This window comes from Cinclus cinclus, chromosome 18 (genome assembly GCF_963662255.1).
Source record: "Cinclus cinclus chromosome 18, bCinCin1.1, whole genome shotgun sequence".
Classification (NCBI taxonomy): Eukaryota; Metazoa; Chordata; class Aves; order Passeriformes; family Cinclidae; genus Cinclus; species Cinclus cinclus.
In genome coordinates this window covers 8,799,376-8,938,398 of record NC_085063.1, presented here as the reverse complement: position 1 = coordinate 8,938,398, position 139,023 = coordinate 8,799,376, and the positions used below count along the sequence as shown (strand labels likewise).

Genomic DNA, 139,023 nt, shown 5'->3' with positions numbered 1-139,023 from the left:
AGCTAAGGTGCCCATGCACTTGGCTTCTCCAGTTACTGCCTTCTTCATGCTGCTCAGGGCCATGTAGCTGCTCCAAGCTATGTCAGACAAGGGAAAAGTCTTTTCATCCACAGCAGTGGCATTTCTGAGCTACTTTAAGGAAACTCCAGCTTACATGCTCTCCCAAAAGGACAGCAGTGATACATTTAATCTACAAACTTTAGTGTAAAATATTATTTGTGTACAAAACTTTGCATTCTCTTTATTTGACTTGGCTCCAGCAGCAGTGTCTATGAATGAAGGATGGATGTCTCCAGACTGGCTCTCAGCCCCTTCTTGGATTTGCATGTTGTTGCTGTGGTGAAGGTTTGGGAGGGAGGGGGTTCTTCCAGTTGTGCACAGCTGTGCAAAGCCACATCCAGGTCTAGAAGGGAGCGTTGTCTTGTGGAGGCTTGTCCCCAGCTCCAGAGGGGGAGTGGAGGCCATCAGTGCTGTTTTCCCTGCTGCCCACCACTCGGGACTGGAAGGAGAGAAGAGAGTGAGGACAACAAGAAAGCAGCACTGGGAATACCAAGTCAATTCCCCCTTGTCGAGGTCACCTACTGTAGCCAAGACTTCACATATCTGAGAGGCCATTTGCCCGAATACTAGTCTACAAGAAAAACATTGCAGAAATTAAAGTTTCTGCACAAGGTTTCACACTGTGTTTACAAGACAAAGCAGAGTGTTACCTTTATGGTCCCAACTCTATCTTCAAAGGACTTGAAGGTTGCAGAATTCCTTGAAGAAAGAAGAGGGGAGAAAAAAAACAATATGTCAAGACAAGTTAGTTCTTAACCATATCAAATGGCACAGTGTGACTGGGGTCTGTGGCCATTCCCTGCAATGACACTATCACCAGCTCCTCACAGCCTTTAACACAAATCTCTCAAGCACACCAGGCAAGGACACCACATCAAAACTCTAAAGGAAAACATTTATACCATGCACAGTCCACTGAGTTGCTCAAGCTAATTTGTTGAGGAAAACAAGTCCTAGTCCACAGGGAATCAAGGCATGGTAAGTAGAGAAGAAACCAGCTCTTTAAAAAACTTCCAACTAAAAACATTTTATTTTAAATAGTGGAAAGGGAAAGCTGAGAAAGGTTTAAAACAAAGGCTTCAGTTTCCTGTATCACATCCCATCACATCACATGGGGAGGAAGGGGAAGGGCCATGTACCTGCACCTATTAGGGGTTTCATTTCTACAGGGGTGATCATTTACATCAGGAAATGCTCACGAAAACCACTGTGTAATAAATTAACCAGAGCATTTCATATTTCTAGCAAAGAAAACCAGGTCAGTTGCTTGACAACCCAACAAGCTGCTTCACTGGCAAAGGATTTCAGAGAGTGCTCTGTACTGAGCTCCCAGACCAGGCAATTACTCATAGAACTGCTCCCCCGGGCCAGGCTGCGGGAGCGCTGTGAGATGACTTGCCTCATCTCAGTTATTTTTGTTCCAAGGAATTGCTTTATATTTGCAACCATAAAACCACCTCAGTTGATCTGGAAAGAGGATGAACACAGAGAGTTCTGTGGGCTTTGTCCAGCCCTGGCAGTCATTTCTCCTGCAAGGAGATCACAACCTAAGGCACTCTGAGGGAAGGCTGAGGAGAGGGCTCCCGTTAGGATTCACCTCGGTGTCAGCAATGGCTGTGCCATACATCGTGACACAACTGTAATCCTGCCCTTCAGGGACCTCTGAAAGCTGCAAGCTTCAACCAGACTTTGGTACAGGTGCAACACTGCACTTAGTCCAAGACAAGACAAGTTCTAATAACCTTAAGAGATATTTAAAAGCCCTTTAAATAGTCAATCGGCAGGCTGTGGTTAATCCATGCTTGCAGAGGGAACATCTTGAGAAAGGAGCCAGTTGTCCAAGTCAGAACAAACCCCCCAGCAGTGATGGAGGCAGCTGTTCTCCCCCCAGCCCCACTCAGGAGACACAGGCATGGGCTACATTACCTCATGGCTGGCATACTTATCGAGTGGCGGATGGAGTAGCCGCTGCTCGGAAGCGTTTGGGACAAGGAGGAAAAAGTTAATGACAATCTGACACCGTGCAAAAGCAGCCTAACCCCGGGTCTGAAGCACTCACTGTCCACACACAGGCTGCTGTGGACAACCCAAGTGGTAGGGGCCAGCCATCTCTCCCCTTGTTTAACAGCTGCAGCCCCAAATTTAGTTTTCCAGACACAGGATAGCCAGTATTTAACTGCAACTGTGATACGAAAGTCAATCCCAGGGCACTGGCTTGTGGTAGATTTCTCAATCTGTGTCAAAAGTTTAGGGATGGCTTAAATAACCAGCTTCCCCTTTAAGGTCGGCAAGGGTCTGGCACAGAAATAAATGCTTTTAGAGCCTTGAAGAGTATCTTACCTAAGGGAATGTGAGATGGAGTGAGCCCTGGGAGAGGCCACAGGCAGCAGAAAGAAAAAGGAAGGAATGGTCAGAAACTTGTGCAGAGCTAAACACCAAACGCAGGGACACGGTTACAGAATCATGGGACAGTAAAGTCAACTACCCAGGAGGAAGCCTCTCAAAATAAATCACAGGAGAAAGCAAAAAAAAAAAAATGCTTTTCATTTACTCCAGACAAACTAAGATGTTTCTCAAATAGCAATAACAACACCTACATCAACTTTGAAGCCAGCTGGGGAGGGAAAGGAGTAGATGTGCACAGCAAACCAAAACATTTTAACCACCCCTACCCATTGCTTTCACATATTTTTTTAAAGCACTTTTTCTAAACTGAAGGTTCCACCAAGCACCAGCTATATTGGTAGAGATACCTCCACTCCCCATTTCCCCCTGTGATGTCTCATACAAAGGCAGCATTGCTCAGACTTTTGGTGAGGACTTGAGTAAGGGCAAACTGCAATGGATACCTACACGTTATCTTGCCAAACCTGCAAATCTCAAAGTTACAGTTCAGAGAACAAATGCACTGCAGGTTAAAAAATACAAGATTAAAGGTATCATGTTTACCCTGTCACTTGGTTGCCCATTTTTAGGATGGGATTTTGCAATGCAATAGTATCTCAGCAGTCTGAAACAAGAGACTGAGTTTTCCTACTTCTATTAGGAAGATTACCAGAATGCTCTAAAGGAGCTTCTCCTGCCAGAGCAGTGTTTTATTCCACTTAAATATAATTTTTGTCTCTGCAGTAGGAAGCAGTCATGGCAAGCTGGACGTGAAGTACTTGGCAACGAGTACAAGGGTTTTTCCTGACAGCCAGAGCAAAGATGTTGGGCTCTGTGGTTTCATTTCCCCATATATCCAAATCAGCTCTTTGGCAAGGCAGATGCCTTGAAATGTTGCCTTTGCATGTGAAATAAATTAACTTTCTACTTACTCTTGCTTAAAGGAGAACAACACAGATAACACATCCATGCACCATGCTGCTCCATACAGAATACCACAAGCACTGGTTCCTTGTTCAGTATCTTGGCCTGGACCTAGCAGTAACTCTTTTCCTCCTTCCATAAGGATTGAAAGTTTCCATAAATTCCAGAATCTGCAGGCCCTTTGGGTTAAGGCTAACCTTTCATAATGAATTTGCTCGTAGCATTATGTACAGCAGCAAACTTCATCAGATACCATGAAGTGCACAGGTGGACACAAACCCACAAACCAACAAAAAGAAAACACTTCCAATTTTGCAGTTTACCAGAACTGGTAAAATGCAGGAACAGAATGTCTAAAATCTAAAAGCCAATTTACTTTTTAACTGTAGGTGGAGATAACAGAGACATCTGAACAGGGCAAGATTTGAAAAAATCCCACCCACTAAGGAACACTTCCTCCTCTTAGAGCAATCCAGTAGAACATTAATGCAGAGAGCACAGGGTTAACAGCATTAACTTCCCAAGGTTAAAATCCACACAGCAAAATTATTTTGATCAGAACACAGCAAGTCAAAAGATTTAGCATGTTACTTGTATTTAAAAAAAATTTGATCCAAGCATTTTTAATGGAATTAGGTCTACACCCTTGGTGTATTGGAGGCTCTGTCCCATTCATCAGGTCTTCCTTGCATTTATCAACCGGTGAAGGCTGACTAAACAAGGAAATCCCCTCTGTTATCTCAACACTTCCAGTGCTGGAAAATAAACTCGCTTTACAAGTGAATTTATAGTGTAAGAAGGAAAAAACTAGAGTACAATAATGGAGGTCAGTGTAGGCTACAATGCCTGTAAGAGAGATTCTCTGGGAACAGAGATCATCCCACTCGTTCAGAGCAGTGATCACAGCAATACAACAGACTTCACTCCTCATCAGCTCTGACCACATATCAGAACATCAGAGTTCATCTGGCAAGGGTGAAAAGTGGGACAGTTCCTGCAAAACCTTATGCTCAGAGTTAAGCCTTCTTCAGTATCAGAAATAGGAAGACTTGGATGCAGCACAGGAGATAGAAGTCTGTTTATATATGCAGAGAAAAACTGAAAGTCGTAAAAAAAAAATCATTACTGTGTTCCCCCACAGGGCCACATATACAAATCCTGCTGAAATAACTTTGGCAGGGACTCCCAAATGATAAGGCAGAAGCTGCCTCTATTTCATAACACCTCACCCAAGGTATTAGTTATAAAAAGGAATGCAGATGTTGAAGCTGGGAAAAACCATTGCTGCAAAGGCCTGGCTCATGCCTGGGCCAGTTGATTACATGGCCAGTTTTTCACATCCAGCTCTGCCACCAGGAAAGCACCCCAGTATACCCTCCCTCCATCACCTGCTACTGGGATGGCACAAACATTTCAGCAGCTGCATGACCTGCATTCTCCCAGCTCAAAAACAGGCAGGACCAAGCCTGTCAAAACAGCTTCTGCCTGTGGCAACCCTGGTTCAGGAGTTCCCCATCCCAAAAAAAGCACAGTTCCCATTCCTCTGCTGCAATAGTCTGGCCATACTGCAGAAACCAGGCCCCAAATTCACTTATCAGTTTGGCAAAATGTGCTCCCACCATATCTTGTGACAGTATCTGTGATTACATGAAAGTCTCTTTTTCCAGCAGACTAGGGAGTTTCCAGGGAAGAAAAGTTACAACTTGAATGCTGGAAAGGGTAGGAAGCCAGCTAGTCCTCTGCCAAATTCAGAGGTGTGAGCTACTTAAAACACCAGAAAATACCCTCCAGGAACACAGTAACTAACTCACTGAGGACAGAACCAGAATAAATCAGTACTATGTGATCAGAGGCCAACAAGTTCTTACCACTCGGATACTCCCAGCCACAGTGGAATAGGAAATTCCCTACAAAGAATGACAGCTACCCATTTAATCCAAGGTTTGAGACAGCATGTTAAATACAAGTTCTAAATACCCTTCCATAGTAACCTAGACGGGCTGTACATCCAGAATTAGCTCTCAAATCCAAGAAAAACATGGTCAAGTGATTGTGCATGAAGAATGTGGATGTTACCATTAAGTGGGGAAGAAATCTTTAGCTTAAAGTTCTGAGGAGCAGGTAAATCACCAATTCTAACCTTGGATTTTGTACAACTGAGAAACTCACAGAGCAAGAACCTCAGCCCAGAGAACCTGTCCCTCTTGCCAGTCTGGAGAGGTTCAAATTTGCAATTATTTCAGCAGTCATCTACTTAAGAAATGGGGATAACCCCAACCACAGAATAAGTTTTTTACGTTGTCATAATCTTCTGAATCAAATGATATTTTCCAACCAACATGATATAACTGTGCCTGGAAGACATGCTGCCCTTCTCCACGGAATGTCAACACCCGGGGCTTGAAACCACATGGAATGCAGCAAACAGACTTTTCCCTTTATGCTTTTAATCATAACAGAGCACAGGAGGGATGACCCCTCTCTTATCTAAAGCAGTTACACTGAGAAAACATGCCTCCATAATCCAGAAAGGAATGGAAAAGGGAAATTTTAATTCTAATTTCTTACATATGATATAAAAGCTGCAGTGAATCCACATGATGGTAAAAGGAGGAAGGCTGCTAAAAATATTTGTTCAGCTCTCCTAAACCAAACGTAAATGTCTTAGAACATGCTTATTTCCTCAGTAAGTCTTCAATAAGTGTTCAATCTGTCCTAGACTACAATGCACAGGGCCACACAGAAGGTGGCAGTCCATCAACAGCAACATGCTGCCAACTAAGCAGAAAAATAGAAAAAAGTCTAGTTATTGTCTAAAGTCCAATTCCTGTTTGAAACCAAGATCAAAGCACCGGAGTGCAAAGCAGAAATCTTACCTCATGTCACCAAGCTTCCTGCTGATAACAGAACCTACATTGGAAAGGGCTGCTGAAGTCTTCTGTCCTGCCTGGGAAAGGGTTTCCTGGGTCTTCTTGTAACTACATGGAAAAAAAAAATCATAAATTGAACTAACAGGTTGGATCCAAAAGTGTCCCCCCAATTTCAAAAAAGGACCCCAGATTAAAGGAAAGAAGCTGGGTTAGTGAGCTGCACTGACTTCACTGAAAGACCCACTTCCAGATTTGGATATATCCAAATACTTCAAGTCTTACAAAAGCAGCAAGTGTAGGATTAACCTTTCCATATGCTTACCTTATACTTCAGACCATATGTTCTTAAATCTAACAAACAACTGCTAAAAACCAAAGCAGAACCAATTTTACACATGGAAGCTCTAATGCCACAGCACTGTAGTCTAATTGCTCTGCAACCATCTTTTTGTGTCCTGGAGAAAATAAATCTAGGAACCTATTCCATACTAACCTTTCAGCCTTGAGGAAGCCATAGCATTTGTTGTGGGGTTATGTTTTAGAGGAAAGAGGCAAGAAGCAAGACCATCATCACCATACAGAAAAGAAATGCAGGAATCAGCATTAGCTCTACAGCAGCAATTTAGAAATAAATTGGTAGAGAAGTTTCCTATCAGTTACCATTAACCACAATAGGTAAGAAGTCTGACAGCTTTTATTTGTCAGCTGATTATTTGAGTTTATACCTGAGCTGGAGACATTTGAGAATCTTTGTTTCCTTCAGATGAGACTAATCTCAGGAACAAAGATTCTTTGTGTCACTTTCATTAATTCATTCTCTCTAAACTATTCTACAGTTGATGATTAACATCTAGATTTATGTCATTCTTCAGACTACAAAGAAAAGACTCAGGCTGGAAAACAAGTTCAACATTTTAAACTTTTCTTATTCCAAATATTTCAGCTTGAGATTATTTTTTTGCCTGGTGAGGACAATTAGGAGAATGACATTATAAACACCTTAATGTTCTCTCATGCCTGAGCTCCCTGACTACAAACATCACAGTGACAGATGACTTACTCACATCTCCTTCTCTCTAGGCAGAAGCACATGGACAGCACCACAGCACCAGAACTGGATTTGAGCAACTCCAATTACAACATGTTGGTTTGCTGGGTTTTTGTTTTGTTTTTTTCAATACCACAGCCAAGTATTTCTGAATCACAAATATACACAACAATTAGGCAGAACAGGGCAAAACTGTATCAGCTTTTCCTTCCTTCTTCCTTCTTCTCAGAGAGAATTCCTATAACCTATACATTTTTCAGATCAATTCTTCTTGAAGTCAACAGCTCCAGAAGAACCTGAGTGAACCCCAACAGCAAAGCCTCAACATTTCCTCTGCACAGCACAATTTTCTGCACCTTAGCACAATTTAGGAGTGAACTGATCAGCTTGAAGGTTGCTTGACCTCATACAGGGATTGCCTTCCTATTGCAACCAGTGTGTGTGAGGAGGATCTCAAACCCTGCCTTCAGCAGCCAGGCTCCTCCCTGGCTGAGCCCTGTCATGGGATTTGATTTACAGCTGCCTAACAAATATCCCTCATGCTCACCAAAGTATGCAGTGCTGACTCTATGTCTGCTTGGCACTCAGAGCTCAGCACTGAGGAATGGTTTACAGCCTCAAAGGACACCATCATGCCATTCACACTGCAAAATCCCAGGTATTATGCCCAGCTTCAGCAGATGAAGGCCAGAGGTTTTCCAGTCGTGTTTTCCACACCTGACTGCAGAATTTTTAATATAACCAAGGAACAAGCACTTGGGTGCTGTTCCTCCTGCCTAAATGTCTTCCTTCCACCAGCACAACAATTGCTGTGCTGGCACAGCAATCTAGATCAAGGCAAAGATCTGGATTAAATATAAACTTGGAAGCACAAAAAAGCAGCAACTGGATCAGATGGCCAGCCTAGTCCTGCATCCACAGCTCCCACACACACGTACACACCTCACTGCTGCCAGGCAGGAGATAGAGCAAGAAGCACAGGGAGATGAGCAGCTCTGTAACCCAGAACTGCCACCACGTACACATGTGCAGCTGCAGCTGTGACAGCCAGGGATCAGCTTATACAAGGCTTTAATGCAACTTAACTACACCCAGCCCTGACCTAGATGTTGCAACTCTTCTCCTGCAAGTGCCACAGCCTGGTTTTCCACGGGTGTAAATTCACAAACACTCACTTTCTTCCCTTAGCCCCAGCACAAAGCACAATGGAACAATCCAAATCTGGGAGTAATAAATATAAGCTCTGGCTAATACCCTGCTTTACTCATAGGCAATTGGCTGCAGCAGAAGCCACAGAGATGATCTCTGCCCTGTGCTGTTCATCCTGTGGTATTCCAACATTTCACTGCACCCCTCTCCTATAAACCCTGCCAGGAAGGAGTGAAATCTGTACCCTCAAATCCTCCTTTATCCATTAACACCAGCTTCCTCTCCCTTGCTTTTTTCCAGCAATCACCATGTGAGCTGTCTGGCTAAAGACACAAACCATGTAAGTCACCTCACATTCTGGATCTAGGAACAGACTGGAGTGGGTTTTGCCTGTTTATGTACTGCTTGCAGAGGGAATGGCAAACACCAGGAAATTCCATAGCACAGAAAAGCACCATAAGGTCAGGAGTCAGGTCCATTCCTAGTTTCCTAAAGAGCCTTGTTAGTTACAGAGCAGAGCAGCACTGAAACAGGAAACACGATCCATTTGCATAAAAAACCCCAAGACATATTAATAAAACCTCACCCTTGGACTTCTTGAACTTGCCTTTCTGCACTCACTGAACTTTAGAGAAGTAGAAATTCTGATTGATTTCTGAAATGTTGCTGGAATCTTTCAACCCCCTCACATCTCTGTTTCTTGCCAGCGCCAACTGTCACTCTGTCCACCGCCAGTGCAAGCAGGAAAGCTAAGGTGCCACAGCTCTTCAGGCCCCAAGTGCTCCACAGAAGCACATTTCCGTCACATTTCTGGTGCTTATGAAGTACAAAGAAACAGATACAACCAGAAGTTTTCTACTCTAGCAGGCACACCCAGGGAGGGACTCTCAACACCGCTGGAGTCAGCCACTGTCAGCAAGCACAAAAACCAAGGTCATTCTACTTGGCAAGTGAAATGGTGACAGTTTACAGCTTCTTAATCTTTAAAACACAGTTGAAAGTAGACCTACATACTTTGAAGTTTTTTCTGCTACTCCTGCATTTTATCTCTGCTCCTCTTTCACCCGTGTTAAGAAGAAAACCATGCATTCACACATGCTGCTGATAACCAGCCAGCTGCAAGGACTGCATTTTATACCCACTCTAGAGAACAGGAAAAGCTGGCTCACATCTAAGACCTACCTCCCCAGTTTAAATCAGCTCAGAAAATAAAGACAAAACCTACCTGCACCTACTGCAGCACTATAAGGGAGTGCCCTACATACTGTGGGAAAGGCACAGTGAAAAGGACAAAGGCCAACTTCCATAATATCCTTCCATAATTTAGTCCAGATGAGAATTTAATTTCAGGCATTTAATAAAAGCACATCTTAAGAGAAATTTGCATTCAACAACTGGAGTAAAATAGCTGTGAGGTTTAACCTGTGTGAGTCCATTTGTAGCCCCAACATGACAGGAAGCTGCCCTGGCCACTACAGTTTTATTCTCATCAGGTACCACAGCAGAAAAGCAAAGCTCCTGCTCCCTGCAGAGCAGGGAGTTTCAGCCAGGGTAGCTGAGACGAGACAGGCATTCATAGAGTATCACTTGGATACTGACCTGAGGAAAAGCTCTCTCTCCCAGAAGAGGCATTTATTGGGTTAAAAAAAGTAAAAGCTAGGAAAGATAAATGTCCAGGTAGATCTAGTGAAAGCAGAGCAGGGGCACAGCAGTTAGTGGCAGCAGACTGGCAGAGGAAAGCATTTGTTAAGGCTGAAGGTTAAGACACTCACGCTTCTGATTGAGTTAATTTTTCATTCCAGTCCTCCAGTGTGCTGCTGGCTGAAAGATATCTACAAACATAACTGAGGTTAGAGACAGCTCCAAGATTCACTGCAGATGCTTCTTCTGACATTTTCCACATTATTAGTGACTCTTTACACTTACAGTATCAGAGGCTTTATTTCTCTGACAACAGCTTCAGCCTCTCTGGTAAAGCCAGAAGGAAAAGAATTGTTTGAGAGGCAGGGAGACACCTAACCCCAGTTTCTTTTGTTTAAGCATGTTCAAACTGAGCACAAAGAAGCAAAGCCTGCAATTTAAAAGGTGTCAGGAAATGAAATACTTTGCATCTTCTGCTCCCTTCCCACATGTTCTGTTGCTGGTCTGTATTAAAAGCACAGAGCAGTGGACTGATCTTAAAGCCAAAAAAATCAAACTGCCACACCCAAAGGTGTATTTTACCAATACAGCAGGAACCAGACAAACAATTAAACTTCCATTTTTCTGATCTTTAGAAATCATGTTTCTCTATACAAAAACAATACCTTAAGAGTTGCAACAACTAACACTGGAGATACAGAACACACATACACTACATAAGGTGGCTGCTCCCACCTCAGACAGAACACAGAGGTGCCCAGAGGAGGGGACTTAGCACCCAGAATTCACTTGCCCCAATTAGATCAGTGCCACCTAATGATGTGATGCTTCAAATCATGTTTTCCTCTTAGCTAAATTATTTCCTTCAACACAAGACAAAGAGAGAGAAACTTCAGCACAGAAACACTCAAGGGCTCCTTGGGTTCAGCTGTGCAGTAGGAATCAATGATTTGTGTCTAATATCAATAGAGTTATCATATAATTAAAGAATATATTCCAGAAGCAAAAGACACATGCTCTTTGTCTGCATCTGTCACCTGCTTGGATACACAGCAAAGATTAAAATTCATGGACTTCTAGTGCTGACACTGGGAAAAGGGTTACACAGCAATGCAGCAGATTCAAAAGCTCATGAACACACTGGCAGTTGCACAGCCCCTAGTTCTAGCTATGGGGAAGCACCTCCAGTCACTTCTCTCCCACGTGGCCATACAGAAAGGCAGCAGTCAAAACTGATTCCTACCACTTTCACGATGAGAAGAGAAATAGTTTCACAGTAAAGACAGAGGTTCACTAGTAAGACACCTGAAACAACAGACTAATCTACCAATTACCAGCTGAAGGGAAATTGTGGTTAAATTTTTGTCCCCTCCTTTTTTTTTTTTCTTTCTTTTCCCATACAAAATGTGGTCTGGTAACTGATTGGAATTTTTCTTCTGCAATAGCAAGACCATGACAGAGATGATGGCAGTAACATTTACTCATCTCCTCTGCAACTGAGGGATGTTTCTATCTGGAAGCCAGGCATGCTGGAAGTAACAATCCTGCTTCACCCTGCCTCCAGCTCCCAAGCAAGCCCTGATGCCTGGGAGAACAAGGAGCGGCACACATCAGGGAAGGCAGCAAGGAACAAGGAGGTGATGCTGAGGAGCCCGAGGCACTCACAAGTCAGACTGTGTCACTTTGTCATTCCACTCTCCAAGTTTCTCAGATGTTTTCACATAACTAGAAACAGAAAGTGTTAATGAATATAACTTTAATATTCATTTTTTAGAAGACAATGACACAGATTCCAGTGACAAAGGAATAACAGAAATGGGGCAGGGATAGAGGAGCGGAGATGAGGAAAGGAATAAACAGCAAGATGAACGGCTTAACAATCTGCTCTGCAGTATCACTGTCAGTAACTCCAAACCCCAGCGAAGTTACAGGAGACTTTTTAGCCTGAATGATGCCTCCATGGGTACCCAGAGTCCCTGACACCCAGTGCAGGGACAAACATTATGAATCATCCTTTGGACACTGTCAAATACAGCAGTGACCATACCCTTAATGCCTGTTCAGGAACAGTCTCACTTCACGTATTTAGGACAAGATGACTCTGGTAAAGCACACTAGTATCACAGATTTTTTTTCCTAGGAACTGCAGGCTTTTAATTCAGGCTCTACAACCCAGGGAATGCTTCTGAACTGGCACAAGCTGCAAAACTGCTCGCACTTCTCTTTGAGCCTGAGTTCAGAACAAGGTAGCAGCTGCCTGTGCCTCAAAGAACGGGCAGAAATAGGCAAACTGAACCAGTAAGTGTGATCCAGATCTCTAACACCATGGGCAAAAGCAGCCAGCAACAATTTATCCTGATCACAGATATGAAAGTCCAGCTTATGCAGACGCAAAAAGAATTTTTTTTAGGTGACTTTTACTCCAAAAACCCATCAGAAGAGGAACCTCCAGCCACTCAAAAGAGTTCTGGAATACCCTGCTGGAAAGTGTCACACAGAGTTCTAGTTAAACACAGGAGTGTCACAAGCAACACTTACGCGTTGGAGACTTGGACATCATGCCAGCTTTTGGACAGGTTTTGCTTTAGCCCATCCAAGGGTGTCAGACCCAGCTTCCTCTTCAGCTCTCCACAGTGCCTCTCTTTGGCAGCCAGAACTTGTCTGAGAGTACCAATTTCTTCTTCAACCTTAGAGAAAGGCAGATGTTTGTCTCAAATCACACTTTAGTTAGAAACTGTAAATTAAAACAAATTTTTACCTCCCCCGAAACTAGCAACATTTCATTAATTTTAAAAATTGGGAAGAACATCAGAACACAGATTAATTATTCAACTCAACATGAACTGTGTTGGAATGGGATTCCTCTCAGACTTTACCTCCATACAAGTCATTGGACTGGTGATTTAGTGACACTGAGATTAACAGAACCCATTCCTTGTATTGTAATTTCAACAGTAGACACAATTCAGTCGCCAGACCTTATTAACTAAGATTTTATCTTGTGTTTCTTTTCCTCTGATGACTTAAAGCAAAGAGTTTTTCCTCAGAGCTCTTTCTTACAACACTTTCAGAGTACTCTGGAGCTGTTTCCAGAGGCAGAGTGGGTTCATTTCTACCTTAGCTGCAGCTCAGCAAGCCCTGCATGACCACCCAGAGCAGAAAAGTCCTCCCCTGCTACAACCCACAAGTCAAAGAAACACCACAAGGTCCTCACGTGAAGGAAAGGACAACAGAGAAACAGCTGCAATCATCTTCAGCCACGTTTCAGACAGAAATGATAACTTGACCTTCAAACCCCAAAAGGTGTTCAAACTTTAGGACATTACATTACAAACCATCAGCTCTTTGAAAGCATACAGGCACCAAAAATAGCTGCCTGTAAAATCTCATAAATATTTAAGAGAAAAAGATAGGAAGAAAAGCTCATTAAATGCTCCAGTGGTTCAGTTTTCTAAGGAAAAATGGCTTTCTTCTGCTTAGTATTTGCCTGAAGTGTTTTCTCTCCACACATGGAACTAAAATCCTACACTGAGCTCATGGCATCAAAAGCCACTTGTTTCCTTAGAGCCCTAAATTAGGCTGTTCTGGGAAAGAGCAAACAACACACCACAGCGTTTGAAGTACCTGCCAGCTTTGTGCATTTTAACAATTAGCTGAGAGACCCAAAGGTAACACTGCAAAATTAAAAACCAGAAAAACAAACCCACCAACAACAAAGCACCCACAAAAAACCAGGAGCTCCTGTGGCTCGTGTTTGTTCCTTCCCAGCAGAACACAACGGGGCACAAAACAGAGCCCCCCTCACCTTGGCGAGCTCGGCTCTCAGCTCCTCCTCCTCGGCCAGAGTCAATCCCTCGGGGGCAGCGCCCCGGGCCGCGTTATCCACGGGAACATCTGTCATGGCATCCGCCAGCAGACCTTTGTTGGGAGAGTTAAGGTTGATATCTGTCGCAGACAAGGAGCAGAGGGCACTGAATAAGCGAGGCGCGTTATGCAAAGCAGTGCGGGGGATGGCAGAGCTGCGGGAAGGGGCTGCGCCGGGCAGGGGAACAGAAACCTCGGCTGGAGTTCCCTCCGCGAGCATCGATCGGAGCCGGCAGCAGCTCCGGGCATTCCGTGGCCTTACAGCTCCTGTGGCCGGAACCGCGGGTGGGGACGGGGCCCGGCGAGGGAAACGGCGTCAAGGAGTGACCCCCATCCCCGGGGCCGCGTCCCCCATCACGGCAGCGATATCTCCCGTACCGCCGTGCCCGGGCTCCCCCCCCGTGCCCGGCACCCCCCGCCGCCGGGCAGCCCATGCCCCGGCCCGTACCCTGGTTCGCGCTCTCCATGGCGCTGCCCCGGGCCCGTTCTGCCGCCGCCGCCCCCGGTGACGCGCTCAGGGCGCGCCGCCCGCCCGTTCCGGGGAGGGTCGCGGGCACAGCTCGTCACGGCCGCGTCGCCGCGGTGACGGTGACACGTGTGTCACTCCCCCTGCACCGGACACGGGGGTGACGTCATGGAGCGGTCAGCGCGGCCGGGCGGGGCCGGGATGTGCCGTGAGCGCGGCCGGAGGGCAGGGGGCAGCACCGGCACGGGGCACCGGGACAGCGGGCACGGCCCGGCACACCGGGCAGCGCCGGGACAGGGCACTGGGGACATCCCTTCCTGCCACGGCCCGACCGCTCCGTACGGCCCCAGAGCTCCGTTCTCCGCCCCAGCCTCCCCCCGGTCTCGTTAATTAGCGCTGATCATTCAGCACGGTAACGAGCCGCGCTGCCTTTCCCCTCATCCCTCCTTCGGGGTTCGGGGCTCCCGTTAGGTCCGGAGCCTTCCCGGCACCCCCAGCCCGGTCCCGATGTGCAGCTGCAGGGATCAGGTCACTGCCCGCTCCAAATGTGTATCGAAACCCGGATTCTCTCGCGGTGCCACCTGCAGTGACATCAGAGGGGGAAGCAGTGGCCGGAGAGGGAGGTCTGGCCCATGTCTGCTGCCGGCAGAGCTCGGCTCTGGTGACAGTCTGCTGTTCCCTTCGGAGGGAGTGGAGTGGGAGCCCAGACCCGCCGGCAGAACAGCCTGCAATTCCCCCTGGCTTTGACACCTGCGTCAGGGCACGGGGAAGCCCTGCACTGCTCTGCTTCCAGCTATTTTGCAATCACTTCCCTGAAAATCTCTCTGGGTTGGGGCCTCGTTTCATTTTCAGAGCCTTTTCCCCTATCTCCTTGGGCTCCCCAGTATGAGGCATAAAAAGGGAAGTGAATATAGATGGGGAAATGGAATTTGTCAGAGCCCTTTCCATCAGCACCTTGGCCACCCGAGCAGAGGGTTCACACCCACGAGAGCTCCTGGAAATGCCCTTCCTGGAGCACAGCACATGACCTTCATCTGCCTGCTTGGCCTTGGGAGGACAGGAAGCACTTTAATAGCTTAACTTTTTATGGGGGGATTTTTGAGGGGTTACTGTGAAGTTTGGAGCCTTGGTGAACACCTAATTTGAAAGCTGAGCTCAGTGGAAACCCAGGGAGTGGCCAAATGCTGAGCCCATGAGAAAAATCTGGATTTTTCCAAACTCACCAGAGCCTGAGTTCCTGAAAATCTGGCCCCGAGGGGTGGCTGCAGCAGGAGGGCTGCGGCTCACAGGGACTGCCGTGGCCTCTGCCAGCTCTGCCAGGCTCTCTGCCCACTGCCAAGTCCAGCCTCTCTGAACAGCCAGGGATCAGGCTGTGCCTCACAGGATTGCCCTCCAAAAGTCCCCTGCTCTAGCAGCTGATTTCCCTCTACCTTCAGGCACTGGCTTTTAATTAAATGCATCATGGTGCCAACTTAATCATTCAAGACCTTGAAGGGGTTGGGATGTGCAGAGTAATCCTAAATTTGGGGAGAGGGGGGAAATAAAATCCCCTTACTGTTTTTGGATCTGCTGGGGCTCTGCTGGGGCTGGGCAGGTATTTGGGGGGCAAAATATCTCTGGAAGCATTTGTTCACCCTGGCAGCCACAGCTCTGCACCTTCCACATCTCCCTAGTTCCCTTTTTGCTGCCACCGGGATTTTTGCTCGGTTGGGACTTTTTTTTGGCCGTTTGCTGGCGAAGGCAGAAATGTCAGACCTGGGGCGAGTTCCCTTCGCTGACGCCCTTCCAGCCGTGTGGAGGCGGAGGGAAGGAGGGGGCTATTTGATGGTCTCATCTGGGGGGTGATACCATCTCCCTGTGCCCAAACACCCGTGTCTCTGGAAAGCACATATCCCTGGACACCACGCTGTTTTCCTGCCCTAAACTACAAACCATTTTTTTCCCCAGCAAAACAAGGTATTGCGTGAATGGCCACGCACACGAGAAGCAGCGCCCGTGGGCATCCACAGCCGCTGCAGCTCCTGGGATGGGATGGGATGGGATGGGATGGGATGGGATGGGATGGGATGGGATGGGATGGGATGGGATGGGATGGGATGGGATGGGATGGGATGGGATGGGATGGGATGGGGATGCTCCGGGTGAGCACCGACATTCCTCAGCTGCCAGTCCCCGGTGTCTGCGCCGGGCTCGGGCAGGCGCCGCTGCTCCGTGGCTTCCCTGGAAGCCGCCGCGTTCTGGGCTCCGTGCCCCCTTTTAAAGCAAGCCCTGACCTAGATTCCCTCCCTGCCCGTGCACAGCCGCCGGGCTCTCCTCTCCTCCGCTCCTCCCGCGGCTGGAAGGGGCCCAGCGGAGCGGGCCGGGCTCTTGTTCCTTGTGCCAGTGGCATCCGCCCCGGCGGAGCGGGGAGCGAGCCGGCGCTGGCTGATACAGCTCCTATCGCCCTTTCCCGGCCCGGCGCGGTTCCCAGGCGCGAGGTGTTAATGGAGCATCCCCCGAGCAGGAGAGGCGGCCGGTGGGACTATCTCTGCTCGGCAGAGATATCACTGCCCAGAGGCATTCGTGATGGCCCACGGCCAACCTTTGGCTCTGCTTGTCCTGCCTTCATGGCAGTGTCCCCGTTCCCACTGGGCCCCAGGCATGCCCCACCTCTCAGGCTGACATTGGGGACAGCATCAGCTGAAGGGTGCACCTGGGGAGGGGAGCACACCTGGATGGCCTCCTGCAGAGTGTGGGTGCAACAAGACCCTGTTTGTCCATGCCTGTGTCCGTCCATCCATCTGTCCATCCATCCATCCGTCCATCCATCTATCCATCCATCACTTTATCCTTCCTTCCTTCCTTCCTTCCTTCCTTCCTCCCTCCCTCCCTCCCTCCCTCCCTTCCTTCCTTCCTTCCTTCCTTCCTTCCTTCCTTCCTTCCTTCCTTCCTTCCTTCCTCCCTTCCTCCCTTCCTCCCTTCCTCCCATCCATATCTCCCCATCAGTCAGCCCCACTCATGGTTATACCCCTGACCTTTCCTTGGGTCACCCACACATGCAGCCACACATGCTAACATTTACCTGGGCACTGGTGGCAAAACACACATTTAAGAGCAAAATCCAGCATTTAAAAACAGCGTGTGCACCAGCACCATGCCCCTGGGTCACAAAGGCAGGTATTGAGAGCTGGATGCATTGGAGTATCCCCTGTAATCACCCTGGGAACTGCCCAAGCCCTCCTTGCATGCCCTGAAAAAAAAAACTTTTATGCTTCAGGTGAGAAAGATCCTCTTTCCTCATCCCACAGGTGGGAATGGAGGTGCAGAGGGATGTTGGGGTTCCTCTTTCCCCATTCACCACTGGCCCCTGAGTGCTGCAGGGCATTGCCTGCTCAGTGCTGCCTTCCGCTTTTCTCCAGACCCAAAATAGCCCCGGACAGTGGGGGGATGCTGGGGGTGACACTTCCTCTTTCTGAGATGCCACTGTGGCTGCTGGGGAAGGTACAGGGACTCTCAGGTGGGGATGAGCCATGGGGATGTGGGCACAGCTGCTGGTGCTGACATCAGGCATGGATCCAGAGCATCCTCTGGATTCCCAGCTCCTTGCCTGGACTACCCCAACATCCCCCACCTTGACACCTCCCTGCCAGTGTGGGGAGTTGGTGTGAACATGCAGACCATGTGGCTGCATCCCATGGAACAGTCTGGGCTGGTTTGGGGTGCCAGCATCCCCAGGGGTTCCCCATGCCCACCTCTCCACCCCAAGCAGAAATCTGCACCCACGGGTTGCCCGAGGGGTTCCTGTTGATGTCCTGCTCTTTCCCAGAAAATGATAGTGACTCCCTGAATGGTGGCTGGGCTTTCCCACTGTCAGCTGGAGTACCCCTGTTCCCACCACAAATGCCCTCAGGAGCCGTGGGAGCAATCTCAGCTGGAGCAATTCAGACTCTTCTCCTCTGAGGCCACTTTTGAAGATCATACCCCTCTGCCTGGAAACGGGTCCCTTAATTTCTGCTGTGTTATCCCATCGCGTTTGGCTGTTCTCAGCTCCAAAACATCTCCTGAAGACACTCGGGTACTCTGTCGACCAGCAGTGCTGCCCCGACTGTGGGGTTTCTCTAGGGGCCCCATCTCATCATCTCTTGTTTCAACCCTCATCATCGGGGATTCCCCCAGCAGCATTAGGGGTGAAGTTGCTCATCTCTGCAGTTGCAGCAACGCCCAGGGAGCCACCAGCACCACGGGGCAGGTGGGGCTGTCCCATTCCAGCCCCATGGCAGCACCCTGCTCCCCACAAACCCATCCCCGTGCCCAAGAACACCTCAGAGGCACACAGGGAACAAGGAGGGATGTGGGGTGAAGCCTCTGGCTTCCTCATGGAAGCCTCTGGGGGCTTTCCATGCATCCCCAGAATGATGTGCACACCTGGGAGCATGCACTCCTGTTGATGCCTTAGGATTTTAGCTTTTATATTTTTCGTATATTTGTAATCCTTCAATCCTTCAGCGTATAACTCTAAACTTCATATAGAGTTTTAACTACTGTTTTCACGTTTTAGTCAGACAAAACAATTCCTCTCCAGGCCTGGGAATCAAGGACACTTCGCTGTCCCAGGCCCCAAGAAATGTAAACAGAAGTCAGTTGTGGGGAGCAAACTTGAGGTAAATTACTTGATTACCTGTAGCTGTAATTGGAAGATTAGCCCCCAGTATGCAAAAGGACCAATCTTATAAAAGTATGAAAACCCATGACCCATCATCTATTTTGGATGCAGCCCCTGGTGGGGGCTTTGTCAGCCTGAAATGCCCCTGAAGGCTCTTGAATAAATATAGCCACATTTTATTCCCTTAATTCTGTCTGGCCTCTGTTTTTAGGTAGCCCAAAAAGGCATCCCCGTGGCCAAGAGCACCTCAGGGGGATGCAGGGGTCCTGGAGGGACGTAGTATGAAGCATCTGGTCTTGGGGCTTCCCAAGTACCCCCAGAGTGATGAGCACAGACAGGACACGTGCACTCATAGGGACAAGGGACATGTGCAGCTGAGGGACCCGGTGGGTGATGGAGCCACGTCCTGTAACCACGGCCTTGAACCCCGCAGCCTGGCTGAGCTACACGGGAAACTTCCCGGGGACATGGCGTGCAAAAGCCACGCTGCTGTCACGGCAGCTGTGACCGGCTCTGGGCGTCAGCTGCCATTCCTGGGAGCCGGGGCAAGCATCCGTCCCTCCAGCCCTTCCTCGAGCTCCGGAAACGGGCTGGGCAAAAACCCTCCTCCCCCTCCTCCTCCTCTCCGCTTCTGCCTGATTTCCCCTGCCCTGCCCAGGGCTGCTCTGGGACCTGCTTCCCACCCCGCTAACCCTGCTCTGGGATCCATCCAGCACCATCTGCCGCTTGGAAGGGCCCTGTTCCCTAAGCTGTTCTAATCCCTGAATCCTATCTGCGCCCCGCAGTCGGTGTGAGCTGCCGGCAACGAGCCTCTCCCCGGTTTCCGCAGCCCACGCTCCCGCAGCCCACGGCCACGCTCCCTGCGGCTCTCCCGGCTCTTCCCTGCCCATGATGCTGGGGCTGGTCGGGCTCTGAGCTGTCCCTGCGCTGCGGGAAAATAGAAAAATGCTGGGAGAGGCAAGAGAAGAAAAGCAATAAGTGATGCTCGACGCTGCTGCCTCCTGGCCTTCCTTTGCCCTCGGAGAGAGGCGAGCTCTGAGCCAGGAGCTCAGCCCCGGCATCGGGAGGCGAGAGAAGGGAGAGACCTCCCGGGATCGGGAGCTGTGGGGCAGCTGGCAGGAGAAGAAAAGGAGCGAGGGGCCGCGGAGAGCTGGGAGGAGGGTGGGGGGCGGTGACCCCGAGGGTGAAAGAGCCGAACGCTGGAGCGGACAGACCCGGCAGATCAGGAAACCGGGGCCGGAGGAGCGGGGGGCTGGAGACATCTCCCCCGCTCTCCACGCCGAGGAAGCGCAGGGAAGAGCTTCCCTGAGGATACGGGGCATGGAGGGAGAGGAAGCGCTGGAGACAGCTGCGCAACATCTGGCAGCGGCGCAGCCCCCCGGGACCTCGAGGCAGCCGAGCGGGGGGGGTCGGGCCAGCGCGACGCTTCCTGCCACCCCTCCGCTGCCAGATGTGCACCCCGCTCCTCCCGGCCCTGCACCCCCACCCTTCCTCCCAACACCTGCTTCCAGTTCAGCCCCAGCTCGCCGGCGCTCCCAGGACCCCGCGGTCCCCGCAACGCCCAGGGGACTCGCGGCCCCGTCACCTTTGGCAGCCCCATCCTCTGATGGCCTTCCTGGCTCCCGCGAGCAGGCCTGGGGGGAACGATCACTGCGTGTCCGCAAATGGGGCGCGTTCCCCTCCGTGCCACTGTGGTGCCCTTGCCCAGATCAAGCCCGGGTGTTTCCAGCAGCCCCGGCCCCAGCAGAGCAGGGCAGGGAGTGCAGGACCACCCCACCCCGGCCGGCATTTCCCACCCGATCCCTCCTGCCCCGAATCCCTCTGGATGCAGACTGTCCGGGGCAGGGAGCTGCCCACTGCGCGGCCCCGGCAAATAGCTGGGTAAAGTTGAACTGGAAGACAGGATTAGGCGCGGGCAGGGAAAATAGCCTCTCTCTTCAAAAATAGCTTCCTGGGCTTAAAAATAGCCAGAGGTCCCAGAGCGGTGGCTGCGGGGGGACACAGGCACCAGCTGGGTCGGGCCACCAGCTCCCCTGCCGGGGAACAATTAGGGGCATTATGAAGAGCTTAGGGCTGCTCGGAGCCATCTGGTCACAGGCAGAACCCCTCAGCACCATCCCTGCAGCCAGGTCAGGCCCCTCCAGGTGATCCTGTGAGCCCCATGGTGGGGATGCTTCCCAGATCCTGGTTATTCCCCTTTCCAGTCAAGCCATGTGGTGAAGCCAACATGCTGGAGGGAAGGGATGGTATCCAGAGGAACCTGGACAGCGTAGAGAAGTGAGCTTGTGCTGTCCAGAGGAGTCTATAGAGATGCTCCAAAAGCTGGAGCACCTCTTCTCTGGAGACAGCTTGAGAGGGCTGTGAGCATTAAGCCTGAAAAGAGAAGGCTCTGGGGAGATCTTAGAGCCCCTTTCCTATACCTAAAGGGGTTCCAAGAGAGTTGGGAACTTTGGACAAGTGCCTGGAGTGACAGGACAAGGGACAGTGGCTTCAACCTGACAGAGGGCAGGGATAGATGGGATATTGGGAAGAAATTTTTCGCTGTGAGGGTGATGAAGCACTGGCCTTGGTTGCCCAGAGAAGCTGTGGCTGCCCCTGGATCCCTGGAAGTGCCCAAGGCCAGGCTGGATGGGGCTTGGAGAAACCTGGGATAGTGGAAGGTGGCCCTGCCTGTGGCAGGGTTTGAAACAAGATGAGCTTTAATGTCCCTTCCAATCCAGCCTATTTTGTGAAATCCCCAGGGAGGTTTTAGGTTGTCCCAGGGCACACAGCAGGGATTTCCCTGTTGGCAGGGGCAGGTAAAGTCCAGTTTAGAGTTTTGTGGGTGTCCCACAATATGGGGACTGCCCCACATCCCTGGCACTGGAAAACCCCAGCCTGGGGTGATGCTGGGACATGGCCAGGCACCCCAAATCCCTTCCAGCCCCGGGGGTTTTTTCCCCTGTGTCAAGAAAGTGTCATCAAAGGTGGCCAGCAGTTCCTAGGCTGGGAATGTACAGCTCAGGTTTTCCCTGAAAACTCCAGCACAGGCTGAGCCCTGGGTGCCAAAGCACTATCAGGGAGGTGGCTGCAGTATCGCCACCCCGATGGGGGCTAGAGGCAAAGGTGGTCTCAGTGATCAAAAGGCCACCAAAGACCACCAGTGAGTACTCTGTCCTCGCACAGCCAGTCCTGGGAGGTTTGACATTTTCACCTCCGCCTCCTGTTTTCTGCTCTCCTCCTACCCTCCTACTTAGAAACAGCTCCTCTTTCTCTCCCTGCTTTTCTTCCTGCATTTCCGCTGGCTATGGGCTTTACTCAACGTCTCCTGGTAGGGAAGGAAAGCAGAGACCTCCTCCCACTCCGATGGAAGCGCTGGGTGTACTGGGGCTGGTGGGAGTCTCTCAGGTGGAGAGATTTTAGCAGGAGCCTTGTAAGGAATAAATCCGCTGTCCCTGGAGTCCCAGGAAAGGGCGAGTCCTTGGATGGTGTCGCTGCAGCCAGAAAGATGCGTGCGGAGTGACAGTGGGGACAGCTGTCAGGGAATGGCAGTGTCCCAGTCTGGAGCGGGGACAGCCACCCTCGGGGAGCAGCGGGGTGGGGTGGCCTGCCCGTGCCCCCCCCCCGCCATTACCATCAGCTCCATCCGTTCCGCAGCCCCCCTCTGCCCCCGCCAGCATTATCCAGCTGATCCCGCTCGCAGCCTCCCTAAGGCACTTACAGGGGTTAAAAACAGCAACTGGCCCAGCCCTGACCCCAGGGGACCCTCCGAGTCCCCAGCTCCCTTGGGGTGCTGGCGCTGACCCGAAGCAGGGTGGGCACTATGTGTGTGTGTGTCCCCATTCCAGGACACCTCCTGGTCACCCCATCCCAGCTGGGGGGGTGGGAGCACACGTGGGGTGACCCCCCCCCATCACTCTGTCCCTGCCTGCACAGGCAGAGATACGATGGATGGCACTAATGGGTGCTGGGGGAGCTGTAGCGGGGGCTTTTTGCTGCAAGAGGGGGCAAGGGGGTGCCACAGCACCCTGCTGGTGCCCCCTTCCTGGCGCCCTTCTCCCTGCCTTCCCCAAAATCCCGCCCGAAGGCAGGAAGATGAAAGCGGGGTCACGCTGCCCTGCCTACCCACATCCTTCCCGCACATTCCTCTCCCTCCTTCATCTCTCCGGGGGTGCCCGTCCGTGCTCGGCTCCGCAGAGCCCAGGCTGGAGGAGACCTTGGCGTTTTCCCCTCTGTTAAAAATAGCCTGAGATTTATTTTCTGGCAGCATGGAAAGCCCCCGGGGCGGCCGAGAGGAAGCAGCCGGGCTGGGGCAGGCAGGGGCGGAGGGGGGAGAGTGGGGAGGGCAGGAAATAACCCCCGGCAGCGGCTGCCCTGGACGGGGAGAAGGCTCAGATGCGAACAGTGTGTGGTTCATGTGGAAACTCCCAGGACAGCGGCCACAGCTCCGGCCCTGAGCATCCTGAGCTCCGGCCAAATGCCTCCGCCTGCTCCCCACGGCCAAGGTCGGGCAGGGCTGGGAACAGCCCGGCCTGGTGAAGGTGTCCCTGCCCGTGGCAGGGGGTTGGAACGAGATGAGCCTCATGGTCCCTTCCAACCCAAACCATTCCATGATTATACAGCAGGGTACAGCCCCTCTGGACTGTCCCAAGTATCCCAGTCCAGCTGCCCAAATCTCTGGGTTTGTCCTAACCCCAGCCCCATGTCACCGCACCTTTCCTGACACCATCCTTCCCACCTGTGACATACAGAGGGGAGTTGGAATGCTGTGGAAGTCGCCAGGGCACTGCAGAAGCCCTGGGATGCTGGCAGCAGGGAAGTACCATGCTGAGGGACCACTTTGCTTGCCACCACTCCCTGTCCCGTTCCTCTTGGGTCCATCCCAAACCACTCTTAGAGTGCTGGGCACTTGGTTTGTTCTCTGTCCCCCTCCTTGACCCTGCATGGTCATGCCTGGAATGAAGGTGGCAGCTGTCTGCACACAAACCACACAGTGCTCTGTCCTGCTCTCCTCGTCCCGGCATTTCACTCCAGGGGTTCCCACCCACCCTCCGAGGATGCTCAGAGTGCCTCTGCCTGTGTCTGCCTCCTGCTGTCCCCCTGCCTAAAGCAGGATGGGGGACGGGGCTGCCCCCACTCCTGGCTGGCATTTCCCATGTTGCTGAAGCATTCTGTCCATCCTTTGCCTGCACACCCACTCTTTGGGAGCGCAGGACCCCCTCCTGTGCCGTGACCTCTCTCTGCTTCCCAAAGGGACCAGTTCCCGTTTCCTGGGGACCTTTTGGTTCTTGTCCCCCTTCCCCAGCCCGTTCGTTATCAGCCTCACTATCATTTCCTCCCTGTCCACCCACCCGCTTATTTTAGCTGCTTCTTCCTTCCTCTCAGCTGCTTTTGGAGCAGAGTCCGTCCCCGCTGCCCTCTGGCAGCCCCCAGCCCGGCCACACCACCCCCTGCACCCCCAGTGTCCCCTCCAGAGCCCGAGCGGGGCCGGGCGGGCGATGCCAGGTGCGGGCAGCGCTGGGTGCCAGGACGTGCTGCCCATGGGCACAGTTCCCTGCCCGCCGGCCGGGGATGGAGGCTCTAATTGAGGCAGGATCCTGCCGTCGCCCCTCGGCTAATTGCAGCCTGCGCTGCCCTGCCAGGCTCCCTGGCTCGCCGGCCGGTCCCTCCCCGCGCTGCCTGGCCTCTGCCTGAACCCTGCCTGCGGGCTCTGCCCGCGCCCGGCCTGCCTCCCCCGGCCGGCAGTGCCTTCTAGAACTCTCCACCCAGCAAATCGGTTTGCAAGGAAGCATCTTCCATCAGGGAAAAACTGATGGGTCATATCCCCGCTGCCCCGCCTGCGCCCTGCCCGCATTCCCGCATCCCTCCCTCTTCCCCACACCCTGTTCGCATTCCTGCATCGCCACATCCCCGCATCCGTCACGGCGACCCGGGAAGCACCAAGCGCTTCTCTCCCAGCCGACCCTCAGTGATTAAACCCCATTCCCAATGCAAGGCTGTGATGCTCCATCACAGGAAGCTTTAAGGAGAGGGTTGGCAGAGCCATCAGACAGTGCTGACCCCGCCAGGGACATCCCAGGGTCCCGCCAGCCCTTTTCCCTCGATCATTGCCACCCCCCGGGCCGAGCTCCCAGCAGCACTGTCCCCATTCCCGCCGTGTTCCGGAGTGCGGGGGCTGCCAGCGAGGGCTCCCAGCGTGGCGCTGCCAGCGGAGCAGGGAGATGTCGGCAGCTCGTTATTTATTTAAAGCTCCATCTTTGCGGGGAGTGCCTGTCCTGCAGGAGGGATCCGGATGCCAGGGACGGATTCGGCTGCCAGGCAGGGATCCGGCTGCCGGGGAGGGATCCAGCTGCCAGGAGGAACTCTGGCCAACAGCCACCCTTGCAGGGGCTTTTCTCCCTGCTCAGGGCTGGGCGATGCCCCCCTGCCCCGGGGGAGGACACAGCCCCCTTTGCGGCCACCTCTCCCCCTGCCTGGCACCAGCCATCGAGCGGGATTGGGGAATACGCTTCCCAACACCCCTGCTGTCACCCTGAGCCGGCGAGTGGGGCTTGGCCTCGCCACCGCAGTGGCTCAGTCCCTCAGTGGTGACAGGGATGTGTGGCTCGGGCGCCGTTTCCAAGGTAACCCTGGATGAGCTCGGCCTCCGCATCCCTCCATGTCCCCCGCATCCCTCTGTGCCCCTGCATCCCGCAATCCCCTGCACTGAGGAGCTCCCAGTCAGTGTGATAGGGGCTTGGTCCCTCCAGGGATGGGGATGGGGAGGGTACCGAACACAGGGAGGAGGGATAGGGAAGTGGAGAGGTCCAGGACATCCCTCCCTTCCCCGTTCCCAGCACAGCCATCCCCTGGGCATGGGTGTGTATGACCTATTCCAAATACAGGACCTCAAGGACCTCGGGGACCAGGTCAGGGTGTTCCCGTCCTCCCTCCTGGAGCACCTCCCAGGGAGAAAACCAGAAATAGAATCTGTGGTTCCCCACCCTGGCCTGGGCAAGAGGCCACGGCCGCGGGTGGGAGCGCGCCCCGAGTCCCGCGGGATGCCCTGGATGAAGTCTCTCCCCATTTCCTGTCTGGCTGGGATGGGCTGAGGGGACAGTGCAGTGGGTGCAGCAGTCCCTGGGGGTCCCAAGCCAGGGAGTGGGGGATGGGGTGAGAGACATGTGGTGCTGTCCCAGTTGGGACGTGCTGGGAGGAGGCCTGGCCAGGCTGGAAGCCTGCCTGGGCTGCCCAGTGCCTCAAAAAAACCGGTTTGGATGTATTCCAGGGGGTACCCTGTCCCTCCAACCCCCACTGTGCCCCAGGCCAGTACGGCAACACTGAGCCATTCACCACAGATGGGCACTGCCCCACCCACCTCCCCACATTCCCCCTGCCCACCCCATCCCTGCAGTCCAACCAGCATGAGCATCTCCAATTTTCCATTAATCCTGGCTTGTGTTAAACATGTCTTTCAGGGTAGGCAGCCAGGGCTGGAGAAGACTGGGATGCTCCACTGGGAATGGCACAAAGGGGCTCAGCAGGGGTGGGATGCTCCTGAAGGGAAGCAGAGCTGCAGAGATGATGCTGGACTCATTTCCCCTTGCATCGGGAGGCACATGGGGGCTGTGGGGAGCACAGGAGCCCAGCTCCCTGACCCCGGCTACCATGAGGAGGGGAAGCAGCTCCTCTGCCAGGATGCTGCCAGCCTGCCCTGGGCACTGTTTCCATTGCAGCCCTCCCTTCTCCATCTGCTCCTGTCGGCTCCTCAGGGCCCTCGTGCACAGGGCCACCGACAGCAGCGATTTCTTATTACAAATATGTTCCGGTCCATCGCCCCCCAGATCTGCATCCCTGGGACCTGTGTGATGAGGAATTCGATTCCTTGCCATTAATGAGTTTATGCCAGCAAAGGGCTTTGAAGACGTAATGCTCTGTACAGGAGCTGAGCATCACTTTTATTATTGATTTCACTGCCAGCCCCTGAAATGCTGCTGGAGGACATGGACCTCTGGGTAAAGCCTCTTGAATCCTTGGGGAGGTAGTAGGGAAGATTATGCAGAGAAGGAGAAATCCCTCCCCTGTGGACAGACATCTCTGCAATGCTTCCAGGCTTGTGCCCTTCCAAGAGACAACCCCCACACACAGCAGGACAGCAACCTCTCCTTGGGATGGAGAAGGGGTTGTATGGAAAACCCCCACATCAGGGCTGGGACAAGTAATCTGAGTCAGCCGCTAACAAAATATCATCCTGACACTGAGCCCCAGGGTCCTGGCACCACAAGGGACCCTGAGCTGTGAAGGACCTGGAGCACCAGAGGTCAGGGTCAGGATGGAGCCGTGGGTTTGGAAGCAGCAGGAAGAGTGTCCCGAGCCTTTTATCAGCCTTGGATAGTGGCAGTCACACAAAGGTCCTTGATGGGCTCTACACGGCCCTGTCCCCACACGTCCTCCCCAGGGACTGGCTGCACTGGCAGCTGACCTTCTTTCAGAGCAAACGTGGGGTGGGTGTGCAGCCTCCCCTGACTGCTGATCCCACTGGAGCAGGATGTGGTATAGGATTCCCTGCCTGCACCCACCATTGCTGCCCTGGGCCGAGCCTGGAGCTGCTGAGATGTTCCAAGGACCCCTTGGGCTTTAAACACTGGGGAGGATTTCCTGCTGGCAAAGGGCACCTCTGTCCCTTGGCCTGGACTGTTCCTGGCCATGGGATTTTTGGTAAACACCTCCCTGGTTCCCCACTCCTGGGACCACCCATGGTCATTTCCCGTGGTGGGAACTGGCGTGGGTGTGGGGCTCACGTCTCCCTCCCAGCACCCAAATGGGGAAATGCCACGCTGGGAGAAATCACCGGGAACCGCAAAGCTGAGGGCTAATTATCGGCAAGGGAAGGAAGTGGGGAGGGAGATGCTGTGCTGGGGCCGAGGGTGGGGAGAGGAACCGGGCTGCTCCCAGCTCCGCCACTGACTCACCGGCAGCCCTGGGAAAGCCACCTCGCTCCATGGTTACCAAACACGGACACTGATAACGCCCCTCGGCAATCACACTCGAGCAATCTGATCCCGGGATCAGCATCCCTCTCTCCTGGGTACCATTTCAGGGATGCTCTGGTGGCCTCAGGGCTGCCAAATGGGTCTGGCAGAGATGTTTTCATGGTGGTGAGGGCACAACTGTGATCTGGCATCAGGAAACAGCTAAAAACTCAGTTTAAGAAAAAATACAGAAACCAAGCAGAGCCCCACTTTTGCTTCCTGTTTTGGGGTCTCCATCTCTGCCACCAGGCACTGTCCCGGGGCTCCAGTTTGGTGAAAGAAGCTGATGTCACCTCGGTGCTGGGGACACGGCTCTGGGCAGGCACTGTTCTCGGAAGGGGGGTGCCCAGAGCTCACTTGGTGTTTGGGGGATTTTCGGTGGAGTTCCCGTGGGTCTTTTCCCACGGGTTGCTCCTGCTGTGGGCAGAGCCAGCACTGCAGGGAGCACAGGCAGCACAGGCACCTTGCCCATGGTAGGAGCACCCTTGGACACAACAAGGCTGAGTTTTGGGGTCTGAGGAGGGAGCTCAACCACCCCCCATGCAGCAAACACCCCCCTGGGCATGCAGGGGGGGCCGGGCAGTGACCCATTTATCAAGGTCACGGCTGTGGGCAGCGCAAAGCAGAGGCGATGTGACTATTTCGGTGAGCTGAGGGAACTTCACTGGCCTGATTCCCATAAATAAAACATGCAGGGAACAGCCCCTGCTCTGTCCTATTAATTCTGGACCCCAGGGGCCTGGCTCTGTGTGCATTCAGCAGCTCAGCATCGCCTGCTCTGCTCCCCTCTCTGGAGCTTGGCTGTGCTTAGGAAGGCTTGAAACCCCGGTTTCCACAAAATACCAAGTGTGAGTGCTCTGAGGGCACTTTATGGAAAATCCATTTGTTTTCTCAGGCATAGAGGCAGCTGGGAAGGATGTTGGTGTGTGGGTGGGTCGGGGAGCAGAGGACAGCTCCAGCTTGCTGCAGCCTCCAGCCCAGCTCCCCAGTTTTAAGGAGCTGGAGCTGTTTTCACCCACTCTGCTTCCCCATCTCCCAGCACTCCCTCAGCACACCTTTACCTCCCAGCTCTCCAGCAGCAGCCATGGCTCTCCCATGGCTGGTTCCTCCAGCCTCTCACAGAAAGCATTAACAGAACAAGGGAGTTTAATTATCTGGGTTTTCTTCCAGGAGGGCATGAACCTGTCTCTCCCTTGAATTTATCAATTGCTGCCAGATTTTATCTCTTGCTTTCAATTTGCTTGTGATGGTGTTTTCTGCACCGGGGGCACCATTTCAGTTGCTCCCTCCTGTCTCACCACTGACACAGTAAATGAGCTCAGTCTTCCCTCTGTGGCATCGAGTCCTGGGTGCTTTCTCTGACACCCATGGGTGCTCAAACTGGATTTTCATCCATTACTGACCATGGCATTGCCCACCCAGCAGAGCCACAGAGCAAACCTGGAGCGATGCCAGCACTGGAAGCACATCTTGCCCTGGGGCTCTTCTGAGATCCACGGCCCCACCAGTCATACCCAGAGATGAAGGGCCCCCATTTTCAAGTGACTCAGACTCACCCTTCCTTCCTCAGGAAAACCTGTGATCAGATAAAGCCATCAAACTATCTGGTGAGAATAAACATGCTGCATCTGCACGGATGCAGGCTGTACCCCCGCTAACCCCGCAGAGCCCAGGCAGCCTCTGCTGCCATAACCCCATCCTTTGGAGGGACACATCAGCCTCAGGCAGCACAGCAGGGACTGCACACGTGTTTGCAAGGCTGGGACCTGCTCTTGCTGTGACCTGCACTCACTGAAGGCTGGGAGAGTCAATTCCCAACTGGCACCGGGCACAGCATCTCCCCATCCTCCCTCATCCCACTGAGCTGTATCCATGCAGCACCAGCAAGAAATGCATGGAGAAAGCAAAGGGTGAGGAGAGGAGGAGCAGAGGGCGGAGGAGGGAGAGGAAGGGAGGGAAAACATTTTTAAAACACCCGCAATTGCCAGCAGATGGGCACTGCCCCCGCCAAGGTGCTGCACTGGCAGGCAGAGGGGCTGGCAAGGAAAAGAGCAAAGGAAGGTGTGAAGATCTTTCTGCAGATTAAACCAAACCCACACTGTTCTGATGCTCACTGAGGCAAGGCTGGGCTAGGAAAAGAGTGGAGTTGGGTTTTGGGGTTCCAGTCTGACACAGATAGGACCCCTCCAGGTCCCCCAACTCTCCACAGCCCTCAGCCCTGTCTTTGAGATGTCAGGAGTTTTCAGGATCACACTATTCCCACAGTACCTGCGGGTTTGTGTAACACTAATGGGGCCAAGAAACCATCTCTGGGGTCAGCTCTGCTCTCCTCAACCCAAAATACCCCTGGAGGTTGGAAATGAAGGAGCATGGTGCTAGGACATGTCTACAGGTGCTAGGGGAGCTCACACCAGCAGCTCCAGAACTGCCTTCTCTGGGAAAAGCAAGGAGGGAGTGGGATGTGAGCAAGGCAGAGGGGAAGCACAAGGAGGCTGCTCAAACCGATGCTGGGTCCAGCAGGATGTGGAACTCAGGGCTGGTGTGACAATGAGGGAGCAGATAATGTATTTCAGGGAACAAACTCCTGGAGGGATAATAAAAATGAGTGGGTTGGGTTTAGAAAAGAGCTGAGAAGAGAGCACAGACATTTTTGGAGGGGGTTGGAACTACTAAATCCAGCGGGAAAGAAAACGAAGAAAGCAACTGTCTGTCTTCTTTGCCCACATCCCTGTGCTACTTCCCAGAGATCAGGGGCTCTCCCAGGCTTTGGGGCCAGCGGTGGTTCTGCCTCTGCTTGGCAGCACCCCAGAACCTGGGCGTGGGTGCTGGCCCCACCGGCACAGCCCCAGCTGGGACAGGCTCCAGGGCTCACCAGAGTGTGGATGACACGGGGCCCTGCCTGCCCTGGACCCCCAGACCCCCGGGCCGATTCCCGGCCATGGCCCCGGACGATGCTGAGCTCTGCCCTGCCTGACCGGAGAAGAGGAAACATCTTCCCGACGGCGGCTGGCTCCAGGAGGGATTTTCCGCTGCCTGTTGGCCACGTGCTGCTGGAGCCAGCTCAGGTGCTGGATCTCCCTGGCTGTAATTCCATCCCTGGGCTCCTGTAACAGCTCTGGCTGGGCGGCACGAGGGAAGTGACCGGGGCGCAGGTCCGAGCCCCGGCCCGGAGCTGCATCCGCCCAGCGTTTCCAGCCCAGCCTTATCTGGCGGCTCCCCCTGTGACTCCCCATTTTCCTCCTCTCCCCTCCTTTCCCCCTCTCCACCCCGTGCTCCCGGCAGAGCTTCCTGCAGCAGGGCGAGGGCTGGGGGCTGCGGGGTGCTTGGCCAGACCCCTCCCTGCTGACCCCGGCTCTGCCCAGATAGGAAATCCTGCGGGAACTGAAGCCTGGGAACCGCGGCTGAGTTCTCCCCAGGGCTTGGCAGCACTGGGATTTCGTCTACGGGTCACATCAGCCAGCCAAGCTTCTCTGGGAAAAGCTGGGATGAACCAGGAGAAAGGCATGGAGAAAATCACGAAGTGCCCGTGGTGTACACCCATGACCTAAATGTGCCATTTACAATAAGAGGGTTTCGGCACTTACATGAGCCACTTTTCCATTGGGAGTGGTGGGACGAGAGGTCATCACAGCAGAAGATGCTGACCAGTGTGATGCAAGGCCACTGGCATGACCCAGGTGTGCAGGAATGAGGTGGGTGTTCACAGAAGGATGCAAATTGCCATTAACACCCTTTGAACAGCTCCAAATATAAACTAATTATTGAGAGCCTCATCACTCCTCCTGACAAGCAATTTAATATAAATTCAAATACCTTGCAAAATGTTTCTTATTTACTTAAGAGCACTTTGTGAATGTTTTGCCAGAGTCCTCCCGATTTTTCTTGTTATTATTTGAGAATGCGAAACAACCAGAGATGTGCTGCTCCCCACACCCTGCAACTCAGCTCCAGCACAGCCCTGCGGGGAGCCCTGAAATTGGAGCTGTCTGAGTAAATTCAGGACACTGGAGGTGAAACCAAAAGGAAGCACCAGGGCAGGAGCAAAAGGAAAACAAGCTCTCCACACCCTCCGAGCTGAGGAGGTTGGGAATGAAGGTGGGATAATGCTCCCAGAGTGGAGTGTCATCCCAAGCTCCACATCAACCAGAGCAAAACTTGACTCAGTGTTTAACCCAGCTAAACCCTGGCTGTGGCCTGAGTCGTTAGGAGAACTAGCAATTGCCTGCTGAAACCCCAAACCACACTTCCCAAACTCCAGGAGTTATATATATTTATATATATATATTTATTTTTTTAACTGTTGCCTCTGCCTGTTGCCAGCACAGTTCCATGACACGCACGGCGTCCATGGATCACACTGAGCCAAGGACTCACACGCAGCCCTGCAATTTCCTTGGGTTCTGAAAAAAACCAAATCTTTGCAAACAGAGGGATCTATTTCAGCAAAATCTCTCTTAAACCCTGGGTTTGTAGGTGTTGTAGTAAAGAGGGTTGGGCTTGGCTAAGAGACAAATCAGACTTGGAATGATGTAGGACCATGGGGATGTCCCTGCTTCTGTCTCCTGAAAAAGGGTTTATCTGTTCCTAAAGGAATGCTGTGAGCCCCTGAAAATGACCAGGAAAGGTTGCAGCAGTAAGGGAGGGTGATAGTGGAGGAGGGAGAATCAAAATTTATTCTGAATGTGCTGAAATTTTGCTGTTGATCTCAGGACAAAGCCTGGCCCAAGCACTGACGTTTCCCAGATGTACAGAGGGGACAGTCAGCAATAAGCTGCAAAAGGAGAAGATCTGGTTAAAGAGCACAGTGCAAAGTGCACAGCAGTGAGCTGCTCCTGATCCATACCTGGGATAGGAGGAAACCTGGGAAGGGATGAAGTACCAGAGCACTGTGATGCAAAATACAGTAGGAAACAACTTTGGGAAGAACCCAAGCTGAGGGAAAGCGGAGATCCTTTATTGCAGGGGGAGGGTGGTGTCAGCAGGGCACAGGGGTCGCTTGAGCTCCAACCAACACACAAATGGCCTGTGGCTTCTGGGTGGGACTTTGAGGGGCCCAGGCTGGCTCCAGGCTTCCAGTGAGGTCCACAGGAATCAGTGTTTTTCTGCTGCTGGGCCACTCCAGGGAGGGGAATAGCATAGGATGAGACAGAGCCAGAGCAGCAAGTCAAGGACAGTGGAGATGGAGCAGGCAGGAGAAGGTGGGGACAGAGCTTGTTGCACCCTCCTGCACCCCCCGTGCCACAACCCCAGCATCCTTTTTCCTTTATAGTCACCTACAGCCTTGGGGGAACCTAAATGGACACCCCAGAGCTGAGCTCGCCAAGACCGCAAGAAGTTGGGAGTGGGGGACTGAATTTGACAGCCTGGATGCTTCTCCACTTGAGAAGCTTTGAAAGGGAATGTATTTTTGGAGCATTAAAGATCAACTGTTTGACTCTGGCCAATCCTTTTCAAGAGCAGCACCAAAGGAGGTCAGTGGGATGTGTCTGGTCAAATATTTTGTACATGAACATCATCTCTCACCCCCTCAAGTATTTACAGACCTGAGAGCATTTCCTGCTGTTCCCCCCTGTTGAGTATCTGGTGTCTCTGCTCCAGCAGGATGGTCCTGTGTGTCTCAGTGCATGGTGGAGCCATGAAGGACCACCCCAGGGCTGCCCTTGGGTACAGAAAACAAAACTAAATCAGCACAATGTGTTTAGTCCCACAAATGGCAGCAGGTTTACCCAGCCAGCAGTGAGACACAGCACACGATAATGAGAACAAATCTGCGGGGGTGGCGGTGGTGGGGAGATGGGGTGGAAAGAGGGAGGTTTATTCTCCAGGGTTTTTTTGTAATCTTCACTCACCATATTTAGTAGGCTTGTGACTTGCCCTTGCTAGCTCATGGAGAATTCCCCCAAGTGTTTACTCCCACAACCTAGCAAATGCCTCAATACACATCATGGAAAAAATACAATCGACATCTTCACTCCCACTAGAGAAGGAATTCCAACTTGCCCAGCACAGACCGGGAGTATGAGCCTGTGAGAGAGACAAATGCAGCTTCATTAGCTCCCCTCAGATGTGGTTTACTCCTCAAATGACCTGGTCAGGGCCGCACCACCTCCCTCCTTTCCTTCACCTAAGGAACCCCTGACCTTTGGTCAGGGCAGTGGGGACAGGAATGTGGGTCCTTTAACCCTTTCCTCTGACATCTGCCAGCTGCTCTCCACGCAGAGCACAAAGCTCATGGTCACAGGATTTGCAGGGACTCAGAGATGCTGTGAAGGGCAGAAGCAGAGCTCTGCAAAATGGCTTTCTTCTTGCTGTACCTAGGGAAGAGCAGGGTTTGGTGATAGAGAGCCCAGTCTACCTTGTACAGAACATGGAAACAAAATGGGGATCACTGAGAACAGAGATCACAGATCACAGATTGCCTAGGATTGCTTTGGAACCTCTATTTCTACAGTGCTTTAGTAGAGAAAAAATAAACAGTAGTTAGGCCATTTAGATTTTGTCAATGTGTTCCCAAACTGCCCACATGACAAGGACATACAGGAAATCATTTAAGTTTATCAAACATAGAATCTTCTACAACTGCAGTGAACACGAAGTAGAAGAGATCTGGAAAGAGGAGCTGAAATGAGAATGATCAGCGTTTCTGACGATTTGGCATTTCTGGCCAGGAATTTCTTTGCCCATATTGGCAAATTTTGGGAATTTCTGCCAAGGGAAGTGGTGGAATCACCATCCCTGAAAGTGATAAAAAATGTGCAGATGTGGCACTTGGGGACATAGTTTAGCAGTGGGTTTGGTAGTACGGGGTTAACGCTTGGACCTGATGATCTTGGAGATCTTTTCCAATGTCACCAATCCCATGTTTTTGCAAATGGGACATGGTATGAATGCAACACCCAGCCAGCTCTCCTCTGCTCCCCTGGTCTGGTCCCACCATACCCCAGCACAGGAGGCAATGGGAGGATGGTGCTGACTTACTTGCACTGGAGAGGTCTTGAAGATTGTGCAGGGACCAATCACAGAGGCTCAGGGACACCGAAAAGGCAATGGAATCAACAGCCCATGGTGCTTAATTTGCCCACTCAGTGAGGATGGAGCACTGGCACGTGGTGTCAGCATGGCTGTGCTGGGGGTCCAAGTGCTCACATGCTCTTGGTAGAGCAAAACGAACATATCAGGGCAACTCCAAGCACTCTTGTGCTACAGGAATGTCATCTTTACTTGTTGCCCCAGTGGCTAAAACCCATCCATAGTGTGATACCACCAGTCTCTGCCAGGGTAGAACCTGTGGTATGGTGGGTAGCAAGGGATGTGGACTCAGGCTAGAAACACATGGCCCGTAATCCCTGCCATGATATTACGCTCCTAATCTCTCTTTTGCATGCCAAAAAATCACAGTAACTACCCCAATTACCCCAATTTTCCCTCCAAGTTCTTATTTTTCCATGCACAACCTTTCCTTCTTCACAAGGAGAAAACACCTCTCAGGGCATGCTGAGCTATTGCAGTATTTACCTAAAATACAACGCAAACTTCTAATTAAAGGAGAGGGGGCTCGGCAAAAGAACATTAAAGCTTTTCAAGTCTCCTAAAATCCTTTGTGTGGAACAGCTTTGGGAAATGGGGCCTGCTGCCACCCTCCCCCTCTTGGGAGCATTCCCCAGGGCAGTGCCCGGGCAGCAGCTGCTGCTGCTCCGGGGGAGTCAGCCCAGCCTGACACACAAACAAATACCACAGGAAGAAATGATTTTTTCCAACAAAGACCTGGGGAAGAAACCCTGGGCAGGAGGAAAAGAGGGGAGGGTACATCCTGCACCTGAGGAGCTTTGGGGTAACAGGGGAAGCTTGGCTTCAAACAGAGGAGTGAGGAAAGGCAGGAATGGTTACAGCTGCAACCAGGTATGATGCAGATGTCGTGCACAACAAAACATAATGGCATAAAGATCAAGCTCCACTTTCAACAGCCCCTTTAACCTTTGTATTTCAGCCTAAAAAAAAGGATGGACTCAAAGCACAGAAGGATTTGATACCTGGAGGTGTGAGTGGGACAGATTCATGGGAAAACCAGCACGAGCATTTAGGGTGGAAAAGGGATTTTGTTTGTTCAGCTCTGGTGCTCCTCACCCACAGGTGAGAGAGGCTGGAAAACGTGTTTTACACAGGAATGTGTGTGCAGAAAGAGCAGGTGGCAGCAGGAACCTCCGCCCAGCACCAACTCTGTGTTACTCGAGTCTAAGAAATTGTGTCCTTGGTTGCATTAACAACTTCTGCAAAGTCTTCATTTGCATTTTAATGGAACTCTTTCTAGGAAGGTGGTACTTGGACTCTGTTGCAATATAAAATGAAGAGGTAATTAAAAACATGCTGGAGTGAAAAGGCATTTTGTTTTCATTAATCAGGTTTATTCAGAGTCTTTTCAAAATTAAAGATATTTAGGGTATATGGGAGGAAACGGGGGGAGGAAAACACATGATGGAACATCCGTTTATTTAAATTACAGATTAAAAACTGGAAAATACACTTTTTGTGAGGGGACGTCCTAGGGATTAAAAGCACCTTATAGAAATGGATTTGAATGAAGAGTAGGCATAAAAGTCAAGTCTTAGACTTCGACAGCAGGTCTGCCTACTTGAAAGCCAGAGATGAAGGAGACATATAGAATGAGGGAAAGGAAACCACGGAGGAAATTTTTAAACCTTCGGCACGCAATTACCCAGGCAATCACTGTGATTACACACCTAAGTCAGTTAACTATGCAAACGGCCAGCCCCGATGGTCAGACACGTATTTCCCCAATTTCGGGCGCAATCACAGCACGCAGATGTTGATAAAACAGTTTGCAAACGTTTTATCTGCCGGACCAGCTCCTGCTTTCACAGCCCGGCGACCGCACGGCATCGAGAGCGATTTCCCCGCTCACCGCAGCCATCGTGCGATCGCGCCAACTTCCCCCACGCTCCAGACCTATCTTGCCCTGTTAAGCTCCGTCCTTTGAAATATAGGGCAGTTTCTGTCAGATCCTTCAGCGCGACAGTCGAGAGGGCAAAGCCCTGCCCTTTGTTACAGCGGGAGGTTTTCCATTGCGGAGCTGGCTGTGATCTCCATCCGCTGTGATCTCCATCCTTCCCCGACCACCGGCCTCACTCTCTGGCCATTACGGCTCAGGGGGCTCCGAACTGCGCTTATTTTACATTATTGCATTTCAGGGAATTGTGTGAAATACATCTCAGTGCGTACAAGAAGGGGAGAGTGATTTTTGCTTCTCCCTGCAAGGTCCGGAGGAGGCTGCGGCACTGCCCCGCTCCAACACCCGCCGTCCTCCATCCCGCGGTGGGGCTTAGGGGACGCGCCCCGCTGAGGGCGCACAGCCGCCCCTGCCGGGGTCAGGCGCACCTGCCGTGGGCAGGAGACACCCGAGGAGGCTCAGAGAGCTCCGGACAGGAGCGGGGTTAGGACCGGAATCAGGACCGGGACCACGACCGGGAGCGCACCCGGGCTCCCGCAGCCGCCCCCGCCTCAGCGCAGCCCCCGCGCTGTCCCGGCGTGCCCCGCGCGCCGCGCGCCCCCGCCCTCCCTCACTTCCGGTGTCCGGCAGTGGCAGCGCCGCCGGCGGCGCCCCCGCTCCCCCGGCGCAAGGGGAGGGGGGCGTGGCAAAGAGGCGTGGCCGACGGGGGGGCCGCTAACCAATCACCGCCCCCCGCTGGGGGAGAGTGGGCGGGGACAGCACCGGCACGCGCCGCGCGGCCCCGCCCCCTCGCGCCCCCCCGCCCACCGCGGGCTCGCGCCCCGCGCGCCCGAGGGAGCGTCGGGAGCGCGCCCGGGCGCCCCCCCCTTCCCCCCCTTCGCCGGGTTCTCCCCCCCCCCCCTCCTCCGCCCTCCGCCCCCCCTTCCCCTTCCCCTCCCCACCCGGGAGGAGAGGCACGGAGTGACCGACGGAGCCACCGCTCCGGCCGCTCCGACACCCCGCTCTCCTCCATGGGGCACAGGTAAGCGCGCCGCCCCCCGCCCCCCGGGGCGAGCGGGGGTCGCCATGGCCGCCCCCCATCCCTTGAGGGGCGGCGTGGAGCTCCCCCCCGCACTGCTCCCGCACCGCCGCGCCGGTGTTCTCTCCGTTACTATCCCCCTTATTATCTCCGTTTTTATCCTTATCCCCGATTTTATCCCCGTTATTCCCCCCTTGCCCGCCCGCCGCGGGGGCAGCGCGGCCGGTCGCGCCCTGCCCGCCGAGGGGGGCACGGAGCCTTCTTTGGGACGCGATGTCCTATTTGGTGTGGGTGGATGGCTTAACTTGGTAAGTGCCGGGTTTAACCCCCCTCCCCCGGCCCTCCCCTCCCCTCGCTCCTCCGCCCGCCCCCCCCCCTCCTCCCCGTAACCTCCAAAAGGGGAATTTTCCAGCTGGTAATTTCTGCTGCGTCAACACCCAGCTCAAGGGAGAGGAGAAGAGACAAGGGGGCATTTTAACAGCAGCTCCACTTGCGGATAGCCAGCCTCAATCCCGGCTCCAGCATTAAAACCCTTTCCGCCCCCTAAAAACCAGCATCCGTGCAAGTTGGACCAAGAGTTTGTCAGGAGTGTGGTTCAAAACTGCTTGGAAAAAGGGATGAGGTAATAATACTGGTGAAGCATGTTGTATTTCTCTCTTTCTGCCTGTCTCTCTTTTTCTTTCTCTCTCTCCTCTCCTCTTTTTTTTTTTTTTTTTTTTTTTTTTTTTTTTTTTTTTTAAAGCCAGGCCTGTTTTGGGTTATTGTCTCCCCCTAAAGCCAGACATAGATCGCCTGGCCTTGCCTCCATTTTAATTGCAGGCTGAAATGGGGGAAGTGACCCTCTTTAAAAAAAAGAAATACAAAAAACCCCAACAAGCAAACAAACAAAAAACCCCTTGAAATAATAATGCTGTTCCTTTGGGGGGATGTAGGTCTTTTTTTTATAAGGCTGTAACAAGTGCAAAAGTGGCTGGAAATGTTCTCTGCCATGCTGGGAAACTAGTGAGGTGTCCTCCCCCCTCCCCAGAAAAAAGTGCTGGTAGAATTTGACGGAGGGGAGAAGGAGAGGTGCTGGGAAAAGCAGGGGTTGTGCTGCTGGATTGCCTTTGTGTCTCTGTAAATAGACATGTCAGTTCCCAAAGTAATACAAGTAGTGTCTGATAACTCAATCCCAGATGACAAATAGAGAATGGAGCAGATTTTCAGGACTGTAATAGTGGGAGGATTTTTCTTTTGAAACGGAGACGAAAAAAAAAAATGCTGGTACCTCCTGAGGAGGTTCTTCCCCAGCGCGTTATTGTGGAGCGGAGCATTCGGATGGAATCCGAAGACACAAATCCATATTTATTTATTTTTACACCTGACCGGGGAAAGATAAACAAAGGAGAGTTTAACAGCTCTTTAATGAATTCCTCATGCTTTTTATTTTGCAACCCCAATGATTCATTTGGCAAGCCTTACAGAGCGGGATTATTATCAGCATTGTTTAAAGCCATGCTAATTAGGAGATGTGTTTAGCAAACAGTGGCATTGTAGACACCTGTACCAAAGTTCTTGCGTGTATTTTAATTGCATCACCGGTATCATTTTTAGCATTTAGTCGCTGTCATTGAGATGTAGGTCTCAGTCTGTGGACTCAGTCAAGAATTTATTGAGTGTGGGTTCTCTGTATGCACAGATCAGACCTGCTACTAATGCATTAAATGTGTTTTCTCTAAAAAGACAGGGAGCATTTTTTCCTCTTTTTATTTTCCTGTGGGAATTATAAGAAAAGGCAGTGATACCCAACAAGAGTGAGAAAAATGTAATTTTTGAAGAAGAAGCTTTCTGTGGCTGGATAGCTGTTTCAATTTAATCAATACCTGACTTTTATGCTTTTATAGTCTCTTTTAATTGGAAATAAAATTTGACTTTCCCCTTCTACATTCTCTTACTGTTTGTCAAGTTTTATATTTTGAAATCCTTAGTGATGGAAAAAATGGGTGGAGTGTATTATTAGTCACAATATTTTCATCATGCGGTGAGGAATTAGAGCTTTGAGGTGTTTTTTGGGCACTGACAGGGAACGGGCGGAGGAGCTGCCCCATGGACTGGAGGGAGAGCTACAGCACAGGATTCAGGGGGCTCCCAAGTTGCTGAAAAATATTCTGTATTTTGGTGCATTCATGGGATAACTGTAACTGAAATAGAAAACGAATCTTTTGGTTTTGATGCAGCGTGTCCAGGAGGGGGAAACTCACTCACAGTGAAACTTCTCTCGCGGTTGTTTTCAAAGACTGTGTGTTCGCCTGGGTGGAATTGAGTCGATTTCTGTCTGGTACCAAAAACTGGGCATTCTAGTAACTCTCACCTTAGGTGTTTATTCCTGTGCTTTAAATGCTGCTCCATTCTGGAGTGTGTAGGACTGAGCCTTTGAAAACATGACCTGTACTTTAGGTTCTTGGAGACTGGAGAAAATGGGCCACTTTCTCCCCGTGGTCTTTGTTTTCTGGGACAGTTGTACAACAGTGGATATGTTCTTCGCAAGAGGAATTTTTTATTTCTTTTTTTTTTTTTTTTTTTTAATATCTGGAAGTGCTTAGAGGAAAACCAGTTTAGCAGCTCCCCCCTCCCCAGCAGCCCTCTGTCAAAAGGAAAAATGCCTCATGTTTGGAAGATCTGTTAATTGCCTGCTTTTCCTCTGCTGATGTGTTGTGTTGCTGTGAGGTTCAGCATATTCTTTTTGTCTTTGCTATCCACTTGGGTGGATTTTTTTTTTTTTTTTTTTAGATCCATGTTTTTGAAGTTTCTAAGCAAAGTTTCCTCTCCTCCCAGCAGCAGCAGCGCAGAGCAGGCTGACACCCAATCCAAACTGCCACTGCCTGCTTTCAGGACAGAATTATTTCATAAACAGCTCAATCTTTTCCCAGGACATTTTTCCCTTCACGTTGCCGGTTTTACTGGCTGCTCCAAAGCATTCTGTAACGCTTTCCAGACTCCCCCTAAATTGGTAAAGAGCTTTCACAAGGGTTTTCCATGCTCCTGTGTGCGTAGTTTAATGGGCAAACAGAAGGGCAGGGAGAGGGCTTAGTTTAAGTCTTTGAAGAGCTACCTGGAGTTGTAATGGTTATCCCACATGTCCATTTTAATTCCCAGGAGGCAGCAATGTGTCCATTCCTGGCTGTGAGCACTACCCTACAAAATTCTGACACTTTACACAGAGAGATTAATTCTGTTTTTATATTTCGCTCCTGGCTTGCATTTGGCTCAAATATTTGGCAGTGTGGAGCTCACCTGTGTTTTCTGCATGTGGTATTTGAAACTGGGAGCTTGTTAGTAGTGAAAGTGGGCGTGCTGCAGAGAGCAAGGGGTCACGTTAGGAGAGAGCATGAGGAGTGACCGTGGCTGCGAGGCAGAGGCAGGAATTTGGTCTGCGGGAAGTCCTGCGATCCTAGTCCATCCCTAAAGCATCTCCGTGGGAGTTTTTATGATGTTTGGGCAAGCACAATAACTGTCAGGGCTCCAGTGTTGAAATTTGTTGCTTCAAAACTTCACTTTATTCACTTCCTGAGGACTTTCTGTATGTTTGTGTTTGCAGCCCCCTTAAATGCATCTTTCAGTAGCTGGGTTTCTCAGTTCCCTCTGGATCTTCAGTCCTTTAGGCAGGATGAGAAAGAAGAGCCTGTATCACTTCATGTGGGGCTTCTTTTCTTGAGGTGCAAGAGGGAAGGATCTCAACTTCTCTAAAGAGATCAATTGTTTCCTGGTTTGTGCTGCTTTGGTGTGTTTGGATGCACAAGGATATCCAATTTAGAGGGAAAGCTGCTCTTAGGGACTCAGTTCTCATCCTCCAGCTGTTGATTGAACGTGCTGGTGTGTAACTTCTTGTTACCCATCTCCCCTTCTGTGAAACAGAGGTTTACTCAGCTCTCCCAAACATTTTCAATTATACTGATGAAAAATTGTACTAGAAGTGTTTATTCTTCATAGAGGCAAACCAGTGTGAAGTCCTGGATGAATTCCCTCTGGGATGTGGTGGAGTCCAGAGGCTCATGGGTGGGGTTTGCTGTCCCTTACCAAGTCATCTGTGGTGCAGTTATTTTCTAAACAGTCACTTTAACTTTCTTTCATACCCATTTATTTAAGAAACATCAGACTGCTGCTGAGATGTTGGTTTGGAATAGCTTCTGAGCAATCCAGAGGCAGGGTGAGATCCTTGACAGCCATTCTAATGAGATGGAAATGTGTCCCACTTGGCACTGTTCAGTTGTGCATAGGTAAGGATGTCCCTAGCACAGGAGGGGAGAGGTAGCTTTGCTGAAATGTGACAGGTAGATGCTGAATTAAAGCTTTTTGCCTTGATTTTTGGGGATGTGGCTGGCTTTTATTCCAGCCCAGACAGTGGTGATCTTGTCATGATGCTCACTTGACTCATGTGTGCCCTTGGGAAGAAAAACACCCTGCAAATGTTGGAAGTTGCCCTGTGTTTGCTTTATAGTGACTCTGAGTTGGCATCTCCTGTGCTGGAAAGAAGCACCAAGGTGTCAAAAAAAAATTCTGCAAACATATCTGTGAGCCTGTGTGTAGACTAAAATATATTAGCTAACAAAAATGTCAGTGTGTACCAGGACCTTATCTGCCCAAGATCCCTACTTACAAAAGTGAGCAGGGTTTCATATATTAAGGAATGTGTTTGTACCTCTGTATATTGAAATACCTAGTTATCTTTCTAATTATGTCCTTGTCATATGTTGAACAAACAGCTTATTCCATCCAAGTGAATTTGCTTTCTGGTATTTCTGACTCCATGGGGAAGAACTCTGCAGAAAGCTGATATTTCAGGGCTTTGGCTCGCGCTCTTAGAGGAAAGGGTTAAACAAAATTTGCACCTTTTGCACTGATACAACATCAGAGGAAATACCTTCCTGACTAGTGCTCAGATCATGCCCTGAAACAGAAGAATCAATGGTCTGTATTGGACATTAGGTGCTTAAAATACCCAAACCCAACTAATGTAGGTGCTAATAAATGAAGTAGTCAGGACCCAGTTGCTCCTAACAGTCCTGCTACTATAAGGTTGGAGAATGAGGTGGTGGCTAAATATAAAATGAGCTTTTTGACTTCCTTCTTGTTAGCAATGTGTCCTTCTTGGCTTCGCTCCACTTTTTTATTTTTTTTTTAATAGTAGTTGATCAAATCTGGATTATGAGATTTGTGCTAAAATGTAAACCAGGATCCTTACCCAAGGCACAGAGAGTTTGTACCATGATTACACAAACAGAATTAGGTTGTTCTCAGAGCCCTTCATATGTTATCTTTAGTTTTGCACTGGTTGATTCTTTTACTCTTAGATTATTAATGACTTCTTGTGTGTCTTTTCTGTCTTTTAGGTGATCTTTCTCTTGGTTTTTACCCCTGCTTTACTTCTTTCTAAATATTACCTCATGATTCTTCCTCCTTTGGCTCCCTCCCTTTTTGCGTATAGAGTTTGGGAACTTTGGCAAAGATCCCCTAATGAAAAAGCCAAAAACCAGTGAGAAAGTCTGGGGGAAACCATTCTTAAGGGCAATTCCCAGTTTGATAAGTTTACAGTTCTCTGATCCTCTTTTTTTTTTTTAAAGGTACTTTTTATGTTGTTTTTTTTACTAATAGATACACAAGGGCAGAGGGTTTTTTTTGCTTAGATTTCTTTTGTGACTTTTCAAAGTAAAAGCTTAAGATCTTATAGGGGATCTTAAAGAGATCTAATGGCACTTGGACAGGTAAGTGTCATATGAGCCACAGGCATTTGAATTTTTCAGGTTGTTTTTTTAATCTTCACTGCTAGAGTAGCAGATATATCTGTACCTATATATTTTTTTTTTTAAGTGTCACCAGACTTCTCAAGCCTGGTACCCTGTACCAGCTCTGCCAAGTTCTTGCTGTGTTCCACAGGGTCCATGACATGAGTAGTGTTGGATCTGCTCTTCTCCAGGTGCAACAGATGAGAGAGAGAACAGAGATCAAAAACAGGGGAATGACTCGAGCAACTGTTACTGTACCAGGATGGAGACAGGGTGGGGAGATAGGCAGATGGACAGAGTTGGAAGTTATGGGGAAATGAATAAGGGAAATGCAGAGGAAATCCAAGTGCAGTGGAAATATTGCTGCAAGCAAGCAGCTGGAACTGGGTGCCCACACCTGTGACCTGTTGCAAAGGTGCATCCTGTCATTAGCAACTTGTTACCTTCTGGAATATATTGTATTTCAGACTGCATAGCTCTTACAGGCACAGAAAATAAAGCTTCTGTTAGTTATTTGCGTCTTCATTTTTGTGTTTGGAGCTTTTTTCAAAGTTTTTTTTAATGTTTGTAAGAGAAGCAAAGTGTTTTCCTCAGTACCTTTGTGGATGCTGCTTGGTAGTTAAAATCTGAGGGTCATGCTGGCTGTGATTCAGTCAAGCTGGATGGGAATAAAACTCAAATCTCTTCCTTTCACACGACTTGGACACATGATTTTTCTGTAACCTTAGGCAAATATTTTGGTTTGGAGGGGAATCACTGTTACCATGAGGTGAGATTAATTCCAACCCCATTTAAAGCCTGAGGGTGGCAGAGGTCACAGAAACATTAACTGAAACTTACATGTCAACTGAAACTATGTTGTTAATTTTTTTAAAAAATCCTGTTATAAAGTGCTTTTTTTTCAGTTGTATTTGCAAAGCACTTCTGGAAGCATAGTCAGAACTTGTTAACAGTCTTAATACTGGTATGTTAAACTGTCTTTACATTAACACAAGGGCTAAATAACTTTTCCTGCATTATCAATTATAGGAATATATCTGAATGTTTCTTGTTAAAATGGTGAAGAGTGTTGTAAATGTGCAGTTATTTTAAACATTCCTTGTAATTATGTGACACTGATGGGCTTTGTATTGAGTTAAAGTTTGGATTTTAATTTTTTGCTTCCTATTCTTTCCATTTCCAAACACAGGACATCTGATGAATCTTCTGGAGCTTCTTACCAGAGACCATTCTCCTCTCTTCATTGAAACATGCACTGTCCAGCTGTGAAACATTGCAAGGTTTATTTTTGCTAACAGGAAACACTTTCAAGTATTGGTAAGTTCCCAGCATTTAAAGATATTTTTGTCTTGTGGTATGGTAAAGAGAAAGGGAACCTGGGGCAAACATCATTATGAGGGCTGACAGTTCTTCATAAAACTTGAGTTGACATTTGTAACAAGGGCTCATTTCAAAATGTTGGTTATCTGAAAAAGTTGGAGAAATACCTCTGGCTGTTCTGCTCCTTCCAAGTTGTGGCAGAGGTGCCTCCATCCATCCATCCTGGTCACTCGGTTCTCATCTGTTTGATCACAAGAGGGAAACGGGTGCAGAGTTCCAAGCAAAAAAGAAAAGGTTCAGAGCTCAGCTTTGCCATTTTTACCAGTCTGTTCTGGCTCTTTTTGTGCTCTAGGACAGGTGTAAGTGAAAGTTTTAACATTAACTGCCCCAAGTCTAAGTAGAAATACATAAACCTTGTTACACTTTACTAACAAAGTAATTTCCCATGTGTCTGGGTTGGTCTGGCTCCCTCACTTCACCACTTCATTTTTTCTTAACTGTCCAAATAACAAGACTAAAAAGAGCTCGCCAAAACAATTGCTATGGAGAAGCAATCAGAAATCAAGAAAGGCAAGACTTGGCAGTCCAGGATAGAAACTGAGAACAAAGTCACTGGTGTTTGCTTCAATTGGGTCATATTTGTTTTCAAGATTTTCAGTTCTGCTGTTTGCCATAAGGATGCTTGGATTTTCCTTATTACTTCATTTGTTTGTTAGATATTTTATTTCACCTTCTGTGGCATTAATTTGTGTTGGAAAAGCTTTCTTAACTTTTATCTTCTGATGTTTCCTTTCACAATCTGTTACTACAGAAGGTCAGTCTTGAAATCACCACTACTGATTTATAGCTTATTTTCATTAAGAAGGCTAACGTGTGTACTGAAGATGTTTGAAATGCAGAGATCAAAAAGGACTTTGTTATGGCTAACAATATAAAATTTTGAATAAAGAAGACTCAGAACTGTAAGATTGTAAGTTAAATGTTACCAGTGTAGTGTATATGCTAATCTGAAGAAAGTAAAGTCTGTTTTATACAAGAAAAATGAGTGTGTAAGATGATAGTTTTAGCGGATGTGTCCTCACAGACAAAAACCTTGGAGTAGTTGAACTATTCCTACTCCTTGTACCTTGTGACCATAAACACTCAGGTTTTCTCTGAGAAGCCTGTCTGTAAATGTGTCTTACTAGACCTAAATATCTGTATTTTACACAAAACTTTACAAGTCTTGGGATTGTTTGGTCTCTTAACCCAGAATGGTGTCAGCCACTAGAAACTGGCAACTGAATGTTTCAAGAGCAAATTCTCCTGAGTGTTCCACTGCAACTTTCTTTCAGGAGCTGTACTGGTAGCTTTTAAACCTCAGTATTTTATAGGTCAGATAAGGTGAGTCTCTTTAAAGAGTCATTAAAGTGAGAATGTTTTGAAAAGCTCCCAAACAGGAAACCCTGTTGTTCAAGGGTCTGATTGAAGTTTTAGTAGCTAAAATTAGACCTTTTTGTTCCCATACCTTTAAGAACTAACTCTTGCTTACTTTATTACAAAGTGGTGGCCAGGCTTTAATTACTTTCAGTGTATTGATATGCTTGGAGTTGACTTTTTTTTAATTCATTAAGTCATGAGTAAGGGTGTCATAGCTGAGTTTGGAGGGAAAGGACTTTGAAACATTTTACTGTTAGCTTATTGCTAATAATTTGTTCTGGTTTTGTTTTTTGTCATAGTTCTGTCTTTCTCCTACAAGAGTTCACACCAGTGCTGTCAGAAGGTCACATACAGGGCACTACCTGTGCTGCCCTGGGGCTGTTGATGTCCTCAGCTGTTGTAGGAGAAACACTAGACCTGGAACCCAGTTTGTTACTGGTAAGAAGTAATTGTCTTGGATTTTATTTGTTTATTTATTCAGTAATGCAGTTTACATGTTTTTTTAAACAAAAGCAACTTGTTACTTTTAGAAAAAAAATGTAGCAAAATATGCATATCTTGTCTTTTTTTTCCCTTAAAATATTTAACTTTACATTTTCTAAACTTTGAATTCCATTTATCCTCCTCCCAAAATGTGGAGGACAGCAGTTTTCACTTACCTTTCATTTTTAGTCCTGGAGACTAGAATTTCTCTTGAAATTCTTCATGTGCCATCAGAACTAATGAAGGTTAATAAATGGATTTTTCTATGCAATCCTGTGTTTTGATTGCATTTTTATGCTGTCCAGCTCCTGCACATTGGGTGACCCAAAACTTCAGGTGGATGGTTTGACAAGTCAAAGGCCACAGCCAAGTCACTGATTTAAAGTTTTGGAGTAGAGTGAAATTTCATGATGACTCCCTGCTATTTTAAGTTGTGCTGTTGGTGTTAGATTTTGCTGGTGGTTCTTGTTTGGACTGTGGAAACAAAGCTTTAATGGTATGGTGAAATGCTGGGAGAGTGTAGTGTTCTACTGTGCTGTTTGAACTTTACTCTGGCCTTTCTGGATTGTGTCTGCTACAGATTCTGAACAGAGATATTGTTTTAATGCTCTCTGTGATGGGGCAATGTTGACTTGAAGTTGGAGAAATTTTAGTGAATCCTGATTAGAACAATTTTAATAAATCTGTGTAGGGACTTGGGGCTCTTTTTGCACTGCAATCTGCCCTGCCCACTGACAATTCAGTGAGCCTGTCAAATTTGGTAGTGAAAATGGAATTAGTGTTTTTCTTTAAGTTTACTGAAAATCATGTGCCTCCCAAATCCCTGCCCCTTCTGTACTTCTATATTTCTTCTCAAAGTGAATGGTGAAACTTACTTTCTTCCTGTGAGTCCCAGCCCATGAGGCTGAACGTGCCCATCCCTGGACAGGCAGAAGTGGTTTGCATGAAACCCTGAGCTCTGAGTTACCCCTCTGGCTCAAGGGTCTGGTTTGGTCTGTTTACAAACATCTGCCTCTTTCTCCTTGAATTCAGAGTTGTGGTTGGAATGGCCAGTTTGAAACAACAAATGATTGGTTTGGGGAATCAGAATAGGGTAAAGGAGTTACTTTTTTTGGCAACTGTTCATTTTTGTAAGTCGTTACTTATATCTGTTTTGGACATATTAAGATAATTTGGTGTTACATGGTGTCAAGAAATCAAAGCTCTTTCAGAATTATGAGCTGCTGTTTCTCACACACACCTGTGAGAAAACACTGCACTCGTGGGGATTTGTGCTTGTAAAGCTCCTGAGCAGTGTCTTTGCAGAGTTACCATCCATGAATATCTGAAGTCTTCTTTTTCTCTCCTTTACTGTCCTTTTCAGTTCCTAAGGGGTTTTGTTCTTCATTCTTTTCAGCACAGGGCAGATGGAGAGTAGGAATCCTGGGCATTTCTGTTGTCTTTAATTGGATAAAAGTGAAACTTGCATGCACACTGTGTCTTGTTGTGCAAGGAAGCATTTCAAACCCAGTCTCACCTTACAGAGCTCCTTTGCAGAGAAATTTAAAAAATGTTGGAATGTCTTGGGAGTGGAAACATGGACAGCACACAGGGGAAGCAGAGAAGTGGGGTGTGTTTGTTGGGTTTTTGTGTAATAAAACATTGGAGTGAGTTGGAGTTCTTCTTAAATCTGTTTTTACTTTTCTCTGAAGGGAGAAGGGGGGAGGAAACAACACATTTTTGGTTAAATTCCAGTTGGCATGTTTTCTCTAGGGAGCAGAATGGTGGAGGACTGCACTAGTGAGCATTTTGGGACTCTTTACCTTTGCTCCTTGGTATTAGGTGTAGAAACACGCTGAGAAAATTGATGCGGATGAAGTGCCATGTAGTTTAAATCTTCAGTTCACTTACATTCTCAGAAAACAAAAAGTAAACAACCTAACAAAAAAATCCTAACGACAGCAAACTTCACCCCCCCCCCCCCAAAAAAAAAAAAAAAAAAAAAACAAAGACCCAAAACAACCCTGCAGGCCATTTTTTTTTCCCACTGTTTTCTTTCTGAGGGAAGGAAGTTTATTTTTGTCCCCACTACTTCCCATGGGACTGCTCTGTAGTGGATTTGTGTGCAATTCATTTCTCATCTGTGACTTTTTGTAAAAAATTGAGTAATGCACTGAGATTTAGATGCAACAAATTTGTGCCCCCTAATTTTAGTGACGTTAAGATCTTGGTTAGGAGCCTCATTCCTAGGGTGTACGCTGAGAAATTTGCCAATAAATAAATATTTGCTGCTCTTAAAACCTTTCCAATGGGAAGTGAGGTGTGATTTAGACTCTTACTGTGCCATCAGGTGCTATTTTCATGTTTAAATAACTGTACTTACAGTGCAAAATAAAACACTTTCATAGGTTCACTCTAGCTAGGGTTAAAGATTGTATAAATTATTAATGCTTACTTCAATACCAGGGTTTTTCTGATATGAGAAATAAAAGCAGGCCTGTATCTTGTCAGAAGTTTGCATGAAAGTGGCTTTTGAATCTGCTCACTTAGTGTTCTTTTTGCTGTTACATGCTATGGTTTGGTTTGGGACTTTTTTTTTTTTTTAAGTTCTTTTTGGAGAAGTAATAGACTTGAGTTACTGTACTGCCTGTGAACTGGCTTATGGAGAAAGCCTGATCTGCTACAAATTTATTTTGTGGAAAGTCTTCAGATGAGCTTTCCTGGTTCATTGGGTTCCTGGAAAGCTGTGTTGTGGCCTAAAGAATTCTGGTAGATGCTCAACTTTTAAAGCCTTCATGCACTAAAAAGACCTGAGATAAACTAAAAATACATCATTAAACTTAAAGGTCTGTTTCTAAGAAGTCTCCATAGTTCATTCCACCTTCACTGTGTTTCTAGAGAAGTTTGAAGGGTACAGTTTTTCCAAAGAAATCTTTCCACAACATTTCTTAAGTGGAAATAAATATCCTTACCAGGGAAAGGAAAAAAAAAAAAAGAAAAACACACCATCAACAAGCCACAAAACAGCATGTGAAATTAGAACACAAGAGCACAGGGTTTTAAAGCTTCCTGAATTTTTAACTACTAGCAAATTGCCTTAAATTTAACTTGGATTAATTCCCTAGTGATCCTTGACATTAAACGGATGTTCTGGTTTGACATGGGTAGACAGAAAACTAATTAATTCCTCTGAATTTAAGGCATATTTAATTTTCTCCCCTAAAGACCTCTTGCTTAAAAGGTACAATGCTGTGACAGATGTTGGATGTGGAGCAACATGTGTGAGGGAGCAGACCTTGTGACAGAGGAAGATCAAGACATCTACAGTAATAATTCCTGATTTGGAAACTGTTCCATTTTATTGATTACACTGAACACAGGAGTATCCACCTCACTGCTTGCCTGAAAGTGCTGTAATGTGCCCGCCTCAGTGGCCAGTAAGGAGTCTTGCATAGATTTTTGTGTCTTTGTGTTTAGTAAAAATTCCCTGATGTCTTTTCTCTGACCTTATCTTCTATTTCCTAAAGAGATGAGCAAGAGCTCCATCCATCCATCCATCCATCCATCCATCCATCCATCCATCCATCCATCCATCCATGTCAATGCCTGAACCTCACTCAGACTGCTCCAGTCTAAACCAAAAGTAGCAAGAGATATATTTTGAATTTTGCATTTCTGCCACAGGCAGCTTAAAAAGGGACAAGGTTTATCTGAAGTGGAATGTTATCAGTGGAGGGGGACCCTGACCCACTAAACTAAACTGAATAAATGTATGAGATAGCAAAGAAGTAAAATCTCAATGAATTGATACGGTTTCCAGTTGAAGGAGGAAAGATGCTGTTTCATAAATTCACAAGAGCAAGTGGAGACATTGACAAATACAGTGCTGTTAATCTGTATGAAATTGAGACAGAAAATTGTCCTTGCAGCAGATTTCCTGCCCCTTCTCCCCATGGTTCCAGGGAGTTGATGTCTTGGAATATGGATTTTAATATCCATGAAGGAACAGTGAAATGAAATGCCATATCCAAAATATTCTGACCCTATCCTCGTTGTGGGCTCTTAGGTTTTCTCACATCTTCCCCTGAATTGTGTGGATATGGCAGCTGTTGGAGACACAGCTGGTGATAGACAACTCACTTGATCCTATGTGGCAATTCATATTTCCTAAGGGGACTAAGCTGACTCTTCAACTCCTAAAAGTAGATGCAGGAGTGGTTTCTGGAACAAAGACAAAACTGAACTGTCGCTCTGTCTTAAGAGGTGGTTCTTTCCAACATGGAGATGTTGGGAAGTGCTGGCAGCCACCTCCAGAGCCTGGATTAGAGAGTTGCTATGCTGGCTGTTGCCATCACAACCTTTTCAGGCCAAATATGTAAAAGTTAGTTTATTTTTATTTCTGTACTCCCTGACTCTGATTCTTGGTTTGATTTTCATTGATTTATTTTGTTTATTTGAGACAGACATGGTTTCTGGGTGAGGATTTGGTTTGAGGTCTCTGGGCATTTCTGTGGTAGATAGGTGTGTGCCGCTGCACTGGTATTGACCTCTTCCAGTTCAATTTAAAAAAAAATTGGCTTCTCTGTGATTTCTGTGCTTAATTCTGCAGAAAAGCTGCATGGCTTTGAAGTGGATGAACACAGTTTAGCCTGTTTGTGTTGTGGGAAGATGGTCCTTCCTCTCTTGAGGGAAGCAAACATTTCTCAATGATCAGGGACCAGCTGGCCTTGGACATGAAGATTTCAGGGGCTGCAGAGAGGCAGCTCCATCCTTGCAGAGCTGGAGGAGCTTGAAGTAGTCTTGCATAACTTGAACCTTTGAATCATCAGGTGGCTCTCTAGGAGAAGGTTCTGTGGGCTGGGAGGTGCTTTTCTAGCCCACAGTGTTGGCTAAACTGCAGCTATTTTGCTCCTGCTGATGACAATAATAGCACAGGGTAGGGGAAGGAGGCAGGGTACTGGTGGATCTGTGTTCCACAGCCCAGGAAACACATTTGAATGTGCCAAGAAAACTTCCTGAATCACGGCTGTGCTGCCCACTGCTGTGAGCCAGTTTGAGCAGATGGGACTGAATTTGTGTGTGAACTCCATGGATGTTAGAAAGGTGCTCCAGGCTGGAAACAGCCTCCTTAATGCCAGTGTTAACACTGAACCATGTGTGCTTCTAGGCTGTACAGCCTCAGAGGTTTTGTTCTTGTAAGTAAAAAGCAGTAGCCTAAATTCAGGCTTCTGATGAGTATGCCTGCACAGAATAACATTGGGAACTGGGTCCAGTTTTACAGTTGTGTGTTGACATATGGGCCCTCATATCAATTCTACAGTTGGGACTTTTTATATTGGAACAAATTCTAAGCTTCTGAGAGAAAGGAGTAAGATATCCTTCACCTTGGTGCTCTTAATTAGTTGGATCATTAAACCACTGTTCCATGGTAGAAAAATCTTGATAGTAAGTTCCTAAAAAAGTGGTATAAGCTAGTGAAAATGGCAGATTTGAATGCCAAAGGATCTGTAAAGCTGTGGCATCAAAAGCAAATATGAAGTTGCAAAGATAGTAACTGGAAAAAAAATTCAATCTAGAAGTCCTTGCACTGCTGATTACTGTCAACATTTAGGACAATTTTTTTCTGTTTTGGAGTGTAAGAGGAGGATAATCAGAAGCATAACTTAGAAGATGCCTTGCTGCTGGCACCAAGTAGCCTTTTATTTCAGACAATACTACCAAATTTTATGAAAGGTGATCAAAAGCCCTGTGAATTTTTCTCAGCTTTATGTTGGGCATAAGGATCCTTTCTTTAGGTGGTCATGAGAATTTCTCTACTCGGTATCTGAGGGTGGCTGTGGGGTAAACTTGGAGATGTAAAGCAAGAAAATAACATGTTTATTGCAAAGTATTGCTTGTAAGTAGTTGAACTTGAGATAACAGTATTTTCATGGTTGTTTAATTTTAGTTTAGTATGGATGGGGACTTAAAGCTTTGTTAGCTGTGGTCTTGGAGTTGCCTGTTGCTCTTCTGATTTTTAAACTGTGTTTATAACCCCTCCATGGCAGTATATCAAGGGAAATGTTGGGTTCAATCAGCTCTTGCTGTTTGAGGATTTCAGCTCTTCTGTGTGCTACACACAATGCTTGTTCCCTTGAGAAAAATGTGTTACAGTGTGCCCCTCAGTAGTCTGTGGGCATGTGAGCATGGTTTCAAGTGCAATATCTTTTTCAAAACCAAACTTCAACATATTCACAGTAAAAACTGACAGCTGTTGTTCTCTGGCTACTTCAGATGGGTTTTCTTACAAGTCTAGTAACTTAAAGAAATGTTTCTCGGGGATGTTATAAGCCTCTGGAGGATTGGCTTCAAATCTAGTCCTTTTTAATGTAAATTATTTGAAGTCTGGTCAAAGTAAGGTGTATTTTGTAATGAATGTGGAGGCACTGCAGGCAGTATCTGTATTTGTGGCACCCTTCCCATATGAACCAGTTGCTTCTTTTGGTACAAACTCGATTTATCTCAACCTTGTCTTGGATTTTGTAATCCTGTCACTTCCTTCCCCCTGCAGGACTTGTGGAAGAGGAAACATAAAGATCTCCAAATGAATAACCGAAAGGAAGATATGGAAATTGCTTCCCACTACCGTCACCTGCTGCGGGAGCTGAACGAGCAGAGGCAGCACGGGATCCTCTGCGACGTCTGCATCATCGTGGAGGGCAAGATCTTCAAGGCTCACAAAAACGTCCTCCTGGGGAGCAGCCGCTACTTCAAAACCCTCTACTGCCAGGTCCAGAAAACCTCTGACCAGGCCACAGTCACCCACCTGGACATTGTCACCGCCCAGGGCTTTAAGGCAATCATTGACTTCATGTACTCCGCGCACCTGGCGCTGACCAGCAGGAACGTCATCGAGGTGATGTCGGCTGCCAGCTACCTGCAGATGACAGACATCGTGCAGGCCTGTCACAACTTCATCAAAGCAGCTCTGGACATAAGCATCAAGTCTGATGCCTCGGAGGACCTCGTTGATTATGAGCTGGGAGCCCCTTCCAGCAGCAGCACGGACGCTCTGATTTCAGCAGTGGTGGCTGGCAGGAGTATATCCCCCTGGTTAGCTCGGAGAACAAGCCCAGCAAATTCCTCTGGGGACTCAGCCATTGCCAGCTGCCACGAGGGAGGGAGTAGTTATGGGAAAGAAGATCAAGAACCAAAACCAGACAGCCACGAAGACATTTCATCCCAGTCTCTCTGGGCTAGTGACATGGGCTATGGGTCTTTGCGTATCAAAGAGGAGCAGGTGTCACCGTCCCATTACGGAGGGGGTGAGCTGCATTCTGCCAAGGATAGTGCAATACAGAGTGGGTTCTCAGAGCAAGGAGTGGGGGATGGCTGGCAGCCCACGGGCCGCAGGAAGAACAGGAAAAACAAAGAAACTGTGAGACATATTACACAGCAAGTGGAGGATGACAGCAGGGCAAATTCTCCTGTGCTGCCCCTTTTGCCTGCCTCAGGATGGCCGTACAGCAGTCGAGACCCAAGTAAGTCATTCTTCCAGTTTTTGGGGACTGGAAACTGAAAACGTTGAGTTAATTAGATCTGTTTCTGGGATGATCTTATCAGCTTTTGAAATAGGAGCTTGCCAGACATACAAAAAATGTAGAAACTCGTGTTGCCAGCAATTCAAAGCACCAAGCACTGTGTGGTTCAGTCAGGAGCCTTGATGGAGGCTGGTTCTCCTGTAGAAGTGGTGGGGTTTTTTTGGCTTTGAATGACAAATCACCCCAAAACCACCACTCTGACTGTTGGAATTAATGAGAGGGAAGGTTAAAGGAATTTATTTTAGTAGGTGTGGACATTGATGTCAAGGTTGAAGAATTTTCCTTCACTGTGTATTGATGATGTAATTACACCACACACACAGGTGTAATTTAGTCTTACTGATACCATCTTCAGAATTTCCTGATATTCAGGTGTCACTTTTTCTTGGGTAAGAAAACCACCACAGCTTCTTGCTGGTAATGGCAGGATAAGTGTTTAGTAACTCTCAAGAATAACATGTTTTTCTGAGGCATCACTATGGCTTCAAGTGTATTTTGATGTGTGACTACTTGTGGTCTGAGACGAGTGGCTGCGTTTAAAGTGTGTAGCCAGCGAGAAAATTGTTTTCTTGACTTCTTTGAATCTTCACTAGTTGTTTTTTTTTTTTTTTTTGTCTCAAGATAACAGTCCCGTTTGATTCATTAATCAGTGGCAATAAATAGGTTCAGGAATGCTTCTGAACTAGGAGTTTGGTGTTTTTTCTAAGGGCTTTTGGGAGTGTATTAGTAAACTCTCTAAAGCTGACTTCAAGAACTTAGTCTGTGCTGTGTGTTAGCCTGTGTTTTATTGCATACCAGAATCCAAGTCAGCCAGGAGAAGGGCATGTGAGATTATAGACTTTTATGTTGCCAAATTTGGATGAAAGAAACAATACAAAGAGTACTGAAAGTCTTAAAAGTCTTTATGGTCTGAAAAAGGAGGTTGAAGTTACTCGCATACTGGAGTTTAAATGTGGTTTTCATTGAACAGTAGCTAGAATGTCTTGAGATTTATTGTGTTTTATGGTTATCTGCTGCAGTGAGATAATTGCATGTAATTATTCTAATTAGCTGATGATAAAATCTAAACAGCGTCAGTTAGAAGAAAAATGCTATATAATTAAAGGTAACAGTGATTTATGAAGAATCTCATTTTTACAATCCATGTATTTTATCCTTGTTTTGAGTGAAGACTCAGCATGGATTGCCTGGTCTCTGTTCTTATGCAACTATTTTTCATTTTCCATGGTATCCCATAAAAACAGCTCGACCACTCGTACTGTCTGAGGGATGTGGGTTTGGACCGGCACCTGGAGTAAACCAGACACATTGGAGTGGCTGCAGAAACACAACTGCAGCTCTGATCCTCTTGGAAAGCTGAGAGAAAATTGAGTGTCCTTATGGAAAATAGTGCAGAACAGAAGAGATTGTATTCCTGGAAGCTGAATGAAACTTAGATTATTTAATTCCTAATTGTTAAGGAATTAAATTGCAGTGGCTGCTCGTAGATGAGAGGAAGATGGCTCGAGGGGTTGACTCAGCACAGTGCTGAGACAGCACGTCAGCAGGCACATCAAATTATTTGTTCCAAATCTTGCCTGAAATGCAGTTTCCAATAAAGGAGGTGGTTTCAGTGGTGGGAAAAGGGCAGCTGAATAGTGGTGGTTGAGGGAAGAGTTTCAATATTCCAATAGTGCTGGTAAAAGAAAAGGGGAAAAATGAATGGCAAGATTTTTTTGCTGTCCAAAATGAACAGGCTCAGGGGCTCCTGTGCTGGCAGTGGCAACTGGCAGAGAGCAGTGTGTCCATGAGGAGCAGGGGGATGTGTGGAGTCTGAGCTGCTCCTGGCTTCCCCATATTGGCCATCTGGAGAGGTGAATGCAGGTGAAATTCTCCTTTCTGCTCTGCTGGACAGGGAGGTTCCTCTGCATTGTGGGGCCTGAAATTGTGGAATGGGTACAGGTGGGTTTGTCCCTGCAAGCCCTGAGTGTGTTGTAGGTCAAGTTGTGGTGTCTTTGGGGACTTTTTTTTTTTTTTTTTTTTTTTTTTTTTTTTTTGGTATGATTTCAAAGGATTTGAGATACATACATGCTCAGTTTTGGTAAACCTTGGACACCTTGTCAACAGGCAACCTCTCATGTGATAAACCTGCAGTTTGGGGGAAATCGAATGGGCATTCAGGGGAGGCTGATGCTCTTTCCCTGTGAAGTTAAAAGCAACTCTGCTACACCAAAAACATCCCTGTCTGCAGCAAACAGTAGGATCTTCTGGTCTTGCATGGGTATTTCCCATATCCAGCAGATGGGAGATATTTTCCTGCAAACTTCATATCCTGAGCTACAGGGTTGTGCTTAGGCTGGATTTTGATATCCCAGGTTCTTCCCTCTCCGATTAGAATTCAGCAGTGCTGTAGGAGTGTCGCAGACTTAACTCCTAAGTGTGAAGAATAATTGATTTTCTTGTGTGCAAATGGGTAGTGACACAGTGCAGACATTTGTAACAAGTATTTAGGTTGTGTTTAAATTTCAGCTTGAAGTTGTCTTTGATTTAGTCATGTCAGTTTTCATTTTTTAAAACAGACTTCATAGTCTAGGGCTCTCTTTTAGCTCATTTATTTAGAAGTATCCCTATCAGCAATATTCACAGCTAGGATGGAAAGCTACTCACTTACTGAGGAAATGGGTGTTGAATGTTCTTTCAGAAGTAACTGAGAGGAAAGAAAGTTACCTAGAACTCTTTGTTCTTTGATGCTCATTCACTTTTCTGATCTAATCAGTTTTTTAAGATGCTGCTTGCTGAGGCTGGAAGCTCTTGTTGGGTTCACTGGGGTGGTTTACAAATGCCTCTCGACTGCTGGGCTAACACTGGACATTGTATTCTGGAAATGCAAAAGCTGATTTAGGATAATACTTCTTCAAAGCTCAGTCTTCCTCCTGGAATTGTGCAAACTACTCTTGTGGTCTTGGTTGCAAACAGCACTGCATTTCAGCAGCTTTTTGGGAGGGGAATCCTGCAAGTAACCATTGCAATTTAAATTCATTCCATCACCCTTTAAATTCAGTGATTGTTTGGGGCAGGATATTCACAGATGAAAAATATGCTTGCTACTCCTCTATTACGTATAGGATTATTTAATTCCTGTTATATTACAAAGAAGCACATTGCAGTCACTGAAACTTTGCTTTTGAAACAACTTAGCTCATTCACACTCAGCGCTGGTGCTGCTTTCAGTGGGAAAAACATTCTTATCAGAACAGGCATGTGTATTAAGTTGTCCCAAATATTTAAGTAGACTATTTAAATACAAATCAGTGATATCTCAAAAAAAAGACACAGATTTTATTTAAATTGAAAGGGTAAGAAAATTCTTTGTGAATCCATTGATTTCCCATATGCTGGTAGGGTGCGGTTGAGAGTCTTTGGATCTGACAACATTGGAGATTAAAATAAAAAGGAGTGTCTGGACTAATCTTATTAATGGTAATCTAACATAATGGAAATAGCAAGAGATTGTTAATGTCTGCCATGAAGATTGTCTTTTTATCCAAGAAAGAATGATCAAATAGGATTTGCAAAAGAATGCAAATGAAAAACTGAGGTGCTGGATTGGGACTCTGATTCACTTCTCAGTTTCTCAGTGTGCTGTCAGTCAAGCACCAAGCTTGATGGGCATCATCTTTACATGCTAGTTTCTATTTATTAATTAGGACTGCCTGTTTAGCATCAAACACATTAGGTTTTGTCTTTCTCATCCTGTTTGGGTTGTTCAGGATGTCAGTCTGTCATTTCTTGTAGGAAACATTAATATATATGTTTTCCTCACCAAGACACATTAACTTGAAGCAGCAGTTCTCTGAAGTAAACTGAAGAATGGGCTTTTATAAATAATAACTTTCTTCATAATTGAGCCAAAAATAATTTCCTCCATGGACTTGCCAAAAGAAGAGGTCTGCCTTTTATTTTATCCCTTTTTCTTAAATTTTATAGGTTTTCTAAAGAAACATGTTGCTCTCTTTGTAGTTAGTCTTTGTATCAAAGATGCTTACGAAATTCAGAAGTAGTCTTGTGCCTTGAACATCTTTATTTGCCTTAGGTTCCTGCTTCTTTAACCTTACTGGATAAAATTTTTACAGGATTATACACCCTAAGTGTGTGGACTACAGGATCAGGTGGTGTTTGGAAATGAGAATTGATATCTTCACTGTTAAGCCAGCAAATGGTTGCTGGTTTTGCTTCTTCACGTAATAGAAAACTCTGCCACTGAAAGGGTGTCTTTTGAAGAATTTATTGATGGCTTTATTAATGTGTTAGTTCAAGCATGGTAGTTATGATTCAGGAATTTATTTCCAAGGAAATACTCCCACACATCTTCTGAGTGTTTGCACCCAAAAGCTGCAAGTGAATTTCTGTGTGCCAATTGACTGTGAAATTAGGCTAATTATTTTAAAAACAGAGCAGCCCTTTCTAAAGGGGCAATAGTTTGGGAACTCTTTTCTTTCCTTTAACACATGTAGAGGAATTGCTGTGTTCTGTTAAGAGGAACTTCAGGACTTGAGTAAGCCCAGACTAGTGACCTCCATGGGAAGGACAGGCAGGACTTCGCTGTATCCTGCTGACTTTGCAGAGCTCACAGTTCCTCTAACGTTTTCCCCATCAAAATCTTTAATTATGCACAAGTTTCCTCCCTCCTGGTGAGGAGATGTTTCAGTCACTCATTTTCCAATGGCACAAGTGTGACTGCAGAGGCTGCTGCAGGGAGCTGAGCTCCCCAGGAATCCTGGAGACAGCTGGTGTCGTCAACATTCCCATCCCTTTTTCTGTCTTGGTTTCCAGAGAGCAAATTATGATTACAGGAGATGTTGGGGAGCACAGATGCTGAACAGTTGGATCACATAGGGAGCTTACATTGCAAAAGGATTGAGAGACAGGCAAGGAAGAGCTCATTCCAGATGAACTCAACAAAGTTTCTGTAGGTGAGGTCTCTGAACCTGAGTACAGGCAGGTGAATGTGTGGATTGCCTTATTACAGGGTGATTTTTATTCTTGAAATAAAGTCGTTTATTCTCAGCAAGCTACTGGGTTTCCTGTAACCCTGTCCCTTTGTCAATGCAAATCTTCAGCTCTTCCCTTGATTCACATTTTCAAGTCATTATTAAATAAGTAATTCCCCTGAAAATTCCTGTTTCTGCTGTGGTATTTGGCAAGCATATTGGTCCAACTAGAGGAATCCAGATTTTGCAAAATTAGAAAAGGGGGGAAGATTAGTGTGATGTTGGTACTCAGGATTCAGGAGTTTAAGGAACTTGTAAAGATTTTTGCTCTGTTTTACAAGACAAAAATGAATGTATTGAAGGAGGTGCTAAGAGAAGTTTTGGAAGTGGGCAGTGTTGAAATTATCCTGCCAGAAATGTCACTGGGACAGAATAGTCAGTTACTCTTCCTTTAAATGGATTTTGCTTTGAAGAGAGGGAGTCTCCAGTCCCAGGTGTTTAATGGTTTGTTACAGCCATGACTGAAAACTGGGCTGGCTAAAATTTCAGTTGTTATATGAATGCCTGATGTCCTAAAAACCAACACAGGCTCAAATTTTAATAATTTCTTACTTTTAGTTTGTTACTGAGAACCATTTTTATGCCTCATTTTGGAAAGATCACTTTTTAAGCAGGATAGATGTTTTGGATTAAAACACCTTATTGGAAAGGTGTTGTAGTGTTTTTGAGGGTAGGTAATAGTAAACTGCAAATTGCCTGCCACTTGGAAAATTAAGTTCATTACTGCATTTTTCCACCTTCTTTTACAGCCATGACATTGCAGTTATGGTGCAAGGTGTTAAAATCTTTGCTGCAATTGAGGGGGTTTTGCTGGGGAGATATTTAGATACCCTGGTGGCCAGTGATGCAGCCAGGCATGGAGGGGTTACAGCTCTGTGTTCTTATGCCACCCCCTGAATTCTTTCTTAGCCCAAAATCGGCTTAGCCTGCATTCCTTGGGCTTAGGAGCTGCCCAGGTTTCTGGACCCTCTCTGGATCTCTTGGTGTGCCTGAAGCACCAGTGCAGTGTGTGGAGGTGGCTGAGTTGCCTCAAAATACAAAACCAAAGGGAAAGAAAAAAAAAAAAAAAAAACAACAAAAAAACCTGACCCTGAACACCACTGATCTCGATGTCCATATCAAGAGTTTTGCAGAGGGTACTCAGTGAATAATTCAGGTTCTCTGTATCTCCACTAGTAGAGTTATTAGGATCCAATCTTCACAGGAGTAACTTTGGGGTTTCTGTTATTGAAGGGTTAGGTCAGGTTATTTTCAAGTTTGGAAACTAAAATCATTGCTTTAAACCCAGACACATTTACTCCCTGGCTACACCCTGGCTTTAAAATGGTTCCACCCTAAACCAGCTTTAGCTCAATGCTCAGTGTCTGTTTCCTTTCCCCACCCTGCATTCCATTTTCCCCAGGCTCCCAAGCCCTCCTCCTCCTCTTCCTCCTTCCCCGTGGTAGCAGTTCTGATTCTGTTAATCTGCTTGAACTCCAGAGATCAGAGGCATTTCCCCTCTCCTGATTCACCTCCTCACTATTTTATTTGTTCCTGTTCTTTACGGACATCTCAACTTTTCATAAACTTTTCATAAACTTCTTACCCCTTTTTCGTTCTTTACTTTGAAATTATGAGTGAGAAATCAAGAAGCTTGTAGTATTTTAATGTAAATTCTAATCCTTCTTTGCAATCGGCCCTGTTCAGGATTTTAATTTCTGTACTTGCAATGCTTCTTTTACATTAAAATGTAGTAGGAATTAATTCTTAAGATGTAGTGCCTGGGAATCAAACCGAAGCTTTTCTGTACTGGTCTCTGATTTGTTTTTGTATTCTCTCTTGGTTTTTTTTTCCCCCAGGACACTTGTTTCAAAAGGTAAATATTTGTTCTGAGGATTTTCAGAGTCTATAACTCACCATTCTGTCATATCAGGAGTGCTAATATTCATATTTAATGTGGTACTTCAATGTTTTATTTCTGTCCCTTCATGTTTGTGTCTGCCTCTATCCTGAGGAGCAGCAGGGAATAGTGTCACTCCTTTTATTGCCTGAATTAAGAGACTTGGAAAAAGGTTAAGCTTGCAGTACTTTTAAAGTGATAGTCTCAAGTTACTGTACAATTCTCTGCATATTTTGGAGAAACAAGAGTGGCTTAAGGTATTTCTGTTACTGCCCAGTCATTCCTGCTCCTGCAAGGGTACTGTACTATCCCATTTTAGAATAGTTTCTAAAACAATTAACTCACCTGGTTTAACCATTTCTCTCTTTTTTGGATTTGTTCTACCTTTTTTTAGGAAGATCAGCAGTTGGCCAGGTTTGCTCTGTAGCCCAAGGAACAGTTGAGTTGAGGTCACTAGCAGGAGGTGGGGGAGCAGCACCAAGCAGCAGGGTCTGAACCAGGAGTTTTTTGCTGACCACAGGAAAGTGTCTGCAGAACTTGATTCAATGGTAGAAAAACAATTATTACGGGAAAGAGATGAAAATTGATTATTTTTTTTTCCAAGTACCCGGAGGAGTGGAGGGAAATTTCCAGTTGTTTGTACACTGATTACTGTTTTGAGGAAGACAAAGATGGGGATACACTTGTGCTTTCAGAATATGCTGCAGGAATAGCAACATAAAACCAGCTCGTATTTGTATAGAACAAGCCTGGTTTATTTTAGCAAGAGTGTTCTAGAGCTGGTGAGGAGAATATTTCTGTTGGTAAAACACAGATAGTGAACATCTTATGGCTGTAGGCTGGAAAATTATACTGGAGCCTCAGCTAGCATGGGCTCTTCCTGAGCCCTCCAGAAACAGGAGCAGCATTAGAAAATGGCATTTTCCTGCAGGACAGTGTTTTTCAGAACTCAAATCCTGACAGTCCCAGGTCACCCTGCTTTGAGTAGTGGTGGAGAAGCTGTAGTAGGGTTCAAACCTGAAAGAACAGGGGTGGTAAAGCACAGCCTGGAGGAGACCAAGTTTTTGATTCTGTAAGGATTCACTTAAGGTATCTCAAAGCCTTCAAGATAAAGGCAGTTTTTAATGATAATATGTGTTGTGGTTAAATATCCATGTTTGCTTGATTATTTCCTGCTCTAGGAAATTGGAGCTGATTCTGAATGCTGTGCACATTTATTGTATCCACATGTGTACTGTTATGGTTGTAAAATAGTGCAAACCAACCCAATATAGCTCATGGCATCACTTCCCCATGTAAATATTGCAGTGGGTGAGAACGCTGGGGTTTGCTTAGCAAATAGTGAGTTGTGAAACACTTTTGTAAGATTTCTGTTAGAAAGGAGGAGGGAACTGAAATACAAACTTCAAGGATATTTTTAGCAGCTGGTAAAAGATTGTCATTTTTCTGCCAGCCTGTGTGCTTCTTTTTTTTTTTTTTAATAATTCCCAATCAAAAAACACACTATGAAATGAAAGCTATTTTTTTTTTTCCCTGAGAGTTTAAAAATTAATTGCCTTTTGTACAGGAGGAGATCAAGCCGAACCTTCCTAAACTTACACAAGAAACATCATCCCTAGAATTCTAGATAAAATCTCCTGTCAGGCAGATACTTGACCCAAATAGGTTGAAGAGCCTCAGAAAATTAAGTCTTTTATTTCACCTAAGTTTTTTTGGGTCACATTTTGTCAGTGTACCTGAAACAAAAGCTGGGTTTGAGTGGCTCCCACTTTCCTTTGGTACTTAACTGCACCCCCACGCTCTCCTGCGGTTGTTCCGGTGAAAATCTGTGAGACCCTGTAGAGAACCAGATATGGGGGCTGATCTGCATTTAAATATAACTTTTTTTTTAAATAAATCAATTTATTTTTAACATTTTAGTTCCTGTCTCAAGTTCTATCACAACTATATGTGTGGTCTTGGTGCCACAGAGGGAGTAGCAGAGGAGGGTGCAGAATTTGCTGATGTTGGGACTTCTTCCCTTTCTGCTTGCCACGATGTAAGCAGAAAAAAAAATTGTTTTCCATCACACTAAAAATTATCCAGTTGTGTGCAGGAGATCCAAAACATGTGCCCCAGGAAGTGTGATGCCTGCATCCATCCCAGGCTGCTTCCAGGCTTGATGCTTGATTCTGTTCATTAACAACTTGTGTGGTGGGATGTTGTGAACCCTCAGCGAGTTGTTGGATGGCACCAGGCTGGGAGGGATGGTTGGCTGGAAGGCAGCAGTGCCAGGCACAGCAGGAATTGCAGCAAGTCAAGTGGGAAGGATAACCCCGTGCAGCACTTTGGGTTGGCAGCCAAGGAGAGAGAAAGCAGCTTTGCAGAAAATGTCTTCTGGTGAGTAAGGAGCTGAAGAAGAGCCTGTGTGCCCTCACAGCTAGGGAAGGTTGGCTGCCTGCCTTAGGGAGAGCATTTGGAGTACAGGATCCAGTTTGAGCATCTCCAGGCCAAGAAAGACTTTGACAAGCTTAAGCAAGTGCAGCTGAGGCCATCGAGATGATGTGTGTGAGGAGAGGCTGAGACAGCTTGGTTTAAAATCTTCAAGAAGAGAAGGGGAGGTGTGTGGGTTATCCAGGGCCAGACCCTTCTCAGATGAGAAAGGACTGAGGTAATGGACAGGAGTTACAGGAAGGGAGGTTCTCACAGGGTGAAAGGAGGAGATTCTTCACAAAGTGGTCAAAAGGTGGAGGAAGGACCTGGGAAGTTCTACTCTGTCCTCCCTGCTGATATCCACAACTGGGCTCCACAAGCCACTGGGATCCTAAGTAGCTCTGAAGTCACTTTCAGCCCAATTTATTCTACAATTCTTAAAGATGACTGCACGTGACAGAGCAGTTGTGCTGCCCTAGGTCAGGATGATTTCTCAGTCCCCTGTCTGATGGTGACACCACCTCAGGTGAAGTCCAGCTGCTCCTCTTTCCAGACTTCACTTTCCCAGGTTCTTGCCTTGCTGGCAGCAGGACTCCTGTACCCAGAGGTGTCTTCCCTTCAGTTCACCTTTCCACCCTAGTTCTGCCAAATTGGGTCCTGCAAGTGGGGTGAGCTGCAGCAAGGAGCTTCTTGTGGCAGGAAGCTTGAATTGCCATTGTCTTTGGAGGTTGTGAGACTTGCAGAGAGTTTCCTGCAGGTGCTGAGTGGTGAGACCTCCAGTTCAGAAAGGTGTGCTGGAGGAATGGCTCATGAAACACCCCTGTACTCCAGTGGGGTTGGGAGGGCTCCTCAAAGACTCCTGAAATATGCCAGGTGATGGAGAAATAGAGAGGAACTGTTTTAAAGCTCTGTAAATGGTAAGTGAGGTACTGTTGCCCTCCTTTGAAGGACTCCCGTGCCTGTGGCTGGCTCCCCCTCACTGCTGGGGATCACCTGTGCCACACGACCCCAGAGATTTGGGACACCCAGGGAGAAACATCCCTGCTTTGAGCTTCTGCTACACTGAACAGGGCTTTGAAGAGAAGATGACAGATTTCTTGATCCCCTCTTACCTCGAGACTATAATAAAAAGAGCAATATTGAGAAAGATCAACCTGGCAAAGCATTGCCTTTAGTTCTTGGGGGAAAAAGCTTGTTTCTGCTTTGAGTTTTCCAGCAGCAGATGCAACCCTGTATGGCTTTTATTCACGCCTTTCTCTCTTCTCATGGGTTTCGTTCTCCAGTTACTGATTTCTAGATGTTCAACTGTCTACATGAGAGAGCAGGAATAAAAGATGAAAAGGGAAAAAAATAATTTAAAAAAAAAGAACTATGAAAGAGAATAATAGTGTTGGGAGTCTGGGAAACCCCACTGGGGGTTTATTGAGAAGGTTAAAACACAGTATAAACAAGAAATAAGTGGTGTGAGAGAAGTAGACACTGAGGAGGTACTTTGGTAACAGCTGAGTTTAAGCTGTAATGAGGAAAAAATGACAGAAGCAGGGAGAAGAAATACAAGAGAAAAATTGGTTTATGTATTAAAGTAATTAATTAAGGTAGTAAAGGGAGTCTTTGAAATGGAACTTTCCCTTGCTGTTTCTGGGATGGCGTGTGTGTTTTGTTCAGTTGTTGGACTAGGTTTAGTGCTTTTTACTGTCAGTTTCCTCCTAAGTCTTTGAAAATAAATTATCCCATTAACATTTAGATACTTTAAGTTCATTGCAATACTTTGATTTGTGCCACAGCCCTTTCCAAGGGGCTGCCAGATAGATGTCTGTAGTGCTTGATTTTTTGTGACTAGTGCAACTTGCTTTTCCCATTCCTGGGTTTGTGACAGGAGCTTCGTTTATAGGACTTCCAGAATTCACACAGTAGCCACCCTGGGTGTGTTGGGAATATTGTACTGCTCCCGTTGTCCTGGTGTGAGGTTTATTCCTCTTCATGGATCTGTTTAAGCCTGCCTGGTCTGTTTGGCTGGGAATGAAGTGTATTTTGAGCTCAGCTGGGATGGGTGACCTCTGTGAGAAGGTGCTTGCAGTCCTTGTATCCCCGTTACGTGATGCTTTGTGTATAAGTACAAACTTTACTGTTGTTTTCAGAATTGCATGGAAGTACTGTTGCCAAACTTGTCAAAAAACAGGCTCAGTGTTTTATTTGACAGTAAGAGCTAACAATAAAATATCATCCAAGCCAACCAATTTAAGAAAGCTTTTCTAAAGCTTCCATGTTTTGGAAAGTAGGCTGGTGTAAGAGAATAACTGCAAAATAATTATTTGCTAAAGAGACTAATGAGCTCAATTTCCCAAGCAGCATTAATCCCGTGTTTAGCTCGGGATTTCCTGCGTGTGGAGCCCTGCAGTTGCAGGGTCTGTCCCAGCAGGGTGAAAAACGAGCTCTGGAGGGCTGGGATGGACGTCTGGGGCCCGTGGCAGTGAATAATTGCAGAATAGAAGCTCATTGACCAAAGCCTGGTTTATGCGGGGCTGAAGCACTGGAGTAAACAGTTTGGATTACTGGGAAGTGACGGACGCTTTCGATTCATATCATTCTTTGGCTAAATCTTGTTAAAAGGAGCTGCATTCTAGAGAAAAGAGAAGTGGTTTTGGAGGCGCTGTGGAGAGGAACTTGGCGCATTTTTTGGGTTTTGGTGTGCTGAGAGTATTTTGGTACTTATGTGACTAAGTGGATATTTATTTTGCCATAAATGTGTGTTTGATTAGATTACACCGGCTATAAATACTAGAAACTCTGAAGCATCTATTTCGCTGTCTGTCTCTAATCTTGGCTTTTGAGGAACATTTAATGTCTTGTTGTGGTTACAATTAATCTGTGTGTGTTTTAGCAATTAGTGTTTATGTGCAGCAGGCAGAGCCAATTCTGGCAACTGTCAATCAGCAGCTGTAACAGGCTCAGGGAAAGGAGTGCAGAAAGCACAAGGTGATTCCCTGCCTGCCTGGTTATTTGGGAATGCAGTTTTGTGGGCAAACACCCTTTCTGGCCCGAGTTACGTGCTGTGATTCCCCATGTGGGCAATGGGACCGTGGTATTATTGTGGCTCTGATGTGATGAAGCTCTCTGTTACCGATTTAATGGACTAAAGTTTGATTTGCTTCCTTTACCACCTTTTGTAACAGCTGCTGGTTTTTACTGTCTTGTAATTTTCCTTTATGTAGGCATGCTGGCTTGTTTTTAAAAAACCTTCATTATCATCTAGAAAAGTGAATATCCTGTGAGCTGCTAATGGAGGGATGACAAAATACGTAAAAATTCAAATAATTTGAATTCTTCTGCTTGGCTAAGATTTAATAAAACTGAAAATATGAAATTATGCGAGCAAAACAGATGGAGGAGGGAAAATGGTTTGTTTTAAACAGCGATCATCTCTGGTAGTTCACATTTATGGACTTCCTAGTGTGTTTGTAGTCCCCAGCCCATTCCCTACATCTCCAGGGTGTGGGAGCACTCTGCCTATGATTGCTTTTTCCTTATTGTTTGCTTTGAGGCTGTTTGTTTTTTAAAGGAACAACTTAGCAGTAGGATGTACTGGCAGAGCAGTGCAGCTTAGTAAACCAAATCTGAACATGTTCTGGAATCTGATATGCCCTGAGCTGGGACTGGGAAAGTCTCTGGCTGCTCCTGGCTCCACAGGCTGGGCACCTTGAGCGTGTCCCCACGTCTTTCTCTGGCAGCCACCACCTGTAAAATAGAGATAAAAATAATGATCTTCCTTCAGCTGTTTTCCAGGTTACAGGAGGTGGGCACTGTACCAGTGTCCTCATTAGCATTTTTAATAAGGCTCTGCAGATTAATCCCTTGCCCTGGTTTGAAGCTGTGGAAACCAAGTGCTGGTTTGTCCTACTCTGCCTCCTCCCTTCTCCCAAGCTTCTGTGCAGGAGTGAGTTTATTGCAGTGCTATGTGTGGACAACACCTGTATTCCTTGCCCTGAAGAGCGCCAAGTGAATTTGTGAAAGCAGCAGGTATTAATTTTGTAAGTGTCCTACCACTGGTTTGAGCTCTCATAGTTCCCTCTTGCATTAAGTAGATTTAAATCTCTTTTAAACTAGGAGGCAATAAAATATTCAGGATCTGCAAAACAGCTTCTTTCTCCATCTGATAGCTCATTAACTGTGCTTTCTCTTTGGATATGGATTGTTTTCTTTCCTCTGCATAGATAGGAGAAATGCCACAAAGGCGTAAGTTTGTTGGAAAGCTTCAGCTTCGTTTGCCAGGTGCTCAGCTGGGCTTTGAGTGTGTCAGCTGTGTTTGCTGCTGCAGATTGTGGAGTAGGTAATTGCAATTTGTTTCATGCGCTTTTAAAATGGACTAACAGCCCTTTTTGTGTGCAATTTTTTGTTGTTTCATGTGGAGAATAGAGAGGAGTCTGATAGTCATTTTCCTTTACATAAAAATACATAAATTATTTAAGCAGATAAGAGAGTCAAAGTTCAAACAAAGAAGGCTCTTCAATTAGACCTTCCCAAAAATACAAAAATAAACTGTGTTTTTGAAGGAAGGCGTTTACCTTATCATAGCTATTTCAGTTTTCTTTGGGTTCAGTAACTGATGTATTTGTTACTAATATGTTATATTTTTATACAGTTTCTTTGTAGTTAGATGTTGTAAAGTGGCTGGTCTGTATCTTTTTTTTTTCTTAACTGTAACACTTCTGTATAAAAACCCACCCTGTGATATATGCTGGGAACCACTGGTTATTGTGTATTTTTTTGGGAAGAGACCCCAAGGGATTTATACTCGGCACCCCTCTTACAGAGGCTGTTTATTACTGGATTTCTCAAAATCTTCATCGCGGGGAAGAAACAAAAGTGAAAATTTGGACTACTGGAGTGCAAAATTAGGGAGAAAATGAAACTTAAACCTTGGAATGTAATTTCAGTACTAGAAAACTATCCTGAAATCTTAGTTTAAGATAAATAAATAGTCTTATCCACGTTGTGGGTAAAATACACATCCCCTCCCTGTGCCCTGCCTTTACAGCATGTGGCACCGAACCCAAGCCGGGTTGGTGAGGCAGGAGGGAACGGGCTGTAAAAAAAAGAACCCCCAACCGTGAGGCAGGAAAAGAGGAGTGAGAACAGCGATCCCACTTGAAAAGCAAAGCCGAAACAACTGTTGCTGCATTCCTGGTTCTGTTTCCCGGATCCACAGTGAAACACTGGAGTTCTCTGACAGCATCTTCCCTGCCGCAGGTGCGGACGCGGCCGGGACGGAGCCCAGCAGCTCGGACAGCAGGGTGGAGCGGCCGGAGCCCTATGGCAGCGTGGAGGAAGCGCTGCTGGCAGGGGAGTCCAGCTACATCCACCAGCCCCTGACCCCGGATAAGGAGGATGCTCTCCAGGCAGCCACCGTGGCCAACCTGCGCGCGGCTCTGATGAGCAAGAACAGCTTGCTGTCGCTGAAAGCCGACATGCTGGGCGAGGACAGCTCGCTGCTCTTCGAGTACCTCCCCAAAGGCACGCACTCGCTCTCCCGTAAGTTGGTCTCCTTATATTTATTCTTTTTTTTTTTTTCTTTTTTTTTTTTTTAGTGATGCTTTAGGGGAAATCTTTAGTGAGAAGAAAATACAGGTCACCGCCTCGTTTGTTGCTGGTGGTGTGTTCGTATCCAGGTTTAAGTCCTGCTTAATCCATAACATTTGGAAACTTTTGTGTGATGCTGATACAACTTTAACTGCTGAAGTCTTAGAAGAAAATATTCATCCTGCCCTCAAATTTCTGTTTTGCTCACTTGCACAATGGTGTTTACAAACAAAATACAAAGTGTTTGAGTCATTAAGGGGAAAGGTTTTCAATCCAAACTCGGTTGACATTGAACAGCTTGAATGTTGCTCCTGTGTCTGTGGAAACAATTGGGCTGTTGTAGACTGCATGATCTTTACCTCTTGCAGTTTAATTTTAGACCTGTAAGTAGTAAGCAGCTATTGATTTTGTTATACTTGCACCTGGAAATGAATGTTTTTCTACTGGTGATCTATTGGAGACAGCTGATGTGAACCATTGGATGTAAACAGCTGATTTTTCAGCATATTTCTGTGTTTTCTTCATTGCAGCCTGATTCTCTAGTGCATAAAGAAATTATTAATGGTGTATTTTAATAATACTCTGAGAAGATGCACAATTTGTGAACCAGAATAGAGCAAGCATCAGTTTTCTGAGTGCTAAATGTTACTTTCCAGAAGAAACTGTTTATCTGTGCTGAGAAAACTGACCAAATAGGTAGAATGAATAGTTCACTTGGGATATCTATTATGTTGTTTTCTTTTAGTTTCCTCAATGGGAAAAGATAGATAACTTCAGTGGTCATAGAATTAGAGAATAAATCACAGAATCCCAGAATGCTTTGAGTTGGGAGGGACTTTGGAGATCATCTTTTTCCAACCCCTTGCCATGGGCAGGGACACTTTCCACTAGACCAGGGTACTCCAAGCCCCATCCAGGTGGCCAAATGGTCCCTGGAGTTGTGTGACAAAGGGAAATCATTGCATAATGCAGTGTCAGACTTAGTGTCTTTTCACTTCTCATGTCTTAACAATGGGATTGTTTTTAAAAAAAATCCAAACACCTTGAAGTTTCTGTACCTTATCCTGTAGCTTAAATACTTGTGCAGAATTGCTGGTGCAGTGTCGTGGTTTCTTTTGCAGTAACTCACTTCCCAAAGAATCTCCAGTTAAATCAGATTTAGAAGGTTCAGACTGGGCTCCAGGGTTGAAAATCCCTCAGTTTCAGTGGAACAGCACAGATGTGGCTCAGTTCATTGGCAGGGTTTGGGTGCAGGTAGCAGGGTGCCCTGAGCTGGCACAAGGATGGGTGGGAGCCTGGATTAATGCACGACTGCAGGTGATGGATGCACCAGGGGTTCCAACCTTGGGCTCCTGGCAGGTGAAATCAGCAGTTTCATCTTGTGTCTTGATAAATTGGAATAATGACGGGGCTGCCCTCTATCCATCATCCTTCTCCTTGTTGGAGGATTTTAGGTTTTACTTAAAAACTGAAGTACCACTTGACATAAAGATAAATGTGTACGAAGGAGTCATAAATCCGGGTTAAAAATTAGAGATTGCCCAGCCACCTGAGAAGCAGAGTTTGGGGATGGGCATGGTGCAGGCAGGAAACCAGCTGGGTTTAAAATAAACCTTGATGCATTTAGAAAAGGAGGTAGTTGATAGCTCACTGAGGGGTGCCATAGTCCAGGAGGTCCTGCCCAGGATGTATTTGAGGTTCTTATTTTCCAGTCTTCTCGCTATTACTTGGATTTAGTTCAGCTGAGCTTCAATTATCTCATCTTTGTGGAAACAAAGTGAAATACCCAAGTCAAAAGGAAGACTTCCTGCTTGGTCTGTAGCTCTCACAGCAGTCAGGGATGTGGCTGTGGCCTGGTCAGAGGGTTTTTATAAAAAACAGGAGTTAAGAGACATATTTTTCTTTCATCTTATTCAGATTCACAGGTATCAATTTATTTTAATCACTTGAAAAAGATCTTGTAATATACAATTCTCTTTTAAGTGGTCATTACTGAATGAACAGGACATCAAGTTTAATGAGAATTTCCAGTGTATAAAATGACAGTGAAGCGAGTGGCAGGAAGATTGTGGAGCTGTAAAAGCACAGTCTGGGTTGGTGCTGGCTTTGTAGGTGTTTTTGACATTTTTTTTCTTCAAAAACAATTTGAGGATGTTGAGTCATATTAAGTCCCGGATTATATTAAAAAAAAAAAAAAGAGAGAGAGAGTAGGTAGGAGCACAGTGAAAAAGATTGAATTTAACAAGACAACCAAACCCAGTGGCTTTCATCTGTCTTGATTTAAGAAGAAATGCAGTAATTTCAGGGATTATAAGTGATTAGTCTCTCTTGACTTTAAAAAAGTGAAGTGTTTCTTAATCTTGGCTGCTATCACTAGATTGTCTTCTCTTACAAAGCACTGAGGTACGTGACTGCCTCAAGTAGAAGTATTCAGGTTTTGTTTTGTTTTCTGGAGGAAAAAAGAATTAATGGAAGTGGACAGATGCAAAGAGGGTGTTAAACGTGTTTAAAATTTGGTTGAGCCATTTCTGAAGGGAATATTGCTCTCCAGGTTACTGCACACACTAAAAGTTTTCACTTGCTCTTCCACGTAATTCTTCCTGTTGTAGAAGTTAGATGATATCCCAAGGTTTTCATTTTAGCCCATGTTCTTTTTAACTAATTCATTATATGATCATATGAGGTATGAACTTGACATTCTGTTGGTGGAAAATGAAGCCCAGAATGTGTGTGTGTGGGTGTTGTATCACTATGGTGAATTTCTGAAGTTAACCAGTTCAAACTCATTTAAAATCAGGATGGAAAACTTCAATATCTTGCCATTTGGTTAGTACAGTTGCCAGATAACCTGCAGCTGAAGGGCTCTGAGAGTTTGATATTCATGATGTGTGATCAAGATTGACGTTGTTCATATGCTTGTCAGAAACCTGGAACACGCAGGTTTTGCAGAAAAAAAAAAAGTGAGTTACTCATGGGTTACACTGAGGCTGTCTGGGGAGCTCCTGGTTACTGAACCTGCCTGGGTTATTGCTGGGGGTGCCTTTTAGATAAGACATCATGAGAGTTTTCCTGGTCTTGCCATGTTTTCTTGGTTTGTCTCTAAAAGCAGGTGGTTGTTGTGTAATTTCCACTCCAGCAGAGCTGCTCTGCAGAGCTCCTTGGTTTAATAAAGTGTCTTATTTCATTTATGAGCCTGAACTTTGGTAGCATTGTTCCGCACGGTTACATCACACAGCCAGAAGTCTCAAAGGCTTCAGTCGAATGTTTTGAGATGGTTTTGCCAAGTATAATCAAGAGAAGAAGAATTTTAATGTTAGTCAGAAAATGAGGTATTTAGTTTACATCCTTGTTTTCTCATTAAAAAAAAAAAAAAGAAAACTTTCACATCGTGGGAGGGGGGAATGGGACACACGACTCCCTTAAAGGGTGACTTCCACATTTCAGAATAGAACATTTGAAGGCTTTTTTATATGTCTAAGTTTGGCTTTTCCTGTTTACCCTGTTGCATCTGAAACTGTTTATAGAAGCAATTCCTATGAAGCTTCCAGTCCAAGTGATTACATGGTACACAGAGCCCTTTTCTTTTGGGCAAACCAGCTAATAGGTTATTTTTAGTTAGTGGTTCATTGGAGCCAATAATTTATCCTTGCAGTGGATGTTAAGACATACATTTTACACAGTGGTCAACTTTCCCAGGAAGAAGTCAAAGATATTCAGTTTGGTGTGGAATTTTCTCACATGGTAAAAGAAGATTTAGGGGAGTATGAATGCAGTTTTAAATGAGATATAACAACTTTGCCTTTCTCTTTTCCACAATAGTTTACTGTCCAGCTGTCACAAGAATTCTGTATTCACACATCTATTGCTAAACCCTTGCTTAATTTTCTTTGTGCAGAGCTGACTGAAGGAAAGAGTGTTTCATTCCTGATTTAGAAAGTTAAAATACTTTTGGTTAAACTTCATTTTAGTACAAGTTTAGGAGGGAAAAAGGTTTCTCACAGTATAAGTCAGAATGGACATAAATCCGTGTTCTTGTGTACAAAGTGTGGGTCACTGATGTGGGGTTCTCTCTTCCTGTGTTACTTGCAGTTGTTGAAACCAAATAAATACTGATCATTGTTTGAAAACTCACCTTTGTTGTGTTGTACATCTTTGTGTGTTTGTACACCTTGGATGATAGTTTATTGATTCTCTGGGCTTAATTTTATTGCTGGTTGTTAGCTTTAATTTTTGCTTTAAGAAGTGCAAAGGGTTTTTTTTTTTGTTTGTTTGTTTGGGGGTTTTTTTTGGGTTTTTTTTTTGGAACCTGTGAAACTCTGGGAAGGTGCTAATAAAAGAATTCATCAAGCCAGGCCCCACTGGTTTATCTTTTCTGTGTGCTAAAATACAATTAGTTCAAAGAAGTGTAACCCTGAGATGCCTTTGGGGCAGTTTGAATCAGTTTGGGATGTTTAGGGGTAAAAAAAAAAGGAACGTGTGTCTGTCTAGGCAGGAATTCTGCTATGGACCTGTAGAGCTGGATTCCTGGTTACAGTTTCTAACAGGAAATACTGATAAATTCCTTCTTTCCCCTGAACTTTTCCTATCTTGAATTTCTGGCATTTTGTTGTCCTACTTTAAAATGACAACAGCAACGGATGAGCAGCACCTGAAGGAAACCTTGGAGCATTGTTATCCCAGCTGAACAGTTGGGATAGATATCGATCTGTGATCAAAGCAGAGGAAAGTAAATCAAACATCCAGCTTGTGGCACAAGAGCAGAATTTCCTTTGATAGCTGATAAAAATGTAAGGTTTGGGATTGTTCACATTTTGAAACCTTGGTGTGGTTTCACTCGAGTGCTTTGTTGTCACCCAGATCACAGCGCATTGTATTTGGACACAGTGTAAACTGTGACTTGTTATTTGTAGCTGCATTAAAGAGTGGTTTTTTATATCCCTGAAGGTTTCCATCAGACTCTTTTTTGCTGGAAATGGAAAAGCCTTTAGGTCAGAGAGTGCTTTAAATATGAATTTGTTTATTTTATGCCATATTTGCTTCTGGTTTTGCTGCCTTGTGTTTCAAAAAGAACAGTGTGCTCAGTGTGCCATTCCAATATTCCATCAAGGCATGTGCTAAAGTTTGCATAATAATTTCTAATGTACAGTGATATTGATGACACTGTCTCCATTTGTATTTAGCTTTGTCATTGATCCTCAGGGCAGTTTCTGGAATATTGTTTTCCATTCAGCTGTTGCTACAGCGTAGGAAAGGGCCGGACACAGCGTGTTTTCCTTTTGAATTATGGGAGATTTTTAAACCATAATGACTGTCAGGTATAATTGAATAGTTTTGTACAAATATTTGAACCTCCATCCTTGCTAAATATAGAGTGGCAGAAATCCTTTTTTCCATCTTTTGTAAAGCACTTTGAGATCAAGTACTGACAGTCTGATATTAAATAAACCACCACAGACAGATCTTGAGATCTGAACCTGTGACATAAATTTTCAAGAAAATTAGTGGAATGAAGTTTGTGTGTACATTCCTTAAAGGTGAAAGCATATGTGTTCAGCATGGTGCTTCTCCAAGAGAAATGTGGATATTTGTGCTGCCCTGTCCTTCTTTCTCCCGACGGACTCTGTAGTGACCGAGCCCTGCGATGTCACTCCAGCACACACAGACATTTGGGTGGGGAGGCTGTTTTTTTTAAAAAAAAAAAAAACAAAAAAAAACCAAACAAACAACCCATCAACCAGAAAGACCAAAAGCCTGGCATCCCTGTCCTGCTGCATTCCCTCCCACTGACAGAAGATGAGCTGCGAGTGCTGGGGCGCTGCCTTTGCGAGGTCGTTTTTAAAGCCACCAGCTGCTGCTCGTTCACGTGGGTGAGATTGGTTTCCTGTGTTCCCCAGGGCCTGGCACCAACTCGAATCGTTCAAGGGGTGAAAGTGATGGCAAAGTGGAAGCACCATCTCCCCCGCTGCCTTCAGCACACCTTGCCACTCAGAGCCCCCCCGGGATCTGCTCTTCTGGTGACATGTCACCAGAAACTGGGATAAAAGGAGAGGTGCCTTCCTTAACCCAGGTAAGATCGGGGGGGGGAGGGGGAAATACAGAGAATTTGAAATGCAGAGGTGTCTGTTTGATCAAATGCTCCCCAGTTAGGAGTATTTTGAAAGATCTAATACCTTTTACTTTAATCTGTGAGCTTTAAAAAAAAATACAGGTTATTTTAAAACTAGAAGTCAGTTGAGGGTCAGGACTGGTGCTGTCCCAATTTTAGTCTTTGCCTTACCTCAACAGAACTTCTGTTCAAAAACCTCTGGGGTTTTTAAAACATAAATTCCCTTTTTATTGTAAATCCCTTCATTTGCACAATATTGCACACTAGCATGTAATAATGGCGTGAGACCTCAGCTACCCATCGCTCACTTCTAGTGTTGGGCATTTGGGTTTCTTGTAACTGTCTAAATTCAGACAGAAGTGGGCTGGCCCTCTCTATTACAGAAGTCAGAAGTTTGACCTAAAATCCATAGCTTTCTGTAGCACTTCTTATTCTTAATATTTTTGAATGATGCTCTGTTAAGCAAATGGGTAGAAAACACAGATTTTGCTTTGCAGTCCCTGTAGAGCAAAGTGAGCTGGTCTGCACAGACCTGCCGAGGCTGCAGCACGCCTCTGCCTCATACAGGGCTGCCATCTGCCACACGCTGGCATATTGCAAAGGATTTATAAAAAAAAAAAAAAGAAGATAAAATCAGCTTTTATTTAGAATTTGGATCAGCAGTGCTAGAGGGCATTGCAGAAAGGGAGTATGCAGAAGGTGTTTGTGTTCTACAGGCTCTTCTGTGTGGAAAGGAAAAATACCTGTGGAGGGCTAAGGGAAAACTTTCCAGTTCTGTTGTATCAACTAAAAATATTCTGTCCAGTATTTCCTACTGGCCTGAGCAGGAATTACAGATGCTTAGTGAGACTGGAAACCAAGTAGTTAGCCAAGATTTAAATAGGGATGTTGATTACAGTCTTTGAAACACCAAATGATAAGGTGTTTTAAGCAAGATAAAGACCCAGTTCTCTGGTCTGGCAGTGAAAGCTTTGTAAAGGCATTTTGAGTAGCCAGGTTAAATGGCTGAGCCTCCCTTAGAGAAGGGATGAAGGCAGTGACAGCGACAGGAGTCAGAGCTCTGCCTACAGGACAGGTTCTTGTAAATGCCTGTCTTAACTTCCCTGTCCTTTTCCTTTGCAGGCCGCCTATGATGGATTGCTGGCACTTTGGCAGTTTGATAACTCTGACTCAGGTAAGCAGAGAGAAAAATACATCTTTAAACTGTTGTTTTTCTGTACCAGAAGAGGCTGATCCGTGCATGTGCACCCGCGCTTCTGTTTCAGATTCGAGTTTCCCGAGATCAGAAGACACGGACATCGCCGATGGGACCTTCCTGGATTCTGCCCTGGCCAAGAAGCTGACCTGTGGCTTCTGCAGGAAGGTGTTCCAGTGTGCTGAGGAGCTGAAGGAGCACATCCACGAGCACACCTTCTCCATGCTGCTCCCTCTCAACGTGCTCGACTGCTCCCAGCCCAGCCTCGCCGACGGCATTGCTGCCGGCCAGCTCGGCCGCTTCCAGTGCTCCAGGTGCCCTGCCAGCTTCACTCTGAAATCCAACATGGACCAGCACGAGAAGACCATCCACTTCCACTGTAAGAAGATGCAGTGTCCTAACTGTGTCAAGCTGTTTCCTGACAAGACAGACTTAACCCGGCACCTCTGTGCGTGCACTCGAGCGAGCGCGCCTTTGTCCGTCTCTGCTGTGGGAAGGGCTTCGGCACCCAGAAGAACCTCAGTAGCCATGTGAAAATGTGTTACCTGGGCTCTGCCCACCTGCCTGGGCTGGAGCTTTTGGACAGTGTAGGACCCAGCAAGGATGCTGAGGATGCATAGCTGCTGTTGTTGTATACGAGACACTTCCTTGAACCAGGAAAAGCAAATTGTGCCGTGGTTCTTGTGCTGCAAATAAATGTTCCACAGGTGCAAATTCATAGAGTAACTCCCCAAAGCTGATCAATTGATGCTGTGGTGGTTCCAGATGCTGTGTCACTGCAGCCTTGGGGTGGTTTTTGTGCAAAGATTTTTTGGGGTCCATAAAACAGGTACTTTGGCTGTTTTACTGGAGTGCTCGTTCTGTGTTCTGACACCGCCTTCAACTGCTTTATCAGTAGATCTCAAAGTGCTTTATAAAAGAAATTGTGATGTTTTCCTCCAATTCCTCAGGAAAATAACATCCCTCAGGTTGTTGAAAGTGCTAGCAATAGAATTAATAATAGAATTCAGTTCTGAGTTCTGCTCTAGTGCTCTGTCCATTAGACCACTTGGGCATTCCAGGGCTTTTCACTGTGAACTTAGGAGCTGTGGAAGCAATGGGTTGCTGTTGGTAAAGTGATTTTCTATGTCTTTCAGAGCAGAAAAACATATTGCTTGTTCATATGTCCAGTAGGGTATGTTATTTGGGCTTGGAAGTTGTTGCAAGGCTTGCATCTTTTACTGATCCTACAGTATTTCAGTACTTTCACGGCTTTTTAAAAAAAATCCTGGAGTATGGCTGTGGTTTTCAGGGATTCTGTACATTTTTGTGGCTCATTTGGCTTATATGCTGTAATTAAGTTAGCCAGGTTGAGTGTGGTGGTGTTGAAGCTGAGGAAGAAGGTTTTACATAGGTTTAATTGTAACTTGGCGTGTGCATACAGAATCAGTAATGGCTGCTCCTGGTGGGTAGAAATCTGTAATTCCAGTTTTGTTCTATGAAATTCACTTATTTAAAAAAAATATTAAATATTTCTGTGTTTCTTGCTATATATTTACATACAAAACTAGATTATGGTAACTGTGAAATGAAAGTAGCATAATTAAGAGCAGTGCTTCCCAGCTGCTCTGTGTGCAGCACAGCTTGTCAGCATGTGGGGTTTCTTTCCTGTGTGAGAGACAGCTGAGGAGGGAAAAAACCAACTTCTACAAATGTTCTCTGGAATTCTACAGGGAAGTTCTTTCTCCTTATACTGTTGCATCTCAGGGAGACAAAAAATGAGAAATAGTTGTGCACAATGTGGACTTAGCTTCTTCCCCAGCCCTTTCCTGTGGAAAGGTGAATGAGAGAGCCCATCAAGTCCTCCTGCCCTTGGGCTTGTGGAGAAGGAACAGGGATATTCTGGTGCAGCTCTGCTCCACCTGCTCCTGCTGGGAGTCGGAGCTTCAGGGAGACAGCTCCATGCCACACCAGGGCTGGGAAGCTGGAGTTTCCCTGCTTGGCTTAGTTCCTACTCTTCATTTGAGCAGGGTGCATTCAGAATTGAGGACAAGTTCCTATGTAATCACTGTAGTACACTTTAATCATTTGGGTTTAAATGTTACGAGTTTTGCAGAGTCAGGTTCATTTTTTCTGCTCTTGTTCCCATTGACATCTTTGGCATCAGAGATCTCGACTGTCTGTGAACGTGTGTAGCTCTGAGTGTCAGCTTCCCTTGTGACAGATGTCAGAGTAGTTGCCTCGTGATTTGTTTTGCTCTTAAATAATCAGCAAGTCAGAAAGGAGAAAGCTGAGCCAGAAAACAAAGTTGTAACCCAATAATTCTTATCTGGAAATTCAGGAGCAGCAGGGAAGGATTTGTCTGACTTGGGAAAGTAAGATGCCAGCAAAAGCAATTTCAGCAAACTTTAAACGGTTTCATTACATGATAATAGTTAATGAGGTTTCATGTTTGCTCATTTTTCTTGTATTTTGGAATTTAATTCAACATAGAATTCTTTTTCTGTAGTCAGGTCACCACTGTCTCTAATAGAGGTTTTAGTAGTATTTTCCTTGGCCTGTGCATCACAGTGCTTCCTGACTTCAGCACTGGGAATTTCCAGTGCTTCCCTTCAGGATCAGGAGTAGGTTTTTTAATTGTTAGAAATGAAGGGTATAACAGGGCAGAGCTTTATTGGGTTTGTGCAGAACAGGTGTTAGAAGCAGGATTTTACTCTTAGGAAATGGCATGGGAAGCTGATGGGAGGTGCGAGTCTGACAGTTAAATTGCATTTTGCTATTTATAGCCTTAAATATAAAGAGGATTTAGCAGACAAGAATTCTCCTGAAGTTTGTGGATTCTTTTTAATAACCCAAAGAATGTAGTATTTCAGTGATTATTAACTAGATGACAGTTTACAGAGTTAATCCAGAGCAGCTCCATCAGGCATCACTGATGCTTTTCCTTCACTCTCAGGGATGTAGGAGCCTGTTTCCTTTAACAGCCTCAGTGAAATAAGTTACTTGATATGACAATACCAAAGATTTTTTTTTCCCCAAGCATTATTGTGTTGGTTTTTAAAACACACATTTCCATAAATATTTTAGTGGCATTAAGTACACAGATTTTTTTACTGTGCCACTGTTTCTATTTCTTTCTCCATTTCTTGGTGCTGTGTCCAGTAGCTCTTTACCCGTGGTGCTGCTGTTTATCACCTTGATGATCATGTTAAAGATGATTTCTTAGGACCTTAATGCTGCTACACTTAATGCTGCTCTATAAAATGTTGTTTTTAGACAAAGGATGATGCTCATACCAAAGCTGGTATTTGTGCATTAAATAGATGTACTGTGGGTGCATATATTTTACAGGACTGTGAAAATGTTAACACTGCAATGCACTAATTTTTCTGACCATGCTGCTGTTTTTGAGGTGTTACCTCCTGTTGATGCCAGAACTAAATATGTGGCTTAGCTATAAACTAACTAAATACTATATAAATATAATATTTTTGGTGCAAAAATAGTTTTCAATAAAACTATAGCTGCAAACAGTGTTCTGTGAGTATTTTTAAATACACAAGCTGAAAATAATTGTTTTTGAGTGATTTAAGCTGGATGCAGGCATGAGGAATCTTGGAATCAGACAGAGTCAGGAATAAGATGTTGGGAATCCATGGATGGGTTGGAAGCAGGTGGATGGGGAGGAGTGTGCTGGGATGCAGATGATGCACCCAGTGTTGAGTGTTGCCTTTTCAGCTTTGCAGCAGCTCAGCCCTAAGGGAAGGGAGAGATGTGGGCAGGAAACAGGAGCAGGCACCAGGTCACGGAGGGAACAGCAGGATCAGCTACAACCCAGTGAGGTAGGAATAAGGGATTTTAAAAGTGCTCTCCTTAAAGCACTTTTTCTTCATGATCCCAGGATCTGGTTGCTGTAAGGCTCTCCAGTCAGTGTTTCCCAGGGGCTCTGTGCTCTGCAGTGTGCGTGGTGTGGAGCAGGATTGGAGGAAGGAGGGTTTGTGTCCCCTCTCCACTCCCCGTGCTCAGCTTGCACCTTGCTCACCTTGCCTACACTCCATAGTGACAGGGGTTTTAGAAGTGTGTGTGTGGCCTGTCACCAAAACGAAGTGATTACAAAATCAGAGTGGAAATTAGTTTATAATAAATAGCTTTGTGTCATAAAATTGCTATCTGCTGTAGGAAAACGTGGGCTCCTTGCCTCTGAGTGTATAGATGAGGCAGTGTCAAACCTTAGGAGAAAATAAGGAAAATGTTCCTATAATGAAAGACAAAAAAACTTTCATATTCTAGTTGATTAAAAAAAAAAAAAAGAATTAAAGTCTTGGTAGATGAGAAGATTGGTGTGAAGCAGGAGAAGGGCTGGTGTTTAGGTCACCAAGGCGAGCTTGCACAAAGCTCTGGGCATCAGGCTGTGCTCAGGCATCTCCTCCAGGAGGTTCCTAAAGCACTGCAGTCATTTCTTACTGCCCCATTGCAGTGGGTGAGCTTTACTGACAGCTGAATAAAATACTCCTTAGCATTGGCTTTCCCTGGTGTCAGTGTTGCAGCCATGGCTCAGGGGGGTAGATGTTTGGGTTTTCTTCTCTGTGGGCTAGAAAATTCTCTTGACAGCTTTACCCCCCCCCAAAAAAAAAAAAAAAAGCAGCTGTGGGCTGCACCCCCACAGGTGCTGGGAAGCACAAGGCAGTGAGTTTGGAGCCCAAGAACAGAACAGAATATTAAATTCAAGGCAAACTGATAATCAAAGGAAGTCTTTCTCCCTCAAAGTTATCTCTATGTGTTTTAATTCTGAGTAGTAAAAAATGCTGAGATAAACTTCATATCACAGCAGCTTTTAAGATCTTGAATCATGCTTTTAGTGTGTATTAGAACAATAGAAAACCACTTCAAATACTTTTTCCAAGATGAGCTGGTATTGAAATGATTGTTCTGATTACCCAGGAGGGTGTTACCATATTTAAAAGTGTCTCATAGTAGTGCCAGCTGGCTTGCACTTCCACGTGAGTGACAAATGTAGTTACTTTTCATGTTGTTTCACCTATATTGATATACAAAACAAATTTTAAGAGCAGAAGGAAAAAAAAAAAAAAAAACAAACCAGCCCACAAATTGGGCATGAAACGCCCAATTTTCTTTAAAAAAGCCATTTTTCAGTGTACAGTGAATTACCAGGGCATGACCTGTGACATACTGAGGGTATGGACTGTGCACACACCTAGTAGGGTATTTCTGTTATATATTGCATTTATTTTATATATTGTATTATAAATATTTCAAAGATATTGCCAAGTACTGTATCTGTTAGGAGCCAGGGAGTAGGTCTGGCTCTCCTCCATAGACTGTTTCCTTTACCAGGAGCCATTTACACACACATAAGTTACAGTGATCAACCAGAACTTGCTTTCCTTTTCCCCTCTCCTCGTTATGTAAATATATTGCTTTGAGAAATAACAATAATTAGGAGAAACTGGGCAAAATGAACACACGAATAGGAAGCAATAGGATGAAGGAGAAACAAGAGATTTAAAATCATCTCCTTTTGGACAGTCACTTCCAAACTTGTAGGGGGTGGGTGGTGTCCTCAGGGAGCAGCAAATACTCTGTTTTCACCTGCTGTATTTAGTGTGTGGCACTGCCACTGGATAATAGAGAGAATGGTGGTTGGAACTGTCCTGTTTCCTCTGGGCCATCCTCATCTCCGCTCCTTCACCAAAATGCTCCTGGGGTATGTGATGATATTCTTGCACCACCCCATAAATAACACTGGCACTGTTTGGGTGCCACCTTTGTGGGCTTCTGTTCCTGGCTCCCTGCTTCTTCCACTGCAGTAGTACTGTCAGCATTTTAGATCTAGATATTTAGGATAATCCCTTATAATAAATCAGAACTCTAACAGGTTGACAGGCCTCTTCATTTTCCCTTTAGCAAGCAATGTCTGTAACTGGCTGTTGCTAAATGTTTGTGTGTCAACTTGTTCAAAAGCTGCTCTGATGGAGGTACTCAATTTCTTAGCTTTAATAATATATGGACAGTAATACAGTATAAGGATTAAAAATATGTAGATGGCTGAGGGGCAAGAGTGTGATTTCACAGTGAACTAATTTAATAGTGAAATAGCTAGAAGACTCTTCTGAGAACTCCCAAGATTAATCTGTGTGTTCTGCTTTCTCTCTTGCAGTCAACGAGTTCACAGTCATCAGAAAGAAGTTCAAGTGCCCGTACTGCAGCTTTTCTGCCATGCACCAGTGCATCCTGAAGAGACACATGCGGTCCCACACGGGAGAGAGGCCCTATCCCTGTGAGATCTGCGGGAAGAAGTTCACCCGCCGCGAGCACATGAAACGCCACACCTTGGTAAGGGCACAGCTGGGACATCAGCCCTTTTCTTCAAGGGAAACAGAGCAGGAGCTTCACCTCCTTTCACTCTGGATTTTGTTTGCCAGCCAGGGCTCATCTGAAGGCTTCTGCTCTTTTTCCCCTGCTTTTCCAAGGCCTTGTTCATCTTCCTCCTGCTCTCCAAGCTCAGCTAGAGGCTTTCCAAGGTTTTGGTTGGATATTAGCAAAAAAATCTTCACTGAAAGGGTTGTTCAGCCCTGGAACAGGCTGGCCAGGACAACAGTGGATTCACCATTCTTGGAAGGTTTAACAAACATGTAGATGTGGCTTTTGGGGACGTGATTCAGTGGGGGACTTGGCAGTGCTGGTGGAACAATTGGACTTGATCTTAGGGGCCTTTCCCAATCTTAACCATTCTGTAACTCTATGACTTGGTGTAGACAGACATTGCTCAGCAAGAACTTGAGGCAAAGCTACTCTGGTCTGGCCACTCTTAGTTATCAAAAATGCAGTTATACTTTTCCTCAGCTCTGACTGTGAGGCTGGTGCTGGGTCTGGCTCTTCACAGCTTCTTCAGAAACAAAATTTTAAGCCAGACTTTGATTACTTTTCAGGGTAGAAATGATTTGCCATCCTAAAGAGGTTCTCAAAGCTTGGTGTAGAGGTGGTATTGTGCCAGAGCAGATAGTTTCTAGCCAATAATTCCAGCAGCAGTGCCAGCAGCAGGCCTGGCTCACCACCAACCATGCCCCACGTCCCACACCAGGATCCTGGAGCCTTGTGTGTCAATTTTCCATAGTGCCCAAATCCCCATCATCTCCTTACCTTACTCTGCTGCTCCCATATCTGTTTGGATGAGTGCCCAGCCATCTGCTTGGGCACTGCCTGCTCCCCAAGATGTCCCTTCCTTCTTTCCTTGGGGTGCTGGAGTTGGGGAGGCAGATCCCAGCGTGAGCTCAGTCCTGCTGCAAGCACACAGGTTTTGAGATCTGTTACTGGTTTTGCAGCAGGGAGCACCTTGTCATGCCAGCTGGTTGCCTCCAGCATTTTATTTCTGAGAACTTTCCCTTTTAATTATTTTTCATAAGTTTAGGATGTTGTCAGCATATTTCCCCTTCTCTTCCTTGAAATAGTGGCATTTAATCAATTAGACTATCATCTTTCTAATGACACTGTCCAACACTGAGGGCCAAATGCTCTTTCTGTGTTTTATACTAATTTGGCTGTAAAGGGAATAAGATTATTTTCTGTTCAGTTGCATCCAGGAATATGGCTCACTTTTTGAACCTGCTAACTGAACTGTCAGCATTGGAAAAGAGGGAGAGAGGTGATCAGTTCTTTAGCAGAAATGCAGCCTGCTCTAGTGGAGGTGTCCCTGCCCATTGCAGGGGGTCAGAACTAGATCAGCTTTAAGGCCCCTTCCAACCCAAATCATTCTGTGATAATTAAAAATTGGTTCAGTACCTGTTTTATAATTTCTTTTTTATATGGCTCTTGTAGCACTTATACTGCACCCCTCACCACCTTCTCTTCTCCTATTCAGCTTTTGATGCCTGAAAATCATTCATGTATGAGTTGAAAGTGAGTGATACCTATAGATCCTGCTGGATAACTCTGAGCAGCCTTGTCCAGCTGCTTTAAAAAGAGTAATAAAATTTAATGCCTTTGCTTGATGCAGTAGAAGAATGTCATGGGGACTGGCTTGGAGCAGGGAGAGCTGCAAGCAAAGCATATCAGAGGCACTCCCAGACTTTGAACACTGCTGGGACTGGTGCAACACAGAGCCTGAGCCAGTGTCCTGCAGTAGTGAGGGCTGAGGGGCTACAATGGGTCAATTTGTCCTCTTCCCAAAGAACTTTAGCTCAGCTGAGTATTCCAGAGCACAGTGTTGTGGAGAGTCAGGTGGTGAGAGCTGGTGATCCCATGCTGAGGCAGGACCAGGCATGCAGGCATCTGTTTAAAAATAAAAGAAAGGAGTTTAATCAGCAAAACCTTTCCCACAGGCTGTTGTGAGCATGAAAAGAAGAAATGTGTTAAAAAGGATTAGAGACTAGTGATATATACCCAAGGCTCTGATGGCTGCTGGGCTGCTCAGAACAACCCCAAACCTGGCACTGGTTCCTTGTGTGCTTCTACACCACTTCCTAAAGTGTCTCCTGAGGCACAGATACAGGCTATCCAGTGCTTGTGCTGTCCCCATGTGGTGTTAATATATAAATGAATAAAGAAAAAAATTATAAAAGAAAAATACATTTTTATAATACATACTGGGCAGCCCGGAAGCAATCAAGCAGTTGGACTAGGAGATTGTCATGGGTCCCTTCCAACTAAACTTTTCTATATATAAATAAGATCACTATGTATTTTACATGTAGCTATATATGTGTAAGTGAAAGTACCTGACCTGGGGGGGCTCCTTGTGGTGGAGTTGGGGAGTTCTCACTGCTCTGCTTTCCTTTGGCAGAGGAGCAGGTGGATGGTTTAACAAGCTCCTTGCCTTTCATGCAGGACTAAAGTGGCCAGGGACAGATTTCACCTTTAATCAGGTGTTTTGTGCTTCTCAAAGTATGTAATTTTGCTCATTAAATAGTGCAGTTTGACTCTGCAAGTGAATTATTTTATCCTGCAAAGCATTTTCCTTGTTTCCTTTTCCTTTATTGCCAAATATTCTGTGATGGCTTCATATGCCCAGGATTCTTGCAGCATGAGTTATGGAAGAGAATAATTTTTGTCAAACCAAAGTAGTCAGAAATAAGGTGAGAAGCGCATTCAGGTGCATTTTTTGGGAGATACAGGAGATATTCCAAGTGCTCCTGTTCTTTGGTTCTAGACAGCAATGGGATCAGGAGGGAGACCACTAAATCACCATGGCATTAACACTGGTTTGATCAGGGTTGTTCTTCTCTGGTCTTCACAGAACCAGTGCTGTGGATTGTTTTTTTAATTTTTTTTAACGTTTTCCTCTTGGTGGTGGGTGCGATACAACTATTACACTCCAGAAAAACAGAAGGAAAAAGGAACAAAAAAAATTGTGATAAAAGTTTGCCTTATGAGTGTGATGATGAATAGGATCTTCCCTTGTCTGTCATCATTGCAGGGTTGAATTAATCGTGATGGGTTTGAGTTCGTGGTGAAAACCAGTTGTGATCTCAGGTAGCAGCTGTGGATTTACCTTTGCAAGGACACGGGAGCAGCTCTCACTCCATCTCCATTGGCATTCACCTCTGTGGTCTTTCTTCCTCTGCAGGTCCACAGCAAAGATAAAAAATACGTCTGCAAGGTTTGCAACCGGGTGTTCATGTCAGCAGCCAGCGTGGGGATCAAGCACGGCTCGCGCCGGCACGGCGTCTGCGCCGACTGCTCCGGCCGCGGCATCGCCGGCCACCTGGACCACAACGGGGGAGAAGGGTCCCCAGACGAGTGCTACCCTGGGGAAGGGCAGTACATGGAAGACCCAGATGACATCAAAGTGGAAGGAGACGAGGAGATGGGAGACGACGATGACATCAAGTGGAAGGATGACGTGGGGATGTCACAGGATGATGTGATCTTAGATGATGACAAAGATGTCGACTCCTCGCAGGAGCAGGACAACTCTGGGGAGAACGACAAGGATTTTGCCTGGATTTCTTAGGGAATACTTTTTGTTTGTTTTTTTTGTTTGTTTGTTTTGCTCTGTTGTTTGTAGGGGGAGGGAGGGTGGGGAGGAAGGAGTATGTTGGAAAAACTAAGTAGCCTTGTTGTCGTCCATATGTGCAAAATAACCCTTGTGTTTTCTAAACAAGTCCTTCTCTGTTCCACTCAGACACTGTCTTAGCAAGGTTGCTTCCAGTGGCACGACTGACTTCGCCTTCCCCCTTTTCCCTTTCCTTTTTCCCCCTGTGACCCCCTGTCCATGGCCACCCCTGTGGCCAAGCCAGCCAGCCTGCCCAAGAGGGAGGTGGAGCCTCTGGAGGTGTGAGGAGGCTGGTGAAGCATGAATCCTCCTCCCCTTCCCACTCCAAACCAAGCATCAGGGAGGTCTTTGTGTCCAAAGCTGGTTTGTTGGTTGGTTGGTTGGGGTTTTTTTACACCTTGTGTGTGCTAAAATCCCAGCAGCAGCGTAATTTCAAGCTAAGGTTGTGAAAGCAGATGGATGGATGTGTTGGAGGGCTTCCCCTGATGATCCAGGCCTTTTGCAAAGTTATTTAAAGAGTTTTAATTATTTTTTATGGAGCCAAATAGATCAAAAGGCAAGCCAGATTACAGCCTTACAAATACTTCTCTTGGATTCTTAGCTTCCACAAGAATCACCATCAAAGACAGATTGTGACTTTTCTTGGACCTACTAGCATCTTACCCACGTCCTGTCTTCCAGCCTTGGTCATCCACAGGCACCGAAACGCATTTGTGCTTCTGAAAGCACCTTTTGCTCTAGAGGACACACAGTTCTGTATCTGTCATTCTTCTCCACAAGTATCTTCACTTTTCTCCCTTTGCTCAGCTGCCTTTTTCACAAATATATGCAAAGTGTAGCAAAACGGAGGCATTTGGCCAAGTGCAGGATGAGCTGGGAAAGGTGAGGAGCCAAGGTGAGGAGATCCCAGCAGGGTGGAATCTTGCTGCTCCCATCCCATGGACTTTCGTGGGGCCAGGATTTCACCTGGATACCTTGTTCTTCCTTGTCAATCTCAGCATTCTCATTGATCATGGGTAGGTCTAACAACTGCTTAATTCATGACAAAAACCTTCAGCTTTAGTTGCACTGGTTTCATGTAAATTTTCTAATAAACCATTTTTTCTTTAAACAAGAACCAGGTTTCTCTCCCAGCGTCTCCTCAGACTCTGTGGGGCTGTTCCAGATAGTTGGATTCTCCCTGTTCATATCGGCCACTGTTGCCTTCTTCCAGCTGCACCTAAATAACAACAGCAACGTGTGTTGGAATTTTCTTATTCCTGAGAAACAGCTTGTTCTACCTTCACCTCTTTGCTTCTGGTGCTTTTTTAAATAAACAAAATGAAAAAAAAAAAAAAAGCTGAAGACCTCACTCCATCCTTGCCATTGAGCAATTTTCTACGATGTCTGTGACTGTGGTATCTTGAAACCTGCCACGAAAGACAACCCATTGCCAGAAGCCAAATGATTTAAGGTGCTATTTTCCTTCCTGCAGGCCTGGTGGTCCGTGAGGAGAAGTGTGGTTCCACCCAGCAAAGGAATTAAAAGTATATTGTACTATAAACCCCCATAAAGCAAATAATCTGAAAGGACTTAAGCCACTCGGTGCCAGGATTTAGTGGTGGGAGCCTCAATCCTGGCACCTGCAGGAGCTGGTTTCTCCCTCCATTCCCTCCTTCCAGTTGCATCCTGGGTTTATGGCGTTCATTCCCTTTCTCTGCTCCTCAGTTCCTTGCAGACATTCACCACCTTCTCTCTGCATCCATCACCCCAGGTCACCGTTGCTTCCATTGGGAGCCTCCAGGCTCCAGCCCCATTGATTTGGGGGTGCTCAGTGATGTGGCAACACAAGTCTTTCCTAAAATCCTCTGTGGGGCTCAGTGGGGCCACAGCAGCACTGCTGCTGCTGCTGCCCCTTGGACTGGAGGAGCCTTGTTGCTTTAGGCAGTGAGCATGGATAAGCCTCTCCCTTAAATATGGGAACAGCAGAGCGGGTCATACAGGAATATTTTTCTTGTAAAAATCTAATTTTGCAATTTAGCTTCTTTTCCTTCTCCTCCCCTATTTAAAAAGCTGTAAAAACCCACCCAGTGTCTTACAGCTGGACTTTTATATACCCTTTTCCAGTGGTTTTGGGGGGGTCCCAGAGCGAGGAGGCTGTTCCCTTATCCTGATTTTGTCCCCCCCCTTGGGTATGGGCTCTGTATTTATTGTCATTTACCCTGTAAATATGGAGGGGTTAGGGGGTACCTGAAGTCCTGAATGTGCAGCCTCACCTGTTGCATGTAGACAAATACATACAGTACTTAAAGATTTATCTTTAGCTTTGCTTTTTAAATGTAAAAGTCTATTTAAAAGAGAATTTTAAAGCCCAAACAGTTCAAACCCCTGGGTTTGTGTCACATTCCGATGGCCCATCCCCTCCTACATTGGTGTGTGCATCCACCTTCTGAGGAGGAGCAGGTGTGGGCCAAGCCCTCCTCTTCCTCCCTGCTCTTGGGTGACTCAATTTTATAATCAGAGTTATGGAGTGCTGAGCTTTCTTCACAATTCCCTTGGAAATATTTTTTTCTTTCCTTATTTTTCTTAAAGGTGGACAGAGAGCCAGGTAGCGCTCAGGAGTGTTTCCAAATTGTGTCACTTTGAGGCTCTTTGAACTGAGGATGCAAAAAATAAAGAAAAAAAAAAGGGAGAGAAAAATGGAAAATCCACATAAAAACTAACTCTTCCCTTGTCACAGCCTTGTACGTGCTTCTGTCCTGCTAACACACACCATGTACCAAATAAAAACCCTTCTAACACCTGATGTCTATTGAAGTGCTTTGTTCTGATGGAGGTGTGCAGAGTTGGAAATGCAGGGATTCATCTTTAACCTTCCATGCTCCGACTTGGGTTTGAAAAAGGAATTTGGGCATGTTTTTTATGCTGAAACTTTATAAACTTCATCAGTCACTCCAGGTGATCGCATCCCTCCAGCTTCTCTCCAGGGTCTCTCGGATATAATGCCTATGCAAACTTCTGCTCTTGGAGTTTTAAACAAAACCCCACTAATTCTGCCTGTTCTGCATCTCATCTTTGTATTTCCCTTCAGGGCTTTGTATACTTCACTGAGGTTCCCTTTTTTTATTTTTTTCTAAATATATGTGTGTATGTATATATATACAGACTTAGTTCCAAAACAATAATTCCCTTAGAGGTAAAACATGGATATATTCTGTCTTGAGAACTTGCAACTCATTTTTTTAAAGCATTTGTACATGTAAATGTTCCTCCTTGAATTCCTTGATTACCCTCATTTTTTTTTTATTTTAAATCTGAGTGCCAGGAGTAGAGAGCGGAATGGGGCAGAGGGCATCGTCCTGTCTGTGCCCTCTGGAAAACATCCCAGGGATCCATGGACTTGGAGAACATCTTAAAGGATGGAGACAAATGAGGTCCTTGTGTTGATTTGAGATTCCCAAAAATATTCTTGAAATCATGAATTCCCCAGTTTTGTGATTTTTAAGGTCACCCCAAAGCTTCACGGCTGCGGAGCAGCTTTGCAGCGAGGCAGAGGGGACTTCTGCAATGAAGGTTTGCAAAGTGATTGTCCTTTTCTCTTTTTTTTTTTTCTTTAATTAAAAAAATCCTTTTTTTTTGGACAACAAAATGAGTAAATTTATCTGGAAGGAAACCCACTCCAGCATTACTTCCCCTTTTGTTTCCTCTCCCCACTCCTCCCTTTAAACACTCCGCTTCCCTGAAGCAAAGCTGTGGCTTTGGGGTGGTGGCTGCATTTTGGGACTGTCCCTGAGCATCCTCCCCTCAAAGCTCCCCTTTTTGCACATCACCCTCGAGGAAAGAAACTCCATTAAAACAATGCAAAAACTGGAATTTTTTGCAATATTCTGAACGATAATCTAATTTTCGCTCATTCTGTGACACGTGCGACTCCTGCAAAAGCCATAATTAATGGTTCCTTTGATTTTGTAGATCCTGAGTCGTGTTTTGAATTTCAGCTTTTTTTTTTTTAGTCCCCCTAGTCAGAGTGCTGTGTGTATGCTTTCATATATATTTATTTTTCAACGTGCTTTAAATCTGTCTACAAAAATAAAGCTGAACAAACACAAAAAGGACGGTGTTCGAAGATTGTTGATTTTTTTTTTTTGCTGGGAATATTCTATATTATACTGACTTTATATTAATTATTATAAACCTGTGTTTGTATTGAAGATGTGTTTAATATTTTGGGGAGGTTGAGGAGATTTCGTAACCAGAAGACAGTGGGAGAACATGCTGTGTTGTACTGATTTTCTGTCGATGTAGTTCAGGTAAATCTGATTTTATTTTCTAGTTGCTGCCCAGTTCCTCGCCTGCTGGGGGCTGCCCCTCGGATAGAACTTTTGTGATGGGATTTAGCTTAGACATACCTGCAAAAATCAATCAGTTTCAATAAATTGGGAAATTGCTGCTACAATTTTGTCTGCTTTTTGTTTTTGGTTTTTGTTTTTTTTTTTTTTTTTAGTATGTAATTATTATTTTCCTCCTTGCCTTGTGTGGAAGGATGGGGCACCATGGGGACCAGCAGGGAACCTTGCTCACCTCCAGGCTGGGGGTGCTGCTCCCTCTCCCTTCCCCTTCCCCATCCCAAAGAGACACCTGGGGCTCATTTCCTTCCTCCCTGCTGCCTATTGATGGCAATTTCTCTATTTTTTGGGCATTATCTGAAATTAAAGTAACTCCCAGGAGGATGCACAGGGTGATGTCATCCCTGGGGGATGTGGGATGCAAGGGGGGGGGGGGGGGGGGTGACAGCAGTGGGTCTGGGGGTGCCAAGGAGCCCAGGGTGCCCACCCTGCCTGTCTTAACCATAACTAAAGAACAGAAATCATTAAAAAAAAAATCCAAATATTTATTTTTTTTTTCTTTTGGATCTGATACATCACATCCCCAGTGGGGACAAGTGAGGGCAGAGCACCAGCCTGACCCATAGGGCCAAAGCAGTGCCTGAGCCCCTGCAAGGGGGGACCCTGTAATGGGGGGTCCCTGATGCAAAGGGAACCTTCCCACAGGGCAGGAGAGGGGCAGGGCCACCACCCCTCCCTGTCCCCTCCCTGCACAGGGAGAGGAATGGGGTGGCACAGCCTGGCCAAACCCGAGCTGCTGCCTGGGCTGGAGAATGACAGGACAAGAGGGGAGAAAGGGTTTTGAGGGGAAAACTTTTTTTTTTTTTTTTGGGGGGGGGGGGGGGGGGTAAAAAGAGGGTTTTAAGTGAATTAAACCCCTTGAAACCCACCCGGGGCTGGAGGAACCCCGCTGCCGCAGCGCCGCGGCCCGCGCGCTCTCGTGCTGTGGGAGGGAGTAGGTAAAAATACGAATTTTCATATATTTTATTTAAAAAATAAAAACCACACGAAGGAAAAAAAAATAAAAGTAAAGGAAAACAAAAAGACCCCTCTTTGTGCAGTTTGGCTTAGTGCAAATGGGCGCATTCCTGCAGGCACTTCCCGGGGCATCGCCCCGGCAGGGGCTCCCCAAAACGAGAGAGAGAAATGACAATACAAAGAGTAAAAACCCCCCTGGGGGGGTGGGGGGGCAGGCGCCCTCCTCTGCCCTGGGCACTGGGGCTGCCCCCCGGGAGCAGGAACAGACACCCCCCTTTTCCAAGCCCCCACCGGCCACGGGCACAGCTTATTTGAGCCATGGGGGGGGTCCCCAAACCGGAGCGGGGAGGGGGCTGGGAGCAGCCAGACACCCCCTGCCAGCCCCCGCCGGCAAGGAGCGGGGTGGGATTGTTGGATTTAGCTTATTTTCAAAGGGAAAACAAGGCGGGGGGGGGGGGGGGACGGGACAAGCTCCGTGGCGGGGGGGCTGTGTGTGTGCATAAAGCTTTCGGGGGGCCGTTCCCTGAGTCCGGGGGCGCGGCCAGGGGGGCGCGAAGGCACCTCGAGTGCAAAATGTGCAAGAAGGAGGGAGCGGCGGGGCTCCGTCAGTCGAGGAAGCGCTGGCACGCCTTCTTCCAGCGGCACGCCGTGCACCACATCTCCCGGTGCTCCATGCCGTACACCTTGCGGCACTTCTTGGCCTCGCCCCGCGGCCGCCTGCGGGAACAGGGGACGAGTCACAACGGGGGGACACACGCGGGTGAGAGGGGACAGGGTGGGGCATGACAGCTATGGCTCACCTGGGCACGGCCGGTGGTTTGGGTGGTGGCGGGGTGGGGATGGTGGGGGACACTGGTGGTCGTGGGGGGGTCCGGCAGCCCTGGAGGGGACGCAACCATCATTAGACAAGGTGATGAGTAAGTACAGCCACCCCACCTCCATCCCTTCTGTCCCTGTCCCTGTCCCCCTCTCCATCCCTGTTCCCCCTCCATCCCTGTCCCCCCTCCATCCCTGTGCCCTGACCTGGTACGCGTGATCAGTGTGGACGTGGCAGCGGCCGGGGGGACCCGGGGGGCTGCAGGGGGAGGCCAGGGCCAGGTCGAGGATTGGCAGCGTCGGCGGCAGAGGAGCCTCAGGGCCGGGAAAGGCGGGAGGCACCGAGGAGGTGGGAGAGACCGGAGTGAGGCTGGAGAGCCCGTCAGTCAGCGCGTCCACGTCCATGTCCAGCTCCGTGTAGTAGAAATCCTCCTCGCCATCGCTCTGCTCCAGGTCGGCTTTCCGGCTGTAGGGAGAGCAGAGGCTGGCTGGGACACTCCCCCAGCACCAAAGGACCCTACAAGGGGTACCAGGGGTTCTGTGGGTGTCCAGGGGTACCCCATGTTCTTACCCAAGGTGCATGGTTCGGATGTGCTTCTGCATCCCTGAGGAGCTGCTGAGGACTTTGCCACAGCTCTTCCACAAGCACTTGAACATCACCTTGGTGGAGTTCTGCAGGAGAGAGGTGTCAGGCTAGCAGCCCCATCCCCATCCTCATGCCCAACCTCATCTCCAGCCCCACTGTCATCCCAACCCAAATATCATCCTCACTGTCATCCCCAACCTTACCCCCATCATCACCCACACCCCCAAACTCATCTCAACTGTTATCTCTAACTCCAACCTCTTCCTCTTCATTCCCAACGCAAATGTCCTCCTCATCCCCATCCTTACTATTCCCAACTTCACCCCCATCATCATCCCCAGCTTCACCCCACCTTTCTCTTCCGTGGGGTGGGCTCTCCAAAGACAAAGTGGGTGCCATCGGGCTCATCAGGGCCCTCATCTGGCAGTGGGCCAGGCAGGAAGGTGCTGGGGACATGGCTGGAGAGGGGGGGTGAGGGGGTGGAGGGGGTGGATCGGTCGCTGGAGGGGTCCCAGCTCCAGTCCCCGCTGGTGTTGCTGCTGCTGCTGCAGCTGGAGGACATGGCAGGAGCCTCCTTCCAGACCTCGCTGCCAGGCTCTGGTGAGGAGGAAGAAGAGGAAGGTCAGGTCCTGCCATGAGACACATGCCCAGGGATGGGAGGGACAGGGACATGCTCCTACCTGGGGCATGAGTGGCCGGTGGGTGCCCGAGCACCAGCGGGCTGGCAGAGAGGCTGGTGAGCACCGCGGCTGCCATCACCTCGTCAATGCCTGCTTTGCCCGAGAGCTTCCTGCCAGCGAGAGCACAGGGGGCTGGGTCAGGATGGACGAGCCCTCGTCTATCACTTTCCCTTCTCCACTGAGGCACCAAGACCACCCACCCACGGTGACCTGCACCCACCCCAGGGTGGTTTGTGTCGGGGTACAGGGTCTCAGTGGCCCCACCACGCTGGCAGCATCACCAGGTGGAAAGGCACCCACTGGTGTCCCACACCCTGCAGCACCATGAGATGCTGCTGAACCATCCAGGCATCATCCCAGTAGCTGGCTGGAATTCCCCTGGGCATGGCACAAGCAGCAGTGCAGGCAGAGGCGCAGGCAGGCTGCCAAAATGGCAGTGCCTGTGCCATGCCAGGGGCAACCCTCCATGCCCGTGCACAGCACCATGCCGGAGGGCACTGGCACCTGCATCCTGCCCAGGGACGCAGGCATGGCTTGCCTAAGGCCAAACAGTTCCTCGAGGTGAAAAAAAAACGACTAAAATAACCTTAGATTTAATTTTTAAAAAAGCAAGAGGTCAAGTGCACCCAAAGCATTTTGCAAACAGATAATCCAGTGATGCTCCCAGCTGGGAGTCCTCGGAGCTGCCACAGCAGGACAGCCACACACTGCCGGGGATCCCGGCCTGGCCAAGAGTGGCCAAAGTCCTCCTGCAGAAAAAATCCCGGCTCCCGCAGCGAGGCCGGTGCCAGCGGGAGGGTGGTGGCCGTGCCGGTGTCCCTACCTGTGCCGGGGCACGGGGATGCACTGCACGGCCGAGTGCAGCGCCAGGCACTGCTCCAGCCCCGCGTCCAGCACCCGCAGCATCGCCTCCTGGCTGGCAGGGTCCTGGCGCGACGCCGGCTCCCCCAGCCAGCCCTCGGATCCCAGCGGAGCCTGCGGGAGAGACGGCAGCGGGCAGCAGGGATCCCCGAGCGCTGGATTCCGCAGGGATCCCCATGACCTCGGTGGGATGGGGAGGTGGAGTTTGGGGAGCTGGATCAGCGCCTCCAGGCAGGGCTGTGGTGGGACCTTGCCAGCCACTCCGTGGGGTAAATCCCAAGTGGATCCCACCAGGTTGTAGTGGGATCCAGCCAGGAATTCCTTAGCACTCTCCAGATCCCGCTGTGATGCTGCTGCCAGCGCCATCACCCACTGGCTGAGCATCAGCAGGGATCCAGCAGGTCTCCACAGAGCCAGGAGACGACCTGACACCTTCCTGACAATGCAGCTCTAAGGTGGCAGCACCCACATCCCGGTATACATCCACACCTTATGAGTCCGCATCCCAAGTTTGTCCCGCTCTGAGCGGATCACCCGGGATCCAGCGGGTATCCCAGAGCTGGGAGCACACTCGTGCCTGCCAGGCCAATCCCAGACAGCGGCACCCGCTGCCCGAGCACCGGCACCAAGCGGATCCCACTCCAGGGGGATCCCACGTGATCCGGCACCGAGTCGATCCCGCTGCAAGCGGATCCCGCTCCAAGCGGATCCTAGCTGATCTCCCTGGGGCGGGGCTGGGCGGATCCCCGCGGCGGGAGATCCCTGGAAGATCCCAAAGGGCTGCGATCCAGGAGAGACGATCCCCGCGGGGGTGCGGCTGATGCGACCCACCACCACCACTCCCCGCTCCCAGCCGCCACAACCCCTCGCTTCCCGCCCCCCAAAGTTTATCCCATCGCGGCGCCATTTTACCGGCGGGGAAAGTTTCGGGCGGGCCGCTGTCAGCTGTCACCGCCCCCCCCGCCGCCTCCCCCGGATCCCACCCCGGTCTCCGCCACCGCCCCCCGGTACCTTGGCGGCGGCGGCGCGGGCGGCGGGCGGTGCGGGCGGGAGCGGCGGGCGGCGGCGGCGGCGGGCGGGCATTAGGACCGCGGGCGGGCGCGGGGGGTCCATGCGCGGAGCGGCCGCGGCCCGGCGGGGGGAGCGCGCTCCGCCGCGCGCGGCCCCGGTGTCGGCGCCGGCCGGGCCACGCCCCCCGAGCGCCGCGCCATTGGCCGAAGCGCGCGGGCTGGAACGCGGCCGCCGCTTTCCGCGCCGTTGATTGGCCGCGCCGCGCTGCCACTTCGCTCGCGGCGGCCACGCCCCCGCCCCCGCGGGGCCGCCACGCCCCCCTCCGGCCCCGCCACGCCCCCGCCGGCAGCGGCCATCTTCGCGCGCCCCGCCCTCCCGCCGCGCGCTGCCCGCGGGATCCCCCCCCAAAAAAAGCACACCCCCCCTAAAAAACCCCACCCTACTTCCACCAGGCCGCCCGTGTCACACCCCCCCTTCACCCCTGAGTCCCCGCCGGCACCCCTGAGTCCACCGTGAAGTCACCCCCTCTTTTCCCGCCAAACTCGAGGGGCGCCCCAAAAAGTTGCGGAGGACCCCCGAAAGTTCCGATTTTGTTGTTACGGCGCGGGATTCTGGGCTCCCCGCAAATAAACGCGGGGATCCCGCCACCGCGGAGCATCCCGCAAAACTCCCGACGGCTCCTGCGGACTTACCGGGGTGAAACTGGCAGCGTTAAAATTTGGGGGATTCGCGCAAAAGTGATGTTCCCCGCCAAGTTATAGGGCTGCCGATAGGTTACAGGGGTTCTTCAAACGTCGCAGAACTCCTCACAAAGTTATACTCCCCAGAATTTACAGAGTCCCCCCAAAGTGCTCTCTGAAGTTTTAAATCCCCTGCAATTTGCCCGTAGGGCTCCCCCATCAGCACTAGGGCTCCCCCAAAAGTTACAGACACCTTCTGCTAGAAAGGGGGTGTGGTCCAGGTTTTTGGGGTGTGAGCGCCGTTCCCAGTAGGAAAGAAGTCCCTAATTCCACCGTCAGTCCTGCCCACCATGAGGAATCACTGCCAAAATCCACCCAGAATGGCAAGGCTGGGTGTTGGGGGGGGGGGGGGGGGGGGTACCCGGGCTGCGAGGGGTACAGGAGGAACTTGGGATACTGAGGTGCATGGGGAGTACATGGGGTGCATGGGGAATGCATGGAATGCTTGGACTGGGGGGGGGTGCATGGGGTTATGGGGAACATTGGGGTGCCCTGGGTACGTGGGGTGGCAGGGGGTACCTGTAGTGCAGGGGGCATGTGGGGTCCATGTGATACATGGGGTACGTGAGATTTTGGGGTGCAGAGGATGTTTGGGGAGCTCCGGCTGGCGCCCACCCGCGTTCTGCTCCTTGCCTGCCCCAAAAACCCGCGGGGCCGCGGGGACCGGGCGGCGGAGAGGGGTCACCAGGTCCTGCTCCTGCCGGATTGACCGACCCGCAGCCTGAAGGCCAGGACAGAGTCCGTGCGGCTGTCGCGGGTGGTGGCCCCCGGCTGTTCCCCCCTCCCCCGCCTGTCTCCTTTGCCGGACACGGCTGATCCCCGTGGCTCGGGGGCCGTGGGGCTGCTGGGGCGGCATCCCGGGGATCCCCTGCCTGGGGACGCGATGTTCCCAGCTTGGCTCCTGGGGTGCTTGGCCACCCCTCGCTCCCTGCTCTGGTGGAGGGGATGCTGGAGGCGCCGCTTCCACCCTGCGTCAACCCCAGGCGCTTTCCTATGAGTGAAAGAGCAGCAAACCGGGAAAATCCCCACGAACCCGGCCAAGCGCCCGGTGTCACCCCGGCACGGCCGCCCGCGGGGTCTCCCTGCACGCCACAGGACCTGGGGACCAGCCGGGTGAAGGGCAGTATCCCCCGGGAACCGGGACACCCGCGGGGCCCCCAAAATCTGCCCGGGCAGCACAGAAGGATGAGCACAGCCGGAGTAGCCTTTATTCCCCATCCTGTCCCGTCCCTGAGGAGTCCGATCCCGCAGCCCCCGTTAGCGCAGCCCTGCAGGAGCCTGTGGGGCCCGGGGGAGGATCCGCGGCCGCCCCCGGTCTGGTTTAATGGTTAACGGCGGCCGAAGCGCAGAGCTGGAGGCTCCGGCAGCTCCGTTCGGTGTTGTGCAACTCCACGAGTATCGCCTATCCTTGCACAGGCCGCCACCAACCCGACCCCCGGCCCGGGAAGGGGCGTTCGGCAGGATGGCATCCCAAATTAAAGTAGTGGCCATAGCACGTCCTGAGTTGGAAAGGCCATGCAAGGATCATTTAGTCCGGCTCCTGGCCTTGCACAGGACTCCCCCAAGAATCACCATCCCTGGGTGATCCCCCCGTGGCACCCGAATGCCCTTTCCAGGGGTTGGCTGTGGACTGGACTGTGATGCCCCTCTCTCAGGCGGTCTTGCAGAGGGAGACGCGGCCGTGCCCGCACTGCCCGTGTACCCCGGCTGCCTGCTGGGGGTGCGGAGCTGCCGGGGGATGTGGGGCTAGGCGGGCTGCGGAGCTGTTCAGGTGCGGGGCTGGTTTAGGTGGAGAGCCCTGTGCTGCCTTCCATCCAGAGAGCTGCGCGGGCTGCGGAGCCGTACGGGGTGCAGGGACCTAGGGGGTGAAGATTCTTGTAGTACAGAGCCCCGTCGAGCGCTTTGCAATGTGTCACGCCGTGCAGGCGCCACACCGCGCAGGTGTCACACCGTGCAGTGTGCAATGCGCCTTGCAGCACCGTGCTACATCCTCCAGCGTGCAGGACTATAGGACTTGCAGCCCCGTTCAGCCTCTTACGGCGCTCGCTGGGCTCCTGCTCGCTCCCTCTTGTGGGAACGGCACGGTTCAGCACCGTCCCTCGCAGCGTGGACAGAGCCCCGCACGCGTCTGTCCCCCGGGGCTGAGGCGGGGTACTCCCAGCCCTACCTCTCCCCTCGCTCTCACCCTAACCCCGACCTTCCCGACCAGACCCTGAGACTCCAAGTGATGTTTGGGTTGGGTTCGTCATTCACCACCCAGATTTCGAGCCTCCAGCCAAGACTCCAGGCACATTTTCCATCACCCTGAGAACTGGGCAGTTGTTCTCTTATTTGAATCCCGTTCTCCCAAATCCCACAGGAATTATGGGCAAGCGGGCAGCCCTGGATAGCTTCTGCTGCTGTTTGGGCAAATTGGAGACCAAATTTGGCCACCTCAGTTCCGCCACAGCGGGAGTTTTCTCTTCCCTGGTGCCCTTCCCCAGGGAGGTGGCACAGCGGTACCCACATCCCAGCCCACGGGTGGGAGCGCGGGGGCCGGAGTGAAGCCACACTAATCCCACACGGAAGTGATGCTCCTGTGCCTGGCAACACAGCCCAAAACAGCTCCCAGGGGATTCAGATGGTGCAGGAGGGACCCAGCCATGTGCGGTGGGATGACGGAGAAGGGGAGCAAGGCAAGGATGCGGCGAGGGGCAGCGTGGTGGGAGCCCACAGGTGGCTGTGGCGGACTGGCAGCAGGAAGAGCGCGGCAGCACCGGCACCAGCCGCTCTCTATCAGCGCCCTTATCTCGCAGGGGGATGGGAGAAGCTCTCGAGTGCGGCTGTGGTTTGGCGTCGAGCGCGGGGCGGACGACGCCTGGGGTGCTTCCAGCTCTAACGCCTTCCCCGGGGTTTGCTGAGCCCCGCGTTTTCGTTTTTAATCGCTTCACCTGCCGCGGTGCAGGGGCAAAGATGCTGAAGGAAGGCGCGTCGCTTCCTGCCGCAGAGCCCGGCACGGCACGGCACGGCACGGCACAGCGGCTGCGGGCTCCACCCGGCTCCAGTGAGCGCCAGGCCACCGTGCCACGAGGTCAGGCAGCCACACTGTGACCAGGGCCACCGTCATTGCCTCACCACGGCGTCCCTTGAGGCACGGATATACAACTCCACCGAGGAGGAAAGGAGGGAAAGTTTTTTGACTCTGGCGCACATCCAGCTCAGGCAAGCTTTTTTGGCACGTGGAGGCTTCAGGACCCACAGGAGTGATGGGGAGCAAATGCTGGGAAGACATAGCCTGGCTTCTACCCCAGCTCTGTGCAAGGTTCTGCTCTGGCACAGACCACCTCATACAGCAGCTCTTGGTGGCTGTGTGTCCCCATTTCAGAGGTGCCAAACCACTTATCCAGGGCAGGTGCACTCACAGTCACGTTGTGTTCAAAGCTGCTCTCCCAGCACCCATTGCAGCAGCAGCAGCAGCAACAGCCTCCAGAACCAAGGATTTTGACTCAGTTTAAGACTGTAAACCTTCTCTCAGCCTTTTAATGGTATTTGGGAGAGGGCTGCCCATGGAGACACCCTTGCATGAGTCTGAAAGGGTGGGAATGGAGGATGGAGCAGAGCTCACAGCCCACAGCAGTGAAATTTCTGTGTTATCCTGTACAGGGTCAGGAGATGGACTCAATGATCCCTTGGGGGTCCTTTCCAACTCAGGATATTCTATGATTCCATGAAGGCAAAGGGCTGACCCCATCTCCCCATAACAAGGGACATTCTGTGATGGGAGCAAAGCTTCTCAGGGCTTCCTTGGGGCTGGAGGGGGCCCTGGTCTCCCCCCCAGGAAGTGTGAGAAGGACAGAGACCCTCAGTCTGTCAGAAACCTCCTGCTGAGGGTCTGATCCTGCAGCCCAAGGCATGGGGCTGGCTGCAGCCCCATCACCCCCCTGCCCAAAAACCTGACTGGTCCCCGCCCTGTTCCCATCTTGGTGCCTGTCTCACTGGGGTCAGCACCCAGGACCCCCAAACTGCCCATCCTGGGACATCCTGCCATCAACCCGCTGGCACCAGCTGGGCTGGGATGGGACATAGAAGAGTGACAGAAAATATATACAGAGAGTGAGTGCAGGGATGCAGCTGCTCTGGTGGGCACAGGGCTGCTGGCACCTGTCCCTTAGGCACCCGAAGGTGTCCAGCCAGGTGGGACCCCCTTGTGGCACTGCCCCTGCCCCTGGGGGGGCTATAGATTGGTGATGTAAACCTCCAGCCCATTGGCTGCTGTCCGGGCAGAGGCTTTCCGGGGCTCCCCTGCCCAAATGTCCACCACACTCTCATACAGGTTCTCAGGGACACAGGGCTTCCCTGGCTTGTCCCGTTTTGCCGCCTTCTTCCAGTTGATGTCCACAGCCTCATAGTCAGGGTCAGGGCCACAGCCCTGAGCAGTCCATGCTCTGTTGTTGATGGACTCGTAGCAGGGGTCAGGGGGGCCTGGGGCTGCTGGGGGCCCCTCCTGCTGGCGTGGGGGTGGCCACCCAGAACCCACCTCCTTCAGAACCCTCAGGGTTGATGCAGGGACCTGGGATTTCTTCTTGGTGGCTTTGCACACCGTCGAGTACATCTCCTCCAGCTGCAAAAGGAATTTTTTGGGGAGGTGGAAGTTTGGGGGCAATCCCTGCCCACTGCAGGGTATCCTCATGATTTTGTCCCCCTCATCTTCTGACAGCCCCCCAGGAGGATCCTGGCAGAGGATCCTAACTTACACCCTGCTCCAAACATGGGCACTACGGGGAGAGAGGGAACTAAATTACCTCCCATGTACCGCATCCCTGCTGCCCCCCAGAGTCATACCTTGTCTTGAGGGGCACTGCCTGCACCATCCCAGCAGTGCTGTGCTCCAGGGGGTCCTGCCACAGCCCCATCCTGCACCTCCACCGACACTGCCTTCTTCACTTTATGGACACAGGCGTAATCAGCTGCCCCATGCGCAGCCCGTGGAGGGGACACCTGGGTGCCAGCTGGCATGGGGGGCACGGGGGCATCCTCCCCCCCCACTGCCAGGCACTCATAAACAGAGTCTGGTGCTGGTTTCCTCAGCGGGGTGAAGAGCAGGTTGGAGTAGGTCTGGTCGGGGGCTGGGGAGGTGGCCAGGGGCTCAGGGATGGGGATCTGGGGCAGCTCACGGTGCAGGAGGCCAGAGCTGTGCAGGGATTCGCCTCCAGGGGCCGTGGGACAGTGGAGATCCAGGCTGGCTGGACGCTGCACTGTGGGGAAAGAAGAGGAAATGATGGGATGCAACAGGCACCAACCCCTGCGCCAGCACAGTGCCAGCACTGTGGCACCTCTGTCCATGACAGGATGTACTCCCTGGGCAGAGCGGGGACTGCTGGCAGTGGCAAGGGCCACCAGCCCCTTGGGCTCCCCCTACTCCACAGCCACTCACCGTCATCTCTGACCTTCACCCGGTACAGCTCGTGCAGCTTCGTGTCCGACTTGCTGAGTGACCGCAGCTGTGTCTGGCAGAGCAGGGCCTGCCATGGGGGAACAGACACACTCAGGCTGGGCTGAGAGCCCAGACCATCCCCCAGGGCTGATTCTGACCCCCAGATGTACTCTTACCTCATCCATGAGCTTCACCCCATCTGGAGCAACCTTCTTCCTGCCCTTCCTGCAGGGAGAAGTGGGGTTGAGCCCAAGGCAGATGGCAAAGCCAAGGCTGAGGAGCAGGTGTCCTGGGTCCCCAAAATGGCACTCCCAAAACCCATATCCTGCTCCTTCCCCAGCCCCACAGCAGGGTCTGTGCTGGCTGGGGACACCACAACTGCATCCTGCACCCCACTGAGCTGTGCAGGGCACCACTGGCACCACCCTCGGCATTGCCCCTGGCATTGTCCATCCTGCTCACAGCTCAGCCTGGGCTCTCTGGGCTGCTCCTCTGAGGTTTTGGGGTATAGGGTGTGTTTCAGGGGGCTGCAGCACACAGGGATGCAGGATAAAGCTAGGTAGAGATGCACTGGGGTGCAGATGGGGGCTTGGGGTGAGCAGAGCAGCAGATCCTTGTGGTCCCAGCTCAGGATGGCCACACACAGAGTCTCCACATGCAGCCACCAAATGCCAACGAGGGATCCCCAGCCCCAGGAGGGAAAGTGGACGAGCTGTGGGCAGCACATACCGTTTACAGGCAGCACACAAGGTGCCCAGGTAGACCAGGCCACCGAGCAGGGCCAGGGCAGTGCCAGCTGGCAGGAGCTGGGTCCCTGTTGTCCCTTCGCTGCTGGCTGCAGCCATGGGGAAGCCACTTCCAGCACTGTGGGGCTGAGCTCTGAGGAGAGAGAACATGAGTTGGAGCTCAGCCAGGAGCTGCTGGGCTCATCATGCCATGAAATGGTGCTCTATGACCCCTGCAGCACAGTCCCTGAGCAGGGGGTCTCTCTGGATAGGGACACTTCACTGGGTGTCTCGCAAGCAATTGCTGTCCTCAGAGTCACCATAACACCTCCAGTGCCCAGCCCAGTTTGGGCATTTGGCAGTGGGTGCTCTGCCACCACCAGGGAAATTTCAGATTTTGGTTCCTTTTGAAAAAAAAAAAAACAATCCAACAAAACCAGCAGGATTCAAGCTCGCAAGTTGCCACTGAAATGGTGAAAAGGAGGTGCCCAGCAGCCCTGAAAACCCTCTGGAGACACCCTAAAAATGACAGTGCTTTCTTGGGACACTGGGACACAACTCCAGGCTGTGGGATGGGGGTGACTCTCTTCCTGAGCATAAGGGAGGCCAGTAAGGACAGGCAGGATGACTCAATTTCCTGGAAACAGGGTGAGCTTCAGTGTCTCACTCCTCTCCCTCCTCATGCCCTGGACTCAGCAGAACATACCAGGACACCCTCCTTCTGCAACGGATTCACATGGACCCCACATTCCCTGTGCCACCAAAACCCCAGGTCTGCAGCCAGTCTCAGCCGTGACACCAGAGCAGAAAACACCCAATCTTCCCACTCCTTTCCTCTGCCTAAAGCTGTGCCTTGTCCAAATCCAGCCCTTGTCCCTGTGCTTTCCTCAAGGCAAAAATCACCCCCTGCAAACTGTGGCAGAGGCAGAGCAAGCGGTGCAGGGGCAGGAGGGTGCTGGGGAGCCTGACACAAAGTGTGGATGCTCCCCAGCCTGTCAGGATCACCCCCTTCCCCAGGAAGCTTTCTGGTGACCCCTATCCCATCATTCCCATGCCACCATCCCCGTCTCTGCTCCGCTGGGAACCCAAAGCAAAAGCTGACACCCCTTCACCTTCACTGGCGTCTGCAGGTCCCAGCTCTGCACAGCTCAGCTCTGTGCACCCTGCTCTACAAAAAAAGGCTGGCCTAACACCAGCACCCAGGAAATGCCTGATCTGAAAGGAGATGGAGGCAGTTCCTGGAGTGAAACACAGCTTCAACAAGCCATGGTAGCCGATCCAGATGGGGCCAGCAGTAGGGTCCCTGGGCACAGCTGGGCAGGCTCAGCTTTCACCAGGCACAGATAGGAACCCAGAGATCTGGCGGGATATGTTGAGCACTTCTTACTCACCCTCTTGCATATCTTCATCTGGATGACAAAGCCCAGATGAGCTCTGGTGAGAAGCCACCCTTGTGTAAAACCCAGAAGCTACTGCAGACCCTCAGGAGCTCCCCTCTCCCCAGCACCCCAGGTCCTACAGCAGCATCTTTGGCACATTTTTACCCCAATAACCAAAAGGTCTCTGCCCATTAGCAGCATCCTTTTATCTGGGAGCATCCTTTTATCTAAGAACTTCCCATGCCTTTGGAAACTACCCTGACTGAAGCATGAACCCTGGAGAGCAATTATTTCAAGGTAGAAAGTGAGACAGAGAGGTTTTAAGGACTAACCAGGCTGGACAGACTGGCTTAGATCAGAGCTGGGAAGGGAAGGCTGCTCCTTTTCTAACAATGTTTTAATTAGGCAACACAGCTTTTCTGTCTGAGCCTACTTTAATTATTCGGATTACCTGCAACAGGGCCGGTGTGTTAGACAGAGCCTGGAGCTCCTCGCTGGACTTGTTCAGCTCATTAGAGTGATGGAATCATGGGCTGCAGGACCAGGGCAGAGATGAGCAGGCTCTGGAGTTGAGGAGACAAAGTTCTAACAAGGTTTGATGGCCAGGAGCTGGTGTGATGTTGGAATCGAGGTGGGAGCTTTCAGCATACTGAGGCAGGCACACACGGGGTAGCTTATCCCACAGCAGGGGGATTTTCCATCCCTGAATTTTGAAGATTGAAAGGAGAGACTTCCTTGAGTAGAAATGAATGCAGAGAAATTCTTCTTGCCTACTTTCCGTAGAGCAAGTTGGTGGTTGCTCCAGGATTTCTGAGCAGTGAAACTGTGCAGTGCATGCTCCTCAAGTGTTCAGGCTCAGCAGTCACTGGGAGAAGCCACTTCTTGAGACAACATGTTGGTTCTCCCAAAATCACAGCTTTGCGAGCAGAACCCAGTGCCTGACTAAAGACACTCAGGTAAGACTGAGTAGGCTTGCAAGGAAAAGTCTCAGCCAGACCTTCTGAAACCTACACCTGAATTTCCTGCCAATGAAGTTATCGATCTCCCAGCCCTGGGGCTGCCCCCCGGGGCAGGAGACTCAGCAGACAGCGTTTCGTAAAGCCTGGCTCTGCCAGCAGAGGCTTCAGGCTTTGAAGATGAGGGCGGTCACAGCCGCTGAGTACGTGCCACAACACCCTGAGCAGGATCACTCCTCAGTGTGTGACACCCGAGCACAGGCACCCTAAAGGCAGATGGGTTGCTACTCCAGGATGTGGGAGTATTTTGTGAGTCCTACAAAAGGTGCAAGTTTCTCATCTGGGCTTCCTGAAAGCAAGATTAAATTCACTGCCAAACCAAGTGCTGTTGATGATGATTCTGCCTGGCCTCTGATTCATCTCCCCAGATAAAACCACACTGTTCAGTGCGGGGTGGCAAGAAAAAAGTCTGTGAAGCTACTCAAAGCCTATTTGCACAAAACCAAGAGAAACATTTTGAGCTGATTTCCATCAGCAACTGTGCACACAGCTGCAGCAAGCTCTGCTCAGGTACCCCAGGGAGTTGTGCTTCAAAAAAGGCACAAGAAGCAGAAGTAGATGGATTTTTTTTTTTTCAGTTACAAAAAGTGAAAGCTCTGTTTACAGTCAGTCACAACACTGAATCTGCCCTGGATCATGGGGTGCAAACAGTGAATTTTAAGACTATTTCAAAAAAGCAGGCATGAGATCTTACCCACTTTGCTCATCTCTGTAATGAGATTTCATGGCCAAGCACCTCTGGGGGCTTTTCATTTAGTAAGTGCCAACCATACTTGTAAATGCCAGACCCAAATATCTGAAAACTTGGATGGAGACTTCTAGCTGCAGCTCTGATCACTGCTCACATGCTGGAGTGGCTTTTGAGAAAATATAACTTTAAAACCTTCAGGTGAGTGACTGTCAGCCCACACCACAGGGCTCTGCTTGAAGCTGACACCATTTCAAGTGACTTTTCTTTCTTCCCACCCTCCCCTGGTTGCTGACCACTCACTTGGGCAGAGAAATGCTCTTCTAAAGCAAGAATCAGCTCAAGAGGCTTTCTACAGAGCTGAGCCACAGCAGGAGACCAGCGGACAGCTCAGAGCTGCTGTTATGGGAAGCCAGATTCCAAACTACAGGATGGCTATATTAAGGAGATGTGTCCTCTTGAGAGCCATCTGCCTGCCACAGTGGTTTCCTTTGCCACAAATGCACTACTTTTACATCATCTTAGGTTTTCAAAGACAGCATTTCAGTGACCACACTCTCAAGTGACCACATTCTCCAAGTGACCTCGTCACCCAGAGACAGGAGCTCAGCACTTCTCCATTGCACACACAGCAATACTCCTGTCCCCTTCCCCACAATACAACTGGAAATTTCCACAATGCCACACATCTCTGAACTAAATTCATTCACCCCAAAAGCAATTTGCTCCCACTCAGCCTCACACTCCAGCCATGGGATCCCGGCAGCACTGCCTAGCTCCACCACCTTTTCTTCCCTTTCAAGCCCAGATACACAAAGCATGGAATGGCACAGCTTGGAGCCGAACTCACAAAGCTGAACCCAGCTGAGGCTTCTCAGAGCAGAGCAGGAATCCTGCCTGTCCAGTCTATCCAGCCCCAAGAGCATCTCTGACAATGCTGTGACTTCTACTTACATTGAGGGGTTTAAAGTATTTCCCCCGCAGTTTTGCTGCAGATTCCCTGTTTCCCAGCAGGGAAAGCCACCACTACTTACTTCCTTGCAGGAACTCAAAATCCGGTGAGTGTGGAGCGCAGAGATCCAATCATGTTCTTTTCTTTGCCGGCCAGCGTGGGTAATTTAATTTCTTATCCCACAGCAAGTCCCAGTCAGGGCCTCCAGCACATTTCCAACATCCTGATCTGAGCTCTCCCTGAGGAGCAGCCGGCTGTGAGCAGACACAGAGCACACACACCGCAGCTTCCTGGCCTCGGAGGTGCTGCCTTCTCGCCGGGGTAGGCTGGGTGTGTGCTCGCAGCTCCGCAGGCTCCCAGCACAGCCGAGCACCCTCTGCCCCGCCCGGCTCCTCCGGGAGCTCAGGCCAATATAAGGAGCGAATGGGGCGCTCCAAATCATCATTACCTTGCAAATGAACAATGCCTTACAAGGAGAGAGGGGGAAAAACACCAACTTTATTCATCAGGGACGTGAACTGCGGTGGGTGGGAGGTGGCAGCTGCTGGAATAGGATCTGACAAGTCAGGCTGTGCAGATCCCAAGGAAGGGTCAAAACAGGATTTAGCAAAGACACAGGGCTCACACACCCAGTTCCTAAAGAGATTTTGATGTGAAATAGTCTCAGAGCACAAAATAAAACCCCACATTTTCTCTGCCCAGCTCAGCTCTCTAGTCAAGGGCCACTTTAGTGAGCATCTATGTTAAGCTGGGTACATTAATCCTCGTCACCATTCAGCACTCAAGTGTGAGAAACAAACAGTCATTTGTGAGGGAAGGGCCATTGTTAAAACCTTGAGTTGAGCCTCGTGTGTGAAGAGCAGGAATTCAGAACAATGAGGACAGTACAGCCAATTCCCATAGGAACCGATGGATGTTGAAGTGCCCGAGGCAGCCCATGACACCTCGCACATCCACGAGGATCACAGTATGATCCAGGTGCTCTTCAGGAGCAGGCTCACTCCCACCGGTTTCCTGAAGATGTTCATCTTGTTCGGTTTTGCTGTCTCGCTGTGTTTCTGAGGTGTGTCTGCAGCAATGTGAAATCCCACACGACCTGAACAGCTCTGATCATATCTTCTTCAGTCTCAGATTTTCTTGTTCGTTTGGCAGCCTGACCCTGCAGGCAGGCACAGCCCTGCCCAGGCTGACAGCTTGTTTTTTAATCTGTTCTTAGGAACAGATAAAAAAGGGGGATACTAAAGGAACCTTAACATTAGAAAAATGACTCACAGAATAAAAGGAAATTGGTTCCTTAAATAAAAATTTTAAAAAGCGTCCTTAAGATACTGGTATGAATTTCAAACCTTTTTAATTTTTTTTTTTTTAAAAAAGCTTTTACAATGCAGAAATCCCATCAGATGATGAAACCAGCATCTCCTCTGAGGCAAGGACTGGCCACTACCAACACAGAAGGTAACCAAGGGGAGAGGACATCCTTCGTGCCCAAACACTTTCTACCTTGCAGGGAAGGCCATTTGGCTTGCCTGGCCTGCTCCCAGCCCAGCCCCAAGCTCTCCCCCACTGCAGGGCTCATACAGATCCTGCTCTTTGTGCTCATCCAGGGCCCAGCCCAACCTGGATCTGGGTCCTGAGGTTTTTTAATAAAAGGACCTGTGCTCAGTGAGCCACCTTGGACAGAAAAACCCAACTAATGGTGGCAAAAATCACAAGGTACCCTGTGAAGCTGTTCCTGGATAGGTTTGGAAATTCTATTATGTTGCTGACTTATTCCCCCAGCAATGGCACTCTACATGTGTAATCAGGCAGCTTTTCATGCCAAGCCAGTGAGTTTGGCTACAGCATAGCCTGGGATACTCTTACAGTCAATCTGCTGAAAGCTGATGCTCCAGGACGCTGATTCACAAAAGCTGTCAGTTTTCTGTCTCTTCCTTACACTAGTGCTACAAAGAACTGCTCCCTCCAAAAAATGGAGATCTCAGATAAATCCCAGAGTAGAAACCAGAAGGCAGAGAGCAGCTAAAGCACTTGACCTTTGATGTTTTCACCCAGCCACGGTCGGGACCCTGCCTGCACCTGTGCTTGGCAGGTGGCCACAGACAGAAGTCACAGTTAATGGCAGGATGTGGGGCTGTCCAAGCCCCCTCAGCTGGTTTGTAGCCAGCAATGTTATCACCTGAGCACCCACAGACTCTGGATGGAGCTGCTGCAGCAGGGAAAATGAAGGAAAGAAGTGTGCAAGAGAGCAGAAAATTGTATTCCTTGTAGCTAGGCCTCATTCAAGGCCCAGCTCACTGAATGCTTTTGGGGCTGGACAGATGTGCACTCCTCCCCCTCCCAGAAGAGCTCAGAGGCATCCAGAAACTGCTGCTTTTTTGTCCAGTTTTAGGCTGGGCACCCTGAGGCCCAGCAAAGCGGGACAGCTCATCAAGGCTCTGAGGCCAGGAGCACCAGAAGGACAACTCCTCAATCCCAACACCTTCCTCAGCACCTAGAACTCAGTCATCTTCTTGTGGGTGTCTGCTTTCTTCTGTTCCCGCTGCAGCCTGGCTTCCTGGGCCTGCAGCTGCCCCAGCTGCTTGTGAGCATCAGCCAGTTTCTCCTCCAGCTGAGCTGTAGCAATGCTGTGCCTGAAAGCAAAAAGCACAGCAGCAATGTCATCCTGCATGGTAATATCAAAGGCTTGTTCCATCTCAGGAGCGTTTGCCCTTTCCTGTAGGATTAGCCCAAGGGACCTGCTGAAAGCCAGGAATAACCTGATGCTCAGCAGTCTCTGGGCTAGAGAATGTCCTCCTGGGATGCTCAACAGCAATGCTGCAGAGGTGGGCACAAGAAGGACTCCAGCACCTTTCCTCAGAAAGCTCCTCTCTTTACCACAACCTGAACTCTAGCCAAAGGACCCCAGACACATCTATCAGTGTCCATGCTGGTCTGAAGCACACACTGAACTCTCTCCTCCACTTCCCCATAAGTCCCATCCAGATACATTTCACTTGCTCCTCCCACATCTCATTTCAAGCCCACCCCTCCCCAGAAGCACCACACACTTGATCCCAAAGAACGTTTTCCTACCGCCCGATGTTGCGTGCCAGGGCCTGCTGGATTCCCCTGATATCCCTCTGTGTTTGCTCAATCTTCTCCGTGGTCTGGAAGAGGCTGACACTCAGGGCCTTCTTGGTGCTCTTACTGGCGTGGTAGATCTCTTTGCTGTTCCTCTGGGGCAGAGCCATCCCCCCAGCCTTGTCCCCAGCACTCTTCCCGCGCAGTTTCTCGTTCAGGAAGTCAAACACATTGCGCGGGGCCTTACGGCCGCCGGGCTGTCCAGAGCTGCTTCCCTTTGCTCGGCATTTCCTCGATTTGCCTGGCTCCAGCTTCCCCTGCTTCTTCTTCTGAAGCACCTCAGCACACTGGTCCAGGGACTTCCCTCGAGGAAGCACCACAGCCTGCACTGGCTCCACTCTGCCCTCGCCATTCTTCCCTAAGCCTGAGGAGAGACTCCGAGTGATTACAGCATCCCCTCTCCGAGTCACCTCCCACCACAAGCTCACATTGACAGCCACAGGCTTAAAACGAACAAAGAGGCTTTTGAGGTATCAAAAATTAGAGCTTCTGTCCAAGCTAAGGGGACCAGCAGAGGCCAGGCCAGGAGCCTTCCACAGCAGCAGATTTGTGATTCCAAGCCCGAGGCCATCCGTCAGGCCGGTTTCTCTTTCTTTCTCACGTCCTCAGCTTCTCAAGCCAGGTTCTACTTAAAACTGGTTTGGTTCCTCTGGGAGAACCAGAGACACAGAGGCCCTCCCAGAGCCCCCAAGGCTTGATGCAATTTGGGTGGGAGTTCAGCAGGCTTTGAAGTCTGTGTCCAGGCCAAGAGATGCATTAACAGAGACATCAGAAGCTTTGCAGATCAGCTCCCTTCCACCTCCAGCCTTTGAACACTCCACAATGTTCTCACGGCTTTGATCATGAGCTTGACCTTGCTTCCAAGTGCCTCCACTGTTTGCCATTACCATACAGGGGTTGGTGCCCCACATGCCTGTTCTTCCATGAAATAACTAATCCCTCTTCCCTCCAACATTGCTGTGATCTATCACAATGCTTGAGCCTCAGCAAACTGGCCAACTGGGTATTTCTTAACAAGAACCACCAGGACCCTAGGACCACCCTCTCCCCTTACCTTTTCCAAACTCATATCCCATCTGAACAAGCAGTTTGGAGCCAATGCCACGAGTATGGGCCTCCCAGCCACCGAAAGAGGAGCTGCAGGCAGGGGTCCACTCCCCGTTCTCTGGAACCCCTGAATCTATCACTGTGGTACAGGAGAGGAGAATCAGTGAAACAGGACTTGTGAATAAAGCTGCTGCTGAAGCATCCTGTTAGGGATAATTCACTTCTCTAACCCTAAAAGCTTTTGATCATGCCTCCAACCTTATTTAGTGCCTGCTGAATTGTCACCTTCCATGAACACTGCACAGGGAGGGACTGAAATGTGAGGTTCCACTTGATTTAATGCACATACCACCTCCCAGTTCCAGGTAGAATCACCCAGGAGTTTTATGATTCTTTTCCTTTCCTTCCAGGATGATAATACAGACTAATGTACACACTTGAGTGGAACTTAGCACAGTGGCACCTAATACTTATCCTGTGCCTCCAGCTCCTGTCTCTGGTACGAAGCTCCTCCAGGTCACAGCATTAATTTTGTGTTATTAGGATCCAATAATCTCTGTCAGGTTAAATATAAAGAGCTCTAGGACACTTACTTGTGCCTGTGATGCAGCTGTGGCACCACCAGAGGGACAATGCTGCCTGTGCAACTTCCAAGAAGTCACTTGGGCACTCTTTGTCTCATCTTTCAGCAGTTAAACAGGGCATGGCTGTTCCTGCTGCCTCACTGAGGCACCAGAAAGACCCAACACTCCCATTTCCTCGGGTCTCACACTCCTGGGTCATGCAGCTCCCAGGGATGAAAAAATCTGATTCACTTGTTAATAACTCAGCTCAGCCAGACATGTAAGAAATAAGCTCAGAGCTTGGAACTCTAAAATATCACCTCTTCTTCCATGTGTGGGAAGTTCCCATGGAAACTTCCAGCCTTCATTAGCCCAGGGATTTGCATAAAACAAAGATTTTAGTTGGCAATTATAGCATAACAGCCAGTTACTGTTCTCAAATCTTTCAGGAACACATAAAGAGATCAACTTTTTTCATCAGAGGTGAGACACAGAATGAGAGCTCTAGGACAGTTAACCAGTCCCAGAGAAAAGCAGAACAAAATTCCAAGTCACTTTTTCTCAGATTCTCCCCACCCCCTTACCTTTGGCATAACCAGAATCATCCACACTGTCCTCATCAGACTCGCCAGATTCAGCAGCATCTTCACTTCTCAGGGGTGGAATGACACTGTCCCCTTCCACCACAGCCTCTTTGAGGAGCAGGGAGTCAAATTTCACCGTGTAGTAGCCACTGTCCACATCTACAGAGGGAACAGGACAGGAGCTCCAGCACACAGGGAGCTAAACCAGTCAGCTCCAGCAGAACGACACAGGACAGTGGGGAGGCCCAAGGAACAGTTCTAAAAAATTCTGGGTTTAATCGGTGGTTTTTATTTCTGTCTGGGAGGGAGAAATGCCCACTGCAATGAAAAGTTATTTCCACAACACCCAAAAGTTTACCTTTAGAAATCAAGAAAGATGGATTGTCGAGATACAGAATGAAGACTTGCTCCCTTCTGACTTAGTAAGGGCTAAAAGAAAGATGGAAAGAGGAAATAAACCCTCCCTCTTCCCAGGACAGAGGGAAGCCTGTATCAGCAGCTGCTGGGCAGGGCCAGCTCTCCTGGCTTTTGTTTAAACAAGACCTGATTATTGCAATTCTCACCTGCTATACACGTAAATTCCTGCAGTCCCTCCCTCTTCCCTGGAGCAATTAATGACCTCCTAGTCATTTCCTTTCCACATTATTGCTCTTTGTATCTCCTGTTTCCCAGTCAATTCCCTCCTCTAGCCTGACAAAACTCAGACTGTTTTCTCAGCTATGTCAAGATTTTAAGCTCAGGGCAGTAGCCACATAGTTACTCTGTCATATATTGTCATATTATGTTTTTCTGTCATTAACTGCAACAGCCAAGTTTCAGACCCAGGTAAACCTCAGCCTCCACCTTCCCCCTGGGCCCCGAGAAAGCCCCTGCCCACCCCTCACCGGTGATTTTGGCCGTGTACCAGATCCCATCACTGTGCTTGGCCAGGCAGGCTGAGCCCACCCCCAGACTGCTCAGGTCAGGCTCCTGGAATGGCTGGAGCTCCTCCACGGACACCACCTGACCATGGGAAAACCTGCAGGGAAGGAGGAACAGGAGTTTTCAAATGAAAATCCTTTCCTCAAAAGAAACGCACGCAGTGTCAGTGGTGAGGAAACTTCACCATAATTAGGGAAGTTTGACGCAGTGTCAGTGGTGAGGAAACTTCACCATAATTAGGGAAGTTTGACCACGTGCTGTTGCAATTATGAAGGTGTGCATGTTTCACCTTGAACACGTTATTTATGCCATGGGACAAAAAATGCATCCCACCCCAGAGAATTAAACCTCCTTGCTAGTGACACATCCAATTAAAAAGTTCATGGCTTCGGGGATAAACTGATCAGAGACAGGCAGGGCTCCAGCCCAGCACCTTCACAGACCTCAAGTTGATCCTGGTGAAGATCCCCAAAAACAGAGCCTAGACAACCTCCTTGTGCAACTGGAATATGTGCATTATCCACACTTGGGTGTTTTATTTTAAAATACTTCCTCAGTGGTTAATTTATCCACTCAGTTATATAACATCTCTGCAGCTTTCCCACAGGATTTTCCATTTCATCTGTGCATTAGCTATAGAAAACAGCCAAACTGATGCCACTGCTCACCAGAGTGCATTTTGAAAACATTAAGGCACAATTTCTCTGGGTGAGAAAGCCACACAGAGCACTTTAGGAGGAGGTTTATTTCTCTGAAAGACAAGGCCCCTCCCACCCCTCTCTTTACCGACAGTTCTCCTTAAATCTGCACTTGTCATCCAGGAAGAATGGGCACGGCTTCAGGGACTTGTGGGTTGGGTACAGATAGAGCACCCTGACCCCTGCACTGCCATCCTCCAACTCCTCAGTCCCTACAACCATGGCATTGTGGTACTCCAAGGTCCCCCAGGAGCTGTAGTAGGGGGCTTTAACCTTCATCCCACTCAACTCCTCCTCCTCCTCTCTCTCAGACTCCTCCTCCTCTTCACTACACTTTGATTTGATTTTATCCCCAGTTTCGCCCTCTCCTTCTGAGATCTTGTTGTCCTCAGCTGGAGGCTCCTCATCTGTTCCAAGACCAGCAATGGCTTCTTTAAAAGCAGCGTATTCCTCATCTTGGCCAGACGTCTCCAGGTGGGAATCCTGCCCTGGGAGACCTGCTGGGGAGGAGGAGGAGGAGGCATCTGTGTCCAAAGTGGCAAGAAGTTTGCTCTTTTTCACAGCCACCAGGCTCGACTTGGTTAGTTCTATGAGCTGCTTCAAATCCTCCTGAAGCTGGATCAGGTCCGACTGCTGCGATGGGTCCTGGCCCACCCCCAGCGCCAGCTCCACCTGCTCCAGCTGGGCATTGTAGGTCTGGATCGCTGCTTCCAGACTGTCTTCATCCATTCTCAGCACGAGAAAGACGCTTTTGTCCTCTCCGCAAACTCCAAACGCATTCAGAGTTTACTCAAGCACTTTTGGATAACAAGTCCTCGCCCGCAAAAGCGACATCTATCCGCCGCCTCGCTTTTTCCCTCGGAAATCACCAGGGCGATATTCCTGCTGGGAACAGGCGGCAAGAGGCGACGGGAGAGTCCGAGAAAAGGCCGGGCTTAGCCCAGCCCTCCCCCACCACGGAGTCCACTCTCGCCCACCGGACCAGCGCACGGCACCGCTCCTCCCGCAGCCTGGGCGCTCCCTCAGACCCAGGGCTGCAGCACCTCCCTGAGTCGCCACTGCCACATCAGCATCCCTACCGCGCCTTCAGCCACCTCGGCCCCCGCGAGCCACCTCCATGACAGCCGCCATGACACCCCCACTTCCGGCCCCAACACCCCTACTTCCGGCTGCGCTCACCGACGCGTCACCCGCTCCGGCGCTCGGGGTCCCCGAGAGGCCGGCGGAGCTGGACATTGTGGGAGTTGTAGTCCACAGACCCCACTCTGAACCGCCATCGCAGCGGCGACAGGACTACACTTCCCAGAGTCCTGGGCGCGGAATGGCGGCGGACGGTGGCGCAGGAGAGGCGTGAGGGGTGGCTCCGGCTCCAACGCTGACACCGGTACCAGGACCAGGTGAGGGGCTGCAAGCCTCAGGCTCGGGGCTCTTTTCCTCGCCCGCTGCGCTAGGGAGCCTGGTCCGGGACCTGTCGTGATGCTGGGACATTAGGGGGAAATGGCGATAGGGCCGGTGTTCCTCTTCAGCCGTCACTGGCTGTGGCAGGGAAGGAAGGGGCCGGATCTCCCGAATCTTCTGGATCTGGAGGGATCTCCCGGGTTAGGGAGGAGCAGCCCGGGATCAGTCGCTGTCCCGAAAGGGGAGCGGACCAGGGTTCCTCCCAGGCAGTGGCCCGGCTGCTCCCCAGGGGACGGCAGGAGACCCCGCTGTCGCCCAGCTGGAGGCGAAGGGTGGACCCGGTACCTGTGGGATTGAGGCCCCACAGCCCCTAGGGCTAGCCCTAGCACTTAGAGGCCTTGTCCTCCCTTACCATGAAACCCCCGATTCGTGCTTTGGAACACTTTTATTTCCCTTTAGGTAATGGTGTTTGACTTCAAAGTGATTATTTAACCACGCACTTGTTTAGAGGTAGCTGCTTCTCAAAAGCTCTGCCTTGAGGTTCCCTTTATCTGTGTTTGAACAGAAGGGTTGTTGCAACGGCATGTGAATCAGCTGCAGCACTTGGTGTGCAGTGCTTCCTGCATCCCAGCAAAGCTGCTCTGCCTTGTGTGTGCAAATCCAGCACCACGAAAACCAAATGTGAGCTTCTGTAGATTCTTGCTCAAAATACCTGTTCTTCGTATTTGTATCAAGATCATTTCCTTTTCTGTGGGCCTTACGTTTACTACAGGAGGTGTTTGTTCAAGTCCTTCCTCAGTTCCACTTTAAACCCCAAATTCGATCTTGAGCTATTTTCATTATCTCTCTTAGATCTGTGTTTTTTCCTGGGATTGTCTAAATATGAGAGTTACTGATAGAAGAGTAACATAATTTATTTGTCTGGTGTCGGGAAATACTTGCATTGTGGCATGAGAGGCTTTTGGGAATGACCTGTTTGTTAATTGGTTTCCTGGCATTTGTTGCAGGAGCAGGATGTACACGCTGCTGTCAGGGCTCTATAAATACATGTTCCAGAGGGATGAATACTGTGTCCTGATCCTGGGTTTGGACAATGCTGGTAAAACTGTAAGTGCTGTTCATCACCCCGTGGAGGACAGACACATCCTCCGGGGACAGATCTTCCAACAAGGGTCTGTCTTTCTTCAGCTGTGTCCTGAGTTACTTTAGTGATGCCACATCAAGCAGTCAGCTTTTCCTCATTACTTAAATTTAGTACAAGCTTTCAGGGATGTGGCTGAGGCTTTGGTAATCCCATAATCACCTATGATCCCTTCTTTTCTTGCTAAAATAGGGAGCAAGAAGAGTGGTTTGTCCAAAATTAGGTAGGACAGTATCTGCTCGAGCAGGATTGTTCAGAAATGAAAAAGGCAAGTTTGGGGTAGGATTACTCCAGCCACTAAAATGTTTGATAGTAAATAGTTTGTCTTACTCTTTTTCAGACCTTCCTTGAACAAACTAAAACCCGATTTAACAAGAATTACAAAGGGATGAGTTTGTCCAAAATCACAACCACTGTAGGCTTAAACAGTAAGTAAATCCATGTGGAATTTTTTCAGCTTTCTTGTGCAGTCAGACAACAGCTGTTTTTTGTTTGAAATATTTAAAAATTCAGATGGGCAGAGTAGTTCCTGGATGCAGAGATTGTATGTCCCAACTGCCCAGGTCTTTTTGTAGAGAACAAAATAGACTTTCTCAGCTTAAGAGGAGAAACTCTTGAAGTATTAAAACTCCAGATATCCTATTTTAATGCTATTCTCACACTATATTTCCCTGGAGTTCATTCCTTGGCCCAGTTCTGGAATTATCTGCACAGGTATTGCTCTATATTTGTGATCACTCCCTGCAGGTTTTGCTCTGTTGCAAGTAGCCACTGCCTGTGATTTGTTCTCCTACATGCCTGTCCCACCCCAGATTTCTGGGTGGGGTGTGCAGGTGTCTGTTTTTTACAGCACCTGTAGTTTTCATTGGATTGCCCTTTCTTCCTTCCTTCTAGTTGGAACTATTGATGTTGGCAAAACTCGGCTGATGTTCTGGGACCTTGGCGGGCAGGAGGAGCTGCAGTCGCTTTGGGACAAGGTTAGAGATGTGGTTTTGGTTTTATTTGATTTTTACAACTTGTGGCTGCCCTGTCCCTGGAAGTGTTCAAAGCCAGGTGGATGGAGCTCTGATCAGCCTGGTCTAGTGGGAGGTGTTCCTTGCTCCTGGTAGGAGGTTGGAATGAGATGGTTGGACCTTTCCAACACAAACCATCCTGTGATTCCATGATTTCTTTTAGAAGCAGTTTTGTCTCTTTTAGAACTGAACCACTACAATCATTTGGTAATCACACAGGCTTATTGCTAACCCCAGTATTTAGCATTAACACCTTTTCAGAGATTCCACTGTTTCTGTGCTTAGTATTTGCATCATTGGTTACACAGAGCAGTTACCAACCCAGATCTGGGTTCTGCCATTGAGATAAACTTTGGGGGGACACAGGTGAGCTTTTCCACCTGGTGTGTTGATCAGGCCTGCAAACAGAGCAGACAGCACAGGCCAGGTGCTTCCACTCTGTCCAGGCACACTGTGGATACAGCTGCCTCTAACTGGTTGATCTCCTCCACATGGAGCAAACTGTACCAAATTAAAATAAAATCAGGAAGATGAACAAGTGATCCTAGTGGATTGACACCAACATCTATGTTTTCCTTCCAGTACTATGCTGAATCTCATGGGGTGATCTATGTTATTGACTCCACTGATGAGGAGAGGCTCTCCGAGTCCAAAAGAGCTTTTGGTAGGTACAGTGTGAACAAAATAGACCTGAAAGGTTGTATCAAATGAAACTGAAATGCAAGAAGGAACCTCTGGCTTCATCCCTCTGTCCAGATAATCTGTGCCAGGCATTTGTACAGCTTCTGTTACAGAACTGGCTAAACTTGGTTTTGTTTCTGTCCTTTGTAGAGAAGATGATTACCAGTGAAGCTCTGGAAGGGGTTCCCATTCTGGTGTTGGCCAACAAACAGGATGTAGAGGTAAAATGTGGAGGATTTCCATAAATGAGCAAATAAACCTTGGAAAGGTGAACTCTGCATTCATGTTAAACTTGTTCCACATTCCTGAGCTGATTCTATGGTGCTTTCCCACCACTGGAAATAATTGCTGTGAATTCAGTGGTATTTTTTTCTCCTTTCTCCTGCAGCTCTTTTTCAGTGCCATGAATTAGCTTCCTACAAGCATGTAGTTTTGAACTCTTTATGTAAGCAGAACAAACTGCATAGCTATGGTGGGTCTTTCTTGTACTGTGACTGGCTATATTGATACGTTTTTTTCCTGTTTATTCAGAAAAAAATGTTTAGTGCACTTTGTTTATGCTGCTCTTTTAAAACCCAGGAATAGCACAACAGATGTGAAGCAAGTAATCTTTTCCCCATAATTGGATAAGATCTGTTCTATAAAAGACTTGTTAGTTGTAGAGCATTCCATTAGTGACAGCAGTGAATGGCAAGGAATGCTCTTTTCTGATAATGTAATTTGAATTCTTTCCAGCGTGTACAGAACTGTAAGGCTCTTGGTTTGGGTTTGACATTTTGTGAGTGGTGCAGTGCTTAGGTGACACATCCTGGGTTACCCTTACCTCCCCCAGCATAGAAAAAAAGAGAAGAGAGTGCCCAATGTGGTGTTTTCTTCCTGGAATTCCAGGACTGCAGCTCCAGTGACTCGTCTCTAGATGGAGCCAGAGGCTTCCAGTAGGATTTGGAGCACCAGGCCTGGCAGCTCGGATCAGTCTCTGTTTCGAAGCATTCAGATACTTCTCAGGTTCTTCCTCTGGACTTTGCACTTGTCCGAATGATTGCACTTTTGGAAACACGTGAGACTTCCGTAGAAATCACTTGGCTCTAAAGGAGGATTTGTTTACATTTCATGAGTACAACACAGATTGGGTTTTGGATGATCTTATTTATCTAGATTATCTAGTCTTAGAAATAAGAGAAATGTAATTCCATGTAGAAGAATGAAATCGAGACTGAACTCCTGATTTATGGTCCTCACTTTGCTGTGGTATGTGGAATGTAGGGGAATGGTCTGTCTTTTTTTTATGGAAACCAGAATATTGACTTTAATGTTTCTGTGCAGCCCCACAGTTTTTCTGCAGGGAGCAGCCTGCACTCTTGCCTTGACCTGTTGAGGATAAGCTCCAAGCAGTGACTTGGAAAGTTGTTCCAGTTTCTCTTTTGGTTGTACGTACATATTTTGTTACAGGCTGCAGACACTGGCTCTTCTGACACTCTAGCCAGACTAAAGGCAAATAGTTGAACAAGTGGACTTCTTTGAATTACTGGAAGAGGTATTTGGAACAGTCTTTCAAAAGAAAATCTGACTTCTTGCTCCCTCTGGAGGGTCCAAGACCAGCCCACAGACTTAGTGCCTTCATTCAGTTGTAAAGCTGTAACAAGAGATTAGCAAAGCTAAACCCACTGGAGGTTTGCCTGTTTGTAAGAAATACCTACATTGGATATTTAGAGGTCCAGTCCTACAGAATGATCTTGGATACGGACCCAGCAAAGAGACATCAATGCTATTAACAAATCACTAAGGGGATATTATGACTTATTTTTCAGTAATTACCAAGGTTCACTTAAACAAGGTTGAGTAAACTCAGTAGCCTGTTTCTCTTCCTCTGATTTAGCAGAATGGAAGACCTCCAGAATAAAACTGATAATTAGCATTGATAGAGGTTTTTCTGCTCTGGATCTCTAGACATAAAACTGTAGTAGGGAATTCTCACCAGCATCCCTCTGTCCTGAACTATCATAAGGGTTAAATGGTATCTTAACCTTAAGAGGATAAGTGGTATCTTAACCTTGCTGGTATTTGGAGATGAAGGGTAATTCTTGATGATGTCAGTAGATTCCAGCAGAAAACTTGTGATCAAATACATCAGGAATAGTACATCTGACATAGTTGTTCTATATTTTAAGATTATATTCTGTTATTAAGATAACAAAAGTGCTGATGCAACTGGAAATTGCATAAAGTGTTAAAATTCTTCTGTGAGCCCAAGGGTACATTGTGTCCTCTCAGCACTGCCAAGCATGAATGGTATTTGGTCATTCCAGGGGATTAAATATGGGTATTGACTGCAAAACACCAATTCTAATTCTCACAGTACTGAATGTGATATTTTATGATATCAGGAGAATGCTCTGTGTTCAGCAGGGGCTCCAAAACTAGATTATTTTATAAATAATTTTAAAACAGAGTCAAATATGTGTTGGAGGAAAGAATTTGTTTGGGTTTTTAAAGGAACTAAAGCTTTGTAGGAGAATATCTACTAATTAATGTGAACTCTCTTTCAACTCAGAATGCCACTTTTGAAAATACGGCTTCTGGCAGAAAAAACAGCAAAATAGGAATTGATATTTGCTGTTTTGCTGTGAATGCAGCTACTGAAAGGTTTAATCAAGGTATATATTTCTAAGCTTTACAATGAACTGTTACAATTTGAGGATAGAATGGCTCATTGTGCAACTACTCGAAATACTGGAAAAACATGACCTGTCAGAAACAGCATCTGAAATTTAACAATCTGAAAATTACTGGTGCTGTGTGATGACCCGTGTCTGGGAGGAAGTTTTGCCATCCTCATCTAAAGATAAATTTTGGAAATTTAATTTGAAATCTCCAGAATGTTGAAAAGCCTCCTTGTGCCTTTGGAAAATGTGAGGAGTCATGGTGAGTAGCAGAATACTCATTTCCACACAGTTGTCAGAAAACAGACCTCCTGCATGAAAGCCATTCTAGTTTCCAACTGAAGACCTACCACAGCCTCTCTGTAAAAATAGTTTTAAGTAAGATGGTTTAAATTGAGACTATACTGTTCTTTCTTTAAATTTAAAGAATCTTAAATTCTAATTCAAAACAAACTTGTCAAAATGGTAGCCACACAGCATAGGTCAGGTGAGTCAGACTTTGTGAAATAGCTTTATTTGGGCAATCCACCTTGGTGTTGTTTCTCTTTTAGTTCCGTTCTGATGGTTGATTACTCTTGAGATGACTGAAGAGCCTGTCCTTGAGGTTTTATCCATGCTACTTGTTTTATCCTGACAGGAGACCAGGCAGCAGCATTGTCTTTGCTCCAGTGGATTTGAGAAATGGGCAAAGGCTCTACAACCTTTTTTGGCTAAAACTTGCCTTGCTGCTTGATAGATTTTTAGGTGTGCCATTGCTGAGTCTTACTTTGGGTAATGCTATTCTGAACCTTTCATGGGAAGAATTTGCTTCAGTCCTGGCTAGATTATGCCTGGAGGAGCCTTCATCAAGGGATGTTTTACAGTGTGTTATTATTTTGGGGAAGCTGAGATGGAAATCTGCTTTGTCATGTGTTGTGTGTGAGGTTCCTGTGAACTGGCTGAGAGATACCATCATTCCTGAAAGGTCACTGTGGACTGTGTTACTGTAATGGAGCACTATTGATGTGATCACAGATCCAGCTTCCCTTCTTTGCTCTTGGGTTATGGGTTTGCAGCTGAGAAACAAAACACATCTGTAAACAAATATTTTGTAATGTAGCTGGGAAGAAGGGGAACTTGGAAGCCACAGCTGACATTTTTCCCTGAGCATGAGAAGCTCAGATGCCCCTTGCTGAAGTGATGGATAATCTGCCTCATTCCCTGCTGTCACATGAGATTGCAGCTGATGGCTTTCCCTGGAACACTAAAACAAGGCATTGATGTTACCCATTGATGTAACAAGGCTTGGTGTTACCCCTCTGCTGTGCTGCTCTACTTTATCCCAAGGGGAAAACGATGTTCCTCAAAACAGGATTGGTGATGGAGTGACATCCTGCTGGGACAATGTGAATGGTGCAAAGTCTCCTCAGAAGCAAAACTCTTTCTGGTGCAGATTTCCATGGAAAGCCATGGCTGGGCAGCTCTGTGGAAGGTGGGGCAGGCCACAGCTCTACCAGAAGGTGGGAAAGGGAGGTTATAACAGTGGTTTATACTGGGAGATAAAAATGGATGTAATTGTCAGCTGCACTGGGAAAAGTTGAGTCTCAAGGGGTTCAAGGATGGGCAAGGTGTGAAGGATGTGGGTTCATTGTGCTGCTGGGTATGTGCAGGGTGGTGTTGGGAAGTTCATTGCTTGATGGCTTTTCTACCTGTGCAAGTAGAAGTTGAGGAATCAAGGACAACATTGCTGTGCTGTCTGTTATTACTTCACGTCTTGAACATTTTATCTGATTTATTTTTGAATATTTTAAAATGTATGATCATTCAGAAAAGGAGAAGGAAAGGGTAGACTCAAGAAGAAGACGAAAAGGATATACTCAAAAGTATATAATTTTACAATTATATTAAACTCTGAGAAGCTTTATATTTCAAGAAACATTTGCTCAAATTTAAATCCCCTTGAGATCTTCCTGCTGCCGAATCTCATTGACTGAAAAAAACAAAGATGTGAAAAATAGCTCAAATTACTGACATGCAGCTCCTCTCCTTCCCAGTTGTTGGGTAATTGAGTTGTCCAGAGCTTTGGCTTAAACTGGGAAGTATTTGGACCTGCCTTTCTTACTGGGCAGTGGACATCATACCAGGCTAAGGGAGCAGCTTTTTTTACAAACCTTTTTACAGTAGAGAATGGTTGGTTGATTGCAATCTCTTGCCCATCTTCTAGACCTGCTGGTTTGAATTCCAGCTCCCTCTAAAGTTAGTAATTATTGTTGGGTTTTGGTTTTTTTTTTTAAATTAACTGTTTATCCTGTGTCTGACAGCTCATCTGTATGAGCTGCATATTTTTCATTTGTCAAAAATCCTAACCTGAATTGTTGAGGCTTCTATGGAATGATGTCAGTAACACTTTTGGATGCAGTTTCCAGGTCACTGATTGAAAGGGCAAGTTTAAAATGGAGCTGAGGTCATAAAAAAGTACAGTCATCAAAAGTTTCACAGTAATGGAGTCAAGGGCACATGGGAATTGGGTGTTGTTAAACTCCTTGCAAGCCATTTCTTAAGATCCCTTCCTACATGTAAGCAATGGAATCTGCTTTCCTGTATTTAATTTCTTCAGAATCAGTGTTTTGCAAATGGATGGCTGGTAACATTAATTTTCATATTTCTGTTCTCTCACAGTTTATGTCCACTTGGCCAGTCCTCAGAACCCACAAGGGTCCAGTTTGGTATTTGTGTAAATATTTGTCCAAAACACTATGTGGGCCTGACTGAAGGTTTGAAAGACATATTTGAGACTTGTTGAAGGTCCAGAATGTCCTTGCAGAGAGGAGGAAAGGTGGGCTCATGGCCAGCTGAAGTGCTTAAATGGTTTGTCCAAGGCTCCTGAGGAAAAATTGAGTAGAGTCCTCAGGGAGGTGCAAGTCCAGACCTCAGTTGGGCAGGTTTGCTTTTGCTGTAGCTTTAAGATTTTTGTGATGACACCATGATTTATGTGAGGAAATTAATCCACTGATTTACTGGGGGGTTATGATTTGTGATGTTGTTCCCAGCAGCCTCCTGGCAGCCTCACAGACATTCAGGACCTGCTGGGGGCCAAGAGCACAGTGGCATCAGAAAACGTGCCTCATTCAGTGCTGCCAGTGTTTTCTCTGAATGCAAACAGACAAGTGCTGGTGGGGCATGGGTGTAATGCCAAGGAATGTGCTGAGAACTGAGGAAAAATCACAGCTTGTTTTGTGAGAATACCCAGGATGCTGGCAAAGAGTCAGCTGGGCTTGTGGCAGGGACACTGTTTCAAAAGGCTTTGTAAATATTAAAGCTCTTGTAGTGTGCTGGTAAATACAAGCTTAAATACAGCTTGGAAGAAATATCCTTAGAGGGTGCAGGTTGTGCTCATTTTCAGGACTATTTGCTTAGAACTGTACAGATTAAGGCACTATGTGTATACTGTCAGCAAACAGCATTCTCTTTGGTGAAAAAAGAATATGTTCATTTCTTTGGAATGAAAAGAGGTGAATTTGCTGTGTTGGTGGGTGAGTGGGTTTAACCTCACAGCTTTGCCATTCTGACCGAAGCAGGACTGCAGTCATGGTAGGATTCATTGTGGAAGAAGGTCACCATGTCTTATAGCACAAACAAGCTCTATTTTGGTTCCCTTTACAGGCTTGTCTGTCAATACCTGATATCAAGACAGCATTTAGTGACTGCATTAACAAAATTGGGAAGAGAGACTGCCTGACACAAGCCTGCTCAGCCCTTACTGGGTGAGTATGAGAAGGGGTATATTGAGAATTGGTTGACTGAGCAGCTGTGGGGTGTCACACACAGAGCAGCACTACAGGAGTTATTAAAGCTTGAAAGGGAGCTGTGCTTCCTTCCAGCACTGACAGATTGCAAACCTTGGACTTGTACCAGCTCAGTAACTTCATCTATAAATCCTATCTGTAAAACACAGTGGAAACGTACTGCTGGCTGAGAGCAGCAGGACTTGGAGGCATATTTGTTGTCCCTGAATTTTCCCTTCTCCTTACACAATAATCCTTGCAGATGTTGGCTTGCTGCAGCTCCTGGCTTTTAGGTCCAAAGTCTGTTGAAAATGCAGCTGTTGATGCCTCTGCCAGAGAAATGGGTGGTGCTTCACTGTTGCTGCCATACTTATGTTTCTGCTCTCATATTCTTTGGCATGCGAATGAGCATTGTGATGGGGATGATATCACAGTCTCCAGGAGTCCTCTAATATGGGGATGCCTGTGGTTTAAAATTTGATGACTAAGACAGACCCTAATTTGAGTTTACACAGCTGCATGCCATGATCTTTGACTAACCCACTGAATTCTTGATACCTCAGCATCATTATTGCATATCGAGTCTTGCAGTACTTTGGTTCTTCGTACTTTCAGTTCTTTAAGTGAAAAGTGTTACTTGGAATAAGTCAAAAGTTTTGTTCCAGGTGGTGGAAACACTCCTGGCTGAATTACTGCCTGGGCTGAATCTAGAGCTTTGACATTTTTTCTGTGTTATCATACAAGCTACTGCAAAGGATAACAAGAACTTCTTGAACTGTGAAAAAAATCCGTTGTCTGCATTGCTACAAATCACATACCATTAAGCAGGTGAATGACCACAAGAACAATATTCAAGCACTGACTGGAAGAGAGGTATTAGATAATAACCTTATGAAAAACAACATTTTCAGTTGGTTTTTTTTTGAACATTTCTAGTTTTGATTTGTGTGGAATTTCCTTTCAAAATTCTAGTTTGAGCTTGCACTAAAAGACTAAATAATATGAAAATCATGGCTGGGGAGCTGTGCAGACCAGCAAGGTGGTGACTTGCTTGGCAGCCCCAGCACAGATGATTACAGAAAGTTGGAACCGGGATAGCAAGATCTTATACACCTAGTGTGAGGTTTGTGGCAAAATAACCTCAAACCATCTGTGAGTTGGGTTTGATGCTTGTTCATCCCAAGATTTCCACGGAGTTGGTGACTAAGTTGGGTGTAGACTTGCACAGACACCAGAAAGTAAAGGATGGAGGTATACATTGCTGAGCTAAAAGAAAACAGATCCTTATTGTTTTCCTGCATGAGAAATAACACAGAAATGCCAACAAACAACTGTGGGACGAGTAGAGCCCTTCCATTCTTCATGTAAGGGCTCAGTTAAGGCCTATATGATCCATGTTTCTGTTCTTGGTTGCTTCTTCTTGTTGGTTTATTTTAAAACCTGGTCTGCTTATTTCCTTAGCAAAGGGGTGAATGAAGGAATTGAATGGATGGTGAAGTGCGTGGTGAGGAACATCCACCGCCCCCCAAGGAAGAAGGACATCACGTAGGAGCTCCGAGCCAGCCAAGCAATGGACAGTCTCTTTCCACACACTTCTGTGTTCCCTTTAAAGAAGGTGATCCACTGGATTCCTATTACACCTGATTCTTTCCTAAGTTTGGAGACAAATATTCTCTTTCTGTGTCTAAAAAAACACAAAACTTGAGCCAAGGATTCCAACTGGGTGGGGGGTGGGAATCTCTTACATTAAGTATTGTCATTGGCCCTAGAGCATCCTATGTAGCAACCTACACATTGTTGCTGATGCAAAGGACTTAATTTTCTACTATCTCACTTTGTGATTCCTGATTTATTAGTCTAACTGGCTGGAGGCCAGTGACATGAAGGAACTCCTGAAGGAAATGTGTAGATGAATGTGGAAGGGGAGGAGCAGCCTGGGAAATGGCTGTTCCTCCTAACTGCAAAGACCATTGCTGCTCCAGCCCCATGTTCCTGCAGGGTGTTACTGGTCCTGTTATGCTGCTGTTTGTGTAGTGGGGAGAGACAACATTGGTTAGAACTTGATTTTCACTTGGGGTTTTGACTTGTAACTTTGACCTGTGGTAAAAGCAGATGTGGAAACCAGCAACTGCACAGTGGTCATTGGATTGTGGAATCGTTGAGGCTGGAAAAGACCTCATGAAAAATCCCACTGTGCTGGTTGAAATGGATATTCCTACCAGGACACAGATTCCAGAAGCACTGCCTTGCTCTGACTGCCAGTCTCTCTGTGCATTCTATTTAATCCTGAGAGTAGTTGGGATCTTCTGTAACTGGAGTGAATCAAGGCCCTCTCTGTGATCTTTCTAAGCTGAAAACAACTTCTAGGCAGGGAGAAATCGGTATGCAATAAAGCTTCCTACTTCTTAGAACTTCCCTGGCTGAAACAATGGTATTTGGGAATAGCAGTACTCAGCCCTTAGTATTTTTTTTTTTCAAATGTAGGCAAAAACAGAGAGGCAGCACTCAAAAGATGAGCAGTACTCAGTGCTTACATTGCCTACTCAGCTAGATCTGCTCACATATCACTGTCATTTCCCTGAAAATGAGTTTTTACATGAATTTCATGGTGGTTTGGCAATGGGTGTTGCTCCTCTGCTGTTTTATTTACTCCTGGCACTGGTGAACGTTCTGTTTACTGACATAATGAAGGGACCACTATTCCAGCTGTACTTGAGCCAGTCCGTAGTATTCATTTAAAGTCTCTTAGCTGGAATCTGTCAAAGAATTTTCTGCTAAATTTTCTGCATGGAAGTCACTGCAGTTGTTTTTTGAGAGAGAACATAATTCATATTCTCACAATTGGGTCAAAGCACAAAGGCAGCTGGGCTGTGTTATTCAGTTAATAAAGCTAGTGCAAATAATTGCAAACTGAAGAGCAGAATCTTTGCTTCTCAGCAAGAGAAGTAAGGCTCCTTCAGACCTAGTGACCCAGTCTTTTTTTCTTGTGTGTTCTGTGAATGTGGAGGAAATCACTCACCCACTGTAACAAGTGGCACTTTTGTTGGGTGCTGCATGTGATGCAGGGCTGAGATTTTCAGGAGTACTGAAGTTTTGGAGAACCAATGGCCGTCGATTATCAGGAGCATCTCTCTCACTGGGCTCTTGAAAACACTTGGAAAGGCTGAGTGTTTTCAAGGTGACTTTGTGGCCCTGGATGTTTTGGTTGGCAGAGTTGGTACTAACAATCAAACTGAAGATGTAAAACAGTAACTAATGAACAAAAGTAGCTTGCTGGAAGTCAAAACACTCTAGTCAAGTAGCTTGAAATATCTATTCTTTGGGACACAAGGGGTTTTCCAAGATTTCCACATACTATTTTCAGGTTTCTTGCTCTTTTTTTCCCTTGGAAACCAGAAAGGACAAAACAGTTTCTAGACACAGACTGCTTTGTTGTCCATATCAGCAGGGGGTCTTAAAGCCAATGTTTTGACCTCAGGATTCCAAGTTCTCAGTCATGGGAGAGTCCTTTTCCCAGGGACATGCCCAAGCTGGGATAGGTATGTATGAGTGTGCTTTAGCCACAACAAATCAGAGAGGATTTCTCTGAAACCACCAGTGTAAAGTTCACTCTAATTCAAAGTGACCTTCCACAACAGTATCCCAGCAGATGGTACATTTTTTAATATTTTGATCAGAAATTTAATGATTTGTCACATTTTATACTTACAGGAAGCACAGACTTATTTGAAATGTTTTTCTTGTTTCAAGAAAACCCCCCCACCAGACCTCAAACAAAGCAAGAATGTTTCTGAATTCATAGTTCAAATTTAGTCAGTTTTCCAAATTTTTGATACATTTTCATTGGACCTGTTTTGCCCATGCCTGTTCACAGCAATGAAATTGGCTAAAGAGCCTCTTTATCTTCCCAAGAGGAAACAGATTGATCATCTGCACTTTGCAATCCCTGTTTTGTTTGGCATGCTGTCCATGAGATAAAGGTAAGAGTTCAGTAACTTCAGCAGAGAATCTCACTTGCCTTATTTGAGCATTGGCAGATGATTACATTGCTCTCACCCATCTGGAATTTCCTATGCAAACATTCAATAACTAGTAGCAGCAGCAGGCAGGAGCTGAAAAGCCACTTCTACAGCATTTAGAATCCCAGTGAGTCCTAGTGCTGCCTGTGTGCTGGCAATTCCACAATTCCATCTTCCTTTGGAACTCTGGAAGGACACAGAGTGACTGAATTACAGCACTTTTGGCTGGTCTGACCTAATCCCATCCCGCGCTCATGCAGGGCAGCGGTGACGTGTGCGCTGCGGGTCTGTGTTGCAGTGCTGCTGAGGTCAGAGCTCATCCCACTTCCCGTGACGTTCTGTCCCACAGAACCATGGAAAATGCCAAGACAAATCAGACTCAGATTCGGAGTAAGTCCAGCATCTTAGTCCAGTCTCTGGTTGCTAACATCTGTCTCAGAAAGTGGAGCAGATAGACACTCCAGAGTCTGTGCTCCCAGCCATCCTTCCTACTCTGCTGAACTGAAATCAAGCCATCATCAAGAAGTGGACTTAATACCCAGAGCTGTGGGATGGTTTTATTGCTAACTGAGCTATTTTTAGTCTTTTCTTCCTTATCGTCCTGCTTGTGTACTGCTGACACATCCGGCAAATCCAGGAGTTTGTTTAGGGAAAAAATCTGCTGTTACAATACAGATCACAATCTTGAATGAGTCTTCAGCAGTGATGTTTTAGCTGTGTATGAGATTGTTGAGTTAGTCATGATTTCCAGAGGTGTTCTTGATTAACTGAATCTGACCTACTAGTACAGATTTGGAAATGTAAGGCTCAGGTAGAAACCTGCCTTAAAAGTACTTCTGGAGGGTTCTGAATTGATCTAGGCACTTCACTGGATTTTTAACAGTATCCTGGGATGTGTCTCCTGGCAAGTGCTGTCAAGGAGAGAACTTCTAGAGAAAGGCAGAGTGGTACTGTCACTGCACTTGACAAATAGCCCTTTAAATCAAAACATCTGATTAATGTAGATGGTAATTCCTGGCAGCCACAGCCAGCAGTGTCCACACGTGAAGGACAGCAGATTCTGCCTCCATGTCCAGCTCTGCTGCTGCTCCTCAGCTTTTACCCAAAGCAGCACCACAGGCTCAGTTTGTCTTTGGGGTTGTTTTCAGATTCCTATTTGTCTATAGATTCCCCAAAGCCAATTTGAACAATTAATGAAGACAGGCTGAATTGCCCCTGCCATGCATACAGGTTCTAGGCTGGGTGACCTCTCAAATTTCCCTCCTTGCACAGTTTTCTACTCAAATTTGCCTGAAATTTCTCTCTTGAGAGAGAAGAGGCAGTGGTGAGGTGCAAGAGCCTTTCTCCTCTGCTGAGCTCTTAGAAAGGATACTGGAGAAACTTGAGCAGGTGCTTTTTAAACTGTAATTTTATGCCACTTGGAAATCCCACATAAAACATTCCTGGTGGATAACAACAGTTACTGTTGACTTGACCTTGGGCATTTCCTGCAACTTTACCCTTGGGTTTTGTTCTTTGTGCTTCTGCAATCCCTAAGGGAGTTGTTTTTCTGCTCCTCTGGTAAAACCAGCTTCCATGACAATTCCTGGGGGCTTTCCATTAAGTTCTTTACACACAGTCAAGCTTATTTTATTCCCAAACTGCATTCATGCGGATCTAGTCCCAGCTCTCAGCAGTGTCTGCTCTCAAATAAATTCATCTGCACAATTTATATCCAATCACAAGCCTTTACCCATTACATCAGAAGGGAGTGATGCTTAAATTTCCTGGTAAAGCAACAAACTAGTATTAAAAAGAATCAGACCTCATGGAAAATAACACAGATCTGGTGCAGAAAACATGGGCAGCACAGTATGCAAGAGCACCAGGGAAAAATGTTTTTCATAAATGAGCTGCTCGTCAACTGGAAGCAAGGAGAGGAGGAACATTGGCAATTAACTACACAGTGCTGGAATTCTGCCTGACATTCTTTTTAAACACAAAATCAGGAGGCAGGAATCTCCTCATGCCTTCTTGGTTGCACTTCTTCCTTAAAGTTGTTGATGCCAAATGAGTTTCAAATTTTCCATGTTGTTATGAGTGTCCTCTTAAATACCACATTCCTCACATCTTTCCTGAGGGTGTCTGTGCAGTCCCACCTTTCCCACATGTTACCCAAGGTGTAGCAGTGAAGGTGAGGCTGTGCATACATCCACTTAGGAACACACAGGATCCTCTCCTTGAAACAAAACCCATGCTGGACCAATACGTAGTATTCTCACTAATAATGCTAGTTCATGAGTTTTAACTTCTTTTTGTGCTTGGCCCATCTTGTCTAGGCTATGCTTTTGCCAAGAAAGGTTGGACTAGATGATCCTTAAGGTCACTCCCAACATGGGATTCTGTGATTCTCCATCGTTTGAAGAGTATATCCTTCAGCTGAACGCATTTCATGCTAAACATTTGGCCTCTAGCCAAGCCTTTGACCCCATCTAACCTTAAGTCATCTGTATTAAGCACATACCAGAAGCACTTCTCTGAGGGCAAATTAAATTCACTGTAAAATTAAGTGTATTCTTAAGTGCTTTCCTGAAACAGAAACCTCTGGAATTGTTTCTGCAGTTCATAGCCAGGAATTCCTCTGCCAGTTCTCAGAAGTCAGAGAACCTGATACCATTTCAGTGGAGATTTTAATTAGATTTTTTTCTTTTTTGAGTCAGATTTCCACAAAGAATAGAACTGTTCCATAAGGCAGTCATAAGGAGGAATAAAGAATTTGCTGTTCCCAGAAGCTGGTGTTAGGCACAGCACCTCCTCACTGCCTGTAACAGTAACAGGCAAAGGAATGTATGGGCAGCTCAGTACTTCAGAGAATCATTAAGTATCCTGAGTTTGGCACCACCAGCAAGGATCATTGAGTTCAACTCCATGCTGAGCTTTTGCTGGGTTTTATGACCAAGGGCTTTCAGATGGGCTATTCTGCCAGGGGAGCAAGAGGACCTTGGGGATACTGAGGTGTATCCTGCCCTGTTGAAAGATTTTGTTCCTCTGACACAAACAAGGCTTATTTCTGAGATGTTGGCAGTTACACCAGTGAATGAAATTAAACCCCCAGTACTGACCACCAGCAGGGATTTGCCCTGCAGGGACAGCAGTGGGAGGCAAAGGCAGCTGTGGCCTTCTGGGAAAAGACAACTGAAGGAAAAACAACCAATCCCACATGGCAAGGATTGCCATCTCTCTCTCCCAGGGCTGTACCCACATCCTCAGCATGGTGGAATTTTTGACAGCTCATTTTCATGCTATGAGAAGAGGCAGGATCATGGGATAGCTCACACCACAAGCTGTGAAAGACTAGTAAGTACCCTGTGAGTACATGTGATGTATCAAAGGGCAGGGGATCTCTGCAGACAAAAGGTGCTGAATCACAGGCAAGGTTGTTCCTCCATGACATGGCAGCACACAATACATGAAACTGGGTGAAAGGAGAACTTGGGGTTGATATTCTCAGAGCTGATTTTTCCCTTCAGGTTCAGAGTCATGGAGAGGGAAATGTATACTCCTATTCTTATTTCCCAAGTTTCCCAGCTAATGAGCTCTAATCTTAGCTTCTGGGAAGATCAAAAGAAGTCAAATAAATCACCTGCCAAGATGCAGTATCACACAAGGAAGTAGAGAGAGACAGGAATAGAAATCAGCAGCAGGGCATTTGTGTGATCTGACCGAGGCTGAGCAAGCACATTGGATCAAGTCCCTGAAGCCAATCTGGACTCTTTATGTGGTGCACCTTACACTTCCCACTGAAAACCACCCAAAATCCACATGCCTGAGGCTCAACAGCACTGACCACTCAGCACACATCTTCGCTGAGCTCGTGTCCTCACAGTGATAGCTGGGAAGCTGTCATTCCATGTGTTTCCATAGGAAAATGATCAAGTCTCACAGCTTCCTATGTTACAGCTAAGTCACCAACTGCTGGAGCTACTCCATGTTCAGACCAAGCACAGGATCCTGATGCACTGGATGGCCCAGGGTGATGCTTGGGTGAGCAGTGACAAAGGACACCGCAACAGAGACCTCGATTCTCCTCACATCCATGTGGCACTATGAGGTCTGGGATCCCCAATACTGCTTAATGACGTGGACGCTGCAGGTTTTCTGCCCTCTTTCCCAAAACATTGTGTAATTATAATTGTTTTTCATGGGTAAACAAAGAGTTGCTGAGGGAAGACTCCTGTTGACTCAGACAATAACACGTCAAGGGTTCATGTTTCTAAACGGGGAGTGTTGTGTATGGTTATTGTAGTTGTGGCCATGGCTTTGTTACTGAGAAAGCTTTTAAGTTAAAGGGCACAGGAAGGTTTATTAATATATTCTAATTTTATTCAGCTAAGAGGAGGCAGTGCCCAGACCTGATCATTAGAGCCCAAGTATGTTGTGGGCAAGGTGAGGGGAGCCAAACAATGTCTGACCAAACAGAACCACAGAATATCCTGAGTTGGAAGGGACCTACAAAGATCATCGAGCCCAATTCCCAGCCCCACACAGGACATACCAAAATCCCACCATGAGCCTGAGAGCATTGTCCAAATGGTCTTTGAGCTGTGGTTCAGGCTTTGGGCAGTGACCACTGCCCTGGGGAGCCTGTTCTAATGCCCAGCCACCCTCTGGGAGAAAGATCTTTTCCCAACATCTCATCTAAGCCTCCCTTGACAGAGCTCCAGCTGTTCCCTCAGGTCCTGTCCCTGGTCACCAGAGAGCAAAGGCTGGTGCTGCCACTCTAGGTGACCCTTTAAGCCTCTCAGGTCAAGACCAAGCTGTGCTGTGAAAAACAAGTGGTGTTCCGACATTTGTTTGGAAGCAAACTCTAGTAAGAAGTGAGAACTACAGCACTGTGCTCTGTAACTACCACAAGAAAGAAAACCCAAGTTTTTGTTTAAAAAGACAATTTTTTATTAGTAATTCTTTAGCTGCCTTTTAAATGGTTGACTCAGCACTACAGTATTGCCTGAACAAGTCTGTTGAGCACTAAATATTCTTGAATAATTGAATTTACTTGAGGAGATGGTGATAAAAGTTACTGTCATCTGTTCTCAACTTAGCAGCAGGCAGCATTTGCTTTTTTGGGAGGTGATTTAGTCCAAAGATATCCCAACACCTTTGGAATGTGGAACCTGGAAAGATGAGAATCAGATCGGATTCTGATTCACAGAATCACAGAACAATTTGAGCTTGAATGGACTGTTAAGATCATCTAGTTCCAAGTCTGGCATTTTACAGGGGGAACAGAAAGGCCCTTTGGGGACCAACACAGGCAGTGGGACAGTGAGGTGAGGGCAGGGAGTGACCCTCCCACCCCACCACCAGCCCCTCCTGCATCTCAAAACCAGACACCTCTCTAAACTGACCCTCCTCACAGCTCTAAGGTGACCCTCCAGCAATGCTTGTAGGGTCATCAGGCCACCAGAATGTGTTTTAGCTTCTTTAATAGGACTGTATTGACAAATCAAACTGTTTCCTTTTATCAGTGTTTTTCACTGAGGTTTTCATAGTTTCATTGGAAGGATTTATCAGTCAGATTCTGGTTTTGGTCAGTGTGAGGCAAAAATTCTCTTTCCATTAAAAAATGTATGGTATGTGCTCAGGAGGCAGAGTTTCACCCAGCTCTAGATGCAGATCCATGGTATGAGCCCCATTCAGCCCAAGAAAACCTGATCCATCTCCTCACCTGGCCAAAGCAACACTAATTCATCATGGGGCTCCCTGGTCCTCACCCCTCAGTTCCCCTGTGTCCCCCTGGCCCTATTTGAGTCAGGTCACCTGCTCTGCCTTCTGCCGCTCACTTTAGGAGACTTCCCACTCTTAGGAAGCTCCTTGAACACAGAAAGAAACAAAAATTATAAATTGAGGAGGGGTAGAAGTGAGGGCAGGGAATCAGGTGAGACCTCCTGACATCCACATTCTCTGCCCCACAGGCTGAGCTGCCCTGCACATCTCAGCCCTCTCTGCTCCTGCTCTAGGACAGGATTGCCTTCCTCAGGCTCACCTCTGCTTCTCCAACAGGGCTGGCACTGTCTTCCTGTGGCGCTGGCACCAGGAAATTTGGTCCCACTTTTGGGTGACTGCTGTGAGGGATGAATTCCAGCAGGGAACATCACATGGCATTACAGCCAGAAGGGAAAACACTACTATCAGGAGAAAAATAGAAGTGTGCTTCAAAATAGGGTAAAATTGGCACCTCTGAAATAGTGATGGGCGAATGCAAACAAGTTTGGTGTGTGTTAGCACTCCCTTAGTCCTCTCCCACAGAGCCTGGAGAACTCAGCCCACTGTCAGCTGCTGAGCAACAGGGGAGAGTGGCAAAATCTGCAGGCAGGAGAATGAATTTACCTGTCTTGTGTATGCCAGGGTGGCAGCCTCAGGGCCAAGAGGGCTGCAGGCTGTTTCGACAAGATGCATTTCAACTGGTTTCATCCTCTCTGCATCTCTCTGCACACCTCAAAAATTCCCCCTGTTGGTTTCCTCTATCAGTAGAAGTCAAGGCATGAGCCAGCTATGTGTGACCTCACTAGAAAAAACTCCCTCTGACTTCTTCTAACTCAATGTTAGTTATTCCCTGAGCCCATTCCAAATTTTGCAGCTGGGCCAGCACCCACAGTGCTCTCCTTGGATGAAGAGGGACATGTCCCAACTGCTCCTGCAATGAGCAGGTTGGGAGCACGTCAGCTCCTGCTGCTAGTGCTCTGGGGTTTGGGGCATCACCATGAGCCTGAGTCATTGCCACACCTGGCTGTGGTAACAGGTGGCCAAGGAGCCCATGGCACCAACCTAACCCCCCTCAGCACTTTAGACCAACCAGTGGTTTTGTGGGATTCTATCTGGGTTTAAGCAGATTCCCCTGCATTTAACAGCAGGGGGAAGCATGACATGAACAGTGTGGGCTTGGCCTTTTATGCAGTTCTTGTAGCATTTGAAAATTTATTTTCTGTGTACTAAATATCTGAGTCATCCTGGGATAGCACTGCATTTGGATGTTACCATGTGCTCTCCTCTGCCACAGTTTATGAGGAAAGAGTCTTTTAAACCATCAGGAAAAAGCTCACACTGCCAACTCTTCCTCTTCTCTCTCCCGGCTTTGGAAACTTCAGGGAAAACCAACAGGGGTTTTTATCCTCTTAATGTCAATTAGCTGAAAAGGTGAAATAACTCGTGATCAGGCCACAGGTGGTTTGAGAGTGCTTGTTGTGGTTTGGGTGCCAGGCAGTGGAAGCAGAGGTGGGGAATGCTGGGGCTGGTACCATGCAGTGCTCATCCCAGCTTTTCCAGCAAAGCCTGTTTCCTGGAAGCCCAGCAAGACTCATGTACTGGAGTGTTCGGCCACCCTTATAAAGGTTAATATTTACCAGAAAGGTCCTCCTCAGTCACCCTGCCTACGAGCCCATGTGAGAAGAAAATTGTCTGCACAGAAGTTCCAGGTAACTTGGCAACGAGGGGATCAGGGCTGGGGGGAGACCTGAGGAGAGGCTCCAAATACCCTGAACAGAACACAATAACATGTGAGCGCTCAGGAGATACCCTGGCAGAGTAAGTCAGGCTGGTGGCACTTAAGCTGAGGAGCTGCTGGTGGCACAGGGCATCATCCCCTGCCAGCCCCTCAGTGCTGCAGTGGCTGGTGGCAGGAGACACCTGGCAGTGACTGCAGAGCTCTCTGACACAGGCTGGCCCATCTCATTATTTAATCCCCCTCTCCAGCTTCACCAAGCTGAGCTCTGTGGTCTCCACTGCAACCTGCCAAGGCACAAGGGTTCCAGCCATGGTGTCCCAAGGAGGGCTGGACATGGTGGACCCTCATTCAGTGCTGGCAGGGCCACAGGGATCAGCAAGGCATTCTTGACAGGATGTGGAGGAGCTGGCAGCTCTCCTTGCCCTGCCACACCTGCACATGGGTAGGGACCCTCAGAGTTACAGCAGTGGGACATAAACTCTGGCAAACCTCTGCGAGAGAGCAAGCCTGTCAAAGCATCTGCTGCAACCGCTCTGTCTGAAAGGACAAAGGATCTGTGCTGACTGGTGTCCAGGTGGATGGAGCACTCTAAATAAATGTGCACAGCTGGACCACAACTGCTCTGCTTCCACTTCTGCCAGCACCTAATTGGACCTGGGTCTTCACTGAGCCCCTGCCCATGAGACACCACCAGAAGAGCCACAGCTCACCCAGAAGCCCAGGGAACAGAGCTGACTCCTTGGGTCTCACTGTACAACTGCTGGAGGCCTCTAGCAGACATCCCAGGTTTTTCTCCCTGGTGAGAAGGGCAGGAAGCTCCAAGGACAATATGAAGTGTTCCTTGAGCTAAGCCACCAGGCCCTACAGGGACTTCCACCTCAGCACTGAGGTTCTTTATCACCAAAAAGAAATACACAGAAAAGGCATATTTTTCTCTGCAAACATCACCCAACTAAACAGCTAAACCAGCATCCGGCTTCTTGTCTATAATATTCCTGTTCTCCCTCCCTCTCAACTCCCATGGTAAATATATATTTGAAGAAGCCAGGATGGTGTGGCAGTTCCTGCATTAACAGCTCTCCATTACTGTTCCACTTCAGACCAAGGACTCCAAATGCTGAGTCAGGATAACTGCAATGCAGCAGGATGGGAATCCCTCAAGGAGCTGCAGCCAACACCAGAGGCTCCAGCTGCTCCAGCCTTTAAGCCATCAGCACTGGGTGTCCTGCCTTGCACTCTGCCTTGGAGCAAAGTGCTGTAGCTGTGCTTCAGTTCTCACAGTGCTCTGGTGGAAACCCTCTTCGTCTCCTGTCCCAGCTGTTCTTGGACCGTGCCAGCAGCACTTGGTTCCTGCCAAGGGACTTGGAGTAAGTGATGCTCAGGGACTGAGCTGCATCCCACTGGGATAAAACAGCTTGGAAGAGCAGAGATCAGACATGGTAAAAACTGAGCATTGGCAAAAGGAGTTCTAGTCCCTTGTGAAGCTCCTTGGCAGGATTTCAAGGCCAGGCTTGACAAAGCTTCGAGGAGATTGCCAGGACTGAGGGGATTCCCAGGATCAGCCCAGGCTCAATGCAGAGTGGAGAGTGCTCCCCTTAGCTGCTTTTCAACCATTTGCTTCTCTTCTTCCCTGGCTGAACTGACCCAGGACAATGCCAGCATTGCTGAGGTGCTTCATCCCCAGAGCCCAAAACTGGGGTGAGGTGTTGCAAGTCTGGGAGCCCAGTTCAAGCCTGGGATCCTCAGTTCAAGCCTGTGGTGCCAGGCAGGTGTGAGCAGACATCCAGGGACCCCCCGAGTTCTGGAACAGTGAAGAGGCAAGCACTGCCCCTTGGGATCATCCCCTGTCATCCAGATTGCCATGAATTAACTTGCCCCTGCAGCAGGAAGAGCCCAGGACATGTCTGTGGGCAGTGAGGGGAGGGTAAAATGCCCTTCTTCCCCCTGCAGCTTCCTTGCACAGGAGAAGTGTGGGGGTACTTTCAAATAGCACTCGCTTCAGAGAGCTTTAAACAGCTCTGAGCGGAGGGAAAACATCATCTTCTGAACCACAAACTATTCCCGGCATTTGCTGCACTATAAAAAGTTATAAAAAGTCAAACTCATTCACGGCATAAAATGTAGCTCTGCATTATCATTGCTACAGGCTGGAAAATGCCTGAGGGAGTCACTGTTATTGACTTCCCTAAGCAACATCTGTTTAAAAAAACCTCCTGCAGTCAGCACAACTGCCCCAAGCCCAGCTCTTGGCTGACTGAGCACACAGTCAAGTTTGGGAACAGAGCTGGGGCTCAGGGGTACATGGTTGGGCTGACCCGAGCAACATGAGTATGTCTGGCTATAAATCCCATGGCAAACTGTCTGCATCCCAGTGGCACACAGCCTCGCCGTGGCTCACGGGGATGGGCTCAGGGGGGTGGCTGGGGGTGCGTGATCACAGAATCTCTGAATGGTTTGGATTGGAAGGGATCTTCATTTGTTCCAATGCCCTTCCATGGGTAGGGATGCCAATATGTGGAAAAGCACATGGAGAAACAGACAAAGGTAAGCAGGGTCAGATATGACAGTGTGGGACTCCCAACACCACCTCCAAGTCAGACTAGGAAAGGACTCTGGTGACAGAGAGTTGTATGATAAAATAAGTTCTTTGTTTTCTCTCTTTAGAAAACATCTTTCACACATGGTATAAAAACAGGTAGTTAAGAAATAAATTTCAAGCCAGCTGCACCAGTGAGTTTGGGGCATCCTCCCCCTTCCTGTGCCTCTGCAGCAAACTCTTCTCAAACAAAAGCATGATAAAGAAATGCAAGCAAAAACTCTGTGGGAAATACTGTTAAATGACTAAAAGTCCCAACAAACCCAAACTTACATGGTTTAAAACCAAGCCAACCAGTTTTCTATAAAGGGGACCATGTTCTTCCCCAGAAATAATGACCCTGGATGCAGGTTTTCTTCTGATTAAATATT

The 139,023-nt window shown here is 47.8% G+C and overlaps 6 protein-coding genes across 21 annotated transcripts in view; 2 read left to right on the top strand and 4 right to left on the bottom strand.

Moving 5' to 3' along the window:
* TPD52L2 (TPD52 like 2) overlaps positions 1-14,451 on the bottom strand; it is a 15,671-nt gene extending 1,220 nt beyond the window's left edge. The window contains exons 1-9 of one of the 12 annotated variants that reach the window (XM_062504875.1): positions 14,390-14,445; positions 13,883-14,022; positions 12,616-12,764; positions 11,743-11,802; positions 10,209-10,268; positions 6,246-6,347; positions 711-759; positions 583-631; positions 1-499 (exon numbers count right to left, since the gene is read on the bottom strand). The exon at positions 1-499 is cut by the window's left edge and continues 1,220 nt beyond it. In XM_062504875.1, coding sequence (XP_062360859.1) covers positions 596-631; positions 711-759; positions 6,246-6,347; positions 10,209-10,268; positions 11,743-11,802; positions 12,616-12,764; positions 13,883-14,022; positions 14,390-14,408 — 615 coding nt within the window. In that variant the 5' untranslated portion in view covers positions 14,409-14,445 and the 3' untranslated portion in view covers positions 1-499; positions 583-595. Of the gene's footprint in view, positions 632-710; positions 760-1,986; positions 2,029-2,400; positions 2,428-6,245; positions 6,348-10,208; positions 10,269-11,742; positions 11,803-12,615; positions 12,765-13,882; positions 14,023-14,389 lie in introns of all 12 variants that reach the window. The other 11 variants (XM_062504871.1, XM_062504870.1, XM_062504874.1 and 8 more) reach the window with 11 other exon arrangements.
* A 39,102-nt stretch (positions 14,452-53,553) lies between these two features.
* ZBTB46 (zinc finger and BTB domain containing 46) lies at positions 53,554-87,146 on the top strand. Its single transcript, XM_062504936.1, has 4 exons — positions 53,554-54,505; positions 69,134-69,415; positions 82,922-83,097; positions 86,327-87,146. Exons 1-4 carry the CDS (start codon positions 53,569-53,571, stop codon positions 86,711-86,713), a joined length of 1,782 nt encoding a protein of 593 aa, XP_062360920.1. The 5' UTR covers positions 53,554-53,568; the 3' UTR covers positions 86,714-87,146.
* Positions 87,147-92,702: 5,556 nt separating this feature from the next.
* Positions 92,703-95,107, bottom strand: SLC2A4RG (SLC2A4 regulator). The gene is made up of 7 exons (XM_062505217.1): positions 95,003-95,107; positions 94,180-94,289; positions 93,852-94,096; positions 93,485-93,585; positions 93,121-93,379; positions 92,898-92,977; positions 92,703-92,814 (listed from the first exon to the last, which is right to left on the bottom strand). The coding sequence occupies exons 1-7, from the start codon at positions 95,083-95,085 to the stop codon at positions 92,703-92,705; spliced, it is 990 nt and encodes a 329-aa protein (XP_062361201.1). The 5' UTR covers positions 95,086-95,107.
* A 5,866-nt stretch (positions 95,108-100,973) lies between these two features.
* On the bottom strand, positions 100,974-103,148 carry LIME1 (Lck interacting transmembrane adaptor 1). Its single transcript, XM_062505369.1, has 5 exons — positions 102,934-103,148; positions 102,381-102,429; positions 102,205-102,292; positions 101,613-102,025; positions 100,974-101,391 (listed from the first exon to the last, which is right to left on the bottom strand). Exons 1-5 carry the CDS (start codon positions 103,098-103,100, stop codon positions 101,005-101,007), a joined length of 1,104 nt encoding a protein of 367 aa, XP_062361353.1. The 5' UTR covers positions 103,101-103,148; the 3' UTR covers positions 100,974-101,004.
* Positions 103,149-107,442: 4,294 nt separating this feature from the next.
* On the bottom strand, positions 107,443-115,000 carry ZGPAT (zinc finger CCCH-type and G-patch domain containing). Of its 3 annotated transcripts, XM_062505110.1 has the most exons (8): positions 113,986-115,000; positions 113,163-113,296; positions 112,279-112,437; positions 111,754-111,802; positions 111,430-111,443; positions 111,139-111,270; positions 110,037-110,448; positions 107,443-109,594 (listed from the first exon to the last, which is right to left on the bottom strand). In XM_062505110.1, the coding sequence occupies exons 1-8, from the start codon at positions 114,624-114,626 to the stop codon at positions 109,456-109,458; spliced, it is 1,680 nt and encodes a 559-aa protein (XP_062361094.1). In that variant the 5' UTR covers positions 114,627-115,000; the 3' UTR covers positions 107,443-109,455. The 3 variants fall into 3 exon arrangements, with proteins under 3 accessions (XP_062361094.1, XP_062361095.1, XP_062361096.1); XM_062505111.1 differs by lacking the exons at positions 111,430-111,443; positions 111,754-111,802; XM_062505112.1 differs by lacking the exons at positions 111,430-111,443; positions 111,754-111,802 and having other exon boundaries at positions 112,291-112,437.
* Positions 115,001-115,079: 79 nt separating this feature from the next.
* On the top strand, positions 115,080-127,277 carry ARFRP1 (ADP ribosylation factor related protein 1). Of its 3 annotated transcripts, none has more exons than XR_009933774.1 (9): positions 115,080-115,294; positions 116,303-116,402; positions 116,777-116,864; positions 117,331-117,413; positions 118,032-118,113; positions 118,281-118,351; positions 124,433-124,533; positions 125,299-125,382; positions 126,016-127,277. XR_009933774.1 is itself a non-coding variant. In XM_062505033.1 (8 exons), the coding sequence occupies exons 2-8, from the start codon at positions 116,310-116,312 to the stop codon at positions 126,101-126,103; spliced, it is 606 nt and encodes a 201-aa protein (XP_062361017.1). In that variant the 5' UTR covers positions 115,080-115,294; positions 116,303-116,309; the 3' UTR covers positions 126,104-127,277. The 3 variants fall into 3 exon arrangements, 1 of the variants encoding a protein (XP_062361017.1); XR_009933773.1 differs by having other exon boundaries at positions 125,299-125,427; XM_062505033.1 differs by lacking the exon at positions 125,299-125,382.
* The last annotated feature ends 11,746 nt before the right edge of the window (positions 127,278-139,023 follow it).

What these genes read in the sequence shown, in the direction of transcription:
- LIME1 (XM_062505369.1), bottom strand. Translation starts at nt 103,100, where the DNA reads ATGTTCTCTCTCCTCAGAGCTCAGCCCCACAGTGCTGGAAGTGGCTTC. An exon ending in TTGTGTGCTGCCTGTAAACG is followed by an intron (nt 102,430 to 102,933) that starts GTATGTGCTGCC and finishes TTCTCCCTGCAG; the next exon opens with GAAGGGCAGGAAGAAGGTTG. An exon ending in GGGTGAAGCTCATGGATGAG is followed by an intron (nt 102,293 to 102,380) that starts GTAAGAGTACAT and finishes CCCCCATGGCAG; the next exon opens with GCCCTGCTCTGCCAGACACA.
- ZGPAT (XM_062505110.1), bottom strand. Translation starts at nt 114,626, where the DNA reads ATGGATGAAGACAGTCTGGAAGCAGCGATCCAGACCTACAATGCCCAG. An exon ending in TGATTCTGGTTATGCCAAAG is followed by an intron (nt 111,803 to 112,278) that starts GTAAGGGGGTGG and finishes GATGAGACAAAG; the next exon opens with AGTGCCCAAGTGACTTCTTG. An exon ending in CTGGCACGCAACATCGGGCG is followed by an intron (nt 109,595 to 110,036) that starts GTAGGAAAACGT and finishes TTTTGCTTTCAG; the next exon opens with GCACAGCATTGCTACAGCTC.
- SLC2A4RG (XM_062505217.1), bottom strand. Translation starts at nt 95,085, where the DNA reads ATGCTGCGGGTGCTGGACGCGGGGCTGGAGCAGTGCCTGGCGCTGCAC. An exon ending in ACCGGCCACTCATGCCCCAG is followed by an intron (nt 94,097 to 94,179) that starts GTAGGAGCATGT and finishes CCTCCTCACCAG; the next exon opens with AGCCTGGCAGCGAGGTCTGG. An exon ending in AAACCACCGGCCGTGCCCAG is followed by an intron (nt 92,815 to 92,897) that starts GTGAGCCATAGC and finishes CTGTTCCCGCAG; the next exon opens with GCGGCCGCGGGGCGAGGCCA.
- ZBTB46 (XM_062504936.1), top strand. Translation starts at nt 53,569, where the DNA reads ATGAATAACCGAAAGGAAGATATGGAAATTGCTTCCCACTACCGTCAC. An exon ending in GTACAGCAGTCGAGACCCAA is followed by an intron (nt 54,506 to 69,133) that starts GTAAGTCATTCT and finishes TCCCTGCCGCAG; the next exon opens with GTGCGGACGCGGCCGGGACG. An exon ending in AGGCACGCACTCGCTCTCCC is followed by an intron (nt 69,416 to 82,921) that starts GTAAGTTGGTCT and finishes TCTCTCTTGCAG; the next exon opens with TCAACGAGTTCACAGTCATC.
- ARFRP1 (XM_062505033.1), top strand. Translation starts at nt 116,310, where the DNA reads ATGTACACGCTGCTGTCAGGGCTCTATAAATACATGTTCCAGAGGGAT. An exon ending in AACCACTGTAGGCTTAAACA is followed by an intron (nt 116,865 to 117,330) that starts GTAAGTAAATCC and finishes CCTTCCTTCTAG; the next exon opens with TTGGAACTATTGATGTTGGC. An exon ending in CCAACAAACAGGATGTAGAG is followed by an intron (nt 118,352 to 124,432) that starts GTAAAATGTGGA and finishes TTCCCTTTACAG; the next exon opens with GCTTGTCTGTCAATACCTGA.